General features: G+C 50.9%; 1 protein-coding gene across 1 annotated transcript; it reads left to right on the top strand.

Moving 5' to 3' along the window:
- Positions 1-55,597: 55,597 nt before the first annotated feature.
- SEZ6L (seizure related 6 homolog like) lies at positions 55,598-143,207 on the top strand. Its single transcript, XM_075533415.1, has 16 exons — positions 55,598-56,207; positions 57,329-57,462; positions 59,255-59,447; positions 62,005-62,190; positions 70,405-70,570; positions 76,333-76,499; positions 77,547-77,741; positions 80,747-80,885; positions 103,340-103,536; positions 109,188-109,382; positions 119,512-119,703; positions 130,029-130,223; positions 135,630-135,662; positions 140,081-140,192; positions 141,640-141,742; positions 143,087-143,207. Exons 1-16 carry the CDS (start codon positions 55,598-55,600, stop codon positions 143,114-143,116), a joined length of 2,847 nt encoding a protein of 948 aa, XP_075389530.1. The 3' UTR covers positions 143,117-143,207.
- Positions 143,208-143,724: the final 517 nt, after the last annotated feature.

Below are 143,724 nucleotides of genomic sequence, written 5' to 3'. Positions count from 1 at the left end.
GACCTGGGGGAGCCATGTGGAGACCCCTGGCAGTGCTGAGATGCTTGCAATGGCACTGGATCCACAAGACATCCCAGCCACTGGCCTCTGATCTTCCTGCATTCAACATCATTGCATGTGTTTCATGAGGCAGAAGAGGATTTTATAGATTGGTATTCACATATGGGCAGGTATGAAGTAGGCTTTTCCCTCCATTTGGCATCCTAGAGAGACACCTTCATCATAAGGACAAAAGCCACCATCTGCAGAATCTGCTGTGGTCATTGCCACATCGTCCCATAATCCCCCGCCTAGTTCTATCCAGTGATAAGATTGCAAGATCTCCCAGAGCAGGTCTTAAATAAGGAGATGTGATGCTGAGTTCCCCTCAGCTGGAGGGCTAGTATCCAGTACCCACCCTCTCCTCCACCCTCCACCAACCCCCCCCCAAAGAAACCCCAACTCATTGCCATCAAGTCATGCCAACTCATGGCAACCCCATAAGATAGGTCAAAACTGCTCCTGTGGGTGTCCAAGATGGCAACTCTTTACAGGAGTACAAAGCCTCATCTATCTCCCATGGAACAGCTGGTGATTTCCAACTGCTGACCTTAAGGTTAAGGTCCTAACGAGTAACCACTATACCACCAGGGCTCCTGCAGTATCCAATAAGCATGCTAGAAATACCTGTTGATCCAAGAATGAATAAATGAGGAATAGAGAGAGAAAGGATAAGAAAAGAAGGGAGAGGAAGAGAAGAAAGGAGAAAGGGAGGGAATATCTCTGTTTTTATCTAACAGTAAACATTGGCCTGATGGATGGGAGGGTGGGTAGGTGGATGGATGGATGGATGGATGGATGGATGGATGGATGGATGGATGGATGGATGGTGGATGGTGGATGGATGGATAAAAGAAGAGCAAAAAGAAGGGAGAGAGTTAAGAACTGGCAAACTTCTTTTGGAAGAGTCAACACATGGTAAACCAATGGAAACTGAAATATAACAAATCTCTTTGTTGGCTTCCATAGCTTACCCCCTGCCCTGACCATCCAACTCTCCTACCAATACCCCCATCCATCGGTCTTTGAAACCTAATTAAATCTTGCCTCTTCCTTCCATTTCAGCCCACAGAGATGGTTCTTTTCCAAACTCCTGTGTTCCCAGTGTCTAATTGCCAATTAGCATCGTGGTCACGCACTCTCACTTCCCCTCTCTGAAACCTACCAAAGCACTTGTTAGCATCACGGGGCCGTGGGAGGTCTGCCACTGACTAACAGTGACTTTCGGAAGTCACTCCAGTTTCTGAGACCCCAGCAGCCCCCACCCCCACCCCCGTGAAGTTAGAGTTTCAGCAGCTTCCCCATTTAAGTGCTGGGAAGTGCGTCTGAGAATCCATGCAACGAGCTCTGGGAAGGCCCAGTGCACAGCAAGCAATGGCTGATTTTGTTGCTCCCATGGTGTTATGAATGCTCCTTCGAGGCAAGGATGGCCAGACTTGGTCTCATGTACTTTGGACAGGTTCTCAGGAGAGACCAGTCTCTGGAGGACACTGTGCTTGGTAGAAGGGCAGCAAAGAAGATGAAGACCCTTGATATCGTGCCTGCAACAAAGGGCTCAAACAGCAAGAACCATGAAGATGACACAGGACCGGGCAGTGTTTCATTCTGCCGTGCAGGGGGTCGCCATGGACTGGAACTGACTCAAGGACACCAAGCAGCAGTAGCATCATGCCGAGAATGCCTCTTCTACCTAACAACAATGTAGAAGTCTGAAAGACAGCCACCATCATTCCTTCTAGTGAGAGTGTACACATGTGCGTGCGCACACACACGTTCACGGACACACACATTCACACCTAGCCTGTTGCTATTGTTCATGCTGTCAATTCAGTAAATCGATGTAGATTGCTTGTTGCTATTGTTGGATTTGGAAGTAGAAAGCCTCATCTTTCTCCCGAGGAGCAGCTGGTGGTTCGGCACTGCTGACCTTATAGTTTGCAGCCCAGTGCATACCCACTACGCCACCTGGGGTCCTTGGAAGAGGCTAGGGTAGTTAAAAACAAAGACTACTAAAACCCAGCCTGGATGTTCTAGACCATAAACTCTGCAGGTCAGGCCCTGGTGATCTCCAGCTTGCTCCTTGGGTGGTTCAGCCGTTGAAGAGCTAATGAACAAGCCTGATGGACACTTGGGTGCAGTGCTTCTAAAGCTTGGAGGATGCTGAGCCTGACTCCCTCCCTCTCTCCAGGGAGGCCCAGACAGGGTAAGTGACTCACACAAAGTCACACAGCCAGGCAGGGCCAGGTGTAGGGCAAGAACCAATGGTCTCAGTCTCCCAGCTCTGCCAGCTTAATGCCATTGCCTGCTCTACAAGAGGAAGGAAAGTCCCCTGTACTCCTATGGAGCCCTGGTGGTGTAGGGGTTAGGCATTGGGCTGGGATCCACATGGTCAGCAGTTAGAAACCACAAGCACAACCTCTGGGAAAAAGACTGGATTTTGTACTTCCATAAACAGTTACAGTCTCAGAAACCCCTAGTGGGTTACTCTGAGTCAGTATTGGTGTGGGCACTGAGGGAAGGAGGTGTCATCGGTTGGTTCCTTGTGTAAGATAAAAGGAAGCACTACTCTGTCCTATGCCATCCTCACAAATGTTCTTAGATTTGAGCCCTCTGCTGCGGCCACTATGGGAAACTTTCTCTCACATACTTTGGACCTGTTATTAGAAGGGACCGGTCCCTAAAGAAGGTCATGGTGCTTGATAAAGTTGAAGGTCCAGAGAAAGAAGAAGGCCCTCGTGAGATGGATTGACACAGCGGCGGCATCAAGGGGCTCAGACCAAGCAGTCATTGGGTGGTGCAGGGTTTCATTCTGTTGTACCCGGGTTGCTATGAGTGGGAACTGACTCGCCAACATCCAACAACACTGATGTCAAATGTACAGCTTGCCACTATGTCCCTTGTACACAGACATGGGAAACACTCGATAACTAGGGACATCAAGCAAAAGAATCATCGTCAGCACCACCGCCCTTGTTCTCCAAGGACTTTGAAAGTGGGAGAAAGTGAGGAATGGAGCTTTTGGGGGAATGCCCGGCATTTGTGAAGCAGAGCTGGTGCTGTCTGGTGCAGGAAATTCATAGCTCACTACCTCTGACCTGTCACTTCTGCTTTTAATGAAAGCATATTCAACATTGGAATTAAGGCCTATGAAAGTGGGTTTGTGACGGAGCATCGAGGGATCCAAGGCCAGTTTAATGGGTTATTAACGTTCTGCACCATGTCGCAAGAAAAAAATCAATAATGGCTAAATGAATGCACTGTCCTGGGTCCAGCTGGAAAGTCCCCGATGCCAACTGTCTGCTGGGGACAGTTAATCCCCAGAGAGCTAACGCGGACTCACTACCATCCTGTCCATGCTGACCCACAGCGAGCCTGTAGGACAGAGTAGAACTGCCCTGTGGATTTCCGAGACTGTAACTCTTCAAAGGGAGTAGAAAGCTGCCTCTTTCTTCCTCAGAGAGGTTGGTGGTTTCAAACCACTAACCTTTCAGATCACAGCCCAATGCGTAACCACTACACTACCAGTTAATCCCGCTCTCCCATGACACATCTCCTTACAGCGAGCCAACCCTGGGCCAGGGACTGCCGTGCTGAAGCCTTAACCCAAGCAGAAGCACGCCCCCAGCTGTCAAGTCGTGCTCATAGTGAGCCCCTGTGTGGCCGAGCACAGCAGGGCACCGGAGGGTTTTCCGTGGCTGTGATCATTCTGAATTCAGGCCTTTCTCCTGAGGCTCTGATCGGTCTATTCAAACTGCCAACCTTTTGGCTGGTAGCTGAGAATTCAACCACGGGCACCAACCAGGGACTCCTCGTAGGAAACCAGTAGGAATTTATGGCAGCTGTCTGATGAGACTCCACGGAGCCTGGAACGCGGTGGCAGCCATGGCGATGAAGCAGTGCACACAGATACAAGATATCATTCAGAGGTCAGTTGGTAAAGGGTGCTGACAGATTGATTGGGTGTGGAGGGTAAGGGGGTGCTGCCTTGGGTTAAGGCTGGAGTCACTAGGAGACTACAGAGTCCTGCCTTGTCATGGTAATGCTGCATCACAAAACCAAACCAAACTCACTGCCATTGAGCAGATGCCAATGCATAACGGCCCTACAGCACAGGGCAGACCTGTCCTTGTGGGTTTCTGAGACTGTCATCCGCAGAGTGGAGCGGCTGGTGGGTTACACTGCTGACCTTGCAGTGAGCAACCCACTATGTCACCACTAGGCCACCAGGATTCCTTGTAGGGTTCTAAAGCCACTTGAAGAAAGCAAAAAAATATATGTGTGCCAGCCATCGTTCAACTCAAGGCATGGCGAGAGGGTCCAGTCCAGGTTCTCCAAGGCTTAAGCAATTTCGTTTTGCTGATGAGCGTAGGTAGGCAGCTCACACAAAGTTTGTTGGGCAGATAACTTGTCACGCTAAGCCTGGGAGGGGCCCACCACTGGTTAGGAAGCCAACTCAGACAGCAAGATTGGCCAAATCGATGCCATCTAACACTAAGAATCACAACCAATGCCAAGCCGGTCTCTGCTCCGCTATTACTGGCCTTAAGCATAGCGCTTGCTCAAACTGTCAGAAGCCATTAGATTCTGGGCCTGGCTGATTGTGGGGGAGGAAGGTGGGCATCTTTTCAAGGACAAGCTGAACACATAGAGGAAAGAGAGCGGCCCTGGGCCAGCAGCCTTGGTGGAGGAATTCGATGACTCAAGGCGGTAGATGGCCAAGAAGATGGCCCGGTTGAGGTCATGCATTGCACCCTTGGTGGGGGAGAGAGAGATTGGATGAATGCTGATGGAAAATTGGTACCATCCCAAAATGGCGCTTTGCAGTCTGGGTAGGAAAGAAGCGCACTAGGCTCCAGGGACAAACTGAAGAAGCCAGTGGCAGAGGCACACTAGGCTGCCTGGGAGGTCCAGGACTGCAAAGAAAGGGTCACTTCTCATCCAACACCGCCACAGACCTCCATGTTGCTGCTGCCCATCCTAGCGCTTGCCTCCTCCCATGCCTGCTCCAAACCTGCTCTTCTCCCTGTCGGACTTGCCGGCTTGATGAATGGGGTCGCCATATGTGTAGGTGAGCCGGATGGAGACTGGGACGTCTGCCATTATTTCTGGCTCTCTCTGCTCACTGCCCACACCTGATCCATCTCCAAGTCTTGCTGAGTTCAACTTCCTAAATATTTCCCAAAGGAGCTCACTGTTCTTCGTTGGCTGCCCTAGCTTGCCTGGCCAATAGCCGCTACCTTCCCTCATCGCCCAGCATCCACCTTCTCACCTCCCATTGTGGCAAAGCCATCTCATCAAGCAATGGCCTGGCCAGCATCACCCCAAGGTCTTTAAAGCCCTGTGTGGCTTCCCCAATGCTCTTAGATCTAAGACCAAAACAATGCGTGTAATCCACCATTCCCAGCGTGGTCTGGGTTGTTGCCCACCTCTCACTGGTGCCCAAGCTGTTCCTGCTGCCTGGAACATCCTTCTCATCCAACTTCCACCATATTCACACTTTGTTCTTCCTCTGACTTGCAGCTCCAAAACCAACTCACACCGTCAACCCTCCCCTTAGTCTCCAGCTCTCATCACGTGTGGGCTCAGATGCCGAAATCTCCCCCTGAGAATCGTAGTCCTTTCTTCCAGAGCCCTGAGCTCTCGGAGGAGAGTAGTGGGTTGAAGTCTAGCTCACAGTGGTGGGGAGTGTGGGTGAGCCCACTGAATCCCACTCCAGACGTTCCCTCTGCACGAGTTCCCTAGGAGTGGCATGTGACACAACTTGGCCAATGAGACGTAGGCAGATGGTATTGAGTGGGACTGCTGGGAGAGATTCTCAAAGGATGACAGGCTCGGCTGGGATTACTTTGTCCTTTTGCCCCTTCCCTTTGTTCCTTTCTGGAGCACAGAGGTAGCACGAACAGGGCTGCGGCTGTCTTCCAGCCACAAGGGGAGGAGCCACCTGATCAGGATGGCAGGACAGGAAGACAAGGAGGGGAGGTCCTGGTGGCTGACCGCTGTGGGGGTGGGGGCTGTGTCTGCTCTATAGGGACTTCTGTGATGATTCCAAAAATACAACCAAGCCAGGGAATCAGTCCCTTTGAGTTTCTGAGACCATAACTCTTTATGGGAATAGAAAGCCCCGTCTTTCTGCCGAGGAGTGGCTGATGGTTTCAAACTGCAGACCTTCTAGTTAGCAGGCCAGCGAGTAACCACTAGGGCTCCTTGTGACTCTCCCTAGTGACAAAGACCTCCTTAAGGTGGTAGAGAGCCAAGGGGTCACTTTGAAGGCTAAGGCGTGCCTTTCCCAAGCCGTCACCATTTAGCCGTGCCCAATGGCTAATCGACAGATGCCTTACAGTAGACAGTTGTGATGCACGAGAGCTTTTTATGAGATAAGCAGTGAAGAGGTTGTCCGGAGGACATGCTGGGGTATGCCATCCCAAGGCATGGTATTTTCCATGGCCTTAAATACATGTGAAAATTGGACATGAACAAGGAAGTCAATTGAGGCCTTTGGGGGGTAGCATGGGTGATGGCCACCCTTGCAATGGCCTCCGAGGTGGGGAGGGAGCCCCTTGTGTCCATTTTACAGAGGAGGAGTGTGAGTGAGGCTCAGAGAAATTAAACACTTGGAAGAGAAACACCCAATTTTTTCTAGCCCAGGAGTGGCTAAGCTCCAAGGTGAGTGCGGCTGCGCTGTGCCAACATCGGCCACCTTCTCAACGCTTCCTCCTTGGGCACTTGGAACATGGCACTGCGGGCGCGTACGTTGGGATAGAATGACCGGTAGGTGTAGGGTTAGCCTTTTGAGAAACACCCCAGTTGTTCTTCAGAATGGTTTCGCCGCAGTCCATTCCCATCAGAACTGCATGAGTTCTCGGTTTTCTTCACTTGCCAACACTTGCTATGGTGTCTTTTCCCTTTGGCCCCATTCACAGGTGTGTAGTAGCTTGCCACTGTGGTGTGAGTCTGCATTTCCGGGATAGCTAACAATGGTTCATGGACTCTGTTTGCCACCCATTTACCTCTGGGGTGCAATATCTGTCCAGCTTCGGGCCCATCTCTGAGAGTTGCTTATTTACCTATTGCTGATCTGTGAGGGTTTGATATGAGCGAGTGGCCTCTCCCCATCTGTGACGTATCTTCTCATTTTCTGATCCAGGTCTTTCCAAGGGCCCACACCCAAACTTCTCCAAGCATGCCGACTCACAGTGCCCCTAGAGGGCAGAGTAGAGCTGCTCCTTGATGGGGCTTCTGACTGGATCCATCTTGACTGGAGCAGACAGCGTCATCTTCTCCCTCGTGCTGGGTTCAAATGGCCAACCTTTGGATTGGCAGCCTAGTGCTTAACCCAGTGCACGGCCTGGATCTTTGTCAAAGGACAACAGTTGTTCAATTAAGTGAGGGTCGATTCCTTGGGGGTTTTTTGTTTGTTTGTTTTGTTAATATTCTTTGGAGCGGTTGTTTTTAGGTTCCGTTGAGTTGGTTCTGACCCATATAGACTCTGCCCAACAGAGTCCTACCCCATCCTCACAGAGTCCCCCATTCGCCTGGTAAACTTAGTGAGTCCTTAATACATGAGGGGTTCTGTTGTCATTACATTGAAGGTCAAAGTGCAGCTCCCTGGGGGCCGGCAGGAGGCTCACTGTGTCTGTTCCAGGTGTCCAGGAAAGGTCCTGCTCGGGGACCACAGTGTCCTCCTATGTGCATGACCAAGTGATGCTCGCGGTCTCTGTTCTTGGATGGGTTAGGGTGGCAGTGTCTCTGCAGCTTGCAAAGGGACATCAAGAGAGAAGAGACTTTGGGACAAGGGCAGGGATATGTGGGACAGGGAGGCATCTCCCCAAGAACCAGAAGCAATCTGCGGTGCCTCCATTAATCCTCTGTTTTCTAACATTCGATTGTGAATTGGGTTAAGGTTAATGAAGTAGAGCCATGCTCCACCCAACCATTCCTCTCACCTCTTGCTTCATGTCATTGATGGCTGTACCCACTGTGGGCCTTCACTGTATCCTGCCTCCTCCCACTGTTTCTTGTCTCCAGCCCACCCTCTTCCGTCCTTCTGAACTCTGTCCTGGGGTCAGGGGTGCCACTTGGGTCTCAAAGAGTTGATGATTCTGAGGATGCGTCCCTCCCTGCTGTTATTACTCACCCCTGTGTTGTTTGGTCCCAGCAAGCTGGTTCTGACTCAGAGCGGCCCCATATAAACAGAAGGACAAACACCGCCCGTTCCTTCCTCTTGGTTGGTGTCCCTCCACTTGACCAAGCACGGTGTCCTTCCCCAGGGACTCATCTCGCCTGACACGTCCAGAGTATGTGCAGACTTGGCTCTTAGGTGGCTGACCTCGGAAGGCGCTGGAACGCAAGGCAAGGAAGGACATGTGGGCCCACAGGCCTGGCCGCTCAGCAGTTGGGCTTTCCATAGAGAAGGGACTTGGGGCTCAGAGAGACAAGACTAGAAAGGGGTAGTGTCCATACTCCCTGGGCTCCAGTAGAGCCGGACCTGGGCAGAGGAGGCAGGGGGTGTCCAGGTGGCCAAAGTGAGGGAGAACTCCAGCCCAAGAAATGTTCCTTCAGAAAATCACTACGCATTTCTTCCCGAGCAGCTGCGAGGAAAAAATAGAATGGGTTGGAATTAGCAGACCTTTTTTTTCCCTCTCTCTCTCTCTCTTTTAATTTGTAGCTCATTTGATGTCACGCTTTCTGGGAAGCACGGCTTGCTCTCTGACTTGGCAGTGAATGCAATGGCAAAGTGCTGGCACCCAGAGAACATGGCCACCCAGAGTGGTCCCCTCAAGTCTGAGCCAGGGGGCTTTTCTCTCCTGGGCCTCTGAGTGGACCAGGTCCCTGGCAAGGTGCTCCCCAGCCTGCAGAAAGTGGAAACCACAGCTCCCGGCTCTGTGACCACAGCAGGCCCCTTCCCAGGGCTGATTGGCCCACATCTTTATTTTACTGCTCAGAGAACTGGAGGCAAACAGGACACAGCCAGCCCTAAGGCTGGAGGGGAGACCGTCAACACATGTTACAGGGTCGCAGCCCATGTGATGGACACTAAAAAAAGAACGAAGCTAACAGACGCAACCTGGCCGGGGCATCCAGGAAGGCTCCCTGGAAGAGGTGTGTTTAAGCCAGGTCTTGAAAGATCAGTTCACCACGGTGGTGATATGGCGTGGGAGTGAGCAATACTTGTTAATATCCTGGTCTGTTTTCTAGTTGTTTCTCAGAGGTAGCTGTGTGTGTCTCCCCAGACTGCAGGCTGATTAGGGGCAGGGATTGTACCCATAGCTTTGTTTCTGGTCTCCACAGCACAGGGCAGAACTTGTTAGTCTCTAACTGGGCATGATTGACGTTTTGTGCAGGAAGAGGCTTGGCCACCCAATTGGTTGTAGGTTGTTTAGCAGCCTCCTTGCTCCACTCACTAGATGCCAGCCATTAGAATCTCCGCCACCTCCTCCACTCCTCCACCCCAGATGTGACGATCAAAGCTGTCTGCAGGCATTGCCAACCCTGTCTTCCCCCTCTCCAGAGGGGGCACAATCACTCCCAATTGAAATCCGCAGATATTCCACCTATACATCCATCTGCACGTTCACTTTATTTTTCACTCATCCGCATATTCTTTGAGCATTCACCGGAAGCTTGACATGGGTCAGCACACTGTTGGGCACAGGGACTACAGAGCCATGACCTCTGTCTTTGGGAGCCCAGCCTAGAGAGGAAAAAGGCCCCCCAAATCCAAACTCACTTCTGTGAGGTTGGCTCTGACTCGGTGGCACAGACTACAAGTTCCCCCTAGGGTTTCTGAGGTTATCAATCTTTACTGAAGGAGAAAAAAGCATCCTTCTCCCCCAGGAAGCATCTGATGGGTTTGAACCACCAACCTTGAGGTTAGCAGCCAATGCCAAACCCACCGTGCCACCAGAGATCTTTCAAGAGAGAAAGGGGGTGGCAAATAAGCTATGTCAGGGAGACACAGAGTTGTGGGAGCTGGTAGGATGGAGCAGTGAACAGATGTACTGCAGAAAGGCATCCTACAGGACATAACACCCTTACTGAATACACTCAGAAATCAAGGAGGGAGGAAGGGATGTAGGAAGGGAGGGAAATAGAAAGATAGATATGCAGTAGATAGATAAGTAGGTAGGTAGAGATTAAGAGAGGCAGTAAATAGATGATAATGATAAACAGATAAAAGATTGATAGATAATAGAGAGATGACAGATAATAGAGAGATGATAGATAGATAGATAGATAGATAGATAGATAGATGGATGGATGGATGGATAGATAGATGAGGTGATAGATATGTAGATAGACGAGCAGGTAGGTAGAGATTGAGATAGGTGATTGATACTCACTGCCAGCAAGTCACTGTCAACTCAAAGCAACTCTGTAGGACAGGGTAGAACTGCCCTGGGAGCTTCTGAGGCTGTAATAATTTATGAGCATAGAGCAGGCTGGTGGTTTCAAACTGCCAAACTTGAGGACCACAGCCCAATGCATAAAAACTATGACTCCAAGGCTCCTTGGGTGATTGATAGGTAAATAAAAATAATAATAAAACTCCAAACTCACTGTGACCAAACACACTGGTGACTCAGTAGGGCAAGGTAGAGCTGCCCCTCTGGGTTTCTGGTGCTGGAACTCTTTACAGGAGTAGAAAGCCTTGTCTTTCCCCAGCAGCATAGTTGATGCTTTCGATCTGCTGACTTTGTGATTAACGGTCCAGTGCATCACCACTCGCTGCCAGGGCTCCTTAGATCAAAAGTCAAACTCACCACCATGGGATTCTGAGACTGTAACCGTTTACCAAAGTAGAATGCTCCCAAGGAGCTCCTGGTGATTTTGAACAGCCAACTATGTGCATCACAGACCAGGTCATAACCACTAAACCTTCCTGATAGGTAGGTAGAAATTGAGGTAGACAGTCAGTAGATAGCTAATAAACATATAAATATATACATAGGTAGGTAGAGATTGAGTTGGGCAAATAGATAGAAGATAGATATATAGAAAGATAGATGATAGATAGATAGATAATATATAGATAGATGATAGTAGGTTAGATAGATTTGTAAGTAGGTTTTGTTAGGTGCCATCAAGTCGGTGACAACCCAGAACGACCCGCTGGCACAACAGCATGAAACTGTGCCCAGTCCTGTGCCATCCTCAGAATTGTTCCTACACTTGAGCCCCTTGTTGCAGCCCCTGTGTCAATCCATCATGTCATGAATCAACCTCTTTCCCGCTGGCCCTCCTCATTACCAAGCATGATGTTTTTCTCCAGGAACTGGTCTCTCCTGACAACATGTCCGAAGTCTATACGCCAAAAAGATGGGCAATAAGTGAATTATAGACAGCAGCTGCGATCCAGGTAGCTCTGACTCAGCCCAGCCTGGCCCTGCATCATCCCGATGGTCATAAGGATGTTCCAGTCTGTCCCTATTGCGTCAGTCCATCTCACTAAGGGTCTCGCCCACCCTCCGCTTCCCTAAACATGATTGGAGTCCAAATCATGGCAACCTGTGAGATCACACCTAAGAGGACTTCTTAGTGGACAAGAGGGTCCATGATTCCTAATTATTGATCAACTTGAGCATGAGAAGCATTCTTGGAACCCCAGGGGCACCCCCTGTCCTGCCTCCCAGATCTCCATTGCAGATGAGATGCTGGGGTCTCATTGCCATACCCCAAGGTGGCTCGGTCTCCATTTCATCCCCGCTCCAAGGCCTTCTAGCCACCAGCTGCTTCTCTGAGAGGAAGGCCTCTCCGGGAGATGGATGTAGGGAACTGTGGGATCTCCCCCGCACCATTGAAGCTGTCACTTAGCCCTGCTGGAGTTTGGAGTTTGAAGACAGACTGGGCTGCGGTGAGAGTGGGAATTACGAGCCCATTACCTGAACGGAGAAGGCCGACCCTCTAATTGGTGGAGAACAAATGTGGCTGTTATTGAAATTCCCTCATCCTTGAATGATGTATGAGCTTCACAGCCTGACTCAGAAATTCTCCAAACTAGACAGCTTTGACTCTGCCAATCTTTACAGCATAGGAAGCCTCCTCTTTCTCCCCAGGAGCAGATGGTGGGTTTAAACCACTGACCTCTGAGGGGTTAGCAGCCCAACAACCTAACCCCCTGAGGCATGCTGGGAATGAGAATGTGGCATGGCCAACACTTCTGAAGAGTCTGGTTCTGACATTGACTTCCAAAGGAGCCAATCTGGCAGTTCCTGATTTGAATTCCTCAGGTCCCCATGGCCCTTGAAAGGAGCGATGATGGAGGGTCTGAGACATTGGGTGAAGGTATCGACAACTCTAGGCAGGGGGTGGGTGTGGGGGGGGGGTCCAGGGAGTCCTTGGTCCCTGTGAGTTAAGCATTGTACCAAAAGGTCTGTGGTTCAAACCCTCAGGAGAAAGATGAGACTGTGTGCGGCCCTTAACGGTGGACAATCTCGGGAGCTTTGCAGGGGCAGTTTTGCTCTGCCATACTGGGTCACCGTGACTGGAACTGGCTTGCTTTGAGGTGGGGATTCTATATGTACCAAAACTGAGCCTATCTGTACCAGCTTAACGGGCAGGTGTTTTTAATTCCAAGAGGGTCCGTGTCTGCAATACGTTGTCTGAGCACCTGGTTTCTGAAGCCCAGTATGGTGCGGTCACTGATGTCTGTGGGACCTGCCAGTGACCGCTCTTCTGTCTCCCTTCCACCATGCTTCCAGCCCCAGCCCCAGCCCCAGCCCCAGCCCAGGCACCATACACCCCAGCCTCTTCCATGCCCAGGTGCTGAGGTACCTGCTCTGGCCCTGCCCTCCTCGAATCAGAACCACACCCCTGCCAGGAATCCACACGAGTCTCACAGGAGAGCTCGGCTCCACAGCTGTCCTCTTTACAGAAGCAGGTCAGCTAAGCCTTTCCTCCCTCAGAGCTTCTGGGCGGGGTCCACCTAACTAATTCTCTGCTGCCTGCGTGCTTTACTGCTGCGCCACCAAGAGACACTGAATACAGGTTTGTAAGAAGGCATCCCAAGGAGTAAGAGTGGATGCCAGAGACCCTTCCCAACCAAGTGACTCAGCCTCTCTGTCCTCCACTAGCACAGTGGGTTAGCCACTGTGGGTTGGGCTACCAACCTCAAGGTTGGTACCTTGAACCCGTCAAGGCTGACAGCCCCAGAAACCCCAGGCAGGGCAGTTCTTCTCTGTCCTAGAGGGCAGCTAGGAGTCCAAGTTGCCTGAAAGCAGTGGGCTCTTGTTTAGCTAGTGCCTCCACATCCTCATCTGTAAAATGGATCTAAGTGTGATGGTTTCCCCAAGGCAGGACCATTGCGGGCATTCAGTGAGCCAACAGATACGGTACTTGGCCGAACATCTGTGTCCCTCAAAGGGATGTAGCCTTCCGTATGGATCGCAACTCTTGTCAAGTAGGCCACATCCTGCTCCAGGGAGAAAAAAGCTGATGACGTCAAGGATTTCATCTTGCTTGGATCCACAATCACTGCTCATGGAAACAGCGGTCAAGAGTGCACAAGCGATCAAAAGATTAGGGTAAATCTGCTGCACAAGACCTCTGAAGAGCACTGAAAAGCTAGGATAATACTTTAAGGACTAAGGTGCAGGCGCCTCACCTCAGCCATGGTATTTTCCATCACTTCATATGCACGTGGACGTTGGACATTGAATAAGGAAGGCAGTAGAAGGATCGATGCATTTGAATTGTGGCGCTGGAGAGGAATATTGAAAGTAGCATGGACTGACAAAAGGACAAACCGATCCATCTCAGAAGAAGTATGCCCAGAGAGCTCCTTAGAGACAAGGATGACAAGACTTAGTCTTACCTGCTTTGGACATGTTGTCAGGACCCTGGAGAAGGACATCTTGCCTAGTAAAGCGGAGGAGCAGCGAACAAAGAGGAAGGCCCTCGATGAGGTGGACGGACCCAGTGGCTGCCACATGGGCTCGTGCACGGGTACGATCACGGTGATGACACAGGGCCGGGTCGTATTTTGTTGCGGTATTCTGCTTTAGTGTGCAGAAGGTCACTGTGGGTCAGAACAGACTTGATGACACATATAGCAACAACAGCCTTTATTCTTTGGCTAATAAAACACGGGGACGGAATTCAGGATTCGCCTGTGCAGCGTGCATCACAAACCTACTTGCAAGCGGCACTCGGGTGGCGTGGGAGGGTCATGCTAATGCTGAACTGACTGTGGTCCCCGGGAGTTCCCCAGCCTCTCCCCCACTCCATGGTAGTATGGAGTCCCTGGAAAAGCCCTAGCAACATAGTGTGTATGTATTGGGCTGATCACTACAAGGCCGGCAGTTTGAAAACACCAGCCTCTCCTCAGCAGAAACACAAGGCTTTCTACTCCCGTAAAGAGCTAGTCTTGGAAAAAGCTGGACAGTCCATTGGTCACTACTCAATCCCTCTCCTTGGAGTTTCTCCAGTGGAGTTGCCAGTGGGTTTGAACTACAGGTCCCTCGGTGGCAGCTCCAGTGTGCCTCAGTTTACTCCTGGACCCTCCTTCTGGCCTCTTGCCTTGGGAAATCCTTGGGTGGTGCAAACAGTCAGACATCTGACATCTAACTGAAAGGTTGGTGGCTCCAACCGGCCCACAGGCACCATGGAAGAAAGGCCTGGCAATCTGCCCGTGAAAGGTCACCGCCTGGAGGCAAAAAGAAACACAGCTGGCCCTTCCTTCGTGTACCTTGCTCTCAATGCATCCTTTGATTGACGAACAGGGATTATGACCAGGCCCTCTTAGCAGGTGAGAAAACTGAAGTTAAGGAGATAGGGAGAGGGATATCCAGACCAAACCCTAAAATCTAAATTCTTACTTTCAACCATGGAGTCGCCCAGGACAGGGATCCAAACCTGAACCCCAGACATCTACCCCAGATCTCCACACTCTGCATGCTATGCCTTCCTCAGAGCGCCCCACTCCCACCCCAGGGAGGATTTCGGGTATCTTATCAGTGGGCCTAGCCTGGGCGTTCTCCCTTCCTGAACTCTTTAAGCATCCTCTTTGCTCGTGTTCCTCACTAGGGGACATGCAGACAGAGGAAGCTGCAGGGGTGACCCTGGCTGCCGTGTACAGACCCAGACAGCCATTCCTTACTCCGGACATCCTCTCCCCTCCCTAACCCTGCCCCCACCCCACCCACAGATCATCCTCAATTTGACTCGAGTTGTTGGAGTGTTGGAACCAGCCTGGGACTGGGGCTTCTAAACTGCTTTTCTTCGCAAGATGTTGGGGCTCCTTTTACTCCTTTTATTATTGACTAGTTTAGGTGTCAACACTGGAGCCTCGGTAACCCAATCGTTAAGCACTGCACTGCCAGACCAAAAGTCACTGATTGGAACCTACCAGCCCCTCCACGGGACAAAGGTGAAGCTGGTTCCGTAAAGACTGGCAGCCTCTCTCAGAAAGAATGGCATCTAGGGGCTAAAAGGCATGTCTTCAAACAAGCAGCCATCTGATGGCGCTTCAACTAAGTCCACACGGAAGAAACACACCAGCCTGTGTGCTCCAAGGACTGGAAACAATATAATCCAAATCCAAAGGAGGGAATAGCATACGAGCTTAAATGATTAAAACCCAGTTTGCAGGAGGCTATGGATGACAGTGGGAGCCCCAAATCCATTTGCAGGGTCCCCACATGGATTGAGTCTCCAGTGAATTCCCCCTGAACTTAGTCAAGGGATGTGAATGGCCTGGCTATCAAACAGAGAGCGCCGTAAAGTAGATGTCGGCAGATGTGGTTGAGATGTCACACTGTGTCATTTAATATCCCTTTGACATGATTTCCTGTTTTCTTCTTGATTGAAGTTTTTGATCTTTTGTCACGTCGTTGCTATTGTCTGTTGTTTGTTTACTTTATTCCTGTTTGTTTGTCATGTTTTTTCTGTATGTGAAATCCAGGATCAGTAAATCTATAGAGACAATAACTGGACGAATAATAATTACTTGGGGGCATGGCAGGTGGGGGTGGGGGATGGAAAGCTAACAACAATGAGGACGAGAAGAAAACGTTCTGAAATGGATGGTGGGGCTGATTGCACAACTCTTCTTAATATGATCGAATGATTAAATTGTGCAACGTGTGAATTAGAGGCCAATAAAACTTTAATAAAAATAGATACCTCTCTGGGCAGTTACCACCACCACCAGCCTTGTCCTTTAGAGTTGTTCTCTGTCAGAATCGAATCCCCAGCAAAGGGTGGGTGTTTCCTAGCTGCCTCTTTTCCTCCAGGAGACCGACCTCTCCTTGAATACCCACATTGCCCCTGACCCAGCACTGGATATACAGTTGGTGCTCAAGAAAGGTGTATGAGCCATTAGAGGTCCAAAGGGCAGCAGCATTTGGACCTTAAGTTAACTTGGACCTTAAGTACCAAATTCAGGTTAGAAGCAAAGGGGGGATGGAAAAGGGCTCTCAGAGGGAACGGGATCCAGGAGGGTCCACTGGGGGGCTGGCAGTGATGAGTTGGTGCCAATGTGTATGCAGTGGTCAAGGTCAGCTGATGATCTGCCCTGAAAGCCTTTGCCTGATTCACGAGAAAAAGATGAGGGGGGGGGGCTGCATTTGTGTGGAGCCCACACCTTTGCGCATCTCCTAGTTGACTCCTTTTTGTACAAAGATTCCCGCTAACGACCCATCTCCGTGATGACAGAGACCTTCATTGGATGCCTATTCTGATCCGGCGCCAGGTGCACAGGGCTAACCCAGAACCAGGGCATGGGTGGCACTCAGAGGGGGCAGGGAACAGCCCCTGCGGCCCATCACCTGTGTGAATGTGACGAGCTGGCCCGCCCCCCTGAGCTCCAGTCAAGTGAGAATGGCCATAGGCACCCCTGGCTCTGCTGCTGGCAGGACAGCCGGAGGGAGAGCTGGAAGGTGTGCCCACATGGAGAATGCAGTGACTGCAGCAGTGGGCCGGGCAGTGTTTCCTTCTGACATAGAGAAGGTTGCTGTCGTCAAAGAGCACTTGGGGCAGCTCAAAGCAACAGAGAGGATAGAGCTGAGCTTCAGTGGGCATGAAAGTCCCCTTCAGGGGTCACAGAGCTAGCGAAGGACCCACCTACCTACCCATGGCCATCTAGAGGGGACTGCCTGTAGCACTGCCCCTGCGGGTTCCTAGCCTCGTGTTCTCCCAAAGAGCAGCTGGGGGTGGGGGTTGGGGGTGGGGGGTGTTCACCTTGCAGTTAGCAGCCCAATGTGTAACCCACCACGCCACTGGGGCTTCCTGGCTTTGGGCAGAAGCAAAGCTCTGTTTCCTGCAACGGCCTTGGGACAGTGCAGATGCAGTGGCCAGTCCCTGGAATGGTGGAGAGAAGGGGACACTTGTGTGCCTGGCCACCTCTCAACCAAGTTTCTGGGAAGTGGTAGTGATGCCTTCTGCTTCCAGGGAGCACAGCGCGGCACTTGGGCAGCAAGAGGCGGCCGCATCACCTTCTCGTGCGGGGTTGGTCTCCTCCATCCTGGAGCGCCCTTGTGAACATCTGCCAAGACAAGCCCGAGCATATTAAACAGCCGCCGACCGTGTACTGCTGGCTCCTTCAATGCGCAGCAATTACACGGCGTGTTTTGCTCATTAGCAGAAAATTGACACAGAGGCAATCCTGCTTTTTAAATTACCACTAATCTCACTGCACCTGTTTGGGAAGAAAGCCCCAAGGCGCGTGCACGCAGGCGCGTGCGTACACACACACACAGTTGGCCGGTAACAACCATTCCACAATATTTTAAAAACAAACACTTCCAGAACACCCTTAAAAATAGCTTTTGGGTTTTTTGTTGATTATTTTAAGAGGACCCTAGACGCATGTTGTCCCATAGACACGCAGGGGACATGTGTGACTCTCAGTGAGCGCCAGTGCCACCTGCCCACCCTCAGCGGGGCCAGAGGTAGAAAGAGGGGATCGGACCCGCTTCCTGGAAGGTATGAGGCCCGTGGCTCACTGTGGGGTAGGGGCTTGACTCATGCTGATGATAATTACCGTGGCTAGAAGCTCGTGAAAGATCGACGTGGTTGGAGATGGTGCGCATTTGGGAGTCTACACCTTTCACCGAGGAATCCCTTGCCCATGTCACCTAGCCCTCCCTGACACTACCCAAGCTTGTGGCTGGGACCACAGCATCCCCTCCCGCCCTGAGCCCAGCATAGCACGTGGCTTTTGCTGTCATGGCGACCATCTCATGGTAATCAACCCTATACACAATGGGACCAACACTGCCTGGACCTGCACCTTCCCCATAATCCATTGCAGATCACTGGCTGGTTTTCCAAAGTGGATCGCGAGACCTTGCTTCCTAGTCCCTTTTAGTCTCAAAGTTCCTCCAAATCCTGTTCAATATCAGGACTCACTACCACTGGAATGCCGAGAACCATTGGCCAAGAACCAAGCCAAGGCTCCTTCCTGGGTGTCAGGCACCGTGTGACCATGAAGAAGGAAGCCTATGACCTGCTGGGATTCTAGTTTTTTATGTACAGCTAAAAACATCATGGAGGTGGAGGTTGGTGGCACTCAGTCTTTTCTGACCCGTAGTGGCCCCATGTGACACAGTAGACAGGCTGTCATCTACACACTGTTGGTATACTAGGTTATACATTGAGCTGATAACTATAATGTTGGCAGTTCAAACCCACCCACCACCTTGTAGGGAGGAAAATGAGTCTGTCTGCTCTCATATGGATGGACAGTCTCAGAAACCCAAAGGATTTCCCCTGTCCCATAAGGTTGCTATGAATCAGTGGTTTGGGGTCTAAGCTTCCTGGAAACAGATCACCAGGCTTTTCTTCCTCAGAGCTTCCCAGTTGGGTGAAATAGTCAACCTTTGGGTTAGTAGCTGAGCAATTAATCACTGTGCCACCAATGTGCCACCAAGTCTCCTCATAAACCAAAATAACAAATGTGTTAGTCTGGGTGGACTAGTTTAACAAATTAATCGACACTCGTATAATAATAAGAAAAAGCTTTATATAAAGAGTAATTACATATAAGGAAAAACATCCCAGCCCAGTCCAGATCAAGTCCATAAGTCTGATATTAGTCCATATGTCCAATAAAAGTCTGTAAATTCTTCTTCAGACTCACGCAACACATGCAATGCTTCAGAATGCAGGAAGATCACAGGCCAATGGGTGGAAAGCCTTGTGGACCCAGTGGCGCTAGAAGCATCTCAGCCCTGTCGTGGGTCTCCAAATGAAGTCATCAAGCTGCGACCTGATTGACAGGCCAGACTCCACCCCTTCGCAAGTTGACAGATTATGTAACTGCCACGACAAACCACACTTCTCCCTGAATCTGATGCAGATCTGCCCTAGGTCAAGTTTCCGAGGCTGTCCAGCTTTACAGGAACAGACAGGGTGTAGCTGATGGGTTTGAACTGATAACCTTGCAGTTAAGCAGCCCAGCACCAAAGAACACCTACAAGTCAGGGCAAGGCCTTTCCGCTCCCTCCTTCCGGCACCGTGGAGCGCTCTGAGCAGGGATGCTTGATTGGAGCTACACTCAAGCCTCCTGCACAGGATTGAGGGAGGCCCACACCTGAACGGGAGTTCGGGTCAGGAGGGAAGCCTGCCAGGAGGGCACTTGCCTTCACCCAGGACCTCCTGGTCTCCCTGGCCCTGTGAGAGGGGGTGGGGGTGGGGGGAAGGGAGCAGCACCACAGGAGGGAAGAGAACAGGCTGCAGATCTGGGAAGGGATGAAGGGTTTCCATGGCAACCTTTGCTTGCCCAGCAGCCAAGGTACCTATGCAAATTCCCCAGGCCTCCTTCCTGAGGAGCTTGCAGCCGGCCTCCCTGGCTGCAGAAAGCAGAACTGGAGGGGGAGGGGTGGGGTGGCTGCCTTGCCGGAGCTGGGGGCGCTGACTTCCAGACAGCCTTTCCAGCTCCCTAGTACCCTTCCCCTGACCCTTCCTCCCTCCTCTGGGGCGGTTCTCCCAAGCTCAGCCTCCCCATGGTCCATGGCATGGAGTGTGTCCTGCATCAGGGATACAAGCTTTCCTGCCTAGTGTGGTGGCTGGAACAAGGCAGTGGGGCTCCCTGCACGGTGCCTGGTGTTGATGGAAGCTGCTGTGAAGGTGATCCTCACCTCACCTCACTGTGACCCGTGTACAATGAAAGAAGCCTCTGCCCAGGGCCCAACACACACGCACACGCACACACACACCCCACCACCACCACCACCACCCTTGCTTACAGTTTGGACCATGGGGTTTTTGTTGACTGGTTTGAAGGTAGAGTAGCGGGCCTTCCTCCCTAAGCCATCAGAGGCCAGCCACCTGTTCAGTATCACAGCGGCTGAGCATGATGGGCCTTAGCCAGGAATCACACCGGTGTTGCCCACATACAAGGCGAGAATACTACCATGGGGCCACAACTCACCCCTCGGAGTAGGCAGGTCAAAATGCTAGTGGTTATTGTTCTCTTGGTATTTGTATGCCATGTAGCCTGGTTTCGAGAGCCCAGGTGCTCTCGGACAAGCTGCTGCCCAGCATGCATCCATCCTTGGCTGTCACTTTTCTTCTTCCCAATCTTCCTGTCTTTATCTCAGGTTGGATGTATAGGTCTCTTCCCCAGGAGCATCGGGGGCACAGTAGGTTGCAGTTAGTGCATGTAGTTCAAACCCTTAAGTTGCTCTGAGGGAGAATGACGAGACTGACTGCCCCCCTAAAAGCCCTAGTGCACCCTTAAAAAACAATGACAACTCTGTCTAACAGCTCACGACATGGACAAAATTGGGGAGCATTGTGCTCAGCAAAGTTAGCACATCTTATAAAGATAAATTAGTTCAGGACAACATAATTTAAAGGAAGGGGGGAAAACTTTTCACACCAAAGGAAGAGACTTTGAAGACTAGGATGAGGCCAGGGTTGGGAGGGAGGGAGGGTACGAGGGTGGGAAGGTGGGAAGGAAAAGAAAAAAAAACAAGAAGAAGAAGAAAGAACCACACACACGGGATTCCTGGGACAGGACAGTGTCCCTGTTTTGATGAGATGGGCTGGGCAGCGACATAGAGTATGGTTGTCTTTGTTGGTCTTATATTCCACAAATAAAAGGAAAAATAATGATGATGATTTAGAAAGAGAAAGAGAGTTCACAGCCTTAGAAAAATCTCCCAGATTCCTTACCCATCTGCCTAAACACTGGTCTGAGTGGTTCTAAGAAGTCAAAGTAACATTAAAACGGACTTAAGTTCTTTTGTGAAGCACAAGCTAGGTACAAACCAACAAAGCAGAAGAAAGGGTTCATCTCTGGAAATCCTAGGGTGCATTTCTCCTCTGCCCCATGGGGTCGGTGGGTGGTCCAAACCAACAGCCCCTCTGAGGCTGTCTCCTTGAAGTCACATCCTGGGAAGCCCCAGGGTGGCTGTGGGTGGGACTGGCCTCGTCTGTGTCCCTCCCCTCTGTGCATAGGGCTGTTGACCTGAGTTGTTATCGGGGCTGCTCCTTCTGTTGCTATGACTACTGGTACGTTCGCCAGTACAGTTGCACCTCGGCCAAGAAAGGCCATGGTGATGCGGCCCGCACAAACGCCACTGAAGAGAGGATGTGAAACTACTAGAGCAACTGCACGATGACGTGCCAGCTTTCTTTACAAGACAGCAAGCAAAATCCCTGCCATCAGGTCAAATCTGACACATAGGGACTCTCTGGGAATTTCCAAGACAGTCCTTCTTTACAGGAGTGGGAAGTCTTGTCGTTCTTCCACGGAGCGGCTGGTAGGTTCGAACTGCTGACCTTGCAGTGTGCAGTCCAACTTGTAGCTCACGGTGCCACCAGGGCTCCTTGTTACTAGATGCAGCTATATGAAAAAGACTTCGTGGGACTTTGGCATGTGCAGCAGGACGGAGCTGCTTGCAGGTTTTGAGATGTCTTAGGCACGTGAATCTTGGTCTCAAACATTGTCCCAACTCTCCTGTCCCAGAGGGCCCACACCAGGCATGTTTTCTTGCCTGTTTCCATCTTGGTTGCTGTTGTGAGTGGCCAGGCAGTTGTCTGAGTCACGCCAACCTTGTGCAGTTTAGAGGAAGACATCGCTGTGTCCTGGCCATCTCCACCCTCATCACCACTGCAGACACTGACATTCTGAGTGCTTTTCAATCCAGAGCAGTCCGGCTCCCACTGAGCTATTGGACAAGATTCTGTTGTGGCCCACGGGGTGTTCACTAGCTAAGTTCCAGAAGGAGATCACCAGGCCTTTCTTCCTAGTTCTGTCTTCATCTGGAAGCTCGGCTAAACTCTGGTCCCCATGGATGACTCTGCTAGTGTTGGCCATACAGGTGAGCTTCCAGCATCACCATGGGACACACTGAGTGAGTCCCGCAGGACCCCATGGGGCAGCCGGTTTGGACACCATGCTGACATGGTAATATAGGTGCACGTGATGAGACTGTGAGTGCCAGCCTCCCCTGGATATGTTTGCTTCCCTTTGTCATTTCTTCCCTCCCACCCACTGCCATTGAGGCAATGCCAACCCATAGTAACTCTGTATAGGGTTTCCAAGACTACATTGTTACAGGAGCAGACCCTTGGAGTGGCTAATGGATTTGAACTGCCCTTCTTATGGTTAGCAGTTCAACCTCTAACCCACAGAGCCACCATCCTAAAATGTAGACACCAAATTCACTGCCACTGAGTCGATGCCAACTCTATATCCTGTAGGACAGGATAGAACTGCCCTGTGAGTTTCTGAGACTAATTCTCTATGGGGGTAGAAAGCCTCATCTTTCTCCTGTGGAGCGGCTGTACTAGATGTCTCGAAAGTCAACGGACATCCCCTATAGAAAAACCCTAGACCGGGTGTCCCTGAGTACTGGACAGGGGGCTTCAAAAAGCTGGTGGCAACATTCCATCATCGTTTCCTTCTATTTTCCCACTTAAAGTTGCCTCCGATCCCTAACGTCAGCCTGACGCAAGCGCATGGTGCATGGTGATGGTGGTGGTGTGGGCCATCGAGTCACTTCCGAGCAACCCTGGAGGACAGAGCAGAGCTACCTCACAGGGTTTCCTGTCATCTTCACGGGGCCACATTAGGTCCTCTCTCCCAGCTGCAGGTGGGTTTGAACCGCCGACATTTCTGTCAGCAGCCAGGGACACAGTCATTGCACCATCATTTTTCCTGGGGGGAAGGAAGAGAGGAATGTTAGGAAGAAGGAGGGTGTGGAGGAAAGAGGGTGGGAAGAGGAGAAAGAAAGGGGAGGAAAGGGAGGAGAAATCAGGAGAGAGAAGGGGGTATCTTGCTCCCTGAGCTCAAGGTCAATGTGATATCTCAGAGAGCTCTCTCAGTGCTAAAGTCACACATATGCACCTCCCCCAAGCCCTGTACTAGCCCTTCCTGTCATCTCTGCCTCTCACCGGCTCCCAGAGGAAGACAGGATCAGCCAAGTTTTCAGGCCTGCTCAGGACAAGATAATTAATCCCCTAACAGTTCTCTAGGGTGTCGTCATTAATTGCATTAAATGAGATAATATTGATTGAGCACTTAGCACTATGCCTATTGATGTTTGTCACCTATAATTGACTCATAATGGGAACTGATGATTGGTGTGGTGGCTGCTTCTCTTAATTGGGGTTATGAATAGACTCCCACCATGAGTGCAGGCCTTTGCAATGATCCTGTCCATGTTCAAATGTGTTTCCCCATGTCATCTGGGTTTCAATTTCTCCATCACCCATGACACCGGGGGGAACATTCACACATGGCTGTGTGTGAAGGCTCTGCTAGCCTCCAGGGTGGAGGGTGCTATTTTATTGCTGCCTGATTCAAGAGGTGGCAATCTCTGCACAGGATCTATTCAGATGATGCCTGGTCCTCATCTCCTGCTGTGGTCCCTTTGTCTACCCCAACCAACCCAACCATGGCCATTGAGTCGATTCTAACTCACAGTGACCCTATAGGACTGGGGAGATCTGCCTCCAAGGCTGTAACTCTTTAGGAGAGCGGAAGGCTTCATCTTTCTTCCAAGGAGCGGTTATTGGGTTGCAGTTGCTGACCTTGGGTGAGAACCCAACAGAACAAAACACTGCCCGGTCCTCCTCCAGCCTCATGGCCATGGTTGCAGCCACAGGGCCAAGCCGTCTTGTGGCTGGTCTTCTTTTTCATTGACCCTTTCTACTTAGCCAAGCATGATATCCTTCTCCGGGGCCTGGGGCCTCCTGCGGCACGCCCAAAGTGCTTGAGACGAAGTCACCATCCTCATTTCCAAGGAGCGCTCTGGCTGTCCTTCTTCCAAGGCAGATTTGTGGGTTCTTCTGGCCGTCCACTGGAGAAACAATATTTTTCTCCAACCCATAATCCAAAGGCATCAAGTTTTCCGTGATCCTCCTTATTCATTGTCCAGCTTTCCCGTGACTATGAGGTGACTGGAAACACCATGGCTTGGCTCAGCTGCCCCTTAGTCCTCAGAGTGACACCTTTGTTCCTTACCACTCTGGAGAGGTTTCTGCAGCAGATCTACCCAAGGAGGCTAGGCAGCATCGGATGACGACTGTTGCTACTGAGTGTTGATTGCGAACCCAAGTAAAATGGCAATCCTTAACCATTTCGATCTTTTCTCCACTTATCCTGGCACTGACTCTAGGTTCAGTTGTGTGGGTTTTTGTTTTCTTCCCATTAAGGCGTAATCCAGACTGAAGGCTGTAGTTGTGTATTATCATCCGTAAGAGTACAAAGGGGCGCTCGTGTCAGAACTGACTCAATGGCGCTTAACAACAACAGCAACAGTAAGTGCTTCGAGCCCTCTTCACTTTCAGCTGGCAAAGTTGTGCCGGCACACATCACAGCTTGTTAGGGAGTCTATTTCCAATCCCGAGGCCTCCTTCTCCATCATACAGCCAGATTCTGTGTTTGTTTCCTCGGCAAACAGACGGGATCCTTAGGGCAAAAGAACACAGCACTGACGCGCACCTTCCCTGACTTGAAACGGCGCGGTATTCCCCTGTTGGATCCGAGGGCCTGCCTCTCGTCCTGCCTCCACAGCATAGTGAAGGGTTCTCGGATTCCCGTTCTTCGTATTGCCAGCCATTATTTGCCATGATCCAAATAGGCCAAGGCCTTTGCAGAGTCAATAAAACACAGGCACACATCTTTCCGGTGTTCTCTGCTCCCAGCCAACATCCATCTGAAGTGACCGTGGTAGCTCTCGTGTCACATTTCAATGGAATTGGACTTGGATTTCTGGCAGTTCCCTAGAGATGAGTGGCTGCAACTGCTTTTGAGGGGTCATCAGGAAAGTTTTATCCGTGTGTGACATCAATGAGATTGTTGGGTAGCTTCTGTGTTCTGGTGGGTCGCCTTTCTTTGGACTGAGCACAAATACCTTTCTCTTCCAGAACATGTAGACCTCGTCCAGGTCGTAAGCTAGAGGGCAGGCTTCCAGATTTCTTGGTGTAGGCAGAAAAGCACTCCCCGTTTTACAATCTTTTGCTAAAACATCTCCGTTGGTATTCCGCCGGTTCCTGGAGTCTTGCTTTTCACCAATATCTTCAGGAGAGCCCAAGTTTCTTCCCTCTCTTCTATCAGACCTGGGCCATTGCTGCCTCTTGGAATGGTTAGCCAAACCCAACCCACAGCCCCCACTGACTCATGGCAACCCTATGAAGGAGACTCATTCTTGGCCGGAGCAAATGTTTCTACTGAGCAGCACTGAGGGGTCTGAACCACTGACCTGGCCATTAACCACCCAAACATCGCCTAGCCCACAGTGCCACCAGGAACACATGCTCACCACCCTAAAAGTGTTTAGAAGTTATCAACGGCCTACTTGAGAAAAATCACTATAAAATTGCATTTGTGAGACCTGTAGATGCAATCTTTTGATGTCTGTAAAAGCTCTGGTGGCCTAGTGGGTTACCCATTGGGCTGCTAATCACAAGGTCAGCAGTTCGAAAGTACTAGCTGCTTGTGGGAGAAAGACGAGACTTTCCACTTCCATGAGGATTTATAATCTGGGAGGTCTGGGGAGCCATCCCCCTCTGTCCTGTGGGCTCCCTGTGAGTTGGCATGGACTAGACGTCAGTGAGCTTGGTTTTGAGTTTGGTACGTGATCTGTAAATGGCACGCACATGGGGCGGGGTCAGGAGGAAGGGGGGTGTTGCACCTAGTCTGAGAGCTCAAGGAAGGGATGTTTAAGTTCAAGTCTAAAGGAAGATTGGAGAAGGGGCAGGGAGAACGGAGAGGAAGCAAGACAAGACAAGGGAGAGAAATTCAGGGGCAAACCCACTCTCCTGGCCATCCTTCACCTGCCCGCCCTCCTCTCAGCGAAGACAGGGAAATAATGAGCAAGATCAATGTGGAAGGTAATGAGCCAATAGGAAGCGACTCAGAGCCCCAGTGAAAGGCAGGAAGGAGATGAGCAGGCAGGGTATTAAGCGAGTGTGGGTGAAGGCCTGAGCTCCCGAAGGACTGTGGGACCGAAGAGATAAGGAGGCGAGCGAATGAAGACAGGGGTGAGAGGCCTGGAGGAGACCTGGTCCAGAATGAAAAGCAGGCATCCTCTGTTTCAGCATCTATCTGCAGCCAGCATACTCTAGAGCCCTGTCAAAGCAACCAAAAAAAAAAAACGACCCGAACTCCCTGCCATCGAGTCAATGCTGCCTCATAGTCACCCCCTCTGGGAGTAGAAAACCCAGTCTTTCTCCAGTGGAGCTGCTGGTGGTTTTGAACTGCTGATCATAAGGATCATAGCCCAATGTGTAACGACTGCGACACTAGAACCGCCTGGGGAGCTTTGAAGGGTGCAGGTGCGTGGGTGCTGTCCCCCAGAGGCTGGTGCTGTGTTCGGGGATGTGGCCCAGGCATTGCTGTTGGCCACCAAGTTGACTCAAGTTCATGGCAGGCAACCTGTTATGTATGACAGGAGGTACGTCGCCCAGGCCTGTATCATCATTGCTGTGGCGGGAAGGTTCAAGTCCATCCTTGAAGTCACTGTGTCAAGTGGCACATCGATGGCACACACCGGTATGCCAGCCATGCCCTTGCCTAGCCACCCAGCCTTACAATATGCCCACCCCCAAAATACCCACTGTCCTGGAGTGGGTTCAAACTCATACAGGCTCTACGGCAGCGGTTCTCAACCTGTGGGTGGCGACCCCTTTGGGGGTCAAATGACCCTTTCACAGGGATCACCCGATTCATAACAGTAGCCAATGACAGTTATGGTTGGGGGGGGTAGGTCACCACCACATGAGGAACTGTATTAAAGGGTCGAGGCATTAGGGAGGCAGAGACTGCCAGTCTTCACACATGCAGACAGCCCTCCTTCCTCCCGCAGAGCAGCTGTTGGGTGCAATGTCAGACCTTGGGGTTAGCAGCCCCGGGCTAAAGCCACCACACCTCCAGGGATCCCTGAGTTGGGGACCATTAGAAACACCAGTGGCAGCGCTTCCTACCCCATGGCAACATGAAAGCCATACAGATGGCAAACCAACAGACAGGTGCTGGAGTGTCTTTCTGAACAGCCTGCAGGGCACAAGGCCACCCCGCTCACAAACTAGCATGAAGGGCCATGAGGAGAAGAAGCCTGAATGAGCGGGGTGAACACCGGTGAGGATCCAGAACTCAGAAGGGAAGCAGCGAACCTGAACTGCTTTCAGTGGAGGTCACGTTCAAACCAGAAATGCTTTCTAACCGGATATGTGGCTGGGTCAAAAGAATCCCTACCAGGTCTCTTCAGTTCTCTCACCTTGTAGGAAGGAAGCAGACAGGAGAGCGGAGGCCGTCTGCTCAGTGCCCGTCTCGCTCCCAGCTCCTGTCCACTTAGCTGCAGGGCACTGCGGTGGTCTGCCGAACGCAACAGTAGAACATCCGGGTCACCGTACCAACAAAAGCAAACCCCTTGCTACCAAGTCGGTTCTGAGTCCCTCACTGAGCTACAGAGAGTAACCTCCCCACCGGGTTTCTGTGGCCGCCCTCCTGACAGAGTCAAATGGCCAGGCCTTTCTCGCGCGCTGTGACTGGAGGGGTTGAAACACTGCCCTTTAGATTCGTCGTGTAGTGGAGCCGTACGCACCACCCCAGAAATGATAAGGCCATCTTACATCCGGAGTCCCTGAGAGGCCCAAATATTTTATGCACTCAGCTGCTAAGTGGAACGCCAGATGTTTGATTCCACCCAGAGGTTCCGCTAAAGAAAGGCCTGGTGATCTCCTTCACAAGCAGCCATTGGGAACCACGGGGCCACAAATCTGCTCTGACCCACAGGGTTGCCACAAGCCGGAGGCAACTGGACAGCAACTGGTACTGGCGATGTCATCCGGCCAGGGAATGTTTGTGCTAAGAAATGTCAAGAGGGGGAGCAGCCACAGTGAGGGAGCCTGGGTAGCTCCTCCACCAGGAGGGCCCCGCGTTGGCCTGCAGGCTGGTGATCTGGGGGAGTTGCTGGAGCGTAGAGAAGAGCTGGCTTTGAACTCCCGGCAGTGTTGATTGTCCTGTAGAACCTCAGGGGTTGTGGGGGTGGGGCGGGGCAGTAGTCACATCTAAGACCTTGATAACATCTGTATTGGCAACTGGAATCCGACCAAACTACTCCTGAAAGATTAGCTTTGACCAAGTCTGGCCGACTTTATCTGCACGCTCCTGTCTGACAGCCAGCCAGCCTCTTCCCTGGCTGTGCGGGACTCAGAAGGACACGTGGAATGAGGCTGTCATTTCCAATTCAGTCGAACTCAAACATCTTTTGTAAGCAGCCCCTCTGCAGAAAACACCCACAGGAATGTTGACAGTTACTGGGGACTCAGCCGCTGCCTGCTCACACGGCACACGGTCAGACGCACAAATGGCCGTGAAATGGGCTCCAACAGAGCAGGCCCCTCCACCAGACTCCAGTGCAGCTCGTTTCCCAATCGCCAAACAGTGGAGACCCACACAATGCCCATGGACAGATCCGAAACTAACCAAGCTCCCTGCCATCCAGTGGATTCCAACTCACGGTGGTCCTATAGAACAGGATAGAACTGCCCCTGTGAGTTTCCGAGACTCGCTCTTCACAGGAGTAGAAAGCTTTATCTTTTCCCCAAAGGGCAGCTGGTGATTTTGAACTGCTGACCCCTGAGGCTAGCAGCCCCAATGTGTAACCCACTACACCGCCAGGTGTCCTTGGTCACTGAAAAATGCTGAATGGGTGTGCATGTTGACATCACAATAAGGAAAACTGGGGGGCGGGGGAGGAAGAGAGGTTGGAAATGAAGAAGAAAGAGCAGGGACAGTTTTCAACACAGCCCAAGTCCAAAAAAGGCTTCCTGGAAGAGGTGACGCCTAAACTGGGAGTCGAAGAGGAGGAGTGAGCAGTTAACCCGGCACATAAGAGACTTCCAAAGCTTCACTTCTAAGCAAACTGAGAAGTTGGTCCATTGAGTAAATTCTCTCATTTAACACGCTGACCACCTTCTCAAGCAGCCACTTCTCTCTGTGGATATTTTGTTTCTTATTATAAATGAAGAACTTTAAGGACAAAGACTTTATACACAGCTAACACACCCAGGGAGCCAGACTGTTGAACTCACTTCTAGCCACTGCACAGTGCACTAAAGAGCCTGGTGGCACAGCAATGCAGCACTCCGCTGCGATCCCAAACACGGTGCTGCAACCCCTACCCAGCCTCTGCAGGAAAGAAGACGGGCGATCTGCTCCCATGAAGGTTACCGCCCAGGAAACCCCAGGGGACAGTGCTATTTTGTCAAACATGGGGCAGTTTTGAGTTGAAATTGACTTTACAGCGTGTAACAAGAACAACATGCTGTATATTATATCTAGCTATTTGAGATTATATATATGTATAATTCCATATGCCGATGGAGCTAGAGGACAGATCAGCGTATGGGAGTTGAAATTGGATACAGACACCTAGACTACATTTGCAAGGCATTCTGTAGTGTTGGGAGCCCTGATGGTCTAGTGGTTATGTATTTGGCTGTGATCCTCATGGTTGGCAGTTTGAACCATGCAGCTCCACAAGAGAAAGACTGGGCTTTCTACTCCCATAAACAGTTGTAATCTTAGAAACTCACAGGGAGTCGCTATGAGTCAGCATTGACTTGATGGCAGTGAGTTTGGTTTGGGTTTACACAATTAAGGAGGCCGGGTGGCGCAGTGGTTATGCATTGGGCTGCCAATTGAAAGGTCAGAAGTTCAAAGCCACTAGCTGCTCCTCAGGAGAAAGATGAGACTTTCTGCTCATGAAAAGCATCCCAGTCTTGGAAACTCACAGTGGGCGGCTCTACCCTGTCTATAGGGTCACTATGAGTCAGCATCGACTCCAAGGCAGCGAGCTCAGTTTTGTTTTATCTGTTTTGAGTGCGTGACTACTGACTTTCACATCCGGTCCCACCCCTTCCCATGCCACCTGGTGTAGTGTAGGGCTTTATCTGATCAAATGAATTAAGAGAGCCTCTGCTTTTTCTGCATCAACTTGTTTCTCGCATTTCAAGGGAATTATGACGAGGCACGACATTCATCCAAGATCAGAGACTCAGAATTAACAAAGGCGATGTTAGTTCAGATGTGTAGACTTCAGGTCTTTACCTTTAAGCGAGTTCTTGGGAGGAAGGCTGATTCATGGCTTGGACGTGGCCGCGTTTCCTCATCCTAAGAGTCCGCGGAAGATAATGGGGACAGAGCCTTAGCTCCATCTCTGCCATCTCAGGGGGTGGGCAAAAACTGAGAGTGTATATGGGAACTCCATTTACAAAGGATCTCTGGTGGTGTGGTGCACTGGGTGTTGGCTGCTAACCACAAGGTCAGCAGTTCAAAACCACCAGCCACTCCACAGGAAAAAGATGAGGCTTTCTACTGTTGTGAAGATGTATGGCCTTGGAAACCCCCCAAGGCAGTTCCACTCTGTCCTACAGGGTCACTCCGACTTGGAACTGGCTGGATGGCAGAGAGCTTGTGTGTTTATCAGCTCAGGTCCCCACCACAGACTCCAGTGCCTCATCAAAGACTAGTACATCCGGGCTTTTCTCCAGGGTAGGAGAGTTAGAGATGACAGCGGGAGTATGTCTCAAGGTTAGTTTACAAAAGCTAAGTAAGTTAGGTCTCCTTTACCTAGGCAGGGGTCCTCAAACTTTTTAAACAGGGGGCCAGTTCACTGTCCCTCAGACCCGTTGGAAGGCCGGACTATAGTTTACAAAAACACTATGAACAAAGTCCTATGCACACTGCACCTACCTTCTTTTGAAGTAAAAAACCAAATGGGGCAAAAACACCCAGCAGGCCGGATAAATGTCCTTGGCCGTGGCAGACTGCATGTGGCCCATGGGCCAGGCCGTAGTTTGGGACACCTGTCCTAGAGCATGCCGTGTCCCTGATGAGGTAGTTAAGGTGGGGAGGAGTCAGAGCTGAATCAATAGCAGCTAGCAACAACAAAGACTGTTACTTACATTAAGGGGGTTACTGTATGTCTCATAGACGTCGTCGGTGTTTCTCTAGGTGCCCTCGGGGCATAGTCATTATGAGCTAGGCTGTTAACCACAAGGTCAGGTGTTCAAAATCAACCACTCTTCGGGAGAAAGACTTTCTACTCCCATAGCAATGACAGTCTCAGAAACCCACAGTCAGCATTAACCAGATGGCAGTGAGAGAGACAACTTCTCTAAGTTCAGAAACTTTCTCATTAACTTTCTTATTTTACACAGACCAAGCCCTGGTGAAGTAGTGGATTGCTCATTGGGCTGCTAACAGCAAGGTCAGCAGTTCAAACCCACCAGCCAATCTGCAGGGCAAAAAGGAGGCTTTCTGCTCCCATCAAAATTGACAGCCTCAGAAACCCACAGGGGCAGTTCTGCTCTGTCCTATAGGGTCGCTGTGAGTCAGCATCCACTCGAAGGCAGTGAATGGTGATGCATAATTGTCTAATGACTTACGCAGGCACTCTGGTGGTACGATGAGTTAACTTAAAAGCTGCTAATCAAAAGGTTGACAGTATGAATCCACCAGCTGCTCTGCAGGAGCAAGATGAGGCTGTCTGCTTCTGTAAAGATTGCCAGCTTGGGAAATACTAGGGAGCAGTTCTACGCTGTCCTACAGAGTCACTATGTGACTGCATAGAATTGACTCCACAGCAGTGGGGATGCTTCTCAATCATGTGAGAGAGACTCATGAGAGTAGACATTTCTGCTTCTATGTTCCTATATTGAGAACTTATGCATATGTATTTTACAAGTGCAATATGGACTTGTATCTCCAGGGATTTGAGATCATTATGGGAAGCGAAGCGTGCAGGACACTAGGGCCAGGTGTGTGGATCTCTCTGACCTCACTGTCGCCCTCTATCAACCAAGGCTGGAAGTGGTGTGTCCCTGGTGGGAGGGTCCATGGAGACCTAGGACAGTGCCTGGCACATGCCAGCTGCTCTGCCCTTGTCTCTGTGTCCATGAAGACCAGAGACGTGAACAAAGGTCACTCAGCAGGTCGGTGGCTGAGCCTGGGTTTGGACTCATGCCGTGCTGACTCCAGAACCCCAATCCTCTCTATCTTGCCATAGTCCTTTGATAAGTACCCCCTCGGCAGGCTTCTAGAGTTCACCTGTAAGGAGAACAAACCACACCCACTCAGACCCACCCCAGTGTGGGCTCCTTTAACTGTCCCACCAACCACATGGCCTGCCTGCCAGAGTTGGTCTTCCTCTGCCATCCATCCTCGCTCCGCCTTCCCTTCCCCGAAAAGTCACACACACCCTGCCTGATGACACAACTTGGGCACCGTGCTTGGCAACGTCCCCCTCTCTCAAACCCGACCCGCCCTCCCAATGCAGTCCCAAGGCCTCTCGACTCCACAAGCTCCCTCCTGGGTCTCATTCCCCCCTCAGCCTCCACCTCCCACCAAGCCCATCCTAGATTTCCTGGGCCATTCCTGTGGTTTCCATGCCTGCCCCCTCCCAGCTGCAGCCAGGAGGCAGAGCCATCTGGACAAGTCTGGCCACGTCACCTCCTCTCCCATGAGTAAAACAGCCACCCCATTAGGGCGGGCTCCCTGGGATGCTGTCTAGACCAGGCAAGGTGAGAAGCTGGGGTCAAGGATTCCAAGCACACAATTAAGTACACGCAGCACAAAGAAACTCACGGTTACAGCCGGGCTGCCTTTGCTAGGGCAGGCACTGTAGGGGAGGGGGACTGGGGCGGTGGGGAGCTGACAAAACAGCAGTGGCCTCGTCAGGGCTCACTTGGAAGGCCTTGAGAGTAGGAGTCGTCACCTTGGAGTGGGACCTCTGAGCCTGTATCCTGATCTTGCCACGTCCTGGCTGTGTAGCCTAGCAGGTCACTTCCCCTCTCTGAGGCTGGATTCTGTTGACTCTACACATGAGAAAGGTGGATGGAACAAGCTGTACACACCAGAGTTTATAACACTGTGTTAGTCTGGGTAGACTAGAGAAACTAGAGGGAGTGTGGGGGAGGGAGAGGGGAAAACGAGAAGCTGATACCAAGGGCTCAAGCAGAAAGAAAATGTTTTGAAAATGATGATGGCAACGAATGTACAAATGTGTTTGACACAATGGATGGATATATATGGATTGTGATGAGTTGTATGAACCCCCGATATAAGATTTAAAACATAAACAATAAATAAATGCATGTACATTTACCTGTAGGGTCCTGGTGTCAAAATGAAGGGGCACTGATCCTGGTGTAGAATTTTCAGAGGGCCTTGCAGAGCTCCTCCAAAGCCAAACCAAACTCACAGCCATTGAGTTGATTCCGATTCATAGCAACTCTGGAGGGCGGTGTAGAAACTGCCCCTGTGGGCTCCTGAAACCATAACTCTTTATGGAAGCAGGAAGTCTCTTCTTTCTCCCACAGCAGAGCAGCTGGCCAGCAGCAAGTACAGGCTCGTGTCCTCCATCTTCACATCCTCCCTCTGGGAACGAGAGCACAGAGTGGATGCCCTGACAGACAAGGCCTGCCCTCGGATTTCACTCCGGAGGGAAAATGACAAAGAAACACTTCGCCCAGAAGACATTCAGGCACCAACCAAACACATGAAAACATGTGTGCCATCATTGCCTATTAACCACAAACCAAATCTACTGCCAGCACGTTGGTGCTGATGCGTAGCTACCCTCGACAGAATGTTCACACAGTACATCTTTACAGGAGCACACAGCCTCTTCTTTTTCCTGAAGAGTGCCTGGTGATTTTGAACCACTGGCTCTCCAGTTAGCAGCCCAACACCTAAGCCGCAGCTCCATCCTAAAAAACAATTCACTGCCATCAAGTCAATTCCAACTCGCAGTGACCCTATAGGGCACGGTAGAATTGAGGCTGTAAGTTCGAAACCACAATGAGATACCAGCTTACCCTAGTGCTAATGGTGAGAGAGAGAGACAGAGACAGAGAGAGAGAATGGATAGTGGGGGCTGGGGGGTGGGCAGAAACAACAAATGCTGAGGAGGCTCTGGGGAGATTGGGACTCTCATACGCTACCGATGGGATTGTAAACTGGTAGAACCATCTGGAAAACAGTTTGGCATGATTCTAGAGCTAGAACGACTATATGATCCAGCATTCACAATGCTAGGTAGACACTCTTGAGGAATGAGCCCGTGTTCATGACAACGTTGGTCGCCATGGTAAGATGGAAACAACCCAAGTGCCCATCAGTGGATGAGTGGATCAACAAGCAGTAGTGTGAATGCATATATCGTGAGAGCCTGGGAAACAGTAATGAATCACCAGGAAACCCCGAAACAGCTCACTTGTGACATGGGTGAATCTAGAGGACATGATGCTGTGTGAAAAGAAGTCATTCACCAAAGGGCAAATATCAGAATAGACTACTTCTACAAAAAGTGATTTACACACAGAAAGACAGCTTCTTTGATGGGTACAAGAGATGGCAGAAAGAGGAGGGAAATATATAGATAATTAGATAGTACACAGGGAGCCCTGGTGGCATAGTGGTTACATGTTGGGCTGCTAACCACAAAGTCGGCCATTCAAAACTACCAGCAGCTCTGCAGGAGAAAGACTTGACTTTATACTCCTGTAAAGAGTTCGTCTCAGAAACCCACATCGACAGTTCTGCCCTGTCATACAGGTCACTGTGAGTCGGAATGGGCTTGACAACAGTGAGTTTGGTTTGGGGTACACAGATAACTAGGTGAGGGAGGGTCAAACAGGAGTACACCCTGTGTGTACGCACACGGGCAGACTTGTGGTCATGTTTCCATCAAAATGTATGAGTGGTGCACGTATACTCACAGACATCATAGGGCACACAGGGAGCACAGTTCGCAGAACTGCTTGGCCATCAGGACCAAAGAGCTGGACTTGAAGACTAGGGACCACAGTCTTGAGGAACATCCAGGTCAGTCTTCAAAACACAGCTCATAAAGGTAATGCCCTACGTGCTCGTCTCTAGTGAAGAGCATCCTGAGTCTGTAAGGCGTGAGCATAGCCATTTAAGAAGCCACGCTGGTCTCCTCCCAACTGGACCAAAGGAGAATGAAGGAAAACTGAAGACCCAACGAAGCCATTAGCCCAAAGGACTCCTGAGCTCACAGCTTCCTCTAACCGGAGACTGGAAGGACTAGATGGTACCTGGCAACCACCCCCACATACTCCGAGCACGACCATAACAGAGGGACTGCATTGGAATGGGTTAAAAAATGTAGAGCAAAATTTTAAAAAGACCAGACTTACTGGTCTGAAAGAGCCTGGAGGCACCCTCAACAAGATGGCCCCAGGACACCCTTCAGACTTGAAGCTAAAGGACTCCCAGAGGGCACCTTTCAGCCCATCCCTAGGCTGGCCTACAAAATGCTCAATCGCCCCTGGGAGGGACATACTCCTTAGAACCATCCACAGCAGGACACCTGAAGGGCAACCTTTACCCCAAACCAAAGACTCAAAGGCCAAGGACCAGGGGACCAGGACGGGGCAAAGGCATGTGGGACCCAGTGAGGAAGAAAGGGCTTTCTCTGAAAGGGGGTTGCAGGCAATGACACAGACCACTGTATATGGATCACTAATTGGAAAACCAATTTGCTCTACTATCCTCCACCCAGACTCCAAGCTCACTGCCAGCCGGTCAATGCCAACTCACAGGGACCCGCTAGGACATGGCAGAACTGCCCCTGTGAGTTTCCAAGATGGTAACTATTTACAGGAACAGAAAGCTCCATCTTCCTCCTGCAGAGCTGACTGGTGGTCTTGAACTGCTGGCCTTATGCATTGCAGCCCGACGTGTATGCCACCCCTCCACCTAAAGCATGATAAAATGATTTTTGAAAAGATGACTGCGACATAGAAAGCAAAAGGGGAGGAGTAAGCATGTAGACTGGATGCCCACCTCTCTCCCATCACAGGCCCCTTCCCCTCCTCCTTGTGGTCATTGGCTGCCTTTGAGTCAGTCCTGAACTCACGCCGACACCCAGTGAGATAGAATCAGACAACCGGGATCCAGAGGGTTTTGACTGGCTGATGTTTAAGAAAGAGAGTGCCAGGCCTTTCTTCCTAGACAGCCTTAGTCTGGACACTCCACAGAAACCCAATCAACATCACAGCATGGCTCAGGCCTCTGTCAGCAGGTACATGATTGTTGTGCCTCAGTTGAATGTACCTCTTCTTCCACAATCCCAGTATTTATGGTCTTGGTGACCCTCAACTTCTACCCCTTGGAAGCTTTCCCAGGGAGGAAGTGAAGCACATTTCCTTAAGCGACCCTGTGGTTTGCACCGTGGTGCTGAGGAAGAAAGGCTTGGTGATCTGATTCCAGAAAGATGATGGCCAAGTAAGGCCTTCCCTGTGACAGCATGGCACAGGACCAACTCAGTGGCAATGAGGTTGGTTACCTCTCACAGAGTGGTCAGCAGTTCAAGCCCAGCAGCCTCAGGAGGAAGAGGAGGCTGGCTGCTCCTACAAAGGTTAATGGTCTCATCTCACAAAACGGATGCAGTGATGCCGACTGCAGGAGGAAATCCAAGTCAGTGAATGTGCAAGCATCTCAGCGCTGGCTGGGGTCTCCACACGGCTGCTCCAGCACCCAGGGCTGCATCGGGGTAGGTTCATGAGGCTTCTCTTCAGGGATGTCTTGCAGGAAGTGAGCTTTGCCAGCTGAAGCAGGGAACTGGCTAAGGCAGCTGCGCCCTGGTTCGGCCATCAGAAAGCAAGAGACCCAAGAACTCAAAAGGCGAGGCTCACTGAGCCATTTATCCCTCCGCCCTTCAATTAACCCCACCTGTGTTTATCGGCCAGGTTGGCTCAATAAACTAACTACCTCGGTTGGGTTTGGATTAGGTCTCATCTCCCTGCAGTCACTGAGGAGTCTTGTGAGGCTGGTCACTGAGACTCGCCTGCCTGAGCAGAAGCGCTCACCCCCACATGCTGAGCCAGGAAGGAAATGAACGCCTCCTTCGAATTAGGCCAAGCAATGCTGTTCCTTTTCTCTAGGGGAGCATTATTTAAATAGCATCAAAATCAATTTCCGTGCCATTAAATATTCTGCTCCATGTTTTAATTGAGACGATTACACAGTTCCTGAAAAGAGAAGAGCTATTTGGTGAAGTGGGTCTTCTCTCTCCCTCTCTGGGGCTGACGGGGAGGGCACCTCCTAGGCTTGGGCAGCCAGTCTCTGCCCAGAGCTGCACCCTCAGCACTGACCTGTTACATGGAGATTGTTCAGAAGTAAATAGAGTGTGCTAAGAGATACCCAGAAGTCCCGGTAGCGTAGAGGTTACACATTGGGCTACTAACCACAAGGTCAGCAGTTTGAAACCACAAAGCCGCTCCGTAGGAGGAAGACAGGGGTTTCTACTCCTATTAAGAGGTGCAGTCTTGGAATTCCACAGGAGCAGTTCTCCCCTGCCCTGTAGGGTCCCTAGAGTCCGACTTGACTTGATGGCAGTGAGTGAGAAGAGCCTCCAAGAAGCCCGGGGAGTGGATCGGTTCCACGTGGGGCTGCTAACCACCAGCTTAGCAGTGTGAAGCCACCAGCCGTTCCATGCGAGAAAGACGAGGCGGTGCACCGCCAGAAAGGCCGACCGCCTCAGAAACCCTCGGTAGCCTTTCTCCTCTGTCCTTACAGGGTTGCTGGGGCCAGAATCAACTCGGTGGCCGTGAGTGTGCTTGGCAGGCTCTAGAAAAGAACCCAAGTGCCACAGCAGATTGGGCCTCAGGCAGCTAACTGCGGGATCATTGGTTCAAACCCATCATCTTCTCCTTGGGAGAAGGACAATAGCGATGCTCCCCTGCAGATAACAACCTGGAAGCACCAGGGAGCTGCCCCACTCTGCTCTGGCGAGTTGACTCCATAGCAGGGCGTAGGGAACCGTTCTGCTGCCCAAGGTCATTTGGATATTCATGATAACATTATAAATATTTAAATAATCATAAACAAGGATACCATTAAGGTCAGCAATTCGAAACCACAAGGCTCTCCGAGGGAGAAAGATGAGGCTTTCCCCTCCCATAAGGAGTCACAGTCTCGGAAACGCACAGAGGCAGTTCTGCCCTGTGCTCTAGGGTCTCAATGTCGGCATCAGCGGCATGGCGGTGAGTTGAGTGAGCGGCTAATGACGTGCATCTGTTCATTTCAATCTCACACCCGCCCTACGAGAGGGTGCTCTGAGGCCCACTTCACAGATGAGGATCCCAAGGTCACAGAGGTATGCTCCCCAAGGTCCCACCTGGCGAGTTTGTCTTCACCTGGCTCTGCCTTCTGGCCTCTACCTTACAGAATTGGGAGAGTAGTGAGTGCCAAGGTGTGGATGTGGGCGTGAGTGCTGGCAGGTGGGCCGTGGGCTGGCTTTGGGGCGAGGCTCTCTCCGTGGAAGCCATGACTGTTAGGCTAGTGATTTTGTACTCCCGGGTACAGGTCGGTGTTTCCCAGCCTGGTTCCACGGGGAAAGGTGAGCGAGGTGTGGACGGACGGGAGGGAGGAGATAATGGTTTGGGAAGCAGGGTGCCATTCCTGTGGGACACGACTTCCTTTTTGCCGCAGGCCTTGTCAGAGCCTTTGCCATGGAGGTGAGGGACAGAGAGGAGAAATCGTCTTCAGGCTGAGCTTGGTGGCCCGCCTCTCAATAGTCCACCAGCCGCACAGCCATCAGGTTTATCCCAACTCACGGTGACCCTCTCTGTACAGAACTTCCTAGGATGCCCATCTTTACTGAAGCGCCAGAGCTTAGAGACAGCTTCATTGTTCTCCCTCGGAGCTGCTGGTGGGTTTGAACTGCTGACTGTAGGGTGAGCAGCCCAAAGCCCACTCACTATAGCAGTAATAAGCAACTGTTGCCAGGGCAATTCTAACTCGGGGTGACCCCATCTGGGTCAGAGTGGGAACTGTGCTCCTTAGAGTTTTCTGAGACTGACTTTTTTGGAAGTAGATCACCAGGCCTTTCTTCTGAGTCACCTCTGGGTGGATTTGAACCTCCAACCTTTTGGTTAACAGCTGAGCACAGCAACCACGTACGCCACCTTCCAAAAAACCAAAGCAAACTTGCTGCCATCGAGTGGATTCTGAATCATAGCAACCCTCTACAGGATTTCTGAGCCTGTTAAAGGAGCCCTGGTGAAATAGTGGTTACATGATGGACTGTAATCTACAAGGTCAGCAGTTCAAAACCACCAGTCTCTGCATGGAAGAAAGACAAACTTGGGAATCCACTAATGGCAATGAACTCTCTTTGGTTTGAAATTCTTTATTCAAATGAGGCACAGAGCGTTTTAAAGAGCACTTACCCTCGCTCGCCACTTTGCTACAGGCAATTTGCATTGATAACAATAGTAAAACAATCAATCGACATTACCTGATTATTCTCTGCATGAATGATGTCCATATGGCAGGAACGAATGCCCAGGTGTGAGGTAAGAGTTGATGGACCAAGCATCTCGGTTATATGAGAATGTACTTTGGCACTTAACGCGATGCTGTTGAGGAGACCTGGTGGCACAATGGGTTATGTACGGAGCTGCTAAGAACAGGGTCAGCAATTCAAAATCCACCAGCGCCTCCTCACATTTCTACTTCTGTGAGATCGACAGCCTCGGGAACCCACAGGGGCAGTTCTGCTCAATCTTCTAGGGCCGCTGTGAGTCAGCATCCACCTGACAGCAGGGAGTTTGTGAGACTCAGATGAAGGCGCTGTTCCTCTGGCTGCTGAGGGGGGACACCCCGAGGTTTTGCCATGCCTCCGTGCCAAGCCCGGATCTTCTGTGACTCCGAGTGTGACTCCTCCCTGCTCCGCCATCTAATTCTAGTTAATTCTCTGGGAGGACTGGATGGTCCCTGTTGGAGGACCAGAGATGCTGGCTCATATAAAAAGTCATTGCAGTGCTTCTCCCCACCTCCCTGCCTCCGGCCAGCTCTATTCCTTAGTAAAAGGAGCCTCTGGGCAGAGGACGCTCTGGGAGGAGATTGGATGGGAATTTCATGGACAGCCTGGGCGAAGTGCCACAACCATTGAACTGCTCTTAAAAGCCAGACCATTGTTCTCAACAGAAGCAACGCGGCTTTGTTTGGATCATGCCATGGGTACCGGTCCAGTTCTTCCGACTAGACCTGCAGATGCAGGCCAGGCCTTCATGTCAAGAGAGCCTCCAATTCCTGCCTTGAACTCTCTCCAATCCATTTTCTTCCCTCGCTCTCCTGGCCATGTTTCTCAGTTGCCCTGGCACCCACTGCAAACCACCTGCAGGGCAGTGTGTTGCTCAATGCACTAGCCATCGTGTCGTCCACTCCCACTAAGTCACTGTTTCCTGGTGGGTCTGGCTATACACAGGTAGAATTCAGTTGTGAGCGGCTAGTAACAGGGTTCATTGTGATTGCCACCTTGCTAGGGAAGGAGGGGTGGGGAATCTCACTAATAGCCAAAGAGAAGAGCCAGGAGAGAGCTTGACTTTGGACCATGAGAGCCCTCTGCATGGACCCTCCTTGATCCAGTAGACAGGTCTGATAGCAAAGGAGCAGCAGCAGCAGCAGAACCAGAGGCCAGAGCAAGAGATGGAGTGGTGGACTTTCCAGCCCACAGAGCAAATAAAGTGGAGTGCTTTTGGGCAGGAGGCTGGCTTGTGGAGTAGCATGCCTTTGGGCACTTCATTGGGAGAGCTGGTATTGCTGACTCACAAGGCCTTTGGTCTGATTCCCACTCACAGTGGCCCTGTAAGACAGCACAGAACTATCCTTGTGGGTTTGTGAGATTATAACTCTTCACAGGAGTGGAACGCCTCTTCTGTCTCCCTGACACTTATAGTGGAGTATATTTATTGGCAGCCCCCAAATATCTTTTTCACACTGCCTGAGTAGGGCAGAGGCCATGCCAAGGGGCTAAGGGCCAGAGAGGCCTGCCTGAAGGCATGACCAAGAAGAAATTGTCCTGACTGAACAATTGTACCCTGAGCCTTCCTCCCCTGTTAACTTCGCTGAAAACCCTGTCGTTTGAGCATCTCCTGTATGTCCTTGCAATGAATGATTGAACCCAGACACAGGAGAGTTCGCGGGGAGGGAGGCTGGTGTTCGTAAAAAGAGATGGCTGGTGGATAAAGAGGCATGGATGGTGGAGGCAGGCATGGCCTCTGCCGTGTGGCCATCAGCCTTGGGAGCTGGAGCAGTCAGATGAGGCTCTCATGCCAGTTCCTCACCATCCCTTCAAGGGTCTCCATCGTGGGATCCTGTGATGCGCAAACTGCCTGTTCAGAGGGCTATTGACGAAGCCCCAGTGTTCATAACAGGCTACACCTTGGGCCCCTGACTGAAGGGTTGGCAGTGCGATCTCACCAGCCTATTAGTTCACAGGAGAGCGATGAGACAGATTCATAGCGGCCCTGCAGGTCAGAACTGCCCCTGTGGGTTTCTGGGACTATAACTCTTCCTGGGAGTACAAAGCCCCATCTTTCTCCAAGACAGAGACTGGTGGTTTTGAACTGCTGCCCTTGAGGATCACAGATCGTAGCCACTGTAGCACCAGGGCTCCTTAGACAGTTCCAGAAACCCTCCATAGAGCCCTATGATTTGGAATCCACTCAGTGGCAGTGAGTTGGGTTTGTTTGTTTGGAAGGTGGTGCACGTGGTTGCTGTGCTCAGCTGTTAACCAAAAAGTTGGGTTCAAGTCCACCCAGAGGTGACCCAGAAGGAAGGCCTCGTGATCTGCTTCCCAAAACATCAGCCACAGAAAACTCTGTGGAGCGCAGTTCCCACTCGGACACGGATGGGGTCACCCTGAGTCAGAATTGACTTGACAGCAACTGGTTTTCACTGCATAGTGAGTTGGGCTTTGGGCTGCTCACCCCATAGCCAGCAGTTCAAACCCACCAGCTGCTCCAAGGGAGCAAGATAAGGTTGTCTCTTCCGGCAAAGACTGACAATTTCGGAAGCTCTGGGGCTTCTGAAACTGTCAGCCCTGTAAGGTTTTATCACATTATGCACAAGGTGGCTACAGGTTGGAACCAACTAGATGGCACCTGACAACGGTGCCATAGAGGAGCTCCCCGAGGTCCCATCAGCGGGGTGGCAGTGGACTTGGTTGGGGTTGGAAACAATCTCTGAGGCACTGTTCCCCGTCACAGGCTGTGTTTTTTATTTGCACAGCGTGACCGCCTCCCAAACCTAGTTTGCTGCTACCACAGCCCAGTCTCTGATCAGAAACAAGGGTAAAACAGCTCTTGTTGTGAGGCTCATAAAGCACATGGCTGTGCCTCACACCGACGCCACCTCACAGATGCTGTTTGTCTATCTGCCTGGGCTTGGCATTCATCTTCCTTCCACTAGCTCCGAGGTACAGAATCGACTGTGGGGAGATCAATATGATGCTGTCTCACTCACCAGCGAATGGCAACTTCCAGCTGGGGCCCCTGCACTGTCTCACTGGTGTTTCAAGAGCAGTACACAGAGGGGAGGACAAGGAAAACAGGGATGAGAAGCCATGGGACAGGGGATGAGCAGGTGGGGGTGCCATGGAGAGGAGCGCAGGAGAAGGAGGCAAAGAGCACAGGTTTAAGAAGGGACCGAGGGCACAGACCCTGGAGTCAACCAGACTGGGACCCTACCAAGTCTGCTCTTGGGGCTTTGAAATAATAATTATACTCTTCTGAATCTGTTTCCTTACCTACAAAATGAACAAAGATATAAAAGTTGGTGTGTGGATGGATGTTTGGATAGACACATGGCTGCTTGCATGGATAGGTAAATGGATGGATGGGAGGGGTGGATGGAAGAAAGAGAGGTAGGTAGGTCGTAAGTAGATACATAGATGATAAAACTCATTTCCATTGAGTTGTTTCTGGCTCATATCAACACTATAGGGCAGAATATAAAGATTCCTGTGAGTTTCTAAGACTAAATCTTCATGGAAGTAGAAAGTTTCATCTTTCTCTCACAAGTAAACTCAAACCCATAACCTTTTGGTTTACAGCTGAGTTCATTAATTATTAGCACCCGTAGGTGATCATGAGGTGTCGATGTCATCAGGTATCAGGCATCAAAGACCCAGAACAAAAAATTATATTAATGTGAATGAGGGGGAGGGCAGAGTGGAAACCCCAAACCTATCTGTAGACAATTGGACATCTCCTCACAGAAGGGTCACAAGGAAGAGACGAGCCAGTCAGAGTGCAGTATAGCACTGATGAAACATACAACTTTCTTCTAATTCTTTAACGCTTCCTCCCCCCACTATCATGACCCCAATTCTACCTTAAAAATCTGACTATACCAGAGCGTGTACATTTGTACAGATAAAACCTCACAACACAGGGAATCCAGGACAGATTAGCTGCTCAGGACCAGTAACGAGAGTAGCAATACCAGGAGGGTACAGGGAAGATAGGAAGAGAAAAGGGGAACTGATCACAATGATTGACATATTACCACCCCACCCAGGGTGACAAACAACAGAATAGTGGATGAAGAGGGATAGCGATCAGTGTAAGACATGAAAAAAATAATAATTTATAAATTATCAAGGGTTCATGAGAGATGGAGGGTGGGGAAGGAGGGGAAAAATGAGGGGGTGATACCTAGAGCTCAAGTAGAAAGAAAATGTTTTGAAAATGATGATGGCAACATATGTATAAATGTGCTTGACACATGGGTGTGTGTATGGATTGTGAGAAGAGGCCCCAATAAAATTATTTTTAAACAATAAAAGGAAAAAGGAAGAGATTTATAGGAAAAAGAAAGAGTAAGAGTTGTAATAACAGAGTCATCAGAGGTTCCTGGGAAAGAGATGGTGATGCTGATGGTCTGAGAGGTGTGTGTGTGTGCATGTGTGCACATATGTGTGCGAGTGTGAGAGTATGCATGTGCTCTGCATGTAGAGGGAGCTAGGTACACTGGGTAGAACAAACATTGAATTAAAAACATGGCGAAATGCACAGAAAGAGGCAGCTCTGTGGAACAGAAGGTACAGCTCAGTGAGAGGATACGGACTCAGTTCAAGGAGCGGTTCACTCTGGGCCACCCATTGCACGATCACCCTCCTGTTTTCTCCTCAGCTGTGAAGGCGTCTGGGTGGGATTTGTGGGACAGATCTCCTCCAGCTCAAAGGCCGGTTGCTGAGGCCTGGCTCCCATGGGAAAGCTTTTCTTGTGTGTCTCTGGGGACACGAACATCATCCCCCTGCCTGGACTCCCTGAGCCTTGCCTTACTCTCTCCCCAAGTGGCTGGCCATCTTCAAACCTCATTACCAGTGGCCAGGCCAGCCCTTAGGTTTATTTCATGCTTAGAGGGAGCTTCAAGAAGCAAACCCCAGTCAGGGATGTAACGAGATGTCCACTAACCACCCAGAGGCTAGGGCAGGATGAAGGGAGGTCAGCTGATCCTTGGGGGAAAAGAAATTTGCATTGGAATAATGTCTGATTGGCCTAGTTGGAAGTGCATTGGGATTTTTATCCAAACCACTCATTTGGCACTAGCAGATGCCTTCCTTTCCAAGTTCTTGAAGGACAGGAGCTATCAAGCAGTCATAAAAATAGTAATTATTACTTAGCATTTATATAAACAATATTAGGTTTCTGTCTGTTCGTTACTGCATCCCGGGAAAGCGGCTGCCTAGATTGTTCATGGAAATCAGATTTTTACTGAGCCTTCAACAGTATCTACTGAAGACAAATAAGGCCTAATCTACCCTGTGACCTGGGTTCCTGGGGGGCAGACGGGTGGAGGGAGGCGGGGAAAGGGGAACTGATATCAAAGACTTCAAGAAAGAAGAGAATGTTTTGAAACTGTGGTAGCAATTGTACGCTGCTGTTTGATGTGATTGAATGATATGATATCTGTATTAGCTCCCAATCAAATGGTTATGGGGGGGTGGGGTGGGGGAATACACCCAACAAAAATTGGTAGGCATGTGCACCTAAAATCAATCTTTTTTTCTTAATTATTATTCTCTACTTGGTTCTAAGTTCTAATATCCATTGCAATGGCTACGCTGAACTCACAGACAAAATCCCTGATCAAAGGGTTGATTACGGAAATTAATAAGTTGAGACAGCAGGGAGAAAAGCTCAGAGTTGACTTCTTTATTGGGACATGTTACAGTAGGATGCTGACATTGGCCTACTCATAATAGCCAAGACTGGAAGCAATTCCAATGCCATCGGGTGTAGAAACCCCAAATAAGCCAAACGTGTGGCTATCGAATCTGTTCCAACTCACGAGGGTCAGCAGTGGACTAGATACATAGTAGTGTAAAGTCGACGTCTGTGCAGCAGTACAAATGGCATGGACGGCCTCACGGACATCAGTCTCCATGAACCTGAGGTCAGCAGAACAAGGTGGCTCCTGATTACCACCAGCAACTGCTCTGAAAGGGATCCCAGTAGACAATCCCAGATAGAGCGGGGAGAAATGTGGAACAAAATTCAAAAGCAGAAAAGAGATCAGGTTTACTGGTCAGACAGAGACTTACTGGTCAAAGACTAGGACCCTTAGTCCATTCAAGTTTGGCATTGAACTCAGCTCCATGGCTCACTCTTCAGCCCAAAAATAGACATGTCCAGAAGGAGAACTGCCCCACCAGGGGTGCACACTCCTTAGAACCAGCCAGGTGAGACAAAGGGGCAGCCTCTCCCCAGGGTTGAAGTTCAGAAGGGCTGAGAACGCGAGCGGAATGGAAACAGGAATCAACGGAAGTAGGATAAGAGTGAGGAAGCAAAATGTGTCTAAATTGTTGAATGGAAAACTGATAATCTGTACTGAAAACGTTCACTTAATTCACCAAAAATAGCTCAAAATATTTTTTAATAAATGAACTACTGTAGACAACTGGACATCCCTTGCAGAGGGGTAGTGGGGAGGAGATGAGTCACTCAGGGTGCAGTGTAGCATTGATGAAACACATAACTTTCCTCTAGTTCCTAAATGCTTCTTCCCCCCACTATCATGATCCCAATTCTACCTTACAAACCTGGCTAGACCAGAGGCTATACACGGGTACAGATAGGAACTGGAAACACAGGGACCCCAGGACAGAGGATCCCTTCAGGACCAGTGGTGAGAGTGGTGATACCGGGAGGGTGGAGGAAAAGTGGGGTAGAAAGGGGGAACCCATGACAAGGATCTATGTATAACCTTCCTGGGGGATGGACAACAGAAAAGTAGGTGAAGGGAGATATCGGGCAGTGTAAGATAGGATAAAATAATAATTTATAAATTATCAAGGGTTCATGACAGAGGTAGGAGGCAGGAGGGACGTGGAAAAAAACAGAAAAATGAGCTGATTCCAGGAGCCCAAGCAGAAAGTGAGTGTTTTGAGAATGATGAGGGCAATGAATGTACAGATGTGCTTTACACACTTGATGTATGTATGGATTGTGATAAGAGTTGTATGAGCCCCAATAAAATGATTAAATTTTTTAAAATAAAATTTTAATAAAATATAATAGATGAACTACTACTACACAAAGGCTCATGGGAATTTTTCGCCAACATGATAATGGAGAGTGAAAGGCTAAACCTGAAACCCACTCTCACCCAGTCAAGTCTGACTTTTAGCGCCCCTGCAAGAAAGGAGCATGTTGTCCACAGAAAGGACCATGTAGAACTGCTCCCTAGGGTTCCCAAGACTGTACACCTCTTTGGGTTTTTAAATCATTTTATTGGGGGTTCATACAACTCATCATAATCCATACATCTATCCACTGTGTAAAGCACATTTGTAAATTCATTGCCCTCATCATTCTCAAAACATTTGCTCTCCACGTAAGCCCCTGGAGCAGACAGCCTCAAACTACTCCAGTGGAGTGGCTGGTGGGTTTGTACTGCTAACCCTTCGGTTAGAATCTCAGTGCTTAGTTCACTGCTCCACAGTGGCCCCTGGAGTGAAAACAGCGGCACAACAGAGAATTGTCGTTTATTTATCCCATTATGTCATGAACATCATCCTCAGCAACAGAAGGAAAACTAGGTGACCTTTGAGGTGGAGGTGTGACCAGAAGGTGCAGTGTGTCCTAGCAGGGTTTTGCTTCTTGATCTGATTAACTTTATCCCCAGATGTGTCCAGTGGGAGCCAGCTCACTCCTGAGCTATAGTCTTACACGTGAGTGGCATTTTCTTTGGGGATGATGTGGTTGTGGTTGTTGAGTACCACTGAGCCCAGTCCAACTCAAGGTGACCCCATGAGTATGACAGAGGACAACTGTCCCAGAAGGTTTTCATGACTGTCATTTTAATGCAAGTGGATGGTCTGGTCTTTCTTCTGCGGCACCAATGGATGGATCTGATCCAATGACCTTTCGGTTAGTGGTTGAGTGCAAATTGTTTCCACTACCCAAGCACCTGCGTATCTATGGTGCACATCAAGAAAGTTTCAGAACAGAACATTAAAAGGTAAGTTGGGACTAAGACTCACCGCCATCAAGTCAATTCTGACTCATAGTGACTGCAGGGGACAGACTAGAACTGCCCCTTTGGGTTTCCAAAGCTGTCCGTCTTTACAGGAGCAGACAGACTTATCTTCCTCCCAAGGTGTGACGGAGTGGTTCGAACCACTGAATTGGCAGTCCAGCATCGAACCACAGCACCACCTGGTCTCCTTGTTTGGAGCCAAGAGGCTTTAATTGCATGGGGCTTCAGAGAGTTTGTTCAGGGGAAATGGAATTAAAACATAATGGAATTTTTCCAGGGATGCTTTGAAGCACCCCTGCATGATCTGAGGAGTCCTGGTGATGTCGTGGTGACACATTGGGCTGCTAAGCACACACAAGGTCGGCAGTTCAAAGCCACCAGCCACTTCGCAGGGGAAAGATGGGCCTTTCTTCTCCCATAAAGTTACAATTTCAGAAACCCACGGGAACAGTTCGACCCTGTCCAATAGGGTTGCTTTAAGTCATGGTGGACTTGATGGCAGTGTCTTTGGTTTATCGTTCTCTATGGTCCATTTGACCTTATGGAGACCTGAGTTCTCATTCAAGAATCTGTCCCTGGGCCAGGTTGTATCTGGTTGTCTTTTGTCTCATGGAAAACTTGAAGCTGCCCAGGCAGAGAGAGGAGGCCCTCAGGCTACCATTTGCTCCTAATTTAAGCCTACCAGGGAGGTGAGCCCCCTTATGCACCTAGAACTCTTAAGAACCCTGAGTACAACAGAACAAAATGCTGTCCAGTGCTGGCCCTCCTCACCAGTGTTACTCTGTGCCGGCTCACTGCTGCAGGCACAGGGACCACTTCATTAAGGGCCTTCTGCTTTGTCACCCACCTGGAGCTTCATCCGGGAGCCCTGGTGGTGTGATGGGTTACATGTTGGGCTGCTAACCAGAGCCCACTCCATTGTCCTCCGTTCCACCTCACAGGGACCCTGAGGGACAGAGTAGAACTCCTCCCTAGGGTTTCTGAGACTGTCAGTCTTCACAGGAGCGGATGGCCTCACCTGTCTCCATCAGAGTAGCCAACCTTGCAGGGAGTAGTCCTAAAGCACCAGGAGAGTTCCTGATAGGTACAAGCCAACCCTCAAGGGCCTTCCAAAGGGAAAATGGCAAGAGAATGGAACTTTTCGAAGGCCCCTCGACCGTAGTCTGCTTGCTCTCCCTGCTTTCACACAAGGAGGGAAGCCCGCCACCTGGCTTTGGCAATAGAACAAAGCGGGCCGTGTGGACCACCTGTCCACCATGGAGCAGAGAGAGTGCCCCCAGGTTTCCTTAGAGCTGCCCAGCCCCAGTGTGATGGTTCAGCGCTGATCGCCCTTGATGACAGGCACGGGCTGTCGCCATGCTGCCCTGCAGAGTCTGGAGGACCAACCTCTCAGAAACATGTACCTCTATGCCACTAGGTAAGCAACTGCGCTACCAGGGCTCCTTAACTCACAGAGAGCAGGGGCCATCTCTCTGAGGTCAGAGGGGAGTGTAGGAGCTCTCACTGAGTGATTGATTGATTGATTGGCAGCATCTGATGTGCTTGAGCAAGGACGGCTCAGCGGAATGCGGCTGCTGTGATTGAGATTTTTAAGCGCTCTGGAAAGGGGAGTTCATTTAACCCTGGCTATTGGGGCTCCAGGAAAAGGACAGCCCATTCGAGAAAGTTATTAAGTCGCTGGTTCTCTCGGGCCCTGGAATCCAATTTTGACCAGTCCCCAATGGGACTCGGTTTTGTGAGCTGCTCATCTGGTCAGTTTCCATGCCAAGCGTGAGGCCGGCCAGCTTCGTTCGTGGCAGACCGCAGACGCTCATTGCTCCGCCTGGGCCCACCCCCCCCACCACCCCCCCCCCACCCCCCATCACAAGCGTGTGGCCCAAGGAGCAGGAAAGACTGTGGGCCAGCCACATCGCCATCAGGTCCCTTTCAGCTCAGGCTGCGGCTGTTGTCAGGTGCTGTCCAGTTGTCTCTGACTCACAGTGACCCGATGCACAACAGAATTAAACACCACCCACTCCCACACCATCCTCATATCTGTTCTTATGTTTGAGCCCACTGTTGCCGCCACTGTCTGCGTCCATCCTTCTCACCGAGAGCTTTCCTCTGTTTTGCTGCCCGTTGCTTTACCCAGCCTGATGCCCTTCCTCAGGGTCTGGTCTCTCCTGATGACATGTCCAAAGGACATGAGACGGAGACGCAGCATCCTCACTTCTAGAGAAGCATTCTTGCTGTACTGTTTCCAAGACACTCTGTGTGTCCTTCTGACAGTCCATGGTACTTCCTACATTCCAATATTCTTCGCCTGCGCCACAATTCAAATACATTGTCCAACTTTCACGCGCAAATAAGAGGATTGAGAGCAGCCTGGCTTGAGTCGGGCACACCTGAGCCCTCAGAGTGACATCCTTGCTCTTCAAAAGCACTGCCCTTTGAGTCCATGCTGATACAGAGGGACCCTATGGCAGAGTAGAGCTGCCCCGTGTGGGTTTCTGAGACTGGAAATCAGTATGGGAGCAAAGATCCTCATCCTTCTCCTCAGTTGAGCTGGTGGTTTCAGACTGCTGGCCTTGCAGTTGGCAGCCCAGTGCGTATGTCACTACTACCAGGGATGCTCTAAGGTAGATTCAAACAGCCAACGTCTGGGTTGGCCACCATGCCCTTAACCATTGCGACGCTATGTTTTCTCAGGATGAGACCACGTGATAACGATTCCTAGTATTTCTAAAGAGAGGTGTGATCTTTGGGGTTGAGATAAAGTAGGCGTGAAACCTTCCTTTCTGTGTGGCATTTTTGTTATGTGCCATTCAGTCGGTTCTGACCCATACCAACCTCATGCACAACAAAAGGAAAATCTGCCCGGTCCTGCACCATCCTCACAATGGTTCCTATGCCTGACCCATTTTTGTAACCACTGTGTCAATCCCTCTCATTGAGGGACTTCCTCCTTTCCTCCATCCCTCCACTTTCCCAAGCATGATGTCCTTCTCCAAGGACTGGTCTCTCCTGACAACATCTTTTCGCCTCTCAGGAGCACTCTGTTAAGATTTCAGTGCTATCAGTCTTAAAACAGGAAAAATAATCCCTACTTAGTGAGGTCTCAAAGGAGCCCTGGTGGCATAGTGAGTCACTCTTTGGACTACCAGCCATAAGTTCAAACCCACCAGCTGTTCTGCTGGAGAAAATGAGACTGGCTGTTCCTTGAAGATTTTACAGCCTCAGAAAGAACACTTTATAGGGGATTTCTACTCCCTAATGAGTTACAGTCCCTGAAGCCCACAGGCAGCTCTCCTCTGTCCTACAGGGACGCTATGAGTCAGCATCAACTCGATGGCAGTGGATTTGGAATGGGGTCAATAAGGAACCCTGGTGGCACATTGGGTTGAGCATTGAACTACTAACCACAAAATCAATGGTTCAGACCCGCCACCAGCCCCTCTGTGGGAAAGAACTGAGGCTGTCTGCTTCCCTAAAGATTTATAGTCTCAGAAACCCCGTGGTGCCAATTCTCTATCACCCCCTATAGAGTTGCTCTGTGTTGGAACCAACTCGATAGCAGCTAGTTTTGTTGTTTTTATTTAAAGGGTTGCTCTGTGTCAAAAGTCGACTGGACACAGCATCTCAGAACCATCAACAGCAATGGGGTTGATTAAGGGCTATGCAGGACCTACAACCAACAGGTCTAAAGAGTGGAGGTTAGCAAGTTTATTGTGCCAACCTGACTGATAAACACATGTGGCGTTAATTGAATGGCAGAGGGCTAAATGGCTCGGTGAGCCTCGCCTTTCTAGTTCTTGAGTCTCTTGCTTTCGGGTGGTCAGACCAGGGTGCAGCTGCCCTAGCCAGTTCCCTGCTTCAGCTGGCAAGGCTCACTTCCTGCAAAACACCCCCAAGGAGAAGCAGCATGGACCTACCCTGAGTCAGGCCTGGGTGCTGGAGCAGCCGTGTGGAGACCCCTGCCAGTGCTGAGATGCTTATATGCTCACTGTTTCGGCTTTTCTCCTGCAGTCGGTATCATTGCATGTTTTGTGAGATAGAGGAAGACTGTGGATTGGTGTCGGACAAATGGGCTAATGAACTTGTGGGTTTGGGCAGCACTGGGTTGGGATGTTTTCTTGATGTGCATTTAACTTTTATATAAAACTCTCTCTTATACACATGCGTTTCTGTGGAGTTGTTTCTCTAAAGTACCCAGACTAACATAAGGGTGAACAGAGTAACCGGCCATCTGAGGCGCCTGGGCAACATTTGCCCCAGGATGCAGCTCAGGAGGCAGGGTGGAGTCCCAAAGGCAGAAGAAGGACAACAGGAAGTGGGGTGAAGGCTGTTGCATGGAGTGGGGGGGGGGGTCCCTGCCATTGAGTCATTGCTGTCTCAGAGCGACCCCTAGTGGATTTCCAAGACTGTAACTGTTTATGGAGGTAGAAAGCCCAGTTGTCTCTCCTGGAGCTTCTGGTGGTTTCGAACTACCAACCATGCAGTTCAAAGCCCATGTGAAACCACAGCACCAGGGCTTCTGTGGGGATAGCGGTGGGTCAGATGAAAGGAGCGGAGGATGAAAAACAGATTCATCCTATAACACTTCTCCCCGTGCACAATGAAAAGTTAAAAGAAGAAGAAGAAATGACATAGCAGAAGAAAATTTCTTCGCACATGCTTGGCACGTTTTCAGCCCATAATAACCTGAAAAGCCAAACTCACTGCCATCGAGTCGATTCTGACTCAGAGCGACCCTGTAGGACAGAGTAGAGCTGGCCCTGTGCATTTCTGAAACAGCGACTCTTTATGGGAGTAGAACGTCTCAGCTCTATCCCCGGGAGCTGATGGTAGCAGCCCAACACAAGACCAAAAAACACTCTTGAAAATGATGGCACCGTACGTACAAATGTGCTTGACACAATGGATGGATGGGTGGATTGTGATAAGAGTTGTATGAGCCCCCAATAAAATGATTTTTTGTTAAGGCCAAAACACTCAAATGCTCACAACTGGACCAATAGGGAGCATGCTAAATGGAGAAAGGTTGTCGTTGTCAAGGCTGTTGGTCTTGTTTGGATCCATAATCAGTACCCATGGAAGCAGCTGTCAAGAGATTCGAAGGTGTGTTGCTTTGGGTAAATCTGCTGCCCAAAACCCCTTTAGAGTATTAAGAGGCAAGGGTGTTACTTTGAGGTCTCAGTGCATGGGAAAGTTGGACACAGTATAAGAAAGACCACAGGAGAATCAACGCATTTAAATTGGGGAGCTGGAGAAGAATATTAAAATTAATATTAAAAGAAGAAAAAAAAGAGGACCTGATGCAAGGGGCTTAAGTGGAGAGCAAATGCCTTGAGAATGATTGGGGCAGGGAATGTATGGATGTGCTTTATACAATTGATGTATGTATATGTATGGATTGTGGTAAGAGTTGTATGGGTCCCTAATAAAATGTAAAAGAAGAAAAGAGAAAAAAATGATTAGGGCAAAGACTGTACAGATGTGCTTTATACAATTGATGTATGTATATGTATGAACTGTGAAAAGAATTGTATGAGCCCCAATAAATTGTTAAAAAAAAAAAAAAAAAGGACTGCTGAAAGGACAAACCGATCTGTCTCGGAAGAAGGAAGGTCAGAGAGCTCCTTAAAGGCAAGGATAAAGACTTTGTGGGACATACTTTGGACATGTTGTCGGGAAAGCCCAGCCCATGGAGAAGGACACTCTGCTCGGTAAGGTAGAGGGGCGGCGGAAAGAGGAGAAACTTCAACGAGATGCAGTGCTACACCAGCTGCAACAAGGGGCTCCGGTAAAGAAACAATTGTGGGGCTTGCTGGCGGCCGGGCTTGCAATCAGTGGGTCACACGGAACCTTTCTTGGTGCTGTTGGGACGGCTGCAGTCTCTGCAGAGCAAGCCACAGCTGCCGGCTCCATGAAAACACAGGAGCGCTGCCCCAGGCGGCCAGGTGATGGAGGCCGTGGGTCCTGTGGCTGAGGAAGTGTCTGCCACATAAAATTGACACAGACGGCTGGCTCTCAACCCGAGGGCCTTTGTCCCCTGGTGCCATTCCTCTCTACCTCGAGATCTTTCATCCGGATAGTCGGACCCAACCAGCTTCCTGTAGCGGGGCTATGGCCTCCCAGGGACCATCGGCCAAAGCCAGGACTGTCCCTGAGCTCTTACTAGGTAAAGGAATGCGCTCCCCAAAGGTTTTACTCATTTGTGGACACAGCAGTTTGCACCGGACTGCTGAGTGGCAGTTCCAGCCCACCTGGAGGCATGTGGCAGAAAGACCTGGTGACCTGCTGAAGTAAAGACAACAAGCGAGCAAACTCTGCGGGCACAGGGCTACCCCGCACCTCATGGGTGTACGGTCAGCCAGCCTCGACTCCAGCCATGGGGTTGGCTTGGGCTTGAGGTCAGCCCCAGGGGACAGCTGAGGAAGGTGAGGTTCAGAGGGGAGGCCAGTGGCCCGTTAGCAATGGGCAGAAGGGGTCTTAAAGGAGCCGGCACAGCTCATTCTATTCAGGCACAGTCCTGCCGGGCAGCTGCCAGGCCCAGCTCTGCTCTGAAATGATAGACTGGCCTCACTGCGGAGGTCAAAGGAGAGGACAGAGTGCAGGGCGGGAGGGGAGGGGTCGCTGATGCTGTGTAAGCACAGGGTTCCTTTCTGGGTGGGGACCAGAGAGCTGTTGGGGCGGGGGTGGCGTGAATCCAACACTGAGCATGTACTTAATGCCACTGCAGGGTGCACTTGATCGTGGGAAACAGAGAGGTAAAGTGTCTGGAGTATGTGTGTGTGAGTCTGTGTATGTCTATACTTAAAAAGTAGTCGTGAAAACAATGGTATTAAATGACAAGGTACCATAGCATCCGCCATGCCAGCACAAGTCCTCCTCATGCTACATAAAGGAGCCCTGGTGACGTAGTGGCTGCATGGTGGCCTGTGATCCACAAGGTCCAAAGTTTGAAGCCATGAGCTATTCCATGGAAGAAAGACGGGGCTTTGCACTCAGACACCCATAGGGACAGTGCTACCCTGTCCTGTAGGGTCCTAATGAGTCAGCATCCATTCAATGGCAATGAGACCCTTCACCTGGGTACCCAGCCTGACAATCCCTACCTGCCCCCACCCCATGCTTGCCTTGCCCAAATCTCCATGGACCTTCCCATGTCCTGTATTCGAACCTGCCTCTTAGTTTAGGATCCCCAAAGGCTTAGTCACTGCATGAATTAGTAAAAGGTTCCCCATTCCCACCCCCACAACCCCAGGAGGGTCTAGCGATCAGCCCAGGGCCAACACTTGGAAGAGAGTTTGGGCTGATGTTTTAGCCACACAAGGGGCCTTGTGCAATGAACAACCACACAACTGTACAAAGGACCCTCCCCAGTCGTGTGGGCTAAGGCACCACACCTCCTGGAGGTGCTGCAGGTCTGTCACCTTTCTCCCTCAGGAAGCTTGGATAATGTCAATGTCATTGCTTCAGCTTTCCTGACCTTCTGCCCGGTATGTCTACAATGGTACCACTCTTGTAGCCTTCGTTTTTCTGCCCTGGGGCAGTTCCACTCTGTCGTAGGAATGAGAATCGACTCACTGACAGTGGATTTGGTTTGGTTTGGGGGCTCCACTCCTAGGAGGGCCACCGAGAGTCAGACAGGCCGAGGACTCGAGCCCCCTTTGAATCCAAACTGACCAGTCTCTCTTCTCTTCCTCAGATGCCCACGCCCCCGACGGAGATGCTGGCCCTTCAGGTACTTACCCTCTGCCCTCAAGAACCCTGGGGAGCAGCAGACTGAACAGTGAGAGCACTGAAGAGAAAGTGACCATGGCTCCCTCGAGGCCAGCCCCCTCTGGGGAGGAGCTCTTAGAACTGCCGTCAGCAGGGACAGCCCCACCCTCGAATCCAGACGCGCAGGCCCCGTCCACACAGCCCCCAGAGCAGCCTGGCCCCAAACACACAGTAGCCCCCAGGAGGAAGTCTTCTGCTCTGAAGCCATTGAGCATGACCAGGAAGCAGCTGAAGACAAAGCCCACCCCAGAGGCTGCTGCTCTCCAGAGGACGTCCCAGCAGGTGTCCACAGAGAAGCCCCATCCCTCAGAGGACCCAGATCTGTCCCTCTCTGCAGAGATCCACCAGTCTCCAGAGGGCCCCCTCTGGATGGACAGAAAGGACGACGCTGTCCCCACAGCACCCGCTCCCCTGCAAATCTCCCCGTTCACATCGCAGCCCTATGTGGCCCACACGCTCCCACACGGAGAGCAGTCAGGTCTGGAGGAAGCCCAGGAGGTCCCCCCCGAGGAGGCCAGTGCCAGGACACTGGTGGTGGACAAAGGAGGGGAGAATGAACTGACAGGATCGGCCTCAGAGGAGAACCAGGAGACCACAACATCCACCATCGTCACTACCACGGTCATCACCACGGAGCAGGCCCCAGGTGGGTAGTAGCCCTCCACCCTCTGAGAAATCGTCCCTCCTCTGTCTGCAGACATTACAGGCCCATGGGGGTGGGGGCCGGATCCAGGTTCCAGGGAGGGCCTGTCCTAGCCTTCCAGGGCCTCACTGGCTTCTTAGGGTTGCTCCAGCCCACGTGTCCTCGCATTCTGCTGGTTTCCTGGTCCTGAAGGCCCATGTTCTGGTTCCACGGGTTCATTGGACTTATTGTCTCCTTGAGTCTCTGACTGTCTTGACTCTACTCTGCTGCAGACAGGAAGTGGCCAACCATTGCCCCTGAAAGGAGCCTTTGAGACTCCACTTTTATCCCTCCTTCCCTTTCCCGGGGTCTGGATATTCAGGTCTGTATTTGTCCATCAACCACAGGTGGTGACCGCACCTGGACTGGTCAGTATAGCATATGAGCTCCGGGTTTGAATCCCGCGTCTGCAGCGTGCTCACTGTGTGTCCTGCTTCCAGCCGCTGCCCCCTGTCTGTGCTTTAGTGCATCGTTTTTGTTAAACCAAGCAAGCAAACCACTCACTGCCGTCTATCTGACCCCCGCCCCTATGAGCATATTTGTGAGACCGGGCAGAACTGCCTGCCCCAGTGAGTTTCCGAGAGTGTAACTCTTTCTGGGAGCAGGTGGTTTTGAACTGCTGACCTTGTGAATCTCTCAGTCCACTATACCACCAAGTCAATTCCGACTCATCATGCCGCAGTGCGGAGTAGAACTAGCCCACGGAGGCCCCCTGGCTGCCATCTTTACAGCTGATCATCAGCTCTTTCTCCTGCAGAACCCCCCTGGCCGGGTCTGAACTGCCAACCTTCCAGTTAGCAACTGAGCACAAAGCTTAGTGCCTCCAGGCCTCCACGAGCCTTTGTTTGCTTATCTCTGCAATGGGACTGAAACGTGGGTTTCCCTGAGGATGAGATGGGCCCCTTGTTGGCACTGCCCCCGACAAACCACGTGAACCTTCGGGTCAACCGCTATGATTTGTGTCATCACGTAGATTCTGGAGGAGGGGAGGACAGATGGATGGGAGTGGGAGGTGGGGACCGAGGAGTGCAGGGTGTCCCTGGAGGCTGAGGAGTCCTAATGGAAGTCCCCACCCTCACCCCCAGCTCTCTGCAGCGTGAGCTTCTCGGACCCCGAGGGCTACATCGACTCCAGTGACTACCCGCCACTGCCCCTGAACAACTTCCTGGAGTGCACGTACAACGTGACTGTCTACACCGGCTACGGCGTGGAGCTGCAGGTGAGCCCTGCGCAGTGTCTGTGTGAGGTTGCTGCCACATCCCGTCCGGCTGCCCTGGATGCCCCCAAGTGCAGTGATGGCACCTGTGACACCAGGAGGGGCTACTGGGGAAGGGTGAGCTGTCGGGCCTGGAGGGAGAGTCTGCTTATCAATGGATACGTGTGTACACACATAACCAGACACATGCACACACAGACACACAAGCACAAACAGAGGCACATACAGGTACACAGATGGACACGTAACACACAGACAGGGGTATACACAGAGACCCAGACAACTACACAGACACAAGTATACATAGACACACAGAGACTGATCCGCACACACAAAGACACAGACAGAGACATATGTATACAGACACATACATGTATACACTGACACAGACAGATGCATGCACACATGGAGATGCAGAGAGACACCCATGCAGAGAAATACATGCAGAGACACACACAGACACGTGTACACACAGAGACACGCATGCACGGAGAAACACAGAGAGACAGACACACAGAAAGATACAAGACACACATACACACAGAGATATACATGCACACAAAGAGACACAGACACATGCAGGCACACAAACAGATATATGTACACACAGACATCCATGCATGCCTGCACACACAGAGATAGACAGACACATTGTTCACACAGGGACAACCATGCACACACGCACATACAGGGACAGACAGACACATGCACTCACATACACACAAGGATGCACACTGACAAATGCACACATGGAGATACACCTGCATTCTCACACACAGGGAAGGCCCACCAGGCCCTAGCTCACTGCCTGTCTGGGGACTGAGGCTGAGTGGGGGTGGTGGTGAGGGCTGAGGCCTCACTGGCTGCAGTCAAGCTTCCTGGTTCAAGTGCCCACTTGGCCATATAAAGCTGCGTGCCGCTGAGCCAGGTGCCTCCTTATCAGGGAAAGAAGGTGCCAGCTCTGCAGAGTCTTGCAGGAGGAACTAGGGCAGTGCAGGTGAGGGGCAGAGTGCTTGTGCAGAGCCTGCGGAGAGTGGCCCAGGGCCGGGGTGGAAGGGAGCAGCAGGAGAGAGAGGCATGCTACCTAGAAGCCAGGAGGGTCACCCCTGTGCCAGGTCTCCCCCAGCGGACACCCAGCCCCCACGGACCAGAGGGTGGGCAGTTGTCCTATCCACTGGGGAGGGCAGGGGAGGGGAGGACAGAGGCTAGGATCCCTGGTGGGCTAAAAGTTGGACACCCCCCCCCCCTCTTTCTGAGAGGTTTGAACTGGGTTGGTTGGCCTCAGGGACCGACCTGGAGGAGTTTCCGGTGGTACAGGAGATAGCAGGGTCCACACTGAGCAGCCACCCCATGGGTCTGCAGCCCCTGCCCACAGCAGGGCTGACGGGACAGTCACAGAGAAGGGAGTGACATCTGATCTGCAGTGTCATGAATTCAGCAATGCCTCCCTCCTCCCAGGGCCCAGCAGAGAGGTCCACTGGCCACAGGCCCCTTGGAACCTCTCCAGTCCAGCTTGGTCTCACTCTGCCCCCCAGGCATGGCAGAAGTGAGAGGGGCCCAAGTGTTTCCAGGGATCCACTGGGGTGGGGGGTGTCCCATTATCTGGCCTAGTAGGGGCCTGGGCTGTTGGGAAGGAGTACACAGGGCAGGACCTGGGTTGGTGCAGATTCCATGGGGCTGTGCCTGGGTTGGGAGGTGGGGGTGGGGTTGGGGGAGCTGCCACATGGCAGCCTCAACACCTCAGCAGGGGCCATATCTCAAATCTGCCTCTGAGTCTCTCTCCGACCTGTCCCAGGTGAAGAGTGTGAACCTGTCCGAGGGGGAGCTGCTGTCCATCCGAGGGGTGGACGGCCCCGCCCTGACCGTCCTGGCCAACCACACACTCCTGGTGGAGGGGCAGGTCATCCGCAGCCCCACCAACTCCGTCTCCGTGTCCTTCCGTACTTCCCAGGAGGACAGCCCGGGCACCTTCCAGCTGCATTATCAGGGTAGGCTGTGGCGGACCCCTCTACTGCCCCGGGCATGAGGTGGGGGGGGGGGGTCCTCTAAGTTCTCACACCAGGGACCCCAGCTGACCCCAAGCCGATGGGCCCCCTTCTTCGATGAGTGTGTTTCCAAGCACACAAGCAGCAGGAAGCTCGCTCTCAAGTTCCAGGCACCCCGCTGCTTTCCTTGGGAGCAGGGTTCCTTGGGAGCAGGGTTCCTTGGGAGCAGGGCTCAGTGGCGGTAGCGGGGCGGGGTCGACCGCGCTGTGCTGCAGAGGGAGCCCTGGGCCGGCGCAGAAGGTGCTAGAGGTCCAGCGTGATGGGAATGGGTCTGGGAATTCCCTCGCTCCCAGCTTCCTTGGTTCTGTTGGTGGTGGGAAAAAGAAGAAAGCCAGCCCCCTGCCCCCGAGTGCATAGCCCCCAGCGAGCCTGAGAACTCCCGGGTCCTTTACCGCCTTTGCCTCCTCTCTCATTTCCCTTTCCTTTCCATCTGTCTGAGTCTTCTCTCTTCTGCTTGCGGCTCACCCCTCCCTCTCTTCACATCTTCTCTCTTCTCTCCCCCCCCTTCCACACACCCCCACCCCCCCACCCCCTGCCCTTCATCCTTTCAGGTAAGCTTCTCTGCCTCCAGGGGGCCTGGGGTGCTGTAGTGGTGATAAGTCGGCCTTTTAGCCGCAAGGTTAACAGTTCGAAACCACCGCCCTCTCTGAGGAAGAAAGATGGGACTCACTACTGGCCAAAGAGTTCCAGTCTGAGACCCCGGGGCAGCTCCAGCCTGTCCTGTCGGGTCTGAGGAGTCGGCACCCACTCCCGGCAGAGTCTGGTTTGGTTCTCTCTTCCGCCACCCTCCACCCGCGGGCCCTCTCCTTGCTCCACGTCGTCTTTTTCTCTTCCTCGCTTCTGTCTCCCCAGCGTCCTTCTCAGAATCGGGCTCCCTCTGGGGCCTCACCAGCTGCCCAAACTTCTGAATGGAGGAGCCCCCTCCCCCATCCACATCCAATAGGCCAGCTCTGTACGGTGACCAGATGTCCCGCTTTGGGCGGGACAGTCCCGATTTTTATCAATTTGTCCCACATCCCGCGGTGTTAAAAAAGTCCCAATTTCTGGAAAGAATGCACGACAAGCTGAGGTATACAGTTTCCGGCTGCCATGTGGCTATTTTGCCAGGATATGAGTTTTATTAAGGGTGCCCTGCTGGGGTCCCGCTTTACCAATGTTAAAATCTGGTCAAGTCGTGTTGGTGACAAGCCATGTTTCAATACTTCCTTGGGAAGCAAGTGGGTAATGCCATAGTCAGAACCTCTTTGTGCATCATTTTGGGTCATTGAAAAGCAGCAGGAGAATTGGCATTTCTCTTCCCTCCCTGTTAGCTACTCAGGGACGCTGGTGGGTCTGTGGGTCAGCCTTGGGCTGCTAAATGCAAGGTCAGTGACTCACACCCACTAGGCACTGGGGGGGGGGGAGCAGGAGAGAGGTGAGGCTGTCTGTCTATGTCAAGATTGACAGTCTCAGAGGCTTGAGGCAGTCATTCTACTCTGTCCTCCGGCTGCTGAGTCAATCAACTCAGTGGCAATGGGTTTTTGACTAGTCCACTCAGCATGACCCCAGGGGACAGGGGAGAATGGCTCCATAGGAGTTTCTAAATCCTAATTTTTTTAAATTAAATGACTTTATTGGGGGCTCGTACAACTCTTATCACAATCCACACATCCATCCATTGTGTCAAGCACTTTTGTACATTTGTTGCCCTCATCATTTTCAAAACTTGCTTTCTACTTGAGCCCCTGGTATCAGCTCCTCATTTTTTTCTCTCCCTCCCCACAACCCCCTCCACCATGAACCCTTGATAACTTATAAATTATTATTATTTAGTCATATCTTACACCTTCCAACATCACCCTTAACCCACTTCTCTGCTGTCCATCCCCCAGGAAGTTATATGTAGATCCTTGTAATCAGTTCCCCCTTTCTACCTCACCTTCCCTTCACCCTCCTGTATCGCCACTCTCACCACTGGTCCTGAAGAGATCATCTACCCTGGATTCCCTGTGTTTCCAGTTCCTATCTGTACCAGTGTACATCCTCTGGCCCAGCCGGATTTGTAAGCTAGAATTGGGATCATGATAGCGATGGGGAGAAAGCATTCAAGAACTCGATCCTAATTTTTACAGACGCAGAATGCTGCATCTTTCTCCCACGGAGAAGCTAGTGGGTTCGAACCACAGACCTTTCAGGGAGCAGCTCAGTGCCTTTACTTTAGTAGCTCAGTGCAACCATTTGATGGCCCACGCTTTAAACGAGGTACAGAAACCTCATTTTTCAACATCAAATTGGTGTCCCTGTTTAGACTGGGCGGAGCCTTTATATCTGACAGCAAGTACCAACCAAGCACTTTCAGCATCAGGGGATCAGAGAGAATCACAAAGTAGCCCCCTGGCGCTCCAGAGTCCCCCGAGGACCTGACTCTTCTCCTTGGCACAAGCAGGCACCTAGGAGGGGGTCCTGTTCTTTGCCGCCCCTGCTGATAGATGATGGTGGCCGCCTTTGCCTTTCTCCCCAGCCTTCATGCTGAGCTGCAATTTCCCCCGCCGGCCGGACTTTGGAGAGGTCACTGTGATGGACCTGCACTCTGGTGGGGAGGCTCACTTCCACTGCCGCCTGGGCTACGAGCTCCAGGGCGCCAACGTGTTGACGTGCATCAACGCCTCTAAGCCCCACTGGAGCAGCCCGGAGCCCCTCTGCTCAGGTATGCTGGGCCCCAGACTGCGGGTGGGGGGCCCAGGCAACAAAGCATTTGCCACCCAGGGAAAGAGCCTCCTCCCAATACAGGGGGCTGTTTCCCTTTCCATTTAAAACATTTTCCTTTTTATTGCAGCGAGATCCATATAACATAAGACGTACTTCCCATTGGTGATATTTCCTACAATCCCAGTGTCATGCCGCCATCACCACCACGATCTCGTTCCAGAACTTTCCCCTCAACCCAAAAGGAGACACCCCACCCCCCAACCCCTTAGACCACCATGTCTCATTTCTCCCATCCCACTGGCACCTGCCAGCCACAAATTCCCTTTCTGTCTCCCTGGGTTTGTCTGTCCTTTGGGTATTCTGTACAAAAGGAAGCAGATTAGACGGGACCCGTGGTGTCTGGCGTCTCCCACGCCCCATCATGTCAAGGTCCATCCAAGCTGAAATATCTGTGAGCCCCTCATTCCTTTTGTGGAGGGAGGATATCTGTGGTGTAAATACATGACCGTTTATTTTCATCAGCTCATGGACATTTGGCTTTGCCTGTTTGGAGAGCGCTGCTGTAAATATTTGGGTCTGAGCTTTTACGTGAGCATCTGTTTTCAATGACTGTGGAAATAAATATTCCTGGGAGGGTAATGGCTGGGTCGCATGATCATCTCTGCTGTAGCAAGAGAGCGCTTTAAAGGTGAAAATGCAGATTTGTCACTTGGGGCCCTAGCACACACCTGATCTCAGGTGTGCCGGGGCCGGTGGCCTCCTCTGCCTGTCCAGACAGGACAATGACTAAGGAAGGCCCAGCAGAGTTGAGGCCTTTGACTTGTGGTGCTCGGGCAGAGCAGGAAGTTCACCGGCACTTTTCAGAAGAACAGGCAAATGTGAGTGAACAGAAGCACAGTCAGAATGCTCCTTAGACGTGAGCCTGACTAGGTCTCATGAACTTTACATGTGTCCTGAGGAAGGACCAGCCCCTGGAGAAGGACATCGCTTGGTAAAGTGGAAGGCCCGCGAGAGGAGGAAGACCTTCAATGGATGGACTGATGCAGTGGCTGCAGCAATAGGCTCGAACGCAGCTACTATTGTGCAACGGAACAAGAGCAGGCAGAGTTGTGTTCTGTACGCAGGGTCACCGTAAACCAACCAACTGCATGGTACTTCTAGGTTTAAGTTATTGGGAAAAGGCCAAAGGATTTTTCATTAAAGGCTGTGCCATTTTATACTTGTAGCAATGTATGAAGATGTTAATGTCTCCACCTCCTCCTCGACATCTTTTTTTAAATTATAGCTGTCTGAATGGATGAGAAGCCCTAGTGGCATAGTGAGTTTGTGTTGAGCTGCTAACCACAAGGCCAAACGTTTGAAACTACCAGTCACTCCATGGGAGAAAGATGAGGCTTTCTGCTCCTGTCAAGAGTCACAGCCTTAGAAACCCAACGACCCATTCTTTCCTCTAGGCATCAGTAATTGGAACCCAGCAGTCACTCCAAGGGAGAAAGCCTCTTTGTTCCCATGCAGCTGCACCATCTTGAAAACCTGGTAGAGGAGCATGTAGGGGCGCTAGGAGTCAGATGTGACTTGGCAACAGTGGGTGGGTAATCAGTGTGAAATGATAGCTCTTTAGGGAGATGCAAAGGACTAATGGTGGTAAGCATCATTGTGTGTGAGAGTGGGATACCCTGCTTATCTCCGTTAAGGAAATGCCTATCTAAAGTCCACTGCCCATTTTCCAGTTGGTTTGCCTTCTTATATTGCTGAACAGTAAGAACTCCTATATTCTGGGAACTAGCCCCTTAGCTGGCACACCACGTGCGAGTCCCTGCTTTGCTTCTTGGCTTTGCCTTTTCCCTTTCTTGGTAGTATTCTTTGAGGCACCAAACACTGTCATTTCGACCAAGTCTGCATTTCTCTTTCTCTTTTTCTTTTCTTGCTTGCATGTTTGGCATGACTGCTGTCATGGGTTTTTTGGGTTTTTGTTTGTTTGTTTTTTAATTCAGTCACTAAGTGCTGAGCACCATGCGAGAGGATATACCTTAATTAGCCCTCTCAGCAACCCTATATCCAGGGAATCGTTGATGGCCATTTTGCAGAGGAATAAACTGAGGCTTATGGAGGAGAAATCATTTGCCCAAGGTCACCAAATAGGAATTGTTGAAGGCAGCATGCTCATCCAGTCTGATGCCCTCTGGAAAGGAGAGCTGACCTCCGACTCGGTGCCAAGTCACGAGCCCTGGCAAGGGGGCAGGACACACACTTCCTGCCCCACAGTCATTCATACTCAAGTGGATGCCAAGATGCAAATGAGGCCTGAATGATGGTGTTTGGAATGTCGTTGGTGAGGTATTTGCCCCTCAAGAACCATTAGCAGTTTCTTTCTTCCTTTTTTTTTTTTTTGTACAAGAGGGGAAGGGAGAAGGGGGGAAATGGGCAATTGATCTCTGAAACTCTATCATGTTAATTTTTATCTATGTGTGAAATCAGGGAGAAATTAAGCCTCAATTGTGCTAAGGAAGATGAATAGGAAGTCATGGCCGGCAAATTGAAGCCAAACAGAGCCATCAGTCGGCTTAATAAGGCAAGGCAAGGAGCAGAGAAGCAATAAATGAGCAGTCACTTGGGACAGACAGATAGCCAGCACTCCCAACAGGGACAGCGTCCTATGGTTCCCCTGCTCCAGAGCCACCGAGCAATCACACCAGCTGAGTCTGAGACATCTGGTCAGTGCAGGTGCTGTGTCGAGCCGGCCAAAGGTGTGTCATTGCCTCCTCACCACTGTCCTCTTAGGTTCACCATTTTACACGGAGTGGAACTTGAGGTTTGGCATGGGGTGAAGTAGGGGCTCAGTCCAAAAGAGGGGCAACTCTCAGTGAGATGGATTGACATGATCGATGAACTGAGACATACCAGCGATTCTTGAAGACACAGATGCGCTGTCTGTTGTCCTGAGCGAAGCCCGTGCTCAGTGACAACCATTTCCATCTCATACACATAAGGTCGCCATCAGACAGACTGTCTTTAAGCAAAGACAGGCCCTTTGGTGGTGTAGTGGTGATGCATTGGGCTGCAAGCTGCATTGTCAGCAGTTCGAAACCACCAGTCTTTCCTTGGGAGAAAGATGGGGCTTTCTACTCCCCAAAACAGTTACAGTCCACAGGGGGTTGCTATGAGTCAGCATCACTCGATGGCAGTGAGAGAACACCAGCAAAGCTTGAAGTCCAGAGGAATTAAAGGGTTTGCCCTGAAGGATGCGTGGTTGAGGCCACAGCAGGTAAGCAATGCAGGCAAGGTGTGGACGTGCGCTGTCCGTGGTGCTGAACAGGCCTCTTGGCAAGGGGTTTCCTGTTGGTCCTGGCCAAGGCGTCCAGAGCCTGCCGGGAGGGTTGCCTGCCCTACGAGCTCCATTCACTCGTTCAATAAATGCTTAACCAACACCTAAGCCAGTGCCAAGCTCTAGAGGTACAAAATGGGGTAAATCGTGCTTTCACTCAACATTTCTAAAGCACCTCCTGTGCTCCTCATGGAGTCCCCTAGGTGGTGCACATGGTGAACATGCTCAGCCGCTAACAAAGAGTTGGAGGTTTGGTCCTCCCAGGGGTGCCTTAGAAGAAAGGCCTGGCTACCTACTGCTGAAAGTTCAACTATTAAAAATCTACAGAGCACGGTTCTCCTCTGACACACGGCGAGTCCTGGAAGTCAAGGTCGACTTGACATCCGCCAGTGGTGGTTGATGGCTGTGTACCTTTCTTGATCACAGGACCATTATCGTGAATAGGATAAAAATAAGTCTATTACTGTTGATTCCCACTCATAGTGACCTCATAGGACAGATTAGGACTGCTTCCCAGGGCTTCGGAAGCTGCCAATCTTTATGGAAGCAGGCAGCCTCATCTTTCTCCCCCAGAGAATCTGGCAGGTTCAAGCCCCTGACCTTTCATTTGTCAACTTAACCCACTGTGCCACCAGGAATCCTTGCTACAGTCACAGGCTCTGGAGTGAGGTTGCATCTGAGCTTGGGTCCCAACTCCGGCATTTATAGCCAGGTGTCTTTAAACAAGTATCTTAACCCGTCTGAGCTGCTTTTTCCTTTCATAAAATAAATGGTCGTTCTTATTTGACAAACATGCATTGAGCACAGACTACACTACCTATCAGGAATTCTTCTAGATGCTGAGAGTACAACAAAAAAAAAAAAAAGAAGAAGCCCAGCTCCTATGGAGTTTACATTGTACATAGGGAAAGCAATAGAGTGAAACAAATAAGCCAAGGCATGTATTCTGCTTCTAGTTGGTGCTATGTGCTGTGATGAAAGATTGATCAGGAGAAGAGTAAGGGAGCCATCACTTAACACAAGACCTGAAGGGAAAGGAGGGAGTCCAGCAGGAGCTCCCTAGTGCCCACAAACTAGAGCTCAAGCCCGTCGGCCCTCTGTGATACAGTCCCAACGGGCCACTTCCACATTTGCCTTCTTTCCCTCTGTGACCCTGGAAAGTAAGAAGGAACCAAGACGTTTCCATCTTCTTTGAGTCTCTTCTTACACAGGAATGGCTCCTTGAAAGCCTAGTCTTGGTACCGCGGCCCTGTCCAATCATGGCCCTTGTTGCACTTCATCTTCCTTCCCCTCGGGCTGACTACCCAGCTCTCAGAGATGTGCCCACCAGCTCACCTTGGGCTTGGAAGGTTGCCAAGATACCCCCCAAACAATAAACAAAAAAGACAGACACTAAGAACCAAACAGCCCCAAGAAGAAGATTACACCTTCTATTCATGTGACTCGTCCTCGTTCACCTCTCACTTCTTACTGTCTCTATATTGGATTTCATGATAAAAGTAATACATGGCTCTTATAAGAAAAATCTGAGACATCTAACATGTAAAAGGTATGAGAAAATCACTTTGATATTCACGGCCTCAATCAATCCTTGCAAATAGCTTGCTGAAATAGATAAGGCATACCTTTTACCAGCTCAGTTGTTTTTCTTACTTAGAAAGAGTATTTTCTTACATTCTGCATTACAACTATATGGGTGTAAAGCAATTTATTTCACCAAACATTTGTTATTGGACATTTGTTGTTTCTCATTTTTAATAGCGTGCTGCTGTGTTCAATGGGCAGAACAAAGGAGCCCCTGGAACCAAGGTGTGGGCTGGGAGGATAAGAGCTAGGAGTGGGACCTCCTAGAGCCAAGAGAGCAGAGTTGGCCTGGAGGATGGAAAGGAGGTCCATTAGCAAGGGGCCTCTTCCCAGAATCCAGAGGGGTGGCCAACACCCAGCATCTGGAGGGCAGGGAGGCATTGCCTACATTGTCTCAGAGAAGAAAGGATTCTTTTCAGACCTGAGAGCTAAAGCGGGTTGTTCCACTGGGTTTCAGACTATTTTGGTGCCTGTCATTTCGTCTCTGCTTCTAATTTCTCCCATTTGTAACATAAGGGTCTTCATTGTCCCTGTTCCGTGCGCATGCTCTGTTAGCAGAGAGCTTCTATTCTAGATTTTACAGGCCCACAGAGGAAGAGGGATTTTGCCCCAGGATAGATGATGCCTAGAGACTCACACACATTTGATCCTGAAGCTGCAGAAGACGGGGTTTGGGACTTGGGGTGGATTTAAGATTTTTGCCAAGAAGTGACGGGGTATATGTCTTCTGCAGGTGTCGAGGATGTGACTGTTAAGGGACTTGTGGATTGAATCATTGTGTCAGGTGACATTGAGTCAGTTCCGGCTCACAGCGACCCTACACACACAGGACAAAACACTGCCCAGTCCTCCACGATCCTGCCGATCATTACTGTGCTTGAGCTCATTGTTGAAGCTGTTGCGTCAGTCCACCCTCTTGAAGATCGTCCTCCTCTCTGCTGTCCCCCTCGTTTATCAAGCATGATGTCCTTTTGCACCTCGTCCCTTCTGATGACGTATCCAAAGTATGTGAGATGACATCTTGACATTCTTGGTTCTAAGGGGCATTCTGGCTCTACTTCTTCCAGGAACGCTTTGTTCATGCTCACAGTAGCCCATAGCACTTTCAGTGTTCCCACACCATATTCAAAGCACATCAATGCTTGCCTGGTCTTCCGGGCTCACTCTCCGGCTTTCACATGTACGTGAACATTGACAATACTATATTTTGAGTCAGTCACACTTTAATCTTCAAAATGACATTTTTGGTTTGGGGTACTTTAAAGAGCTCTTTTGCAACAGATTTAACCAAGGCAAAATGACATTTTATTTCTTGACTGTGGTTTACATAAGTGACGATTGTGGATCCAAGTAAAATGAAATCCCTGACAACTCTGATCTTTTCTCCACTTATCATGGTATCATTTATTGGTCCAACTGTGGGGGATTTCAGTCTTCTTTAGGTTAAGGCAGGGGTCCTCAAACTATGGCCCGTGGGCCAATGCGGCCCACTGAGGACATTTATCTGGCCCGCCGGGTGTTTTTGCCCCATTTTTTTTTACTTCAAAACAAGATATGTGCAGTGTGCATAGGAATTTGTTCATAGTTTTAAAAAACAAAACTATAATCTGGCCCTCCAACGGGTCTGAGGGACAGTAAACAGGCCCCCTGTTTAACAAGTTTGAGGACCCCTGGGTTGAGGTGTAATCCATAGGGAAGCCCTGGATCTTTACCAGAAAATGCCTCAAGTCCTCTTCACTTTCAGCAAGCAATATTGTGTTATTTGCATATGTCACAGGTGGTCCATGAGTCTTCCTCCAATCCTGATGCCACGTGCTTCTTCACATAGAGCACTTTCTGCGACTCTATGCTTCACATACCGAGTGAAAGAGTGGGGTGAAAGGATGCAACCCTGGTGCATAGGTTTCCTGACTGTAACCATTCAGTATTCCTTGTTCTGCTCAAATGATTGCCTCTTGGTCCATGTACAGTTCAGCGTGAGTACAACGAGATGTTCTGGGATTCCTAGCTTTCACAATATTATTCATAATTTGTTAGGATACACACAGTTGAACACTGTGGTGTAGTCAATAAAACACAAATAAACACCCCTCCGTGTTCTCTGATTTCAGCCAAGATCCATCTGACATCAGTAATGACAGCTCTCATCCCAAGTCCTCTTCTGAATCCAGCTTGACCTTCTGTTGGGGTACTGCTGTACTCATTTTTAAATTACCTTCAATAAAGTTGACGACATGTGATTTTAATGAACATTTCCACATTTTATTGGGTCACCTGTCTTCGAACAGGGCACAAATATGGATCGCATCCCGTTAGTGGTCAGATAGCTGTCTTCCAAACTTCTTTTAGCAGTGACTCCGGGTATTCCTTCCATCCGCTCTTGATGCTCCCTGTGGCCTTAGCAGGTTTGGGATTTATGATCTCTCAGTATTGCAACCTGAGGCTTGAAGCTTTCCTTCTGTCCTCCTGTGCCAGCTCTGGAGGAAGGCCCGCGTCTCTTTGAGCTTCTGCTTCCAGAAGGTCTACATGTGGCTTGATCTCTCTCTTCACACTCTCTGCTCTGCAGAGTTGTCTAATCTTTTATGTATCTCATGAGAGATTGACTTTCCATTGATCTCCCCTCATTCAGTTCTCTGGTGTTTCACTTTAAGAATGGCAGAGGTCATGGTGGTTCAGTGATAGAATTCCCACTTTCTGTGCTGAACCAAAACCAAAGCCAACCCCATGCCATCAAGTTGCATGCTGACTCATCATGGCCGTCGAGGACAGAGTAGAACAGCTCTGTGGGGTTTCAAAAGCTGTGAATCCAAATGGAAGCCGACCACCTCATCTTTCTCCCATGAACAGTGGCTGCTGGGTTTGAATTGCCCACCTTCTGGTCAGCGATGGCTTAATGACTGCACCACCAGGACCTCTTCCATGATGGACTTCCAAGCCAATGCACTCCATGCGTGGCCACCATGCACATGTCCGTGGAAACGTAGCTGTTACTGTGATACTGAATAGCTTTCAGCAAGACTTCCGGACTAAGACAGATGAAGAAGAAGGGACTGGGAAATCAGCCCATGTGCCCCCTGTGGGTTACAATAATCTGAAACACAACTGCCCTGGGGGTGACATGGGACTGGGCAGCATTTTGTTCCAGTGTGCATGGGATTGCCATGAGTCAGGGGATGACGCAAAAGCAAGTGACACAGCATGGGCTATGAATGGAGTCAGGGGACAATGATTCTCTCTCTCTCTCTCTCTTCCCCACCACCCCCCCTCTCTCCACTCCCACCCATTTCTACTTTCTGGACCCAGCTCCCTGTGGAGGTGCAGTACACAATGCCACCATCGGCCGTGTCCTCTCCCCAAGTTACCCTGGAAACAGCAATGGGAGCCAGTTCTGCATGTGGACCATCGAAGCCCCAGAGGGCCAGAAGCTGCACCTGCATTTTGAGAGGCTGTCACTGAACGAGAAGGACAGGTAAGCCTCCAAGAGTCCCCATGGACCCCTTCCCTTCCTAGAGGCTCCGTATGTGGCTAGAAGTGTGGTACCTGGAGATGGTTGGACTTTGGCTGGCGAGGATCAAGACAGGGAATGCTGGACGGTGCTCAGCTCCAGCCTTCTCCATTCACAGATGAGCAGATGGGCCACAGAGAGGAAAGGGTCACACGGCAAGGTAGGGGGAGAGGCAAGGAGGGAATCGAGACCCCCTTTTCTGGTACGTTACACCACCTGTTCTGTCTCTCGCACATCTTTGTTTGCAGTTGAACGAGGAGGGAGCATTACCTTGGCCCAAGCTCTGTGCCCAGCTATACATTAAGCTCCATGGAGACCAGGAAGGCCATAGAGAACATTGGTTCCTGGGGTGATGGGGAAGGATTCTGCTGGAGCAGCAATTAAATGCTCAGCTGCTAACAGAAAGGTTGGCAGTTTAGACACATTCAGCACTTCTTTGGGGGGTTGGGGGAGGGCCTGGTAGTCAATGCCTACAAAGATTAACAACTCAGGGATGGAGTCCATTCCTGCTCATCAGGATCGCAGGACCAAATTCAACTGCTCCCTAAGGTCTCTGAGGCCGTAAGTCTTTATAGGTGCATATTATCTCATCTTTCTCCTTTGGAGTAGCTGGTGGGTGTGGACCACCAACTTTGCAGTGTACATTCCAATGGCTAATCCCTAACAGCACAAGGGTTCCTTCCTAGATGGATTTTAAGCTAGAACACACTCCAGGGAAGTTCTTCTCTAACACACAGGGTACCATGAGTTGAGAGCAGCCAACAGCATCAACGTGATAGGAGGCTGGCCTGGAGAAATGAGGGCTATGTACATGAAAGAAGCAGGGGGAAATTAGAAGGCAATATCTAGGCCAGAGCAAGCTCGTGGATTCTAAATGGTACACATAGAATCTACTGTCTTATATCTAGAGAACTCTGATATTATAGGTTCGGGTTGAGTTGTCTTGGGAACAGACACGGAGAACAAAGATGTGAGGGCAAGTAGCTGACTCAGTTGCTGATGTGAGGAAGCGCATGAGACATGGGATGGTGAGACGGAGAAGAAGGAGGAGGAGGAGGAGGAGGTCCATGCTACATGTCAGGGAGCAGTGAATGCTGTGGGCAAATGGGGTTCTCTCCCCTAGGGGCCTCTGGGAGACTGCATTGAGCAAGCCTCAGAGAAATCCAATGGGAAGACTGAAGGAGGTGGGCTGTTTATTCACCAAGCCCCATCCATCAAGGACTTCTCCTGGCCGTACTAACTACCCCCAGTTGGAATGCTTATTAAAAGCAAGGAAGGCGAGACTTGATCGCATGAACTTTGTGTCCAAGGACACATCCTTGGAGAAGAACACCATCCTTGGTAAAGTAGAGGAACAGTGAAAAGGAGGAAGGGCCTCACGGAGACGGATGGACACAGTGGCTGCAACCATAGGCTCAGCCATAACAATGACCTTGAGGATGGTGCCAGACCAGGCAGGATTTGGTTCATGAGGCCTGTTAGGAGTCCAAACCAACTCAGTGACCATGGGTTTGGTTTAGGTCTGGAGATTATGATTGTGGCTGTTCTAGGAAACATAGCCAGAATATTGCTGGTCTCGAAGATCCCGACGCTATGGAGAGTTGGAGGTCGTGTGAGCTACTTCTTGCTTTGTCAAAAGACTTCCGTTATTTGAGAGATGAATCCTGACACCTGATCCCTAAGATGCAGTAGGTCAGCAGGAATGAGAGCACTGAGACCTCCTGGGATGGGTCCTGGTCTCACCCTGGCACCCCTCCCTCCTCAGAGATATGAGCCCATGAGGAAATGAACTCCAACATTGACGCATCCTGATGGCGTTAGAAACTCTCCTGAGCAATAGAAATAAAGTCCTTTATGAGCCCCAGTAGAAAGCTCAAAGGATGAAAGAATGCCTGCTTATGACCCCATAAGAGAGACTTCTCATTTGTGGACTAGTTATTCCCCCACCCCACCCCCGCCCCCACTTTTGCATAATTTCTTTTAAACTCCTGGGACTGGCCAGAAGCCAGGCATCAAATGGGGTTTCTCACAGTGAAAATGGTTATAACCAGGCTGTCCCTGGGTGGCAGAAGCAGTTTGCTTTCAGCTCCTATAACCTAAAGGTTGATGGGTTAGGCTCGCTCGGCAGCCTCAGAGACAGTTGTGGTCTGCTTTGGAAAGATTTCCGTGGGGAGGAGGTGGGGCTGGCGGGGCACCGAGTCCATTGCTCAGCTGTTACCAGGTGCCTTAGGACTGATGGCAGCACGTGGAAATTTCATGTGGCAGTGGAACTGTCCCATACACTTTCTTTTTTTTTTCCCTCACATTTTATTAGGGGCTCATACAACTCTTATCACAATCCATACATCTACATACATCAGTTGTATAAAGCACATCTGTACATTCTTTGCCCTCATCATTTTCAAAGCATTTGCTCTCCACTTAAGCCCTTTGCATTAAGTCCTCTTTCTTCCCCTCCCTCTTCGCTCCCCCCTCCCTCATGAGCCCTTGATAATTTATAGATTATTATTTTGTTCTATCTTTCCCTATCCAGCGTCTCCCTTCACCCCCTTTTCTGTTGTCCATCCCCCAGGGAGGAGGTCACATGTGGATCCTTGTAATCAATTCCCTCTTTCTAACCCATTCACCCTCTACACTTTCCTCTAATGTAACCTCATTTTCTTTTTCTTTCTCTTTTTTTTTTTTTTTTAGCTTTTTGTTACGTTTTGATGACAGTTCACAGAACAACCTCCTCTTCCATTCAACAGTTTCCACACGTTTTGTTTGTGACGCTGACTGCAGTCTCGGCAGTGTCTCAGCACTTGTCTCACTTCCTCTTTGGGTTTCCATTTGTTCTTTCTTCCCTGGCTTCTGAGCTCTGTTTGGGGGTAAATGTTGGGTTTTGTTGGGGTTTTTTTTTTCATCTTCTTTGGTTATTTGTTCTCAGGAGAGTGCACCTCTCTTGTATTATTGTGCGCTTTATAGGTCTAGCTATTGTTAAGCTGACGGTGGATCTACAGGGGTGAGTTCAGTTCCAGGCTTAAAGGATGTCTAAGGGGTCACAGTCTTGGGAATTACTCCAGTCTCTGTCCAACCAGTGAATCTTTTTTGAGTATATAATTTTGAGTTTCTTTCTACGTGTTTCTCCCACTCTATCCAGAACTGTCTAATGTGACCCTTGTCAGAGACGTCCGCAGTGGTAACTGGGCACCATCTACTTCTCCTGATCTCATGGCTGTAGAGATTGGGTTTCGATTGGTCATCAGCCCATTGGACTGCCTGTGCCTGGGTGTGTTTGTTTTCCTTCGCTCTTCCTTGCTCTGGACGGCAAGAGACCAATCGCTGCAGCTCAGACGGCTGCTCTCTGGATGCGGGATGCTGTCTTTGTGGACTATGTCATGCCAGCTGACCTCGATGTCCCTCAAGAGTATGGTCCTGACCCCCAGAGCCAGCTACTCCTTCCCTCAGTGTTTGCTTATGGCTACGGAGTTATCATAACGTTTCCTCTGTAGGCACCCCCCACCCCCCACCACCACATCCATGGCTAGATTTGCAGCAAAGGTAAACACATAGACAGATACCCTCTCTAGCAGACATATATGTGTACATGGCTATCATGTGTGTGTCATATATGTTGTGTATGTCATATATGTTGTGTGTGTGCATCCCCCATGAGGGCTGGGATCGGCTTGAGAGACTATGCACTGGCGCATAGGTTACAGTTTGACGGTTGTAGCAGGACGGGGTATGTGATCATGCTGGTCTTCGTTGCCTTTCCTTCCTGTCCTCCTCCCAGGAGCTTCCTTTGTTTGGTCAAAGGGTACTAATGCCCTCCCCCTTTATCACCCAACTTCATCCGCGTCCACTCTCTAGTTAGTGGCTTGTACCCTCCCTGCCCTGGTCACCTTCAAAGCACGCTTCTCTTGGTGTGTCACCCTTTCCTCTGGCGCCTGTATAACAATGGTCATACACCATCTGGTTCCGCTTGCGAACCATGTCTTGTGCTCGGCGTCCCGGCGCCTGGGTTCTTCCGTCATATGTTTCCAGGACTCACCAGTATTCTCTAACAAACAGCGCAGTTTAAAATTCCTTTGTGCATCTGTAGCGCAGGAATCTATTTATAGACCGTCCATGAGGCTGCACGCAGGTTGCGTCTGGCTTTTTGCCCTTGTGGACAGTGCGGCAGGGAGCGATTGGTGGCTGGACTCCTATTGCTCTGAGATGTCCTTAAAGGGACTTCAAAAAGCTCAAGGAAAAGTTCCCTTCCTGGCATTCCATCTTCCCACAGGCTGGTCTAGACCCCACCACTACCTTGTACCTCGTAGTAGGATTGCTGGCTGACTGGTCCACTTTCTATAAGGAATGGACCATTTTACAGACACACCAGTGGTGTACATAGGTTCGAGTCTGTCTACACCCTTCCCAGCATTTGTTGCTCACTGATCTTATTTTGTTTGATTCTTTGCTTGTTGTTGTTGTTGCTTTTAGCTTTACAATTGATGCTGGGCAAGATGCTCTTTCATCCTTGTTTTGATTCACATCTCTCTGATAACTGGTCTTCCTGTGTTCACTGGCCACCTGAGAGTCTTCTCTTGATGAAATGGCTGCTCGTGTCCTTGGCCCTCGGCCGTCATATCTGTGGGAGCAGATCACCCCGTCTTTCTCCCACAGAGCCACTGGGGTCAACCTTTGGAGTCACAGTCAAGTGCTTAAGCACTGTGTCACTGAGGCTCCTGCTCCATAGCTTGCTGACACTTCCTGGTCCTCAACTGTCAGATTAGGGAGTCTTCCACAGAGCCCTAGGCTGAGTCGGTGTGGGTTTGCTGCTGAGCACTTGAGCTCTGTGCCACCAGGGCTCTTGGCTATTGCGATTCAGAGCTAGAAACTCGTGCATACGTATTACAATGAGGTGAAATAGGGGTTCCGATGAAAGAGTATGAAGACTTCATGTTGGCCCAGTGCCTCTGGCTTTCAGCAGACTTAATTGTGCCGGCTCCTCAAGCCCCACCTTGAGGGTGGGCCAGACCCTTTGATAGGAGCTCTCCTTTGACAGCCCGGTGTGTGCACACTTGCTCTGTGAGGGGTTCCTGAACCCTGAGAACTCCCCAGACCATGCTTTCTGGAGATAAGTGTCAGAGACGGGGACTGTGGGGTGAACTTGATGTACATGCCTGCTCTGGGCTGGGCACTTTTAGAAAGGCCCTATGATCTCCTTCCAAAAAGCCAACCACTGAAGATGTCCTGGGGCAGCACAGCTCAGCTTGGATGCACGTCAGAGTCAACTTATTAGAGACTGTGGCTGAAGTATGGCTGTACCCACTGGACAGATGAGGACACAGAGGTTCACCAGGGTTAAGTGTCCTTGGCCCAAGTCAGGATCCAGACCCAGGGCTGTGTAAGGCTGCAGGCCAATGTGCTCAGGCGTGATCCAGGCCTAGTATCCCATGTCCTTATGCTAGCAGCGCCCATGATCCTAGTAATCAGCATCATTTAATGGATCTGGTTCATTGCATCATGGCCTCCTTTCCCCGTCACCTCAGAGCAAGCTCGTGAGGAGTCAAACCTCATTCTACAGAGGAGGAAACAGGCTCCAGGAGGTGCGGCAGCTAATTGAGGCAAGCAAAGTTAAAGTCAGGATGTGAGCCAAGGGATGAAGCGTGTGCTCTGCCCTCCCTCTTCCTGTCACCCTGCATGTCAGGGACCCAAGCGGGACCTCTCAGCCCCTTCTTTCCTTCCTTGGCTTCCAGGATGATGGTCTTCAGTGGGCGGACCAACACATCAACGCTTCTCTATGATTCCCTCCACACCGAGAGCGTCCCGTTCGAGGGCCTGCTGAGCGAGAGCAACGCCATCCGCATCGAGTTCACGTCCCACCTGGCCCAGGTGGCCTCAGCCTTCAACATCCGATTTGAGGGTGAGGATCCCTGGGGGCCTCCCTTCTTGTAGTGTTTGGTGTGGTGGGAGCTGGGAGAGGATGGTGGGACAGGGCAGGGTCCTGGGAGATCCAAACCAGGACTGGGAATGAGTGAGAAAACCCAGTGGCCAATTGGACCCTTGATCTTCCAAAGGCAGACGTGGCTCTGTGGACAACAGTGCCTACTGGCTGTTAATCGAACATTTATTGTGTGCCATGTGTGCCATGAATAGCCCAGTCCATCCCCCACCGCTCTGGGCAGGGGGAACTTCGACTGATGGTCTCCCCTGTTGGGGGAGGGAGCTGAGGTCTGGAGAAGGGGTGTGGCTAACCCACAGTCCCCACTGGTAAGAATGGAGCTAGGGTCCCAGGGGAGCCCAAGTTCTTACCCCTAAGCTCATCGACCTACTCTGCCCAGGGAGGCCTGGGAGAGGCCCGCTCCCTCTTCCTCCAAGAAAAGAGGGGACAAGCCTTCCCGCTCAGCCCCTGCCACCTTGGAGGACTGAAGGAGCCCGGGTGGCATCGTGGTTACGGGTTGGGATGCTGATGGGGAGGTCAGCAGTTAGCAACCACCAGCCGCTCCTCAGGAGAAAGAGGAGGCTTTCTACTCCCGTAAGCAGTTACAGTCTTGGAGACTCACAGAGGCGGTTCTCCGCTGTCCTGTAGCGTCGCTGTGAGTTGCAGTGAGCTTGGGGCAATTATCTGCTCTGGCTTCTCCAAGAGGAGTTGGCCTTTCTCATAGACAGTGATGGTGTTCAAGGGCAGGAAGCAAGACCCTGAGGGGCTTCAGAAAGTAGATGGGAAGATACCTTTGTCTTCTCATTGCCTTTGTCCATGAACCTTTTGAACCCCCCTGGTAGTTTGATGAGAGTGGGAATTGAAAGACACTGTCTGCAGGGAAGAGATTTACATCCCCATTTTAGAGATGAGAAAAGTGGGGCCCCCAAAATGTCAGCTCTGGGACTCATCTTCTGAGCCACCCCATCACTAGGGTGTCCTACCACCTTCTTGACCAGCTACCTCTTTGTCTCCCACTTCCTCCTCCAGCTTTTGAGAAAGGTCACTGCTATGAGCCCTATATTCAGAATGGGAACTTCACCACATCTGACCCGACCTATAACATTGGGACCACGGTGGAGTTCACGTGTGACCCCGGCCACTCTCTGGAGCAGGGTCCAGCCGTCATCGAATGCATCAATGTCCGGGACCCTTATTGGAACGACACGGAGCCCCTCTGCAGAGGTGAATGGTGCCCTGAGAGCCGTGCCCTTAGACGCTCCAGCCAGGGGCATGCCACCAACTTACAGAATCAGTCTTAGGCTTAGAGCATGCTCAAGGGTCCCTGTCCTTTGGATCAGGGCTCCTGGTGGCCCTTGGACAAATTTTAAAACAGACATTTTAAAAGGATCTCCTTCCTTCAGGCACTTCTCCCACACACACACACACACACACACACACACACACACACCATCGTTCACAGCTTGATGGGCAGATCGCAGCATGGGTTTGAGCCCCTGGGCAGGGCACAACCCACCCAACAGCACATGGCAGACTGAGGGGTATTCATGATGTGATGATCATATTTTTATTAGACTGTCTCTCTGCCAAGCACGTTAGCTAATCTGATCCTCACCACGGCTCTTGCTGTTGGTAAGTGCCATGGGTTGATTCTGACGCATAGCAACCAGGGACACAGCAGGACAAAACGCTGCTCGGTCCCATGCCTTCCACGCAATTGTTGCTGCGCTGGAGCCCAGTGTTGCCACCCCTGTGTCCATCCATCTCGTTGAGCGTCTTCCTCTTTCTCATTGACCTTCTGCTTCGCCAGCATGCTGTCCTTCTCCAGGGGCATGATGACATGTCCCAAGCAGGTGAGACACAGCCTCGCCACGCTTGCTTACAAGAAGCATCGATACACTTCTTCCCCAACACAGGAGCTCATTCTGCATAGCCCATCCATCTACAGGCGAGCAAGCAGAGGCACTGACGTGTTGTGTCTCCAAGTGCCCTGAAGGGGGGTGTCCTCTGGGCCCCGATCCCTCTGGATGATGTTGGCTGTGTAGAACCATCACCCACAGGACATGTTTCCTCATGTCTAAGAATGCTGAGGGGCTGGAAGCCTAGACCTCCTGGTAGGCAGTATGGGGAATGAGTGAAAGGGGATCCTCACGGCCACCGCGTGGATCCTGGTGAGCGTGAAGTCCCAGCCTCTTCATGGTGAGGGATTGATCTTTGCCTTAAAGGTGGGGGATTAACAGAGTGGGGTTTGTTGGGGCGCTGGCCTCTGCCATGTTGAGAAGTTTCCAAAGCAATAACCACCGAGTGGAATGTGCGGAGCGGGAGCCAGCCAAGCCAGGGCTCTGCTTCCAGCTCAGGGCTGGTGCCTCTCACAATGCTGTCAGCTAAGGCTGCTGAGCACACACCACATGCCGGGCACTGGGCTGCCGCTTGACCAGCCCAGGCTTGATGAAGTCTTGACCTGACCCAGTGTGGTCGGTCTTGGCCTTTCTCCCACTCTGAAAGGACAGGGGGGAGCCCTGGTGGTGCAGTGCTTAAGCACTCAGCTGCCAACCAAAGAGTGGACCGTTCACAATCATCGGCTGCTCTGAGTGGAAGATGAGCAGTCTGCTCCCGTAAAGATCCCAGCCTCGGAAGCCCTGCGACACAGTTCTACTCTGTCCTGTGGGGCTGCCATGAGTTGCCATCAACTCGATGGCAAGGGCTTTGGTTTGGGGTTTTGGAATCCATGCGCTAACACAAAGGTCAGTGGTTCTAACCCACCAGTGACTCCATGGGAGAAAGAGGTGGCCATCGGCTTCCATCAAGCTTACAGCCTTCTACTCTCTTGCTAGAGGGTCGCTGTGAGTTGGAGTAGATGCAAAGGTGGCGGCCTATCGAGCAAGGGTAACAAGGGGCTGAGACTGGTTGTGCTTCGTCTGCAGTCACAGCTCCTGGTGTGAGAGGCAAGATTTGAACCCAAGTCCAGGTGATTTGCGTTCACTCTCTCTGTCTTACTGACCTAGAGCGGCTATAGCAGAAATGCCCTGAGGGTGTGGCTTGAACAAACAGATATTTGCCTCCTCACAGTCAACTTTGGTTCCCAAACCAAGCTCACCACCACGGGGCCAACCTTGACCCACAGCAACGCTACAGTGACCCTCGAGGATGGAATATAACTGTGCTCCTGGGTTTTTTACAGGAGCTGAAAGCCTCGCTTTTCTCCCCTGGAACAGCTGGTGGGTTAGAGATGCAGACCTTGTGGTTAGCAACCCAATGTATGACCCACTCCTCCGCCATGGCACCTTTTCTTGTGGCTAAGAGGCTAGACGTCTGAAACCAGTGTGTCATCTCTCTCTCTCTCTCTCTCTCTCTCTCTCTCTCTCTCTCTCTCTCTCTCTCTCTCTCTCTATCTATCTATCTATCTATCTCTTGGTTTTGAAGGAAGGCTCTCGTCTCTCTCAGCCTCCTCCCTGGTCCTTTGGGGATCTCCATGGCTCTTGCCATCTCTCACCGCCCATTTCCATTTCTGCTTGTTTGTTTAATTTCTTATATCTCAGAACAGACTCCAGAGATGCCCCACACAGATCCTGCCTCATTTGCATAGCAAAGCATCCCATTCTCCAATGGGACAGAGCCCCAGATATCGAGGTTAGGATGAGCACTACATATCTGGGGAAGAACCAATCTGATCCATATCAAGCTCTCGCCTTCTACTCTGTCTGCGCAGGGACCTCGAGAGCTGTCCTTGGCCTTGAAAAGCCTGGTGCCCTGAGCTCTGTCCTTGATGCTTCCTCCTGTTTGCTTGGCTTTGTCCCTGGTGCTGAAAATCCCTAATGGTTCCCTCAAGGTCTGTCCTTGGTGTGGAGAGAACGGGTTTCCTCTAGCTCTGGAGCAGTCTGCTCCCATAAAGAGCGACAATCTCAGAGACTCACCGCAACAGTTCCACCCTGTCCTATAGGGTAAGCTATAAGTCTCCATCAACTCAATGGCGGAGTTTGGCTTTTGGGTTTGGCGCTTGGGCCGGGAGGAATTTCTGAGCTCCAAGTCCAGTCTTGGCTGACAGCCCACTGAAGGAAGGAGGCAGGTGGCTATCCCTCGTGGACTCATCACACACACACACACACACACACACACACTCACACACACACACGAACATGTATTGACTGGGTGAGGTGACTACAGCACACACCCATCACCCCTGTGCATGTCAGCTTCCTTATGAATAAAGTCGCTTGTGTCTCTTACAGCCATGTGTGGTGGGGAGCTCTCTGCTGTGGCCGGAGTAGTGCTGTCCCCCAACTGGCCAGAGCCCTATGTGGAAGGGGAAGATTGTGTGTGGAAGATCCACGTGGGTGAAGAGAAGCGGATCTTCTTGGATATCCAGCTGTGAGTGTTGGTGATGGGTGGGCTAGGGCCACCCAGAAAAAACTGAGTATCCAGCCATTCCTGGGGTGGGGGCGGCAACTGTTCCTTCTATAGTATTCTTACCATTATTAACTCAGCATCTACTATATGTCAAGGAGGGAGAGATGTGAGATGTTCTACTCCCATCAATAGGTAATCTCACAAATCTACAAGGGCGTTTCTACTCTGTTCTAAAAGGTCACTGTGAGCTGGCATCGACTCCATGGCAGTGAGTCTGATGTGTCAAAGAAGGAGCATGGGTGGTGCTGTGGATTGGGTATTGGGCTCCTAACTGTAAGGTCAGCGGTTCAAACCTACCGGCCACTCCTCGGGAGAATAATAAGACCATTTTCTCCTGTGACAATGTACAGCCTCAGAAGTGCTAGAGGGGGGACATCCCTGAGTCAGAGCCAACTTGAAGGCAGTAGTTGTTTGGTTTGTGATGTAGCAGCGAAGGGTCCCTGCTGGCACGGTGGGCTGGATGTTGGGCTGCTAACTGCAAGGCCAGCAGTTCAAACCCACCAGCCACCCCTCAGTAGAAAGATGAGATGGCCTGATTCCGATCTTAGAGACCCTGCATGGCGTTGCTGTGAGTCGGGATCGGCCCTACAGCAGTAGACTGGTTTGGTTTGGGGTTTTGTGTGTCAAGGGCTGTGCAATGCACTGAGGACACGAAGGGGACAGTTATTATCAGGAATTACAGTCTAACACAGAAACCGGGGTTTAATGAGAAGATTCACAAGTCATCGCAAGACTCACAAAGACATCACAAGACTCACAAAGACATCACACGACTCACAAAGACATCGCAAAACTTTATAAATATGCACAATGCTTTTCGATTCGACATTGGGGATCCAACATGAAAATGAAAGTCAGATAAGGCTTGCTTGAAAGTCGGATGCTTTGTGAGCTGACACGGACTGGCCGTGGCCACTTAAGTCTAATGCTAAAGCTGAGAGCGAGAGGGTGCATTTGAGGAAATGCATCCAGAGGCATTCAAGAGGCAAAGGCCCAGTGCCAGGCCAGGCAGCCAGCATGGCCAGAGAGCGGGGATGGTGCAACACAGTACGCCCTGACCTGTAGTAACTCCCTTTCCCACCTGTTTCCCTCAACCAGACCTGCTTCCAGGGTCCAACACTGGCCCTGACATGCAGCAGGTCCTTAGGAGATGCTTGCTGCATGAGAAGACGCTGGGTGAATGGTCTTTCCTGACCTGGGTGACTGTGGTGTCGGTGGGGTTGACGATTAGATTCCCCTTTAGCATCCCAGCACGCCCTGCCGGTGCTGTGGGTGAGCATACGGCGCCTAACCACAAGCAAGGTCAGCGGTTCAAATCCACCAGCTGCTCCAAGGAAGAACGATAAGTCTGCCTGCTCCTGGTCAGTCTTGGAAACCCTAGGGGGCAGTTCTACTGTGTCCTAAAGGTCAGCAGGTTGAACCCACGAGCCGCTTCACAGGAGAAAGATGAGGCTTTCTGCTCCTGTAAAGGTTTACAGCCTCAGAAACCCACAGGGACACTTCGACTGTGTCCTACAGGGCTGCCGTGAGTCAGAATGGGCTCAATGGCAGTGAGTTTGATGTTGGTGGGGGTGATGTTTTTGCTTTGTTTTGTTTTTGCTTTATTTTTGATGTCCTAGAGTCAGAAGTGACTAGATAACATGGGTTGGGCGGGGTTGATCTTGTAAGTTAATGCCCCCCCGCTTTGTCCTGAGGAGGGAGGAGAGACAGGGAGGCCACCGGGGCATGGCCCGGTGAGTGGCTCACAGGAAGTGTCATGCGGCTATGCATGGGTTGGGTAGTGGGTGCAGAGGGAAGGGCCGAAGGAAGACTGTGGCGTCCTCAGAACCAAGACTTGGAAGAGAAAACTCTGTTCTGCAGCTGCTTTCTCTAGGAGACCCTTGGTGGCTCCCCATTGCCCTCGTACCAGTTGCTGTCAAGTTGGCTGGTACAGGGCAACCCTGTGTGTCTGAGAGGGTAAGGCTTTCGGAAGCAACTGCCAGGCCTTTCTTCCCTGGCCTATCTGGGTGTGTTCAACTGTCCAGCCTTTCCATCGGTGCCTTGGCATTCACTTATCACTTTCTGAACACACAGACGTGTATAGTGCTGGCTCATGGTACGGGCGATAGACCAGCTATCTCACATCAAGCTGCATCTGAACTGAGGCATGTGGATAAAAGGAAAAGAAAGAAACATGTACACAGCATGGAATTGGGAGGACAACAGTCTGATGGACTGAAGTCCCGAGTATAATCAAAGCTTGGTTTTTATACTCTTCTTACAAGGGAATGATTACAAAGTAAACATTAAAGCACTAAATTTAAAAAACATTCTGAACTTCTTCTCTATGCAAACATTACTTAACTAGTGACGCTGTCTAAACACTTGAATAATAACAGCACTATGTTCTAAGATAAGCACAATGGCATGCAGGGTTCCAGAGAATCTTAAAGGGGTCATAAATAACTGAGTTATCTCGCAATGCTTTTATTTGCAAGGTAAACAGAGGCACAGGAGACTAATAAGTCACCCACTAATAAACACCTTGACCAACCTTCTACATCATGGCACCACCAACCCCCTAGAGGTTAATTGGCCAAACTAGCTCGGTCTTTGACTAGGAGAAGGTGGAAAAGACCCCTGAGTTCTTGGCGCCTCTCACAAAGCACCCATGCCCCCACCAGCACCATGACATGGAGACCCCCTTCCTCCTCACAGGGAGCCTGGCAGAACACTTGGTTCTGCTTGTACAAGATTGGACCCTGGTGGCATAGGCCTGGATGAGGATGAGGGCAACTGGGAACCCCATTTCCATCCCCTGCTGGCATCAAAGCTTCAATTAACCTTCAACTTAACACTGGATTGAGTTATATTTCCATTGCTAAGCACAGGCTGGGACAGCCAGTTGGGGACCTTCACGCAGCTGAAGCAGAAATTTTTCCCCAAAGCTGGGCCACTGGCGTTTGCATCAGGGAAAGAGAAGCTGAAGGGACTCAGCCTTCTCCCGTCCATCCCAGCAAAATCCGACCTGAGTGTCTGCTGGGACACATGGTCCCTGGCTCCTCCTGGATCCCTGTGGAACTCTCAGCCAGCTCCTCGCCTCCCTGTACTTCAGACTCCTCCTCTGAAAAAGGACGGGCAGACCAGTCGATCTCTTTTACTGGGAGCAGAAAAAGAAGAGGTCGTCAGGAATCCATGGAGGAGAGGGAATGTGTGTCCAATTGACTCCATGAGCAAACTGCCTCCTTTGCCCTGAGACCAGACCATCAGAGGGGTCACCTCCCACACTGCCCATTTAAATCCAGCACTCTGTTGACTAACCTTGATCCAAGTCGGGGGTGGCAGGGGTGGTGAGGAGCAGATTTTGAAATTCTTGTGGAATTCAGGCTTTCTGGATCCATGAGAGCCAAAACTGTTACCCTAAGGACATCTTTAAACCTTGAACTGGCGCTATCACCTGGCGTCATCTTGGAACCCAATAGTAGTTTCACCTAATTAGAAAAGAATGCCAGTAATTGGACATCCCCTTACGGAAGGGTCGTGGGGAGGAGACGAGCCAGTCAGGGTGCAGTGTAGCAACGATGGAACATATAACTTTCCGCTGGTTCCAGGAAATCATTCCTTTCCCACCCTCGGCCCCACTCCTCACTATCATGATCCCAATTCTACCTTACAAATCTGGCTAGACCAGAGAATATATACTGGTACAGTTAGGGACTGGAAACACAGGGAATCCAGGAAACACAGGGATCCCTTCAGGACCAGTGGTGAGAGTAGTAATACGGGGAGGGTGGAGGGAGGGTGGGTGGAAAGGGGGAACTGATTAAAATGATCTACATATAACCTCCTCCCTGGGGGATGGACAACAGAAAAGTGGGTAAAGGGAGATGTCGAACAGAGTAAGATATGACAAAATAATAATTTATAAATTATCAAGGGTTCGTGAGGGAGGGAGGGGGAAAATGAGGAGCTGATGCCAGGGGCTTAAGTGGAGAGCAAATGTTTTGAGAATGATGAGGCCAATGAATGTACAAATGTGCTTTACACAATTGATGTGTGTGTGGATTGTGATAAGAGTTGTATGAGCCCCTAATAAAATGTTTTTTTTTAAAGAGTGCCGGCATTCAATACCCCCTTTGGAAGACACGTCTACAAGGGGCCTTCAAAAAGTGCAGGGCGGGGGGTGGGAATGGAATGCAAAGATAGAGAAGCGTTGTGATGCCCCCTTGTACGTGGTCAAACTGACAGCAGCAGATGAGACTCTGGAGGTGGTGGCGAAATAACCTGGGCACGGGAAAGATGTCATCCCTTGATGCATGTAGCCCATGCTGCTGAATCCTGCGTGTAGAAATGGCTAACATGGTGTGTGTTCTATTGTGTGCATTTTCACATGCACAATGAGCGGTTGCCTAGGAGGGAGCGAACTCAAACTTTTCCCCAAGTTATTGGCACGACCTCTTTCCAGTCTCAGATACCTGCCTTGCTCGTCACCTCCCTTCCTTCAAGGCTCTGCTCAGAGACCCCCTCCAAAGATGACCAGATCCCTTCCAAAGATGAGCAGACCTCTCCCGGGAGACAGAGTGCTTCTTAGAAATGAGGCTGGCAGGACACCGTCTCATGTCTGGTGGGCATGTTCTCAGGAGAGACCAGCCCCTGGAGGAGAGCATCATGCTTGGGAAATGAAGCGTCAGCCAGAGGAAGACTTTCAGTGAGAGGGACAGACACAGGGGCTGTAACAATGGGCTCAGACATAACAACAACTGTGAGAATGGCGCAGGACCAGGCAGTGTTTGCTCCTCTTGTACCCTGTGGTTGCTATGAGGCAGCATCAACCTGACGGTACCCAACAAAAACAACAAACAGAGGCTCAGGGAGTCGGAAGAGTGGGTCTGATCCGCAGCTCAGCAGTGCTTCCAGGTTACCAGGACCTTCGGTCTGCCTTCTGACCATGTCCATCCATTCAGTGCTTGCTCGTGTGACAGACAAAAGCTACTCCACAGCATTTACCTGGCTGTCGTCTTTGCAGACACAGACAGCCAGGCCTTTCTTCTGCAGCTCCACCTGGCCGGTTCAACTGCCAACCTGTAGGTTAGTAGCAGTTGGTGTTGGAGGAAGCAGTGTGTCCCCTGGGGAAGAGGGGCAGGTGGATGGCGGGGAGATCAAGCCTGGCCTTGATGGCTGCAAAGCGGGGTTGGGCTTCTCCAAACTGGGCGGCAGGGGAGTTCTAAGAAGCGAAAGCAATTAGAGCTTTGCAGAGGAGCCAGGCTCTCACAGGTCACCAGCCCCAGGTGCTCCCAGCAAACTCAGTGGCACACACTAGCCAGAGAGGACCTGGGACTGGCACCCCCTCTTCCCCACGGAGGGAGTGAGACTAGCATCTCACCAGCCAGGGGGATGTGAGGCCCAAGAGCTGCTTGGTTTAATTTATCTTGCTTGGTTTCCACTGACAGTTTTAGTAAACCAATTTGGGTTTGATAGGAAAAATAATTCTGTCCTCGGGGCCCCTCAGTATTGCCTAAGTGCTTGCAATTATTATTTATCACGGCGACGAGCAGGGGAGGCGTTTGTGCAGCAGATTCAGCCAAGTAGGTGGCCTATCCTGGTCTTGGGCAGAGAGCAAATGTTTGCTGAGTCATGGGGACAGGAGAGAAGCCCCACTTGCCGGCAGGGAAGGGGTGTGGCTTTCCCAAGGTGTGGCGATGAGGTGGCCATCCAGAGAGTGGCTGTGCATGTGACTGTGGTTGGTACCTATTACCCACTGGAATCCAGCCTCTGTGACCTCGTGAGACAGAGCAGCATCCTCGAGGGGGCAGATCACCAGGCCTTTCCCACGCACCGCATAGCAGGGCAGGTCTGAAGCTGCCAAGTACTTTACGGTTGTACCACCAGGGCTCCTTCTTCTGCTGTGCCCACCGCCCTCGGGTCCTGCTGACCCAGAGTGGCCTGACTGAGTGTGGACTGCGGAGAGATCAGTCTTTGTGGAAGCAGACCGCCTCATCTTTCCCCCTCGGAGCAGCTGGTGGTTTCGAGCTGCTGACCTTGCAGCCTGTGAGTAACTCACAACACCCCCAGCGCTCCTTCAGAGGCCCGCTCACTCACTCACTGCACTGAGTCTATTTCCAACTCATAGTGATCTTCTAGGGCAGGGTGGAACTGCCCCAGTGGGTTTTGGAGACTGACACTCATTAGGGGGAGAGAACCCCTCTTTCTCCCCAAGGAGCGGCTGGTGAGTTTGAACTGCTGACCTTGCAGCGAAAAATGAGACTGTCTGCAGCCATGCAGATTTACAGCTTCAGAGACCCCATATAGGGCTACTGTGGGTCAGAATCAACTCAATGGCAGTGGGTTTCAAAGAGAATTACACCAGGAGTCTGGTGGTGCAGTGGGTAAAGCACTGGGCTGCTAACCAAAAGGTCGGTGGTTCAAACCCCCCGGGCCGTTCCTCGGGAGAAAGATGAGGCCGTCTGCATAACAGCCTGACAGCCTGGGAACCCTATAGGGTAACTCAACTCAGTCCATAAGGCTCCTGTGAGTAAGAATCACTCGATGGCCACGAGTTTGAGTTAAGAAATGTATACTTGGCTGTTGGCTGTCAGGTCAGCAGTTTGAACCCACCAGCCACCCTGCAGGACAAGGAGGAGGCCGTCTGCTCCCTGGAAGATTCACAGCCTTATGGCTGTCCTGTGGGGTTGGTTCCAGCATATTTAAATTCTGTTTTCCCACAGAATGTTGAAGCCCCATTCATTTGTCGCATGTACATATTTCATTCTCCAAACAAGCCCTGGGAGCCACACATTTGCGTGCGTATGTTCAGATGGGGGACTGTGAGTCAGGAGGTGCCATGTCCCTCACCACCTCACCGCCTGAGCCACAGCCTGGGCAGGGGCACTCTGGGACCAGAAGGAGAGGGGCCAAGAGGCAGGGGGCACCTGAGGTGTCCACGTGAGGACCCCATGTGCCACACCCGATTGTCCCGTGTGTGCCCCAGCCAGAGCCCCCGTCCTGGCAGAGAGGCCCCTGATCTCGGACATTCCTGACAGCCAGGCGGGCTATCCAGCTACAAGGAGGGGGTGCCTGCAAGACATGGGTCACAGTGGGGGCCCAGGGTGAAAGGAGCAGAACCCCCAGCTGTCAGCGTTTCCAGGAGCTGTTTGTAATGTCTTCTTCCAGCAGTGCAGAGCACTCCGCCACTAACCTCTGCTTGCAAATAGATGCACCAGGCATCCTGCACCCTGCGCACACCACACACACCACATTCACTGCCCCAACCGCACCCCACCCCACACCCCACACGATGCACACCCCGCACCTCACCCCACCCCACCCCACTCTCCACCCCACCCCACTCCTCACACCTCACCCACCCCAGTCCTCACCCCACCCCACTCCTCACCCCACCCCACAACTCACCCCACTCCTCACCTCACTCCTCACCCCACTCCTCACCCCACCCCACTCCTCACCCCACTCCTCACCTCACCCCACTCCTCACCTCACCCCACTCCTCACCCCACTCCTCACCTCACTCCTCACCCCACCCCACTCCTCACCTCACCCCACTCCTCACCCTACCCCACTCCTCACCGCACCCCACTCCTCACCTCACTCCTCACCCCACTCCTCACCTCACCCCACTCCTCACCTCACCCCACTCCTCACCTCACCCCACTCCTCACCTTACCCCACTCCTCACCCCACCCCACTCCTCACCCCACTCCTCACCTCACCCCACTCCTCACCCCACTCCTCACCTCACTCCTCACCCCACTCCTCACTTCACCCCACTCCTCACCCCACTCCTCACCTCACCCCACTCCTCACCTCACCTCACTCCTCACCTCACCCCACTCCTCACCTCACCCCACTCCTCACCTCACTCCTCACCCCACCCCACTCCTCACCTCACCCCACTCCTCATCTCACCCCACTCCTCACCCCACCCCACTCCTGACCCCACCCCACAACTCACCCCACTCCTCACCTCACTCCTCACCCCACTCCTCACCTCACCCCACTCCTCACCCCACCCCACTCCTCACCCCACCCCACTCCTCACCCCACCCCACTCCTCACCCCACCCCACTCCTCACCCCACCCCACTCCTCACCCCACCCCACAACTCACCCCACTCCTCACCTCACTCCTCACCCCACTCCTCACCTCACCCCACTCCTCACCCCACCCCACTCATCACCCCACCCCACTCCTCACCCCACCCCACTCCTCACCCCACCCCACAACTCACCCCACTCCTCACCTCACTTCTCACCCCACTCCTCACCTCACCCCACTCCTCACCCCACCCCACTCCTCACCCCACCCCACTCCTCACCCCACCCCACTCCTCACCCCACCCCACTCCTCACCTCACTCCTCACCCCACTCCACTCCTCACCCCACCCCACTCCTCACCCCACCCCACTCCTCACCCCACCCCACTCCTCACCTCACTCCTCACCCCACTCCACTCCTCACCCTACCCCACTCCTCACCTCACCCCACTCCTCACCCCACACCTCACACCTTGCCTCACCCACCCCACTCCTCACCCCACACCTCACACCATGCCACACACCCCATACTACATATACCCACACAACACACCATATACAACCAGAGCTCGCACACACACGTACCACACATGCCACGCCCCCACTCCACACCAGGGGGATTAAGAGGAGAAGCAGCTATGGAGCCAACCACAGCTCAGCCTCGGGGGGGGCCCCGCTGAGTGGCCGGTCCAGGCGAGGCCTCTTCCTGCTTCTCCGAGTGGAGGGCAGGGTGGAACTGCCCCTGTGGATCTGGGCCTGTAATGCTTTACGGGAGTAGAAAGCCCCATCTTTCTCCCTGAGAACAGCGGGCTGTTTTGAACTGCTGACCTTGAAGTTCACAGGTAAGAGAAGGCATTTCCTGTGCAAGGAGGCCTTGAGCAAGGATGTGGTGGGGGCCTCTGGGGGCTACAGAACATCTGGCACGAGGCTTCTGCCTGTGGGCTCATTTTTGCTATTTTCACAGTCCGATCTACTGCCAGCTATGTCTTAGATTGTCCTGAGATGGTGCGGAAATTGGCCTTTTCCACCTGGCTTACTCTGTGCCAAATAACATGCATGAAGTCAGGAGCCGGCCTTGAACGCCGAATATTGATCCCCCCACCCTCCAATTCACGTGCAAACACTGAAGGATATGTTTGTCTACCTAAAATTCTCTTTTGCAAATGCCACGCGAGGCACCTTGTAAAAGCGAAATGTCCAAGCCCGGCTGGGAGAAGGTCACGTTTTTGTTCCGAGAGGAATAAAGACAGGTAAGGTGGGTGGTTATTCATCTCTCCTAGGCCCTCCGTGGAAAATCACATCCAGCTCAGCTGTACAAGTCCTTCACCTTCCATCACCATCACCGGCACTTCCCTTCTGTCCAAGTTCCACGTTCCTTGGTGATGGCAGGGGTGGGGTCGGCCAACCGAGGTCTTGGTGGGCTGCTAACCTCAAGGTCAGCGGTTCCAAAACAGCAGCTGCTGGTTTCTATTCCCGGGAAGAGTTGCGGTCTCAAAACCCACAGGGCAGTTCTGCCCTTCTGTCCCTTGGGGTCACAATGAGTCGGATGGCACTGGCAGTGAATCCAGCCATGTCTGTGTGCACTTCCCTCTGCCGGTGAGCAGGGGAATGACATCGCCAGACTAGGGCTTGCTGATTGGTGCTGGGTTCCAGGTTGAATTCCGTCCTCACCCCTTTCAGCTCTCTAGACCCCACGGGAGGCGATAATGAGACTCCCTTGGGCTGTTTTTATCCTATTTTGAAGAGGTAATGCAGCCACATGATTCCACATTCCAAGATATAAAAAAGGTGTGCTGTGAAAATTAAGCTTCCCACTGTACCCTAGCTAACGGCGCCCCCGATCCCAGCCTGCTCCCAGAGGACACCCCTGTCGCAGGTGGCCCCGCCTCTAAAGAAATGCTTCACAGCAATCTCAGACCACCCAGCAGAAAGCCCCCCGACAATGCAGCCAGTGTGCAACTGATTTGGGGGTATGCCCTGTTAGGAAAGATCAATAAAAACAAAAAGGAGTCATTGCGTGTAAATGGGTACCAGTAAACGTAGGACGCCTCAAGGCAAGATCTTGTTTAAAGCAGGAAATCTGCAGGTGGAAGGATTATCTGTGTATAGCTCACTCCTTTACGCCCGTGTGTGCGCGTGCGCAGAACCCTGGGGGCGTGATGGATTACACATTGGGCTGCTAAGTGCAAGGTCAGCAGTTCCAAACCACCAGCTGTCCAGCAGGAGACGCACCAGGCTGTGTGCTCCTGAAATGGTTTACAGTCTGGGAAACCCACAGGGGGAGCTATACTCTGTCTTAGAGGGTCAGGGTATGGCTCAGAATTGACTCGATGGCAGTTGGGTTTGGAGATATATAGATATATATATCCCACTACAGTTTGGCTTGGATGGATATATATATATCTCACTACATATATATGAGTATATGTAGTGGGTTGCATATCTGTGTCGTGGATTATGAATGCTTTGGCTCTATATATCCAAAACCTTGCATTTAGTAACACTTCTCATCATCCACTACACACCAGGAAGAGAGAGAGAGAGAGAGAGAGATGTATCACGGCCATCCTGTCCTAGCAACTCATAACAACCTTAGAGGGCAGGGTAAAACTGCCCTGTGAGTTTCTGAGATTATAACACTTCATGGGACTATCAAGCCTCATCTTTCTCCCTTAGAGTTGCTGGTGGTTTCAAACTGCCAGCCTCGTGATTAGGAATCCAATACATAACCACCACGCCAACAGGGTTCCTGTGTGTGTGTGTGTGTGTGTGTGTGAGAGAGAGAGAGAGAGAGAGAGAGAGAGAGAGAGAGAGAGAGAGAGAGAGAGAGAGAGAGAGAGAATATCTTGGTAGTAAAAAGCAAAGTTGAGACGCACAGATCTCAGTAGATCAGCACCAGCAATGAGGGACAAAAGGAAGCCCAAGGACTCCGAGAAGAAAAGGGCGTTTCCCCCTGGGGGGGTACAGACAGTTCCCACGCTACTGCTAACTTCTTAAAGGTGGATGGTTCCCACGTACCCAGCAGCACGGGGAAGAAAGGCCTGGCAGTCTGCATCAATAAAGGTGTCTGCAGCCTGGGAGAGCCTGTGCCGCAGTGTCACCTGCGCTACAATGCACCGTGAGTGAGTCAGAGTCAGCTCGGCCCCAATGGGGGTCATGTTTGGTTTGTCGTGACGGAGATTGTACTGGTTGCTCGTGTTGTTGTTGTTTTTTTAACACTTTTTGGATGTGGGATGGGGTCCAGGCACACTCCCTGGAAGTCTGTAGGAGGTGGTTTGGGGGCTGACCTTTGTCATCTCACAGGCATAGGCTGGAGTCTTCAGTCTGGCTTGAGTCTTGAGCCTATGAGACTTGAACTCCTGACTTCTCCCAGTTAAGCCTCGAGTCCTTTATCTGTAAAATAGGGACTAGAGTCAGTCTTACTTTGTGGGGCCCTTTGAATGCTTACACTTGGTGGTGTTGCTACAAGCTGCCATCAAGCTAGTCCCTGATTCACGGCCGCCGCCGCCACCAGCCCCAGCAGAAGGCCATGTCTTGCACTGCTTACGTCTGTGGGTTTTGTAATGGACTGATTTTCAAAAAGTAGAAATCAGGCCTTTCTTCCTAGTCTGCCTTAGTCTGGAAGTGGTGCTGAAATTTGTTCAGTATCACAGCGACCTACAAGCCTGCCACTGATGGCTTCCTGTGAAGTGTGTTGGCCAAGAACTAGACCCTGCCCCTGTGTGGAAGGCAAGGATTCGACCACCGTGTAGGCAAGGTTGACACTTTGTTTAAAAGCTAGTGGGGGGCATTCTTGGTGGGGGAAAGATGGGGCTTTCTACTCCCACAAAGAGGCACAGTCTCAGAAACCCACAGGGGAAGTTCACCTTGTCTTATAGAGTAAGCATCAACTTGATGGCAGTGAGTTTTTGAGTTTTTAGGGTCTTGGGAAAACTCTTCTGGGGTGTCTAATGGAGCCAAGGGGGTTTCCTGACCCTGAGGGCTTGGGAGCCTGAAATGAAAGCCCTATAGAATATGTCTTCAGCAGGGCTACTCAACCCCAGGGTTGGTTTGTAGGCCATGCCCAGACCAGAGTCAAGGCTGCCAGGAGAGGACACCGAGACCCACCACTGGCCTTAGCGTGGCTTCTCAGGCATGCAGAACATCATCGGAGGGTTTCTGCCTGCACACCTGAGAAGGGGAGAAGCATGAGGAATAGGGTTCAAGGTGCAGGTGGGCAGCTCTACTCTGGAGGCTTTCAGACTAATCCTCCGGAGCTACCACTGAAGACAGCCAGGAGTCCACCTTCCAAAGACAACACAGTCAAATCCAGTTGGGGTATGGGCCCCAAGCCGAGGTCAGTGTCTGAGTACGGCCTGTCCCCACCATAAGGTAGCTGAGGCTGAGCTGAGCATCTACCATGACTGATCCACCCCACTCCCGCACAGTGCCTTAGTGAACACTGGATTATGCTGCTATGCTGAATCATAGGGTACAGCAGTGTGCCGAGCTCTGGGGAGTCCAATGCCATCTTCGTCTCCTAGAACTGCTAAACAGAAACCCCAAAAGGGGTGACTCTCTAAAACAGAAATCTATTTTCTTACAGTTCAGCAGCCTGGAAGTCCCACTTTGGGATTCCCAGGGAAGGCCCTTCCTTGTCTGTTTCAGATGCTGGCAACCCCTGGGGTTCCTGAGCTTCAGAAGCATCTGTCCCCACCATCAGAAATATCTGCCCCACCCCATACCAGATGTGCACCAAATCTCCTCTCTTTATAACTCAGAAGGGATATGGTCTTGGACAGCCTGAAGACATATGACCACATCCAAGTAACAGAGCATACTGCGTGGAAAGGGGTGGACTATAGTGGGTGACCCTGCCCCGCGGGCTCTCCTGTGGAAAGCCTTCTCTGTAGACCTCTATGAGGGGCTGACTCAAGCAGGAGCGGTCCTTGGGGAGCAGTTTTTCTGTGGAATTCCCCCTACATCCAGTTCCAGTGAGATCAAACTCCCCTGGCTGCCTGCTTCTCTCTATCTCCCGTTTGCCATGGTGTACAACAGCCACACCGATTACTCATTGCCCGCTTGCCTCTGAGCTGGCATCTCACTCCAGACCTCCGCAGAAAGCCCCACTCTGCCCTGTGGCCAGTCTCCCTGCCGTGACTGCTCTGCTCTTCAGCGCCTCAGGACAGCCATGTGCTGGGAACGCTGGGTGCACCTCGTGTGCTCATACAGCTGGGAGGGCCAGAGAAATCTTTCAACTGGAAACAATGTTAGATGGCCAACATTTGCAGATGCGCTTGGATCTGAGCTATCAAAAAAAGTGGATGTAGAACATGCGGCCAAGACTACCTTTGTTCTTTCTCTCACCTCTTCTTCACACACCCACCCAAATTCCTCTGCTGTGAGTCAATGCCAAGTCAGGGTGGCCCATGTGTCCCACAACCCGACTGCTCCACAGAACTTCCTTGGCTGTCGACTTTGTGAATTCCGTTTTCCAGGCCTTTGTTCTGCAGGACGGCTGCAGGTGTTCAACATACCCCCTTTCAAATCATTGTTACATGCCATGGAGTCCGGTCCAACCCATAGTGTGATGCCATGCACGACCGACGGGGACACTGTGCCATCCTCACGCCATCCTATGCTTGAACTCACTGCTGCAGCCACTGTGTCAATCCATCTCTTGGGGGGGGGTCCTCCTTTTCACTGCACCCCTACTTTGCAAAGGATGGTGTCCTTCTCCAGGGACAGATCCCTCTTGGTCACTTGTCCAAAATATGTGAGTCCAAGTCTCACTCACCTTCTTCTAAGCCCAGCGTTCTGGCTGTGCTTCCTCCAAGATGGATCTGGCCATCCGTCCATCTGTCCATTCTTCTGCCAGTCCACAAGATAGTCAGTATGCTTCACTAACACCAGAACCCAAAGGCATCGTCTCGTCTCCAGTGTCCAGGTTAGTCAAGCGCTCACCATCTCAGCCACCCAGGGACCTCACACACAAGTCGCCTGTCACATTGCTGCTTAGGACAAAACCTTGCCTTTCACAGGCCTTCTGATCCAGCTGAGCCCTGGTTCGTCTTGTAACCCTACGGCTCGGTGACCCTTCCAGGCACGGTCTGAGTCCTACCACTGGCTGCCATTGTCAGACCCTGAGGAACTGTCGTCCCACCGCATCAGGGAGGGGCGGTTCGCTCTGCTTCTCTGTCTCTCTGATCTGCACCCGGCCAGGACACAGCTCCAGCCATGGCATCCCTTTGCTCTTCTGTGGGTGGGCACCAACTCACTCCTCCCCGAGCTCCCAGAGACACTTGGCAGGTCACTCAGAGTTCCTTTGAAGCCCTTCACACTGACATTAAGGTGAAGGAAACATCTTCTCCCTTCCCCGTGTTGTTGTAAGGTTCCGTCGAGTTGGGTGCAACACATAACAACCCTTTATACAACAGAACAAATCACCACCCGCTCCTGTGTCATCCTCCCAATTATGTTGCAGTCCAGAGGCTTCCTCTGTCTCCCTGCCCTCCCCCTTACCAAGCATCAGGTCCTTTTCCAAGGACTGGGCTCTCCTGGTAGCATGGCCAAAGTATGTGAGACCAAGTGTCTCCATCCTCATGTCTAAGCACTCTGTACTTCTTCCAAGACAGATGGATTTGTTCTTCTGGCCGTTCATGGTGTTTTCATTATTCTTCCACAGCGCTATCATTCAAAGGCATCAATTCTTCTTTGGTCTTCCCGATTCAATGGCCAACCCTCACCTGTACATGAAGCAGTGGGAAATACCCTGGCTTGAGTCAGGCACATCTTAGTCCTCAAAGTGACATCCTTGCTCTTTGCCACTTTAAAGAGGTCCCCGTGCCGCAGGTGTATTGCAGCACCCAGTTCAGTACACTGTTTGCTCTCTTGACGGCTGCTTCCAGGGCCAGTGCAAGCAAGGTGAAATCCTAGACAATTTCAATCTCTTCTCTTCCCACAGTGTCAGCATTCCCAACAGCCCAGCAGCCTCTTCAGCAGTTTCAGAACATTCTCCAGCTGCTCTTGTATGAACCAGAGCTGGGACTTAGGCTCAAGCCAGAAAAACTGCAGAGAGGCTAGTAACAAGTATGTTGGTGCCTGATCCGCGGCGTACACTGGGTGCTTCTACATCGGAAGGCTCTCTCTCGGGTTCCCTCTGGGGAGACCAGACGTGCTGAAGATTCAGCACAACTGAAAGCGATCTTCAACCGATGGGAGGATAACAGAGTTAGAGGATATGTACCCCCTGCTTCCTCTCCCCCAAGATGTCCTCTACACCAGTGTTCCGAGACTGAGCCCTGTGCCCGGAATGGAACCTTCCCTAACCCCAGTTCTGGCAGGGATGGCCTTCTGCTGGCTTCAAGTCTGCTGCTGAGGATCCCAGCATCATTCACTGGCCCAGCTTCTGCTTGTAGAAAGCAGGAATGGCCAGTACCTTTTGCCTGGTCCTCAGCTTGGGGAGCCTCTGCTGAAAGGCAGGACCACGAGCCAAGTTGCCCTTAATGGTCTCGCACCGCCTGCAGTGTGTACAGGGCAAGGTACTCCCCAGTCTCGGCACTTTGTCGTTCACTCCAATGATCTAAATGCGGTGAGAACATCTTCAAGGAAACAGATAAAATTCCAACTCACTGTCATTGAGTCAATTCCAACTCACAGGGACCCTATCGGAGGGAGCGAAACTGCCCCTGTAGGCTTCCAGGGCTGTACATCTTTATGGGAGTAGAAAGCCTCATCTTTCTCTCACGGAGTGACTGGTGGTTTCAAACTGCTGACCCTTCAGTTAGCAGCCCAGTAGTAGCCCATTACACCACCAGGACCCCAAGGGTGCCATTTCCTCAGCTCAGCTCTTTTTTTCTCAGTAAAACAGGTGTCTCTGGACAGTTTGGACCAGATTGTTAAAGTTTTCTCAGGGAAGGAGGCTGAGGAGCTGTTCTGGGCATTATGGGATACTTGGTAACATCCCTGGCCTTGGCCCACTAGAGACCAGTAGCATCCTTCCAGCTGTAGCAGCCAAAATAGTCTTCAGGCATTGCCAAATGTCTCCTGGGATGGGAGGCAAAATGGGCCCAGATAAGAGCCACTGGCATGTCACCTAATGTCATTTGGTATTCACAAAAAAGAGAGGAATGGTGATGGTGATGATGGTGGTGGTGGTAACAGTGATGGTGATGGTGATGACGGTGATAGTGGTGGTGATGGTGATAGTGATGACGGTGATGTGGTGGTGATAGTGATGATGGTGATGTGGTGGTGGTGGTAACAGTGATGATGGTGGTGATGGTGGTGGTGGTGGTGGTGGTGGTGGTGGTAGTGGTGGTGGTAGTGATGATGGTGGTGGTGATGGTGGTGATGGTGGTGGTGGTGATGGAGATGGTGGTGGTGGTGGTGGTGGTGGTGATGGAGATGGTGGAGGTGGTGGTGGTGGTGGTGGTGGTGGTGGTGGTGGTGGAGGTGGTGGTAGTGGTGGTGGTGGTGATGATGGTGGTGGTGATGGTGGTGGTGGTGGTGGTGGTGGTGGTGATGGAGATGGTGGTGGTGGTGGTGGTGGTGATAGTGATGGAGGTGGTGGAGGTGGTGGTGGAGGTGGTGGTGGAGGTGGAGGTGGTGGTGATGGTGGTAGTGGAGGTGGTGGTGGTGATAATGCTGATGGTGGTGGTGATGGTGGTGGTGATGGAGGTGGTGGTGGTAGTGGAGGTGGTAGTGGTGATAATGCTGATGGTGGTGGTGATGATGCTGGTGGTGGTGGTGGTTATGATGCTGATGATGGTGGTGGAGGTGGTGGTGATGGTGGTGGTGGTGGTGGTGGCAATCGTGATGGTGGTGAGAGTCCTTTTACAGACAAAGAAATGGGATCACAGTGCTTCAGTGGCTTGACCAGACTTGCTCAGGTGTTAAACATAGCACTAGAATTGGGCCCCAGATCTTCTGCATGCTTGACGTCATTCCCAGTCCATGCCAGGCTCTGGCTGTCATTAAATGCCTATGGTATGCCCCCAGCTCTCAGCATTCTCAGGCACTATCCCCAGATGGGTCACAGGTTGTAGTGTGGCAATTTGTAGGGCCCCATGGATTGATTTCCATAAGTAATCGCCAGGCTTCTCTTCTGAGTCCATTTTAGTCTGGAAGCTCCGCTAAAATCCCTTCAGTGACTTGACTGGGAATCTCCCACCTGGAAAGCAGGAATTCTACCCCTGAAGTACCAGTACCCTGCCCTTGACAGAAAGTATTCAGCCCAGTTAATAGAGCCCTGGCACATCAGAAAGGCATGCTCTCCAAGAGGGCTCTGAGAATCTGACCAAGACATCTTGACATCCAAGATAAGGTTCTCTTTGGAGCTCCCTGCTCCTTCATAGTTGGCGGAGAACAAAGAACTGTGCTCAGAATTTTAAAGGAAAGCTATGTGCACCCTGGACGTAGCTTAGGCTGCGCTTAGACCCTTTAAATGAATAATAAAGCAAAGCCATGCACTGTTTATAACCCACTGTGTCCAGCAGGCCAACGATGGGGTCGGCTTGGGGAATTCTCTCAGGTTACACACTAATGTCCACTCTCGAGAGCAATGGATGTGTTCATGGCCTCACAACTCAAGAGGCTCTGCTCTACCATGAATCAAGAGCTGGGGTCAGCACCTCCATCTGCAGCCTCTCAGGACTAGAGTATTTGTTGAGAGCCAACTATGTACCATAAAAAGTGGGAGTCCCAGTATTCCAACACCTGCTGCTTACGAGGTCCTACCTAGCTGGTAGACAGCTCTGCAAAGATATGCAGCCTGGGAAGCCCACAGAGGCAGTTGTATGCTTACCTACAGGGTCATGAGAAATCAGAACCAACTCAATGGCCATGAGGTTGGTCTTGGTTTGTCTAGCTGGAAGCTGGCAGAGAGTTGACGGAGCCACGTATATACATTAAGCAGACCGGCTTTTAAACAGAGAGGCAGTTTGCGGGATGGGGTTAGGGAAAACTGATGGAGATTATAAATTCCATCTGCTACTGAATAGATTCTGGTTCCTGGCACCTCGTGTGCGTTCCAGGAGAATGGTAGCACTTCACAAGAGCTGGCTCTTTGGAAGACCGCCAGGCCTTTTCCCAAGGCACCTTCCAACCTTTCAGTTTGCTGCTGAGCATGTCAACCATGGCACACACTCCCTCCCACCCCTCCCCTAGCCCCCACCAGTGACCATAGAGCTTGTTGTTTTTAAGTACCACCAAGTCAACTTCAGCTCATAGGGACTGCGTGGACAGAGTGCACCTGGCTACCCTGTCGGGTCCCGGCAGTCATCTTTAGAGGAGCAGATCAACAGGATTTTCCCCCATGGAGCCAACAGTGGGTTCAAACCTTTAGGTTATAATCTGATCCCTTACTTGCTGTTCCACTAGGGCTCCATATGGAAATTCTAGAGGCAGTGTCAATCCTTCTAAATCACCCATTTGGATGAGCTTCGCGTGAGCAATTGTGGGAGAAAGAGATGGCAGATATTGTGATGAATAAAATCACCCCCTGTGTTCCAGAAGCAAAACTTCTCAGTGCCTCTGCCCTTCCGACCTGTGTTTTTCTGATTCTTACCCTCAGAGGCCCCACCCACCCACCCATGCCCTGGGACATGCAGCAGAGAGACGCCTGGCCAGCACTGCTCAGGGGCATGACCAGAGCTATTTGGGGAAGGCTGTGGTCAGCTCACATCCACTCTAGGAATGCCACTCAAAGCCATTTCCTGGTGCACCTCTCCTGCAGCAGTGGGTTTCTGGGTCACTATTCCCAGGTTTGAAGCCTCTCAATGTCTCTAACCCCTCGCAGGATGCCATCCAAGTGACTCTGGCTCATGACAACCCCATGTGTATCCCAGTCAAACTGGGCTCTATGATGTGTTCATTGGCTGATTTTTCAGAAATAGAACCCCTTCTGAGGTGTTTCCACGTGGATTCAAACCTTCAACCCCCCCCCCCCAGAGACTCTGGGCAGCTTGGTGTGGCTCTCTGATCCCTGTGCTTTCTGGGCCCTACAGGACTGTCCAACAACAGGACTGTCCAACAACAGGACTGTCCAACAGGCCCCGGGCATGAGGAGCATGGGGTCATGAGCTCTCTCCCTACTTTTCACTGTATTCTCACTGCTTTGATTTTTCTTCCTCCTTTGTTTATCTGCCCCAATGTGCACTGGCATTGATTGTAATTCCTGCCACAAGCCCTGGTTTGTCGTCATTGTTGTTAGGTGCCACAGTGATGGTTTCAAAGCGTATTGACCCCATGTGTGTGAGCAGAACCACTCCATAGGGGGTGGGTTGGTTGGTTGGTTGATTGGTTGATTGGCTGATTTGGTTGGTTGCTTGGTTGGTTGGTTGGTTGGTTGGTTAGTTTATAACCAGTCCACTTACTACAAAAGCATTGAAGTCAGTTTCAATGTTACCTTTCCTCCTTTGGAAGCCATTCAACCAGTGTTTAGATCTGATGGGGGAAACCACAAGCATATTCAAGGTTGTAATATCTCATTTCTCTCCCTCTTCTCTCTCTCTCTTCTCTCTCTCTCTCTCTCTCTCTCTCTCTCTCTCTCTCTCTCTCTCTCTCTCTCACACACACACACACACACACACAAGGTTTTGTTTTGTTTTATCTTGTCATTGTGAATTGGCTGAAGGCTTACAGAGCAGATCATCCATTTCCCATTCAAATATCATACACATTTTGTTTTATCTCATCCATTGCAGTCGCCTCAAGGTAACACCACTCATCCCACCCCTCCCTGTGTTCCTTGTCACCGTTCCCTCTTCTTCCCTGACCCTCCCAACCCCTGTCCTTGGGTAGCTAGTGTGCCCTTGGGATCTCAAATGGTTGATGATTCTACCACAGAAGAGGAGTTCAGTCCCAGGCCTGCGGGGTCACTAAAGGTCATGGTTATGGGGGTTCCCGCAGCCCTTCTGCACCACAGTGATTCTAAGGCTGTGAGCCGTCAGAAGCAGGTCACCAGGGCTGCCTTCTAAGGTGCCTCGGGCTGAGTTTTGGTGAGTGCCTCACTATTTGGGCTGCTTCAAAGTCCTAGGATCCAGGGATTGGTTGGAGCACCTTCCCTGGAGATGGGAAGGCACAGGGTTGGCCCAGTGGCTTCTGGTGCTAGGATCAGAGGAATTTCTAAATCTCTGCTCCTGTGGGACTCCTTGCATCATATTTACCTTCCTGGGGTAGTGCCGCCCCAGCACGTAGTAGGTGCTCAAGGCTGAAGACAAGGAGAGGAGAAGGAGACTGGAGAAACTAGCTCAGGTTAATAATTGGCTGCCGCAACTATAGCCAAATCTGCGGTTCTTTCAACCAGAAACCTGCTTTTGCAGCAAGACTGCCATGCCACATGACTCTGTGGCATACTGACGTGCTTTCTGAATTATTAACTGCCTGCTAGAGTCCAAATATTTTATCTTGAGGTATTTTCTTGCATTCTGAGGCGTGAAGACGTGTCATCCTTTAATGCTGTGAATGATGATAGCTAGCTCCAGCTATTTGATAAATCAGGTTCCTCTCTCGTGCCCACGCCTTAAACGTAGTGGATAACCCAGACAAATCCCTCATTAGGATGCGATCAAGTTGTCTCAAACTCTTAGTGACCCATTGTATAACAGAAAGAAACATTGCCCCATCCTATGTCATCCTCAGGTATTGCTTGAACCCACTGCTGCAGCCACTGGGTCAGTCTATCTCATTGAGGGTCTCCACTGCCCCTCTACTTTACCAAGCATGATGTCCTTCTCCAGGGACTGGTCTCTCCAACAATCTGTCCAAAGTTCAGGAGACAAAGTCTAAGGAACATTCTGGGTCTTTTTGTCCTAGATTCACATGCATGTTGTTGTTAGCAATCAACCAGTGAGTTCTGCATTTTAAAGAGAGAGAGAGAGCACGCGCGCTTTGGAATACTCCTAGCAGATATCTCAGAGCCAACATGTAACAACTGTCTGCGATTCCTGAAAGAATATATGATTCATTACTTCCATGAATAACTAACTACTTCCTTCGCATGAGACCAGAAGAACTAGATGGTACCCAGCTACCAGTACTAACATTTTGTTCAAAGATTCTATAGAAGAATCCTGATCAAAAGAGGGGGGCTGCAGAACAGAATTTCAAATTTTCAGACTCCAGACCTCCTGAAGTCATGAGGTTGGAGGAAGGCCTGAAACTGTTACCCTGAAATATGCTTTAAAACTTCTAGCAAACTAGCCCCAATAAATTGTTAAAATAAAAAAATTAAAAAAAAAAACTTCTAGCAAACTATCCCCTAAAGTCGTCTTAAAACCAAACAATAAAACCAAATCCACTAACTCTTCACCACCATCGAGTTGATTCTGACTCAAAGTGATCGTATAAGGACAGGGTAGAACTGCCCCTGTGGGTTTCCAAGACCGTGACTCTTATAGGAGTAGAAAACCTCGTCTTTCTCCAATAGATAGGCTGGTAGTTTCAAACTGCTGACCGTGTGATGAGAAGCCCAATATGTAACCACCAGGCCACTGTGTTGTTGACTCTAAATTAAGTCGATGGCAATGAGTTGGGAGTTGAGCTGAGATGAGTTTTTGTCTTAACCGTCTGCCTTGAGACTTGTGCTGTTTAAAGAACTAGCTCCCTGGGACCAAAGTGACAAGAACACCTTGGAAAGGACTAGAGAGGAGCTCCAGAGGACAGTGAGTTCATGTTGATTGGGGAAGGAGCGTGAGGGCAGTTACCTGGCTCTAAGAATGTCATCCAGGTCATCAAATTGCACCTGTAGAAACAGGTGCATTGGCACACATGGGGTGGGGGGCTTCAGAAAAGTTCTCAGAAAAAAAGTGGAATCATGAGAGAATCGGATACTTACTAACAAGAGAAAAATAAATACAATTTTTCACAGGGGTTACTGTTCATGGTGAGTGTACAATGCAGAGAAGAGGATTCCATAAACGTCCCTCAGTGCCTCTAGTCACTGTTGCATTGATCCACTGCCAGCCCTGTTGATGTGACAGTCTTTGCTGGTCTCCCATGTCCTTCTGAAAGCTCTGAGTCCTGGCAAACTCCTAGACACCCTTATGACCTCAGTCTATTGGTCTCCCTCCTCCGGATGATGTGTCTCTGTGGTTGTCCTGTTCTTGTCCTATTTAAGATTTAATCTTCTCTTTCTGTGAGTTAATAAATGAATAATCTCACTCCATCACACACCTGCATGCAGCCTGCAGGCCCAGAGGGCCAACCGAACAGCCACGCTCACATGCATGGTTTACTCTCACTTGCCGCCCCACGCCACCCCCTGGTTCCTGGCCTGAAGTGTGGCACATCGTGGGTCTTCAGAAACCTGTGGTACCTGAAAAGAATGTTAGTAAATGAAAGGCTGCTTGAATTCCCATGCCTTGCTAACCCCTGGCTTCCCACAACTTCTCTTTGCCCTCCCAGCCTGAACCTGAGTAACAGTGACATCTTGACCATTTATGACGGCGACGGAGTCATGCCGCACATCTTGGGCCAGTACCTTGGAAACAGTGGTCCCCAGAAGCTGTACTCCTCCACGCCAGACCTAACCATCCAATTCCACTCGGACCCAGCTGGCCTCATCTTTGGGAAGGGCCAGGGATTTATCATGAACTATATAGGTAAGTGTCTCACCTCGTCAGTGTCTGCATGTTTGTTTGTCTGTTTGTTTGTGTTTCTTGGTGTTTGGGATTCAGGTGAAAATGGTCCCACACCAATCTGACTGTCTAGAGTTTGTGGGTGCACAGCGGGACTGTGTGGTACTGGCTCAGCACATGTACACACTTGGGCTGGGCATTTTGTTCATTTTCAGGCCTTTCATACAATGAGTCAACAGTGTTTACCTTGAGCACCGTGCCCTTTTAAAGAATGGTCTAAATGGGATCCCGTTGCCAATGGCAACTGGAAAGCTTAGATAGGAATCCTAGGTGAGTGTGCGTTTGTGGGAGAGGGGCAACTCAGAAAAGGAGGCTGAGATGTGTGCACAGCTCACAGAATGTCATCAGAGTCGCCGGGCGGCACCAGTGGAAACTGTGGGGTTGGTGTGCGTTTACTCTGCTGCATGCCCTTTAAGCAATGAAAGTTAAAAACAGGTACTTTGTATGCCCACACGTGCAAGTGTGGGCATGTGGTTTTGAACAACTTGGGCTTTTTCATCAGGATTGACCAGAGCTGGAGCCCCAAGATTGCTCTCAATGTGATGCAGACCTTGGGGCAGTCACTGGACCTCTCTGAGCCTCCCTTCTGTCATATGTAAAATGGGAACGATGCAACCTGCTTCCCGAGGTTGCCCTCAGGAGGCGATGGGTGATGCCAAAGGATTGGCGCATTTAGGTGATGGTGTTGTCGAAGAATACTGAAGGTCTTATGAGCTGCCAGAACAACCCAATCGGTCACGGAGGAAGGACAGCCAGAATAGTCCTCAAAAGTGAGGATGGCGAGGCTGTCTCACATACTTCAGACATGTTATCGGGAGAAACCAGTCCCTGAAAATGTGGGAGGCTGACATGAGTGGAGAAACAAACCCAGTGACACGCATCTACCTGTAAGAAAGAGCTTTCTACCAGGAAGTCATTCTACACAAGTGGTTTTCAACCTGTGGTTCATGACCCCTTTGGGGGTTGAATGACTCTTTCACGGGGGTCGCCTAAAACCATCAGAAAACACATAAATAGTTCACAATATATAATTACATCTTGTTTTGTGATTAATCACTATGCTTTAATTATGTTTAATGATGTTCAATTTGTAACAGTGAAAATACATCCTGCATTATCAGATATTTACATTACAATTCATAACAGTAGCAAAATTAGTTATGAAGTAGCAACAAAAATAATTGTATGGTTGGGGGTTACCACAACATGAGGAACTGTATTAAAGGATCATGGCCTTAGGAAGGTTGAGAATCACTGTTCTATACCAAGAAGACATCCGAGCCCAGTCCAACTCAAGTCCTTAGGCCAAATGCTAGCCGGAGCCCTGTTCAGACTCACGTCCATGCAGGCCAATGATGCATAAAGGTAAAACAGGATGCAGGCTGGTGGGTGCACATGGATCCAAGGTCAGTGGGAACAAAGCAGGGCAAGGACCATTCCCAGCTTCATCAACCCACATGAAACCACCCCTGGAGGCAGACACAGAATCCAGGAAAGGAGGAAGGTGAAGGGCAAGAGGGATGGCGAGTGGTTGGGTGGAGGGGGTGTCCCCCCAGTGTCGGTCTTATCAAATAGGTCACACATCCAAGGACTCATTATCAGGCTGTGACCTGATTGATAGGTTGGATTCCACCCCTAGATTTTCATCCAGGTACAAGTTGACATAGGATCTAACCACCACAGACCTCATGCTTGATAAAGTAGAAAATCAGTGAGAGAGCGGGAGACCCTCAATGAGATGAACTGACCAAGTGTCTGCAACTATGGGCTCAAACAGAACAACAATGTTGAGGATGGAGCATCTCTGGGCTGTTGTACAGGGGCTCACTAGGCCTTAGATCCTACCCAATAGCATCTAACAATAACCGCATTATTGAATTGTGTCCCCCCCAAAAAAGATATGTTTAAGTCCTAACTTCCCACATCTATGAATGTTACCTTGTTTGGAAATCAGGTCTTTGAAGATGTTATCAACTGGGGTGACATGAGGTCATAAGGAAGTACAATGAGGACATATTGCTCCCCCAATATGAATGGTGTCCTGGCTTAGAAAAGAGAAGAGACAGAAGGGTAGAGATGAGAAGATGCCCTATGAAGACAGAAGCAGAGATTCGGGTGATCAATGTGTACCACGGAACCCCAATTATCATCAGAAGCTATGAGGGATACCTAAAACAGAGCCTTGCTCAGAGCCTCAGGAGGAATCAACACCAACACATGACATCCTGGTCTTGAACTCCCAGCCTCCAGGATGATAAGATCATAAACCTCCGTTGTTTTAGACCACCCACTCAGTGACAGCATCCCTGGGAGACAAACCTAAGACCTAACTTCTTTGGCCATCCTCAAGCCCTCAATGAGCATGTTTGGGTCAGCAGTTCGGGGCCATCCTTATGCCTTTCAAGGAGTCATTTGGCATTGTGAACTCCAGAATGAAGTGGTCAAAGGAGGCTCCATTCTGCCAAATTCCTTCTGGCTGAGGCAAGACTCTGTGTCTTTGGTTCTTTCTTCTTCTTGACTTGAAGAATCGCCCTTCCCCTTGATGCACTTGTCTTCTGTGCACCACCTGCTTACAGCCCTTCCCCTGACCTCTGACTGTACAGAGGAGCTCCGTGCATGCTCCGACAAGCTCTTTTGCTTCATTCTTTCAACGAACATATTTTCCATCAATCACGGCTGTGCATCTGCCTCTCAGAGAGGCTAACACACGTATTGATCATCTTTGTTTATGCTTCTCAAGGGCCCTTTTATGCCTTCGTTGTGCTACTGAATATTTCCAAGCTGTTATTGCTGCTTCTTCCCATAGACTGCCAATCTGTAATGCGCAATGCCCTGGGACATTGAAGATGGCCCATGTAGGCTGCCCAGGCAGGGGGCCTCCAGTGTCAGCTGTCTTCTGAGGGAGATGTTCTCATGACTTGGCTTCCGTCTCTCTCCTCTGACTCTCCCTCCATCCCCATTGAAGGATGAGATCACTGGCTTGCTCATTTGTCTTCTTCAGTTCAGTAGCTCTTCCAAAACCGCACTTAGCTTGATAGCCCAAGTCTGCCTCTTCAAGGCTGCTCAAGGTTAATCAGAAAGTCGGGCCACTGCATATAGCTCAGTGGCATCGTGAAGAGGGGCTGTTCTCGTTCATTGAACGTGGAGCTTATATTTCTCCTGCAATTTAAAGTTGACAAGCTCTCTGCGTGCATTGTTTATCTTCTCTTTGGATGTACTCACTCGATTCTCCAGAGAGCTGGGTTCACAGAAGGCTTGACACCTTCCTCTGGGCTTGATGCCGAGACCTTGTACTGGGCACTGGGGCGTAAGAAAGAGGTGATGGTGGTTATGAAAATGGGAAGGGGGGCGTGCTGTAGAGAGGAATCAGAGGGTGCTGATGCGGCAGAAGAGGCAAGACAAGATCACAGAGAACCCTCCCAGGGAAGCGCAGCCGGTCCACTTCGCACAGCAAAGAGACAGAGTGAGAACACTTCTGCCCACGTTTCTGTTACAGGGACACAGCTGATTACACTGCGCTGGCACGTGGATATTTCATTTTGATGCCAAAAAGTTGCTGGCGACAACCTGTTCAGAGGAGTCTGGGCTGGTCTAATCAGTCAGCACATTCGGCTGTCCATCAAAAGGTTGCGGGTTCGAGCTTACCCCATAGCACCTCGGAAGCAAGGCCTGGCGATGGAAAACTCTCTGGGCAGACACAGAGTAATTCATTGATCTTCGTGGAGTCGCACCATTTCTTAAAGAAAGAGCCAGGGTGGGAATTGCAGTCTCTGGATTCCTAGGACAGTACTCAGAAGAGTACTTAGCTCAGAAGAGCTAAGAAGGGCCCATGGAGGGTGAGACTCCATAGTGGCTGGGCCACCTAAGGTGCCTGACCTCCGTGCAGGGTCCTGAATCATCCTCTCTGGAGGTGGGATCTGGGACCTAATGAACAGGAAGGCCCAGTGGTGTCGCTGCTAAGGCCACCCAATCTGTAAGTAGCGGGGCCAAGGTTTGAAGCATGGCTCTGCTCCCCACGGTGGCAGTGTTCACAGGTATAAAGGTGTCAGGTGTCACCGAGGGGACAGGAGCCCCAGGGAGAGTGTGCGCCCCCGGGTGTGTCCAGTTTCACCCAGAAAAGTCAGGCTTTGCTCAGATCACAGCCTTTGGCACCAGGCCGACCCCATACCTGCTTGCTGCCCTCATTGCATCCATAGTCTGAGCATTTGCAGCTGTGACCCAAATCCAGGACCCAGCTGATTAGTCAAAGGCCTAAAAGCAGAGGCGCGTGTTCCCCACCAAGCAATTCTGGAAACCATTTCCCTCTCCCTTCTCCTTCTCGCAGACACCCACGAGACGTCCTTTCCCAAATAAACGCATGATGAAATCCCGGGAAAAGCCATCGCTTATTTCTCAGGATGACTTTCCCAGCGACCACGGGGTGCTTCGCGCTCCCCAGAAGCACATAAACGCTGCAAATTAATTATGAGACATAATTAGCTCTCTCTGTAAACGCTGTGCCGTGGGCACCCTACAGCAAGAAGATAGGAATAGTGGGCTTTGGGGCTGCTACCTTAGTCATGGGGCTTTGTGGGAGGCGGCGGGGGGGGGGGGGGGGCGGGGGAGGATAGGGTTGTTCCAGAGGAAGTCGGGGATAATTCGCTCTGTGTGTGATTAAGGGAGAAAGCAAAAAGAAGGTCTGAGGCATTTCCTGGAATTGGAGTGCGGTCACTTTGCACTGAGATAGGCAATGTCATTTAAAGTATACACCACCCATTGGCTTTTCGTTTTATAGTGAAGGCTTGATCCTAATTCACCAACCCCATAGGTTTGCACGTTGTCTGCATGTATCCGTGCTGGTTAGTGGCCAACATCCACAAACAAACTCACTGCCATCGAGTCGTTGCCGACTCAGAGCAGCCTGCAGGACACAGTAGAACCGCCCCTGTGGGTTCTGAGACCGTAACTCTTTACCCGATCAGAAAGCCTCCTCATTCTCCCCAGGAGCAGCTGCTGTCTTGTGGTTGGCACCCCAGTGCATAATCCACCAGGCATAGGGCCACCCACGCTAGCAATGAATGCTTACTGCCTCACCTCACAGTTCCCGGGGGTCGGGAAGTCAAGAGCAGCACTAGCTGGGGGCTTCAATTCAGAGTTTTGTATGAGGTTGCAGAAGATGGCAGCTAGGGTACCAGTCTTATTAGCTGAAGCTTGCCTGGGGCTGCAGGAGCCACTTGCAAGCTGGCTCGCCCAAGGTGACTGTGGCTGGAGGCCTCAGTTCCTCTTCACTCAGGTGTCTCCCCGGGGCTGCTGGAGGGTCCTCACCGGATGGCAGCTGCTTCCTCATGAGGCAGCCGAATAGGTGGTCCCAAAACATGAAAGATGGAGGCTGTGATGCCTTTCACCTCTGCAGGCGTCTCTTGAGGCCAGAGCTCAGGCTTCCTTCACGTGGGCGGGTCTGGGTTTCCTGAGGTGAGCATCACCGGCGGCCATTTTGGAAGCTGACTCCCACCGGGAAACCAATAGGATGACGCTCTCAGGAGAGGTCAGACTTACCCCCAGGTTGCACTGCTGGGAAGGGGGTTCCCATCTGGAAGGCTGCCTCCCCACCTAAGAATGGTGTTTCTGTTTTAAAGAGGTGTCCCGGAATGACTCCTGCTCCGATTTGCCCGAGATTCAGAACGGCTGGAAAACCACTTCTCACACGGAGCTCGTGCGTGGTGCCCGGATCACCTACCAGTGCGACCCTGGCTATGACATCGTGGGCAGCGACACCCTCACCTGCCAGTGGGACCTCAGCTGGAGCAGCGACCCCCCGTTTTGTGAGAAAAGTAAGAATGCATTTTGTGTTCTTCTCCTGGGTCCGGGTGGGGATCAGCCTCACTCAGGGGAGATTTTCCACGCGGATGCAGTGGAAGGGGTTAGTGTAGAGCCTGTCCTCCCCCATGCCTCACTGGGATTGCTCAGAAAAATCATCGTGTACTCTCACGAAGCTCAAACCCAGCTCCTTCAGAAGCCTCGCAACCCGAGGACCACAGGGTCAGTGCCATTAAATCCTAGAGCAACCCAATAGGACAGACTAGAACTGCCCCTCGGGGTTTCCGTCTTTATGGAAGCAGACAACCTCGTCTTTCTCCCAAGGAGCAGCTGGTGGATTTGAACCACCAACCATGAGGTGAGCACACACACACACACAAATCCTTGCTGCCATCGACTTGACCATCAAGTTGATACTGATTCATAGTGACCCCTGTGGGTTTCTGAGACTGTAACTCTTTATAGTGTTTCCTCCCATGGAGCTGCTGGTGGTTTTGAACTGCTGACCATGCAGATCACAGCCCAACACGTTATCACACCACTACAGGAGCCAGGACTCCTTCTCTGGCTCTTGTACATCTCTATGTCCTGTATAACCAAAAAAATCTCACTGCCATTGAGTGTCTCACGACTCAGATTGACCCTAAAAGACAGGGTAGAACTGCCTTCGTGGTTTCCAAGGCTCTAGCTCTTTATAGGAGTCTCACTCAGCTCACTGCCATTGAGTCCCTTCTGACTCACAGCAACCCTCTGGGTCAGGGTAGAACCGCTCCTACGAGATTCCTCAACTGTAACTCTTTTTTTTTTTTTTTAAGTTTTTAATCATTTTACTGGGGGCTCATACAACTCATATCACAATCCATACACCCATCCATTGTCTCAACCACATTTGTATATGTGTTTCTATCATCATTTTCAAAGCATTTTATTTCTACTTGAGACCTTGGTATCAGCTCCTCATATTTTCCCCTCGCTCACAAACCCTTGATAGTTTATAAATTATTTTTTCATGTTTTACACTGACCAATGTCTCCCTTCAACCACTTTTCTGTTGTGATCGGTTCCCCCTTTCTCCTCCTACCTTTCCCTTACTCTCCTGGGATCACTACTCTCATTATTAGTCCTGAGGGGTTTATCTGTCCTGGATTCCCTGTGTTTCCAGCTCTTATCTGTACCAGTGTATATCCTCTCATCTAGCCGTTTTGTAAGGTAGAATTGGTTCATGACAGTGGGGAGGAAGAAGCATTAACGAACTAGAGGAAAGTTATATGGTTCATCGGTGCTATTCTGCACCCTGACTTGTCTCTTCCCTGTGACCCTTCTGTTAGAGGATGTCCAGTTGCCTGCAGATAGGCTTTGGGTCTCTACTCTGCACTCCCCCTCGTTCACAGCGATATGACTTTTTGTTTTTTGATGCCTGATACCGGATCCTATAGAAACCTCGTGATCACACAGCTGGTGTGCTTCTTCCATGTGGGCTTTGTTGCAACCCAGCTAGATGGCCACTTATTTATCTTCAAACCTTTAAGACCCCAGACACTATATCTTTTAATAATTGGCACCATCAGCTTTCTTTACCACATTTGCTTATGCACCCACTTTGTCTTCAGCAATCGTGTCGGGAAGGCGAGCATCATAGACTGCCAGATTAATAGAACAAAGTGTTCTTGCACTGAGGGAGTACTCGAGTACTTGTCTATCTGCTACCTTAATACTAAACCTATAAATATATGCACATAGATCTATTTCCCCATCATCATATATAAATACATTTACATACATACATGCCTGTATTTACACCTCTATAAATGCCCTTTGCCTCCTAGTTCTTTCCTCTATTTCCTTTTATTTTACTCTCATCCCACTATCATGCTCAGCCTTCATTAGGGTTTCAGTAATTCCTCTCAGTTACATTGCCCTTGATTAAGCCCTACCAGGCCTCCTACACCCTCCTCACCACCGATTTTAGATCACTTGCTGTTCCCTTGTCCCTGGATTTGTTAGCACCCACTTCCTTTCACCTGCCTCCCCATCTCCCATGTCCCCCCGGAACCATCTGTCCCATTGTTTTCTCCTCCAGATAGTTTATCCCGCCTATCTTATCTAGATAGACCTGCAGAAATAATAGTGTGCACAAAAAACAAGACAGCAAATCAACAAAACAACAACAAAATCAACGACACACACACACAAAGAAAAGCTTATAAATCGTTCAAGGTCTGTTTGTTGACCTTCAGGAGTGTTTTCCACTTGAGTTTGATGGGGTGCCACGTCCTGGTCCCAAAGTCTATTTTTGGTATTCCCTGGGGCTTCATCGCTCTGTTTTCCCCTTACTATTCTGTTGCACACCCTTAGTGTTTCACCTCAGTGTGGTGGTGTCAGATCGGGCACAATTCCCACACTGTGTCTCCAGTGTTGTCCCCTGTAGGGCTATGGATCAGTGAGGGACATTAGGCCTCGTAGTGGGGCCAGCCCTATGGTCCTCTCTGTACATTGGCTGCTCTGAGCGTGAATATCATTGTCAAGGGTTGGTGGACCAGGATGTGCTCCACTCTTTCTTCCTCCCCCTTCATTTGCTCCTGTGTGCTCTGATCAGACATGTCCCTCTCCCTGAGCTGTAGCTTCAGTTCTGTCCTCTGAAGTGAATTCTTCTGCGGGGGGCTATTGTGGGGTGGGGTGGGGGCGGGGATGTCCATGTAGTCGGGATTGGGCCCGGCCCTTCAGACTTCTCTATTGGTTCCCTGCTTCATGCCAGTATGTTGCATTCATGTCTTGGAGCACCAAGTTGAAGTCTGGTCCTTCTTTCCCTGTGAAAACATGAATAATACCCTCCCACTGGGTGCGTTAATGCCCTGTTGGCGCACTATCCATCTCCTCCTTTTTTTTTCTTTACCTTTCCCCTCCTTTTTAGTTGACTGCCATATGGATCCCTGGGTTGGGTCTGACCTCTGCCAGAGTGCCTGGACCTTGCCCCAAGAATTTCTGCATTTGGCAGATTTTTCCATATGCCCCTGTGTTTTCTAAACTTACCTCGGTGGACTCATGTTGTACTTGTCCTTTTTTGTTTGGCTTACTTCACTTAGCATAATTTCCTCCAACTCTTCCCATGCGATGATGTGCTTCATGCGTTTATCACTGCTTTATAGGGATGTGTACTACTCCATTGCATCTATGTACCAGAGTTTTTTAATCTATTCATCAGTTGATAGACATTTAGGCTGCTTCCAGTTCTTTGCAATTGTGAACTGTGCTTCGATGAACATTGGAGCACAGATGTGTAGTCGTTGTCTGTTTATTACTTCTTTGGGTTGTATGCCCGGTAGGGGGATTGCTGGGTCAAATGGTATCTCGATTTCCATTAGTTTTAGGTATCACCATATCAATTTCCATAGTGACAGTACATACATACAGAACCACCAGCAGTGGATGAGAGTTCCTACATCACCACATTACCTCCAACACTTGTTGCTTTCTGATTTTTTGAATTGAGCTATCTTTGAGGGTGGTATCTCATATTTGGTTTAATTTGCATTTCTCTTATGGCTAGTGATCGGGAACATTTTCTCATATGTTTATTGGCCATTCGGGTTTCTGCCCTTGGGAAACTTCTGTTCAAGTCCTTTGACCACCTCCTCAGTAGGCAATTAGTGTTTGTTTTGTTCTTTTTGAAAGCTAGCAGAGTAATATAGATTTTAGTAATAGGACCTTTGTCTGATGTGTCATTGTCAAAGATGTTTTTCCAGTTGTGGGCTCTCTCATTACTCTCTTGGTGAATTCTTTCAAGGTGCACAGGTGTTTTATATTCAGTATATCCCACTTGTCAATTTGTGACTTATCTGTATTTGTGTTCTTCCTATTTCTGATAGTGCCAAAGTTCTCAGGTTTGTCCCAATTTCCTCATTGTTGTCCCTAGGAATTTGGGGTTTTACCTTGAGGTCTGTGATCCACCTTGAGTTTATTCTTGTGCATGGAGTGAGATAAGGATCTTGCTTCACATTTCTGCAGATAGATATCCATTTTTGTTCCAACACCACGTGGTGAAGAGGGCATTTACTTCCCATTTGATTTTTTTTTTTTTTTGGCCCTTAACAAAGATCAGTTGTCTGTATGCTGATGCTTTTATTTCTGGGTTTTCATTCTTTTCCATTGGTCTGAGGATCTGTCATTGTACCAATGCCATGCAGTTTTGACCACTGTGGCTGTATAATACCTGCTAAAGTCAGGTAAAGAAAGCCCTCCCACTCTGTCCTTCTTGAGGAGTTCTTTGCTAATTCTGGGCTTCTTCCCTCTCCATATGAAGTTGGTAACCAGTTTTTGCAATTCTTTGAAGAAAGATGATAGTAATTGTATCGGGATTGCATTAAATTTATATAATGCCTTAGGTAGTACTGGCATCTTTACTATATTGAGTCTTTGAATCCATGAGCATGGGATATTCTTCCATTTGTTGAGGTCACTCTTGGTTTCTTGTAATAGTGTTCTGCAGTTTTCCTCATACAAATCACAATATTATGATTTCATTAGGGTCTGTTGTAATGTCCCTTCTTTCAAGCCTTATCCTTGCTATTGAAATTTGTTCCTTCCTTTCTTTGGTTATATTTGCCAGAGGTCTGTCAATTCCGTTTACCCTTTCAAAGAACCAACTTGTGTGTGTGTGTGTTATTTTAATTTTATTTATTTATTTATTTATAATCATTTTATTGGGGGCTCGTAAAATTCTTATCACAATCCATACATACATCCATTGTGTCAAGCACATTTGAACATTTGTTGCCATCATCGTTCTCAAAACATTTGCCTTCTACTTGAGCCCTTAATATCAGCTCCTCATTTTCACCCCCTCTCCCCCATTCCCCTCCATTATGAACCCTTCATAATTCATAAATTATTATTATTTTGTCATATCTTACACTGTCCGATGTCTCCCCTCACCCCCCTTCTCTGTTGTCCATCCCCCAGGGAGGAGGTTATACGTAGATTCTTTTAATCAATTTCCCCCTTTCCACCCCACATTCCCTCCACCCTCCAGGCATCGCCACTCTCACCACTTGTCCTGAAAGGGTCATCTATTCTGGATTCCCTGTGTTTCCAGTTGCTATCTGTGCCAATGTATATCCTCTGGTCTAGCCAGATTTGTAAGGTAGAATTGGGATCATGATTGTGGAGGGGAGGAAGCATTTAAGATAGAGAAAAGTTATGTGTCTCATCATTGCTACCCAGTACCCTGTCTGGTTCATCTCCTCCCCACAGCCCTTCAATAAGGGAGTTTCCAGTTGCCTACCCATGGGCTTTGAGTCTCCATTCTGCACTTACCCTCATTTACAACTATATGATTTTTTTGTTCTTTGATGCCTGATACCTGATCCTTTGACACCAAATGATCACATAGGCTGGTGTGCTTCTGCCATATTGGCGCTGTTCAAAGAACCAACTTTTAACAGTATTAATTCTTTCCATAGTTTTCATATTTTCCCACTTCTGGATCTCTGCCCGAATTTTTATTAATTTTCTTTTGCTATTAGTAGGATTGTCCTGTTGACTCTGCTCTAGTTGCTGTAAATTGTGTGCCAGCATATCAATCATCTCTCTCTTCCTTTTTCATGTGTTCATGTATTACTTGACACTTCCTCTGATTTTAGCTGCCTTTGCGGTGTCCCATAATTTTGGTAAATCATGTTCTCATTCTCGTTGGTTTCTAGGAATTTCCTAATTTCATCTCTGATCTGAGCCAGTACACACTCCTTTTACAACAGAGAGTTATTCATTCTCCAATTGTTTGCTCTTGTTTTCTTCATCTTCCTTTTGTTGACATCCAGCCGTATGGCACAGTGGTCAGAGAGAGAGTTCTGTATTTATCAATGTGCTTAAATAGATGCAGATTTGACTTATGCCCCAGCATGTGGTCTTTCTTTGAATCTATATACATGTGGGCTTGAAAAGAATGTGAATTGTTTCATATTTGGGTGGAGACTTCTGTAAACATCTATCAGGTCAAATTGTGTAATTGTCGTGTTTAGATCTCTAGCCTCCTTGAGGAATTTCTATCCCTGTGATCTATCTTTCTCAGAGAGTGAAGTGGTGTATTGAAGTCACTGACCACAATTGTTGAGACTGATTTCTTTTTTCATCTTTTGGAGTGTTTGGTTGACGTATTCAGTGGGTCTCTCGTTCAGGGAATATGTGTTTAAAATGCTTAGTGGTTCTTTGTCTACAGTTCCCTTGAGCATTATATAATGTCCTTCCTTATCTCTTCTTAAGGTTTACATTTTGAGGTCAATTTTATCCGAGATTAGCATTGCAACCCCTACTTTTTTTTTGAATTGCTGTTTGCTTGGTATGCCTTTCTCCAGCCTTTGATTCCCAGCCCATTTTTGTCTGTGATCATGAGTTGTGTCTCCTGTAGGCAGCAGATTGACATGAGTTGTGTTTTCTAAGTCAGTCTGCTAGACCTTTTAATGCCTAAGTTCATGCCATTGATACTCAGGGTTATTACATCAATCTGTGGACTTTGTGGTGTTATCTTACACCTTTTGTATTGAGTGTTTTCCTACCTCCCTTTCGTATGAATGTGTTGTGTGTGTGCGTGTGTGTATGTGTGTGTGTGTTTCATTCTTGACTTCTTTCCACCCTTAAATCAATGCTATCTTGGGAGCTGTTTTCTCCTTGTTTCCCTCTGGGTGAGGTTGTTCTATGCGGTGGTCTCTATATTTGTGCTCAGTGAGTGCTGTTCTTCTGCCCATACTGGGTTAGAAAGGATCTTTTCTAGAGCTGGGTTTCTTTTACTGTATTCTTAGAGTTTTTCCTTTACTGGGAAGACTCTTACTTAGCCATCTATCTTGATAGATGATTTAGCTGAATAGAGTATTCTTGGGTTTGCGTTATTTTCCTTCAATTTTTGGCATAATTTACTCCACTCTCTCCTCTTCTTCATAGTGTCATCTGATAGGTCTGAGCATATTCTTATTTGGGAACCTTTATATGGGACTGCTTGTTTTACCCTAGCTGCTATCATGATTTTCTCCTTTTCCTCAAAGTTGGGTAGTTTAACTATTATGTGCCTTGGTGTCTTCTTGGGATTCAGTTTATCTGGTGTTCTTTCAGCCTCCTGAATGGTTGCCTGATTTTCATTCATTAAGCTGGGAAAGTTTTCCTCCAAGAATTCTCTCACTATTTTTGCAGTTGACGTCTTTGTTGTGTCTTCCTCCAGTAATCCAATTATTCTTATGTTGTTCCTCTTCATAGCATCAGATATAGCTCTTAGGTTTTCTTTGGCTTCTCTGATGATCTTATTAGACTTTTGTTCACGTTTGTGAAAGTCTGCTTGGCTATCCTCTAGGTCACTGGTGTGGTTCTCTGCCTCCTCCAGTCGGTTGGCAAAGTCTGTGTGTCTGCTACTGTTTTTTTTTTTGTTATCTCATCCCTAAGCTCTTGTATTTTCCTTTGATGTATGGTCTTCGTGTTCTCTATCATTTCATTCTTTTTCTGTATTGCTTCCCTCATATTCTGTATGGCTCCAAACAGCATTCTGAAGATCTCTTTCTGTGGCACATCAATGTCTGCTTCTCCTATGCAAGTCGTTAGGTTGAGAATATCTTCCAACATTGCCTTTTGTTTCTCCTGTTCTTTTGTTGAAGTCGTTGGGGCTGATTGCTGTTTGTGTTGCAGTGTTTTACTGGAGCCCTGTGCCATTTTCCAGAGAGTCAAAGAGCACTGGGCTCTATCTGGCAGACTCGTAGGAATGCTTCTTCAAACTGCCTTCAGTTAATTTGACTATAGGATTGGTCCACTGCTTTATCCTCCTGTGGTTTCACTCTTTCCCTAGTCAACCAGTATTCTGTTATTTGGAGGACAAGTTGGATGGTCCTCTCAGGGGGTGCTGGTTGGGTGATGGTGGACCCATGAGGATGGTGCTGCACTGGGTGATCTCCAAGAAGCTGTGATGGTGTGGCCCAGGGAAGCTTGGGGTGCTGCAGAGGGCATGTGGGGCTGCCTGCTGCAACAAGAGTGCTGCAGAAGGCAGTTGTGTGTGCCCGCTTTGTTGTAGAGCAATGCAGATGGTGGGCAGAATTGCCCTGGTCAGCTAGATCACCATGGAGGTTGGACAGAGATTCCCGCAGCAGCATGGAGTGATGTAGGGTGTTGGCCAAGCTGCCTTTGGCCATGTGAGGCACTACAGCAGGTGAGAGGAAGTTCCCTTGGTTACATGAGACTACAGAGGATGGGTCACTGGAACTCTTTATGGGAGTAGAAAGCCTCATCCTCCCACAAAGCAGTTAGTGGTTTTGAACTGCTGACCTTGTGGTTAGCAGCACAATGTGTAACCACTATGCCAAGCCTCATCTTTCTCCCAAGAAGTGGTGGATGGTTTCAAATGACTGGCCTTGCAGTAAGCAGCCCAACACATAACCCACAATGTCCCCAAGGCTTCATTGCACCTATGAAAATGCATACAGAAATAACTGTCTCAATCTTTTTCAGGGATCAGATGAAACACATTGCCCTGACGCTGGCTTCCCTCCCCACACACACACACGCACACACACTGAGGCCTGGGTATCTTTCCATATCACCCACACTATCCACTTCACTTCTTTTTAATTGGGTTATTGTTTTTCTCTTATCTCTATTGATTTTTTTAATTAAAAAATAATGGATGCTTGTTGGGCTACATCCAAACACTACATAGGCAGCACTTCCTCCCACTTGTTCTGTTGAATGGCCGCTCAGGACTCCACACAACACCTGCTCCATGAAAATTAACTTCCGCTATTGTTGGCAAGGAGCCCTAGTGGCACAGCCAATTAAGTACGAGGCTGCTAACCATAAGAAAGGGCTGAGGTTCAAACCCACCAGCTGCTCCTTGGGAAAAAGGTGGGGCTCTCTGCTCCCATAAAGAGTGACAGCCTGAGAGACCCCAGGCAGCCACTGGGCTCTGTCCTAGAGGGTCACTGTGGGTCAGGATGGAGTGGAGGGTAGTAGGATAGTATGCATGTCTGCACATGGCTCCCTTTTCACAAGCAGGAGGTGTGAGACACAAGGTCACACACACATCTTTGGCTCCCAGTGCACACAGCTCTGTTGGTAAATCCCTAGACCTGTTGTCGTTAGGTGCCATCAAGTCGGTTCTGGTTCATAGAGATCTGATGGGCAGTGGTTGGTCCTGTACCATTCTCACAGTTGTTGTTATATTTGGACCCGTCATGGTAGCCACTGTGACCTTATACAAACAAACAACAAAACCCACTGCCATCAAGTTCGTGCGTGTTGTTGAGTCAACCTGCACTCATGGCAACTCTATAGGACAGGGTAGAACTGCCCCTGTGTGTTCCAAGTCTGTCAGTCTGTACAGGAGTAGATAGCCTGATCTTTCTCCCTTTGAGCAGTTGGTGGTTTCAACTGATAACCTTGTTGTTAGCCACCGCCATGTAACCCCTATGTCACCAAGACTCCCCAGGAAACCAAACCAAAATCATTACCATTGAGTTGATGCCAACTCATAGTGACTCTATAGGAGAGGGTAGACCTGCCCCGGTGGGTTTCTGAGGCTGTACTTTTGTCCTTCTTTGAACAGCTTCATTGGCATATAATTCCCGTGTCATACAACGCAATCGTTCAGTCACACAAAGAAGAGTAGTACAATCAGCACCACAATGTTGTAGAACATTTTCTTCCTTCCTGTGCTCGTCATTATTGGCCCCTACTTCCCTGCAACCTCCCCCGAGACTGTCACTCTTTACTGTGGGAGTAGAAAGCCCTGTCTATCACTCAAGAGTAGGTTGGTGGTTTTAAACTGTGGGCCTGGTGGTTACCAGCCCATTGTGCAACCTGAGGCTCCTGTAAAGTTCAATTCAGCTCCTGCATCCTGACCTATTCTTGCCCCACATTTCATAAGCAAAGGGGGCTTTCTCTTCCAAAGGGGGAACAGAACCAAAGTGGGGGAGTCGCCAGAGATGCTGAGAACTCAGCAAGCCTTGTCAAAGTGTCTCTAGAATCGCAGCACAGCAAGGCCTATCGAAGGGTCTATGTAGAATTGCAGGACCTGGGTCTGCTCTTTGTCACAGCTCATGCTACCTTCTCCTTTGCCCTGTGATGGACGGCGACCTCGTACTCACGGCCTCTTGCTCTGTGTCTCACCCTGTGTAGTTATGTACTGCACTGACCCTGGAGAGGTGGACCACTCAACCCGCTTGATCTCAGACCCCGTGCTACTGGTGGGCACTACCATCCAATACACCTGCAACCCGGGCTTCGTGCTGGAAGGAAGCTCTCTTCTGACCTGCTACAGCCGAGAGACTGGCACACCCATCTGGACTTCCCGCCTGCCCCACTGTGTCTGTGAGTGCACTAGGCTGATACAACCTCTACTCTGTCCTTCTGACTCACTGGGAGGGCAGGGGTGGCTGGGGAAGCTACCCTTCCCTTTAGGGGTTAAAAAACAAACATGCCATGACCACCTTGTCCATTCCAACTTTCTAGAAGGTTCTATTATCACCATAACTGCACAACAAAGGCTCACACATCTCAGAGCACTTGTACTATAAGGATTACGGTACACTTCTGAGTCCTGGTTCTAAGTCCTCTGCCTGAGACCCTCTTTTCTTTCACTGATAGCCCTGTGAGAACAGTACTTGGGTGGTGAGTCTGCCCAGATCGGCCTTGGAAGAAAGGCTTGTCTCTCTACTGCTGAAGAAATTGACCACTGAGAGCCCAAGGGTGCTCAGTTCCAGTCTGGCCCACACGCTCACATGCACATACAATCATGAGAGCAGGGGTCGCCGTGAGTCCCAGTTGACTCATATGCAAACTCCAATCCACAGCCATCGAGTGGATGCTGATGCTTAGCGACCCCATAGGACAGAGTAGAACTGTTCACGTGGGTTTCTAAGAGCGTCACTCTTTATAGGAGTAGAAAGCCTCGTCTTTCTCCCGTGGAGCAGCCCAACATGTAACCCACTCTACCATCAGGGTTCCTTGACTCACATACAAGAGGGCTTCAGATGGTTTGTGGAAAAATTCCAGCATCTTTTTATTCCATTTTTCCATGAACTTTTTGAAGCCCCTGCATAGATAGATACAGATGTATCTTACATACGTACACAGTGCTGTGGTGTGTCATCGAATCCACTACCATTGAGTCAATTCCAACTCATACTGACCCTAATGGACAGAGTAGAACTGCTCCTGTGGGTTCCCACTCTTGAACGGAGTAGAAAGCCTCATGGTTCTCCCAAGGAATGCCTGGTGGTTTTGAACCGCTCGCTTTCTGGTTAGCAGGCCAACTCATAACCCACCACACTACCAGGGCTCTTAACTCCAAAGCATAGTCAATCAATAAGACAGGGTAGAACTCTGTAAGACATGGGGTTTCTGAGGATGTAATCCCTACAGCCGCAGACTGCCTCATCTCTGTCCTGCGGAGAGGCAGCTGGGTCTAAACCATCTTCCTTTGGGTTGGCAACTAAGCACGGAGCCACCGCACCTCTAGGGCCTTACACCTCCTGACCCACTTAGAGGCGAAGACATCACTATTGCCACCCCATGGGCCTCGTCCCACACCATGCCAAATCCCAGTGAGCCATGTTTAGTGTCGATTTTAATCACAGGACGGTATGTGATACCTCTCCTAGAACCAACATGATTTTATAAACTCTTTCAATATTGAATTATGACATTATAAGCTACAACTTACAACTTTTTCTCATTCTATTCCATTCATTATTATTTCATTCTCAAAGATGGTGCACTGGTGGTGAAATAGTTACGTATTAGTCTGCTAACCGTCAGGTCAGCAGCTTGAAAAGTCCTGCTGCTCTTCAGGGGAACGATGAGACCCTGGACTCCTGTAGTGAGTTCCAGGCTCAGAGCCCTCGGGGTGGGCGGGGGAGGCCCACAGGGTCGCAAGGACCTGGAATCCATTCCACGGCAGCAAGTGTGGTGGTTTCATTTTTTTGGTGGCGGGTCAGGGGGTTGGTTTCCAGTCTCGAGAAGAGTTAATGATCTAGGTCCAAATACACTAATTACTATAACATTGTGGCTACATGGCCAGGAAATTTGACAAAATCGGTGACTGTAAAAATGTCCGTAACCAGTAAAGAAACATCACATGCTTGTTCTGTATACAGATGAAGCACGTGACTTAGAGCCTGGTAGTAATTGGGTAAGAATGACCACTCTGAATTGAGCAGGTTACCCACTACTGCATACGAATGTGCAGCCCCGGAGGACTGTGTGGATCTGCTCCATAGGGTTTTCAAGGCTGTCAATCTTGACGGAAGCAGACAGTCTCGTCTTTCTCCCTCAGAGCAGCTTGTTGATTTGAACTGCCAGTCTTTGGGTGAGCATCGCAAGATGCCCTCAGAGTGCATCCTACACCAAACTCGCTGCCAGTGAGCTGACTCCACCTCATGAAGACCCTATAGGACATGGTAGACACAACCCCCGTGGCTTCCCAGCCCGGCGATCTTTACAGGAACAGAAAGCCTCATCATTCTGCTGTGGCTTGCCTGGGGCCATGCTGCTGGAATTGGCATCACGTGTACCAACAGCGTCACCCATGCTGGCCAGGTTTCAGTGCAGGCTCCAAACTGAGAGAGACTAGGAAGAAAGGCCTGGCGAGCTACTTCTGAAAATCAGCCCATGAAAACCACTGGTCCCGCTCGCTTGCTTCCGACACATCATCTTCAGGAGGACCCAGTCGCTGGGAGAGGACACCGTGCTTGGTGGTGTCGAGCGCCAGTGAGGGCGAGGGGGACCCTGAGTGAGATGGGCTGTGGCAGTGGGTGGGAGTCGGCTGCTGGTGGCGTGGAGGGTGCAGGACTGAGCAGTGTTTCCTTCTGTCATCCAGAAGGTGGCGGTGGCCCAGAGACAACGCAAAGACAGCTGCTCCAAGGTGCGAAGGGTTGTGCAGTGCCACTGGGTCGGCTCTGACTCACAGCACCCGAGGTGCAACAGAGCAAAGCACCAAGCTCACGATTGTTCTTCCCTGCCAAAGGTCTTCCTCCTTTCCACGGCCCCACTCCTTTACCTAGCCCAGGGTCCTCAAACTTGTTAAACAGGGGCCAGTTCACTGTCCCTCAGACCATTGGAGGGCCAGACTACAGTTTTAAAAAAACTATGAACAAATTCCTATGCACACTGCACACATGTTATTTTGAAGTAAATAAACAAAATGGGGCAAAAATACCCAGTGGGCTGGATAAATGTCCTCGGCGGGCCTCATGTGGCCCACGGGCCATCGTGGCCTGCAGGCCTAGGATGCATGGCCTAATGAATGAGCACAGAGCCGCTCCAGCCTCATGGGTCCCTTCAAATGCACCCCAAGCCCTTCTACAATGCAGACATCCTTCCAAAGTGCAAACTCACTGCCATCGTGTCCTCTGCGACTCACAGTAACCCGGAGGACAGAGGAGAGCTGCCCCGTGGCTGTGTGCGGTCAAGCCACTGACTTGTGTTGAGCATCCCAACTCCTAACCCACTCCGCCAACACACTGAGCTCTCACAAAACTCTCCTCCAGGGGTGCAGGTATGTCCACGCAAAGAGAGGCCAAGTGGACCAGAGCTAATGAGGAGCCTCCCTCGAGCCAGGCATCAGGGAGTGGACAGACCAGAATTCCAAGCCAAGCCTGACTCACTGCTCCTCCATCCCAGATCTTCATCCTCCAACCCCACCCACATACCCCACTCTCTGCAACCCCAGCTGCTGAGCAAGGTCATGGTGCCCAGCTGCATGGCTGCAACTAACGACTGCTCTCTTACCAACCAACCAGCTCCTGGAGGAGGCAGGGCCCACTGGGTAAGCTCTTTGCTCGGCCCCTCTCCTTCGCCAAGCGTGGCGCCCTTCTCTAGGGACTGGTTTCTCCCGACAACGTGAGACGAAAGCTCACCATCCTTGCCCTCAGGAGCACTCTGGCCATACTTCTCCCAAACAGACTTGCCTCTTTTTCTTCTTAATCATTTTATTGGGGCTCATACAACTCTTATCACAATCCACACATACGTCAATTGTGTAAAGCACACTTGTACATTTGTTGCACTCATCATTCTCAAAACATTTGCTTTCTGCTTGGGCTTTTGGAATCAGCTCCTCATTTTTCATTTTTTCCCTTCCCTCCCGGTCCTCCCTCCCTTATGAACCCTTGATAACTCATAATTTATTATTATTTTATCATATCTTCCACTGTCCGATGTCCCCTGTCACCCACTTTTCTATTGACCATCTCCCAGGGAGGAGATTATATGTAGATCTTTGTAATCTGTTCCCCCTTTCTACCCCATCTTCCCTCCACCCTCCTGGTATCTCCACTCTCACCACTGGTCCTGAAGGGATCATCCGCCCTGGATTCCCTGTGTTTCCAGTGCCTGTCTGTACCACTTGCACATCCTCTGGTCTAGCCAGATTTGTAAGGTAGACTTGGGATCATGAGAGTGGGGGTGGGGGTGGGGGAGGAAGCATTTAAGAACGAGAGGAACGTTGTGTGTTTCATCCGATGAGCAGCACAACACTTAACCCACTGCACCACCAGTGCAGAACCACGAAATACAGGGGACTGTGTGGTGTAGTGGTTAAGCGCTGAGCTGTGATTCGTATGGTCAGCAGTTTGAAACCACCAGCAGCTCCGAGGGAGAAAGACAGGGCTTTCTGCCCCAGTAAACAGTTATGAGTCTCAGAAACGCGCATGGGGGCGGATCTGCGTCAGCATGGACTTGGAGGCAGGGAGAGAGCGTGGGAACCCAGCAGATCTTGGCGTTCATCCGTCTGTGTGTCTCCAGATGCACCTGTGTCCTAACCACCATACTAACCATCAGCGGGGAAGCTCATGGCCGCGATGAGACTGCCTGCTGTTGTCTTGTGGATTCAGGCCCCTGGCATCCCCCAGTGACACAGAGCAGGGCGGCCCCACAGGGTTTTCCTGGCTCCTACCTTTGTTTCATTTCTTTAATGTTTTTTTAATTATCATATAATTTTCATACTACACAGTGGTTTCAATATATGACAAAGAGCTGTGCCATCAGCTCCACCATCCATGTTAGAACATGTCTTCACTCATGTACCCATTATCATTAGTTCTCCATCTCCCCCACAACCTCCCCTGCCATAATCCTAAGGAACTATTGATCTAGCTATTATCCCTATAGATTCATCTAGCCTGGATTTCATAGCAAGAAAAATCGTACAAAACAACAACAAAATGACACAAAGACCTCAATCCAAAAGAAAGCAGGAATAATAAAAACCAGAACAAGTTTCAAAAGGGGGTCAAGAGGGAAAACAAAGGATAAGATGTTAAGTTTTTAAGTAATTGAGCCTGCAGTCAGAGCCCTGGTGGCTCAGTGGGCCACACCCAGGGGTGCTGACGGAAAAGTCCACAGTTCACCCCCACCAGGGACAAGGACGGCGAGGCTACCCACTCCCACAGACTGGCGATTGCCATCACCCATCAGGAAGCACACTGCCAGGCCTCTCTTTCACAGCAGCACTGGCTGGATTCACACTGCCAACCTTGAGGCGGGCCACGAGCCCACGCTGCACGTCCCAGGGAGCTCAGCAACGTCACGAGCTATAGCAAGTTCTCAGCCAACACTGCTTGCTAATCGCCACTCAGTTTCCCCTGCTGCTGCTGCTTGTTGTTCAGTGCCATCGAGCTGATTCCCATCACCACAGGGTGTGTGTAGCTCCCTCCTCACCCCACATGGTTTCCCAGACCCTGCATCTGCCTTTACTGCAGCAGGTCACCAGCGCTGCCCTCCAGCAGAGCAGCTGGTGGCTTCAAACCGACAACCTTTGGGGGTCGCAGCCAAGCACCTCACGGCGGCGCCACCACGGCTCTTTGCGCTGCTGCTGTTAGACGTGGTTGAGTTTAGCTCTTGCTCATGGCAGCCTCGGGTGTAACAGAGTGGAGGGTGCCTGGCCCTGCGTTTCCCAGACCACTGGCAACACTACGGACGTTGCTGTGGACTCAGCTCCTGTGCCAGACAGCCTCCCGTGCGACAGACCGAAAGGCTCCCCAGCCCTTCACAGTGGCCACAGCCATTGGCTGGCTCCTGCTGTGGTCACTGCACATTCTGAGTTCCACCACCACGACACCGCCTTCTGGGTGAGGGAGCCATAAGGTTCTCATTTACAGATCTCCAGGTCTTTCTTCCTAGTCTGTCTTAGTCTGACAGCTCCACAGAAGATCGTCCACCAGGGTGATCAATACTGGAGGCACACTGACAGATTGGGGGCGGGGGCCATTAACTCAGGGGCCCTGGTTCGAACAGTATTCCCATTCCCCTGTAGTTAAAGAGATGGGCAGACTGAAACTAGAAAAGGATTCTTGGAAAAGAATGGCATGGCTCCATCGATTGTATTGCACCTACACCCCAAATCGAATCCACTGCTGTCAAGTTGATTCCAACTCTTAGCGACCAAAGAAGAACTGCTCCCTAGGGCGTCTGAGGCTGTCAGTCTTTACAGAAGCAGACAGCATCCTCTGTCTGCCAAAGAGCGACTCGTGGCCTCCAACATTACAGTTAGCTACACAGTGTTGACCCCACAATGGCACGACTCAAGGGCAATGAGGAAACGACATTAACATGCCTAAGAAGAGCCCTGGCGGCATAGTGGATTTTGAGTTGGGCTGCTAACTGCGAGGTCAGCAGTTTGAATCCACCAGTCACTCCATGGGAGAAAGAGGAGGTTTACTACTTCCATAGAGTGTTGCCGTCTCAGAACCCACAGGGGCAGCTCTGCCCTGTCCTATAGGGTCGCCATGAGTGAGAATCATCTGACCAGCAGTGAGTTTGAGGGAGAAGTGGAATCAGGAAATTAGCTGAACTAGGGTGATCCTAGCATGTCACTGGAGTCCCTCGGTGGCGCAGAGCATTAAGTACACACTACTAGCTGGCAGGCAATTCAAACCCATCTCGAGGCACCTCTGAAGAAAGGTCTGGCAACCACTGCAAGTGGCCACAATCTCGGGCAGCCTACAGGGTGTGGGGTCCCAGTGGATCGGAACGGACTTAACGGCCGGGGTTTGAACACATCCCAGGGGTGGGCACTGTGGAATAACCTCCAAGACCTGCTCGCACTCTGCGCCTTTACAACCCGGAACAAGAACCTAGCCTGGGTCCTTGTTCCATCTCCCTCAGCACCCAGGAAGTAGGAGTTTGTGGAGCACATGGGTGAAGGGATGGAGGGAGTGGCTGCAGTGTGCGGAGCCCTCCCTGGGGAATGTGGACAGCTGGACTGCTTCTTTACGTCACGTGGAGGCAGGGTCGTGTTTATATTGTCACCATTGTATCCCCACGGCCGCGGACAGTCCCTGGCACACAGTAGGTGCTCGGTAAACATTTGTTGTATTACTCCATCTGTTCATTTCCCCGAAAGGAACTTCAGGGAAAAGGTGATGGGGCACTCGTTCAGTGTCGCACTGCCACCTGCCGGCCAGTTCGTGGGGACTTGGTTTGTGACTTGGGATGTGAGGACAAATAACAATCAGACCGGCTGCGTACACTGTTCTCGTAGAGCACGGGGGGGGGGGGCCGGGGGGGGCTTCTGGACAGCGTATCAGATGATGCTCCCCTGCTGTGCCTCCAGTCACAGATGTCCTCATGCCACCGCCTGTCCCCACAGAGTCGCTGTCCACTCCCAGCGGCCCCAAGCGCGTGAAAGAACAACTGCATCCCACAGGGCCTCCGCTGGCTGCTGTTGCAGGAGCTCGCTAGACATCTCTTCTCAGGCACTGCTCTCTCTCAGCCTCACTGCCATCGAGTCGAGGCCGACTCAGCCACTCCATAGGGCAGGGCTGAGCTGCCCCTGTGGGTTTCCAGGACGGTAATGGTTTCACGGGAGTAGAAAGCCCCGTCTTTCTTCCAAGGAGTGGGTGGTGGGTTTGAACTTTGAACCTTGTTTACCGTAACCCAACTCATAGCCACTATGCTCCCAGTGCTCCTTCTCCATAGGACGGTTCACCGTAGGTCATCAATTGCTTCATCCCAGTCAGATGGGAGGGAAAGGAGGTGCAAGTTCAACAGCATGCCCATTGTTTATGGAGCACCTACTATATGCCTTGAGGAGCCCTGGTGGCATAGTAGTGGTGCCTTCAACTGCTGACCACGAGATCAACAGTTCAAAACCACCAGCCACTCCTGGGAAGAAAGAGGAGGCTTTCTCCTCCAGTTAAGAGCTGCAGTCTGAGACACTCACCGGGATGCTGGACGTCGGCATTGACCATGACAGTGACATTTGGTTTTTGTTTGTTGTTTGTTTTTAGACTAAATTCCTAGCACAAGCTAAGCATTTGACCCCCATTACTTTATTTAATAGGCACTCCTTATTGATCAAGCGTTGGATTGCTAACCACAAGATTGGAGATTCAAACTCACTAGCCGCTCTGCAGATGAGACTGTCTGCCCCTGTGAAGATGTAGTCTCAGAAACTCAGAGGGGCACCTCCACCCTGCCCTGTGAGTTGGGATCAACCCAATGGCAGTGGGGAATCTTACTTAACCAGAAGCTCTGGTGGCCCACAAGTTAAGCTCTTTACTGCTAACTGGAAGGTTGGCCGTTCAAGCCCACCCACTGCATGCTGCAGCCGTCTGCTTCTGTAAATATGACAGCTTGGAAACCCCATGGGGCAGTTTTGGTCTGTCCTGCAGGTTCACTACGGGCCAGATTAACTCAACAGCAAAGGCTATGGTCTCAGCAAAAGGAGGCCTGGCAGTGCGATGGTTGCGCGCTGGCTTGCTAGCTGAAGAGTCAGCAGGTCGAACCCACTAGGGGCCCCATAGGGGAAGGTGTGGCCATCTGCTCCTGCGAGTTTCTGAGCTGAGGACTGTTGTTGAGAGTAGAAAGACCTGCCTTTCTCCTGTGGAGCAGCGGGTGGTTTCAATAAACACGGTAAAGATAACCACCTAGGAGCACTGTCCACCTTGTCACACGGGTCCTGCGAGTCAGAACCGATGGGACAGCCCGCAACATCATATTCAGTACATCCTTAGGTGGTGTGCTGGCTACACCTTGGGCTGCCCACCGCACAGGCAGCAGTTTAAATCCACTAGCCACTCCACAGGAAAAGATGAGACTTTCTACTCCCACAACAAGTTGCCGTCTCAGAAACCCACAAGGGCAGTTCCACCCTGTCCTAGAAGGTCACTCTGAGTTGGAGTCCACTTGATGGCACTGAGTGAGCAGGTGGTACAGAAGAAGAAAGAGGGGCGATCTGCTCTGACCAGATGAACAGCCTCGGAAACCCACAGGGGCAGTTTTGCTCTGTCCTAGAGGGTCACTGTGAGTCAGCATTGACTCGGTGGCAGTGGATTGCACTTCTGAGTGTAGGTGGCACGAACAGTTCCAGCTCTTCTGCCAGCCTAGGGTGGCAGCTGTTCAAACGACCCAGCAGTGCTGCTGAAAACGGCACCTGGCATCCACTTCCGTTCCGACGGCAGCCACACAACCAGATGCAGCTTCTGCGCCACACACACGGGCCGCCATGGATCCGAATCCTCCTGCGGGCAGCTAACAGCGTCTCCTCATTGAACCCCCCCCCCACCACCACCACCACCGAGTTCCAAGGAGATAGGGACCACTGTTGCCTCCGTTTTACTTGTGACAAACTTGGGGCACGGAGTGGTTGTGTCACCTGTTAGGGGTCACATAGCTAAGACAATAGCAATATTGAATTGATGCTGACTCCCAGCCACCCTACAGGGTAGAACTGCTTATGGAACTGTAACTTCTTATGGAAGTAGAAAGCCTTGCTTTTTTTCCAGAGGAGCAGCTGGTGGTTTCAAACCACTGACCTCGTGGTTAAGCAGCCCAACGTGTAACAATGGCGCCACCACGCGTCCTAGACTCAACGAACCCAGACTCAATGGAAAGCATTTACTTCCACTGTCCCGTGCGTCCTCTTGTGGCCATGTGTGATGTGTGCTGAGAGAGAGGAGGGCGAGACTGCAGAAGGGGACACCACAGCTCATGATGAGTCAAGATGGAGTGAGGAGACGCAGGGGAAGTGGAACAGAGCCAGACCATGGGTCTTGGGTGTCACAGACTCTGATGTCAGGGAGTCACATGTTAGGGCACAGAACTGGTCTGTGGGGGTTCAGGTCTTCACGGGAGCAGGCCTTTCTTCCATGCTGTGCTAAGTGGGTTCAAACCAACACCTTGGTCATTAGCTGCATGCAAATGGTTCAGGACACCTAGGGACCGAGTAAAAGCCCAGGCCACTGCCATGGCGTCCATCCCGACTCATAGCAACACTCCGGGACAGAATAGAACTGCCCCTGTGGGGTTCTGAGACTGGAGCTCTGTATAGGGACAGACTCTCCCAAGGAGAGGCTCATGGGTTGGATCCACCGACCTTTCGGTTAGCTCCTGAGTACTTAACTACTGGGCCACTGGGGCTCGCAGAGACCTGGTAAGAAACAAAAAAACACGTTGCCTCCTAGTCTACCATGGCCCGCAGCGATCTTATAGGACAGGGTGAAACTATCGGTCTTTACAGATGCAGTCGCCCTCATGTGTCTCCCTCAGAGCGGCCAGCGGGTTCAAACTGCCAACCTGAATGCTCACTAGCAGCCAGCACTGAACCCACTGTGCTAGCAGGGTTCCTCAGGGACCCATTGGGGGCACTAGAGATTGTCAGCATCTCACCCCTGCTCCTCTGTCTTCCGTTTCAGCGGAGGAGACCTTGGCTTGTGACAACCCCGGGCTGCCTGAAAATGGGTACCAGATCTTGTATAAGCGTCTCTACCTGCCTGGAGAGTCCCTCACCTTCATGTGCTACGAGGGCTTCGAGCTCATGGGCGAGGTCACCATCCGGTGCATCCTGGGACAGCCATCCCACTGGAACGGACCCCTGCCTGTTTGCAAAGGTAAAGAGACTGTGAGAGGAGACAGCTGCCAGGAGCGCGGTGCGGGTCACAAGCTCGTCCTGAGGAGCTGTGGTGGCGGCCATGCTCATTGCTGGCTAGTTAGCTGCTGTCTCGGTCTTGAGTCCCAGCGACCCCAGGTGCTACAGAGTGTGGAACTGTCCCGCAGGGCCAGCCAGACTGGGGTTTTCAGGAAACAGGTACCAGGTCTTTTGTTCTGTGGAGCTACTTGGTGGATTCAAACTGCCGACCTTTAAAGCGTCGACCTTCAGCTGAGCCACCTGCAAGCTGATGGTGGTGATGTTGGATCCCTCAAGTCACCCAAGACTCGCCCCACCGCCATTGAGTCGATTCCAACCCACAGCAGCCTGTAAGGCAGAGCGGGCTTCCCCACAGCTCCCCAAGGCTTCATCTTTTTATTTTTCATAAATCATTTTATTGGGGTTCTTACAGCTCCTATAACAACCCATACATCAATTGTATCGGGCGCATTTGTACATATGTTGCCATCATCATTTTCTAAACATTTTCTGTCCACTTGAGCCCTTGATATCAGCTCCTCTTTATTCCTTCCCTCGGCCACCCTCCCGCCCTCATGACTCCTTGATAAATTATAAATTATTGTTATTTTCATATCTTACACCTCCCGCTGTCTCCCTTCACCCAGTTTTCTGTTGTTTGTCCCCCTGGGGGAGGGGAGTTGCACGTCGATCATTGCAATCAGTGCTTCCCCTTTTTCCCCCATCTTACCCCGACCCTCACGGTATTGTTGCTCCCATTACTGTTCCTGAGGAGTTTATCTGTCCAGATTCCATGTGTCGAGAGCTCTTATCTATACCAGTGTATATGCTCTGGTCCAGCCAGATTTGTTAGGTAGAACTAGGGTTACGATAGTTGGGGGAGGAAGCATTAAAGAACTAGAGGAATGTTGTGTTTTGTCGTTGCTATACTGCATCCTGGTTGGTTGGACCCTTTCTTGTGACCCTCCTGTGAGGAGATGTCCAATTGTCTACAGATGGGCTTTGGGTCTCCAAGGCATCATCCTCACTGGAGCAGAGCCTTGGGGGAGGGGGCGGAACATTTGGGTAGCAGCCAAGAGCTTAACCATTATGCCAACAGGGCGCCTTTTCTCTAAGGCTAGACCACTTACTAAGGTGATTCAATCTGCGATGTCACCATGACTCTATGCTTCCTGGGGGGAAAAGCTCATGTCACCCACTAAGAGATGCCATGCCTCTTCATTGCTCAGACGGTGAAGTCTATGTGGTCAAATACCTCTTCTAAACAGACTTTGATCATCTGCGGCACTCCTGAAAACCCACCGTCTCCCAAGCAATTCCAACTCATGTTTTGTTACCTGCTGTCATGTCACTTCGACGTACAGCAACGCGATGTAGAACAGAGCAAAATACGACCCAGCCCTGCGCCATCCTCACACTTGTTGCTAAGTTTGAGTACATGGATGCAGCCACCGTATCCACCCGTCCTTGGGGGCTTGCCTCTATTTCACTGCCCTCCATGTTACCAAGCATAATGTCCTTCCCCTGTCCAGGGTGCGTGAGGCTCTAAGGAGCACAGTGGCTGTACTTCCAACACAGATTTGTCTGTTCTCCTGGCGGTCCATGATGCTTTCAGCATTCTTTGCCATTACCATGATTCAAATTCCAAGTTAAAGCAGTTCTACAACTCACTGCCATTGAGTTAATTCCAGCAAGGCTTCTGAGACTGTAACTCTTTACAGAACAGAAAGCCTCCTCTTTCTCCCTTGGAGCTGCTGTGGTTTGAACTGCTGGCCTTGTGGTTAGCAGCCCAACACTTAACCTCTGCGCCACCAGGGCACCCCCAGCAACCCTATAGATTTTTAAAAATCATTTTATTGGCGGCTCTTACAGCTCTTGTAACACTCCATACATCAATTGAATCAAGCATATTTGTACATATGTAGCCATCTTGAGCCCTTGGTATAAGCTCCTCTTTTTTCCCCTCCCTCCCCACACCCCACCCTCGAGAATTCTTGATCAAGTATATATTGTTATTATTATTTAGTATCTTACACTGTCCATTGTCTCCCTTCACCCACATTTCTGTTGTTCGTCCCCTTCGCAGGGGGGAGGGGAGATGTTACATAGCCAACCTTGTGATGGGTTCCCCCTTTCTCGCTTTTTCCCGTCCCTGACCAGCCCCCCCTCATGATATTGCTACTCCCACCACTGTTCCTGAGGAGTTTTGAGAACTCTTATCTGAATCAATGTGTGTTCTCTGGTCTAGCCAGATTTACCCCATAGCTTTTGCTGTCTTTATAGAAGCAGACAGTCTCATCTTCCCAAGAGCTCTCTAGGGATGGGGGAACTGCAGCCTTACATTTCCACATCACTGCATTGGGCCTGGTAACATTGTAGGATAAGCAGTGGGCAGCTGACCGCAAGGTCAGGCGTTCACACCCACCAGCCGCTCCCTGGGAGAAAGATGAGGCTGTAAAGATTTACAGTCAGAGTCAATTCTATAGCAGTGGTATTTTGTTTTGCTGTTTGGGTTTTTTTGCATGTTGTTTGTTTGTTTGTTTAGTGGGCCACCAAGCCTCTTATTTGTGCATCCTGGCTTCGAAGTTGAAAATCGTGTCCTCAATCAGTCTGTAGTATTCTTGGGGAAAGCCCAAACTAAACTCACAGCCGTCAAGCCGATGCCGCCTCATCGTGACCCCACAGGACAGGGAGCACCGCCCCTGAGGGTTTCCGGGACTGTGACTCTTTACAGGGGTAGAAAGCCCTGTCTTTCTCCCTTGGAACGGCTGGGGGTTTCAAACTGCTGACCTTGCTGTTAGCAGCCCAAGGTGTAACCAGTACCCCATCAACAATTAAAAGCAGACTCTCACGCCAACCCAGCACACCTCTCCACACAAAGTAGAAGAGAAAGGAAACCTCTTTATTCTAGAGTAGGCATTACAGCTGAATGAAAGAAACACACATGCTCTGATAAGGGATAGCCAAGGCATGACTGCCATCCTGCCAGCACCCAATGCATGGCAGCCCCAGGCCCCAGGCCGAAAGAAGACACACCCCGGCCCAGTCCTGAGCCGTCCCAGGAGCGTGGGACCCCTGTGATCCACACGACTGTCAATGGCTGACTCTGGGGGGTCGAGCAGCAGGCCTTTCTTCCTAGTTCATCTCAGTCTGGAAGTGCCACTAGAACCTGGCCTAGCAACACCAGGGCCTCCAGTGACTAACAAGAGGGGGGCATTCATGAGGTGCCAAGAATCTCCCCCATATGGTGAGAATTCCCCGCCAACTCCCTTGCCAGAAGACCCCAGCCAAGGAGTCAAGGGCAGAGCTAAAGGATGATCAGGCTGTTCTGGATGGAGCTCTGCCTCCATCCCTCAGAAGCTCTGTATCTCAAGCAGGTGAATGTCCTTCTCTGTGCCTGTCCGCTCATCCGGGTCATGCGGCACAAGGACTGGCATCTGGTGAGGGATGCAGTCCTTGGTCTTGTCTTCCTGTCGTTTTTTCCCTCTGGGATGTGGGCAGACCCTACGGCCAAGGACTTCCACTAAAGAGAGTCGATGACGGAGCCCAGGTCCTACTGCGGGTTAACCATTTGTCTGCTAACCGAGAGGTCGGCAGTTAGAGCCGACCAGCCACTCCGAGGGAGGAAGATATGGTGATAATCTCCGTGCCTATAAAAGGAGGGAAACGGAAACAAGAGCGCTTCATGCTGAAAGCAACAGACCTTGGGGAAAAGTCAAATGGAAACAGACTAGAAATCTTGTGTGACACACAAGCCGGTTTCCAAGAAAGAAAGCAAAGAGACAGACTTTGATGGAGGGGGTGCATGTGAACGCTGGAATAGACCGAGGGAGACAGGCGAAGGATGGATGCGTTGGAATGATGGTGCGGGCAAAGAATATCAAAAGTAACATGGTGAACTGCCAACGGAGCAAGTCACTCTGTCGTGAAGAAGTGCAGCAGGGTGCGCCGTAGAGGCCAGGACGGCAAGACTGTATCCCACGTCCTGTGGACAGTTATGGAGAGAGACCAGCCCCTGGAGAAGGACTCCACGCTTGGGAGAGTGGAGGCGCGGTGAACTAGAAGACCCCCAAGGAGACGGATTGACACCACGGCTGCCACATGGGTCCACCTGGGAGGGTGGCGCAGGACTCGGGGGAGGGGGAGCCGCGGTTCCCTCCAAGAAAAGAGCCGGGCACGCTGCAGGGAGGTTTGCTACAGAGTTCGAGCTGTTAAATGGAACATTGAGGATCTGGAACGCAAACCCCCTACCTGATTCACGAGAAAATGTGTCCAACACAAATCCATAAACGCAGGAAAGGGCGACAATCTCAGAAGCCCTCGAGGCGCGTGTCCTTCTGTTGCGGAGGGTGGCTGTGAGTCCGGACCCGCTGGGCGGCAGTGGGGTTATCCCGAAGGGAGCATCGACAGCTAGAAGCCTCTCAGGAAGTGGTGCTCAGCCTTCCCCCTGCCGTGACCCTTTCATTCAGTGCCTCCTGTGTTGGTGACCCCAACCGTGACATGACTTTCGTTGCTACTCCATCACTGTCTTTTTGCTACTGTTATGAATCGTAAAGCAAATCTGATGTGCAGGATGAATTTTCATCATTACAAATTGAACATAACCACAGCTGAATATAAAAAGACTGATCAGCATCCAGATTAAGTTCCCCTGGCACAGATTTTTTTTTGCAGTATTTGATGACTTTACATGATTTTACATTTACCCAGTAATTATAATTCATGAGGTGTTGTTTTACCTCCAATACTGCTGCTTTCAAGCCAGCAGCTGCTCTCTACACATGTGTGACTGGTCCGCATAAGTACATTATGGCGCCAACCCTGTCACATACACCTGTATTTGTACGGGGTGTATGTGATGGGGTTAGTGCAATGATGTCATCACACTGGGTACTCTCATATGTGGGCGTATCTGCAGGTAGTCAGACCCACCCAGAGATGGATAGAGGAACGGTGTCTCTCTTCCTAAGATCATCAGAAATATGAGTCGTAGGCGACCCCGGTGAAATGGTCTTAGGCGTTCCCTGTGAAAGGGTCTTTCAACCTCCAAAGGGGTCGCGACCCACAGGTTGAGAACTGTTGCTCTTGATATTTCCTGGGGAGCTCCGGGTGAGATTTGGGAGAGCACTTTTCTCCTGTGCACCCAGGACTTGGCTCCCATGACACTCCATGTTTCCTCTGCTCGAGTCAGGTCTCGTGGAGCAGTCCCACTCTGTCCTGGATGGTGACAGCGGGCCAGGGAGTGGCCGGGTGGGGGGGAGGGAAGGGGGCAGACAGGCTAAGTAAGAGCCTGGCAGAGGCTTTGGGAGAAGGTGGCATGGGCTTGGACCCTGAGCAGAATCTCCTGGTTGTTTGACGTTGACCGGCGCTCCTTGATCTCTCTTTGCAGTGAACCAAGACAGCTTCGAGCATGCTCTAGAAGGTGAGTCACATCGTGAAGAGAGCCAGTAAGTCACGCTAGCCGCAGACAACACGGGCAGCTCTTGGCATGACCTGCCCACCAGCTTACACCCTCTGAGTGCTGGCGAGCATGTGCAGACATGTCATGTTGTCCTGAAAGGCCCTCTTTCAGGATGTGGACGAGATGTAATGCTCAATCTGCTTGTGCTGACCAGGCAGTCCTAGATGACAGCCCTTCTGCCTCGGAAGGCACAGCTCTAGCACCAAGGGTTTGCCTTAGCCGGGGGTGGGGGAAGGCAATAATATGGGAATAAACATGGGGAAACTTTGCCTTTCATCCTAAGCACCCTCCTGGTTTGGGGAGGAGGTCCCTGAGTGGCGCAAACAGTGAAGCACCTGGCTATTAACTGGGAGGTCGGAACCCACCTAGGAGTACCTCTGAAGAAAGGCCTGGTGATCTGCTGCCAGCAGGTGACAGGCTTGGAAAGTCTGCAGCACGCGGGGCTGGACTCCTCGGGACGGTGCCCGGTCCCTCCTTCTTTCCCTCTCATTAAGAAGTGCCAGTGGGGGGTATGGACGTGTCACGGGTCTTGAAAAGCTGGCCAGGGTTTCGTGGTTGTTGTCTTTCCACATTGTGGCCTCTTCTGTCCAGCCATGTGCTCTCTCAGGAGGGCATCCTGCTCTCTGTGTTGTGGTTCTGCCTTAGAACACACACCACCCCTCCATCCCCACCCCGCCAACTCACAGCAGCCCCAGACATGTGGCTCGTAAGGTCTTTGTGGGCTGAGGTCCAGCATGGCTCGCCAGGCCGTTCTTCTTGGTCTGCCTCAGTCCTTCTGGAAGCTCTGCTGACGTGTATTCCGCCTCACAGGAGCATGCAGCCCCTGGCAGATGGGCTGGGGCTGGGCACGAGGGATACTGAGACGCACGCCTGGGAATCAAGCCCAAATCCTGCTCAGCGCGGTTAAGAATTCAAGTACCGAACTGCCTTGACAGCTGTGGTCACCTGCACCCATCGAGTTGGTTCCAACTCACAGTGACCCTCTGCCCCCCAAAAACTCACTGCCATCGAGCTGATTTCCACTCATAGCAACCCTACCCAGAACAGGGTGGACGTGGCTCTGTGTGTTTCCCAAATGGTAACTCCTTCAGGGGAGCAAAGTCTCGTCTGGTGGTTTCCAACCTGGAACCATGTGGTCAGCAGCCCACCGACCCTATTGGACCGCTAGAACGCCCAGGCTGCAGGACAGAATACGTTTCTGTTCATTCTCCACCCAGCATCGTTTTTAGAAAACTGCCAACCAGTTAAGCCATTGGGACTGCTTCCAGAGCCAGACTGCGCGTTCTGACAGTAGATCACTGAGTTGGGCCCAGGTGGTGTGAGTGATGCTCCGGGGGTCCCTGTTCTACGTCGCAGGTAGCTTTTAACTTTTTTTTTTTAACCAAGCCATTTTATTAGGAGCTAATCCAGACACCCTACACTTCCATGGTTCGGTCACATCAAGCAGTGCTGTACAACGGCTACCAAAATCAGTTTCAAAACATGTTCTTCCTTCTTGCACTCCTTGATGTCAGCTCCCCTTGGCCCCCAACTCCTCTCCCTCACTATCCCCCCAGGAAGCCTTACTGTGAGTGCTGTCTCTATGGGTTCCTATAGAAAAACACCTAACAAAGAGTCAAGCAGGCTATCCACAATGACAAAACGCATCGGAGATAAACCCCGACATGAAGACAAACACATAAAATATGGAAACCCAGAGTGCGTCAGAGGGGAGAGCAAGGGACAAGGCTTCAACCCTGCCAGTCCGCTTCCTCATTTTCATCTGCCGGTGGCATTTCGAGCCTTACCAGGGAGAAGGAACCAGGCTATGCTGGAAGGGTGAGGGAGGCCACATGTCCGTCACGCCATGGGCAATGTAGAAACGGGATCCACAGGAGTTTTGTACCTAGAAACTTGATTCCCTGTAGGTGCCGACCAATGAGTCATGAGAGCATCCTACAGGCTCCAAGGTCATGGGCCCCGCAGAACATGCTGTGCTCATCCTTTTCCTGGGGGCCCTGGTGTCTCCGGCCCCGGGGGGGCTTGGGTAATGGTTGTAGATGGACGTCCAGCCAAGCTCTGTGAGACAGGACTGTGGAGAACTGCAGAAGAAACCTGCAGGCTAAGCTGCTCCAGGGTCTTCGAGCCACGCTTGGAAGGACCACTGCCATGCCACAACAGCTGTGGCAGTTCCCAGTGTTGCCCCAGACTGAGTGGGGCACGGGAGCCCCCAGGTGAGGCCGAGGGGCACCATAAGAACATGCTATAGTAGGTGGCTGCTGACCGACCAAGGTCGGGACATCTGGATGTCCCCGGGGCTGCCCAGAGCCCATTCCTGGTCATCCTTTTTCATATCCTCCACAAGTACAGGTCCGCTGGGGAAGCTGATAAAGACAACAAGATCTTGCTGCCATTGCATTGGCGCCAGCCTATAGCAGCCTCATAGGACAGGGGTTCTGTGGGGTTCCAAGACTGGAACTCTTTACGGGAGTAGAAAGCCCTGTCTTTTTCCTGTCGAGTGGCTGCTTCAAACCGCTCTTCTTTCAGCCAACAGCCCTAGTGATCACAAGTCAGGACCAGTAAACAGGAAGGATGCAGTCATGCCACACCTCTTCTCAGCCAGCAGTGGTCCCTTGCTTCTGTCTCCTTGGGCCAAGAAGCCTGCCGGTCACTCTGTCTCACAGTTCCCTAGCCTCTGCGCGGCTCCTCTGTTGGGTCTCAAGGTCTCCCTGTCTCAGCCTCTCTCTGTTGTCCTGTCCCCTAGTCTCCCTGGGCCTCTGGCATTGGCCACTTCAGACAGTGATCTTGAACGTGTTCTTCTGGCACTTTTATGAAACTGCGGTGTGGGCCAATGTGATTGAGTAGCCTTGGGTAGGAGCCCATAAGTCTTATGGCAACAAGCCCACCCTTCCTCCAATGAGCAGAGAGGTTTGGAAAGCTCCACTTAGAAGCCTGGTAGTGTGTGCCACCCCAACTAACTCTACTAACTCTTAGTGACCCTCTGGGACAGAGGAGAACATCCCCGTGAGGTGCCCAAGACTGTGATCTATGTGAACGCAGACTCCGCATGGCATCTCTCTCCCACAGAACAGCCGGTCATGGCCAGGCACTTTAACCACTGCACCACCAGGACTCCTTTTAGTGTGGGGCCCAGGACCACCCACTGTTCTACAAAATAAATAAATAGAGGCCCAGAACCCACTCCACCCCAGGGCCCTACAGCCTATTCAGTTGAGTGGATTCTGACCCGCAGAGGCTCCACATGTGTCTGAGGATAAGTGGGCCCCCTGAGGGTGCCAGTGCTGGGTTTGGAGGAGTAGATCTCCAGGACTTTTTTCTGAGATCCTACGGGTGGGCTCAAAACTCCCACCTGACAGGGAGACGTATCACTGGTGTGCACCCCCAGACACTCACCCCGATCTGTCCCCGTCCCTGAGACTTGGTTTTTAGAATTCTGACCACTCTGTGGAATGTCCCAGTGTCACATTTGGAAGTTCCCCCAAGGCCATCCTTGAATTTGGTTTTTAACCAGATTTTGACTGCTTGTTAAAAACTTGTGGTTAAATGGGTGTGGTAGGATCAGGGTTAGGAGGTCCTGGGGAAGCAAGGCCAGCCCCAGCCTCAGGCACATCGGAAGGCAAGCTGTGGTGACTCTTCGGAGTAGTTCAACTCTGCACACAGGGGTCGCCAGCACTTAGAATCCACCAACAACAATAACAACCTCAGAGGAAGAAGCCTCTGCCGTCAGTGAATCCCGCCCATCGCAACCCTGTAGGACTGAGTAGAGCTGCCCCTATGACTGTCGAGGGCTGTAACTCTTTAGAGGCGCAGAAAGCCTCGTCTTTCTTCCACAGAGCTGCTGGTGGGTTCAAACTGCTGACCTGGGGTCAGAGCCCAAGGCTTAACACACTTAGCCCACCAAGGCTCCTACCAACAGCAATGATAACGTTCAAATAGTGTCATGCTGCTTGCCCTGATGGGCTGGCCCAACGGGTTCCCTTCTAAAGGATTCTGCCATCATTGAGGCCAGTGAATCGAAGACCCACACAAACATCAGACCCTGAGACCAGACGAACTGGAGGGTGCCCAAATGACTACCCACACCTCTGAAAGGGATCCCACTTGAAGGGGGGATGGGGGCCGGCCAGGGATGTGGAACAAAACTCAAGATGATCCAACAGACCAGACTAGACTGCTGGGACTCACAAGACAATGATGTTTCATCACCCCGAGGCTCTTGGCCAAGTCCCAGCCTCTGCTCCGCCTGGTGCTGGTCCTCCCATGTCCAAGGCTCTGGGCGGTCAGTCCTTCACTCGGGTTCAGGGCTTGCGTGGAAGCTGGGAGGCTGCATGGGGCAGTGTGTGAGCCCCAGAGGCCTTACCTGAGTGTGTGTTCAGTAGCAGAAGCGGCAGCCGAGTCGTCCCTGGAAGGCGGAAACATGGCGCTGGCCATCTTCATCCCGGTCCTCATCATCTCTTTATTGCTGGGCGGAGCCTACATTTACATCACCAGGTAAGAGGGGCTATGGAGGGCGAGGGAGCGGCATACTATGGGACAAGGCCTCTTCCCTCTGAGCCTCGAGCTCTCCAGGTCTCCATCCACAGCTTGGAAGAGGGAGAGAGAGAGAGAGAGAGAGAGAGAGAGAGAGAGAGAGAGAGAGAGAGAGAGAGTGTGTTTACCAAGATCTGAGGTCACAAGCCACACACTGTCACCAGAACCAAGGATAACGCTTGACCCGCGGGAAGAGGAGATGGGGTAGGATCGGCTGTGGTTGTGGGCACGGTGAGTCAGTGTGGACTCCATGGCAGTGACTTTTTCCATGCCCCGTCAGGCGCCCTGGGACACAGTGAGTTATATGTAGGGCTGCTAACCACAAGGTCAATAGTTCGAACCCCCCAGATGCTCTGTGGGAGGAAAATGAAGCTTTCTGCTCCTGGGAAGGGAGCTGAATCACAGCATCCTACAAGCAAAGGTGAGGACAGTGTGTCACTCACAGTGACCTTGAAGGACAGGGTAGAGCTGCCTCTGTGGGCTTTTGAGACTCTGACTCTTTACAGGAGTAGAAAGCCTCGTCTTTCTCCAAAAAAGTGGCTGGTGGGTTTGAACTGCCAACTTTGTGGTTAGTAGGTGTTTAATAAACGCTCACTGTACAAGAGACAAGGAGCCCTGGTGTAGTGGTTAGGCATTGGGCTGCAACCACAAGGTCAGCAATTTGAAACCACTAGCTACTCCTTGGGAGAAGGATGAGGCTTTCTACTCCCATTCAGAGGTAAAACTTGGGAACCCACAGGGACAATTCTACCCTGCCCCTCGGGGGTGCTATGAGTCAGAGTCAACTGGATGGCAGTGCGTCTGGGGATTTGACTTGGTTTGGGTGTATAAAGAGAAAGCCGAGGCAGTCTGCTCCGTAAAGACTGATGGCCTTGGAAAAGCAGAAGGGCAGTTCTGCTCTGTCCTCTAGGGTCGCTGTGAGTCAGGAGCCCCTCGAGGGCAGTGGGGTCCAGGTTTTCATTGTTGCTGCACTAAGGAGGGATTTGCATCCCCTTCCAGGTGAAAGAAAGGCCCACGTGAGTCACCACTGGCAGGGTGAGCGGTGAGAGGGAATTAGGTTTCTGCCGTTCCCCTTGGTATCCCTCGCCGGCAGAAGGTTGTCTCACTCTCCTCATCGTTCTTAGTGAAGAGGAGTCCTTAAATCCCCGCTGCCACTGAGTCCACGCAACTCATAGCGACCCTATAGGAGAGGACAGAGTGGTCCCTGTGGGTTTCCGAGACAGACAGCCTCATCTTGCTCTCACGGGCCAGCTGGTGGGTTTGAACTGCTGCCCTTGCAGTTAGCAGCCCAACACATAACCTGACAAGTCACCCGGGCTACAGCAGATAGGTCAGTGCTGGCGGAGCTGCTGGGGGTACCCATATTGTAACTCAAGCACTGGCTCTTCCCTTCTCCTCTCCCCTGCAGATGTCGGTACTATTCCAACCTCCGCCTGCCGCTGATGTACGCACACCCCTATAGCCAGATCACCGTGGAGACGGAATTTGACAACCCCATTTATGAGACAGGGGTGAGTGGCCGCTTCCTCTCCCCGGTTCCGCTGGCATGGAAAGTCGAGTGCTCCTTTTGCTCACAAGGAGACCATCCCCTCATAATATCTGAGTTGACGACTCCTCTGGTAGCAAGGTCCCTGGAAGAAGGGGCAGCTCCACGGGGTCACGGCGGAGAAGGGTCAGGGCCCAGTGATGGCCTGGTGGCCGAGTATGACGCAGTGGCAGTGGACACTGCGGCTATATGTTGGGGTGGCAGGGCCTGAGCTGGGTACCAGGAAGCAGAGTTGTGAAGCAAAGAGATATGGTTCCTGCCACGAAGGAGCTTCCCATCCTCAGCAGAGACGGCTAGTACCAGTAGTCAGTACTATAGTTGTCAGGGGCCAGCAACACCATGCACAGCTGAACGGAGCACCCCTGACCCTCCATGCACCTCACCATCGTCACCAGGTTTGAGCCCCTTGTCACAGCCTCTGGGTTGGGCGTCTGCCTCTTTCTCAGTGGCCCTTTGAGTACGATGTCCTCCTCTGGGGACTGGCTCCTCTGAAAAGGTGTCCAAAGTCTCCCCGTCTCACTTCAAAGGAGCATTCTGGCTGGTGGATTTAGCCTTCTTCACCGGGTCTTCTCCAGCCTCCCTTAGTCAGCGTCCAGTTTTCACATGCAGATGAGGTGATTGAAAAGACCACGGTTTGGGCCGGCAGCACCCTAGTCCTCAAAAGTGACCCGGCTGCTCCTGGAAATGCCGGTGGTATACTTCCAGCGTGGCAGCCACACGCGAGCCACCACAGTCAACAAACTGGCACACAGGTCCTAGCTTTGATTTAATTCATAGTTGTCAGTGGGTGCATTAGTGAGCCAACTAGCTAACAACAAGCATGGATTTGTTCCTCAGCATGTCGGTGGCATCTTTAACTCATCCCAACAGGGTGATGCTCCTGGTCTGAGCCTTGGACTGGCTGGTTGTTGGCTGGAGGGCCCAGCTCTGCTTCCCAAATCTTTCCTCCTCGTCCTGAGATGAAAGGTGGGCAGAGTGCTGCTCAGGGTCACTGCAGACGTGCTTGGCACAAGTCTCAGCCCCCTGCTGTGCCATTGTCCTTTTAGGAGCATAAGGGCGACCCGCCACCCCCACCCCCACCACCACCACCACCAATGGTCTGTTGAAGCCTCACCCCTGAACCTGAGACTGTGACCCTGCTTGGGGAAACCGGCCCTTTCCTTGAAGATGCTCTCTGCCAGCTCGCATCAGAGGAGGGTGGCCCTAAGAGAGTGGTAACTCAGCCAGTTAACTCAGGTGTATAGGCACCCCCTCGCCCACACCCCCCCCCCCCAAGGGTCTACTAACTCTGTGCTTCTCTCCCTCACAGGAAACCAGAGAATACGAAGTCTCCATCTAGGGAGGCTGCACTTGGAAGGGAACTCACACGGGTGAACTCAGCCCCCACCTCCCTCCCGAGACCCATCCTGGGACCATGTGGCATTCAATTGAACCCCTCAAGCATCAATTGTCTTTTCTGTTGACTCTTTCTCGGAGAATCCTGTCTCCTTCCCTGTATTTATTCTATTTAAACTGCCGAGGTCGGACGGTGAGCAGGGGCTGAAGCCGCCAGGGTCCTGTTCTGGCTTCAGCTCTAAAGGACGGTGGAAGATTTTGCAAGACAACAAAACCCCGTGGTGGTGGAGGCAGCAGGGAAGCAGCCGGGTGTGGGTGGAGGCTGCATCCGGTTGCATGCATCTGTGGGGGCGTGGTCCTGGTGTTTTCAGTTCTAACCCAAATTCCAAATTAGGAACTTCTGGGTCGTGCAAATCCTTAACATGCTCAACTGCTAGTCAGGAGATTAGGGGGTTGAAACCATCTAGAGATGCTTCAGAAGAAAGGCTGGGTGATCTACTTCCCTCCTCCCATCTCCCTTCCCCTCCCCCCCACCAAAACAAACAAACAAAAAACAGCCATTGAAAATATCTTGGAGCACAGCCGTCCTCAGCAGTGGGGCTGGTTTTCTTC

The sequence above is a fragment of the Tenrec ecaudatus genome, chromosome 16, assembly GCF_050624435.1.
Source record: "Tenrec ecaudatus isolate mTenEca1 chromosome 16, mTenEca1.hap1, whole genome shotgun sequence".
Classification (NCBI taxonomy): Eukaryota; Metazoa; Chordata; class Mammalia; order Afrosoricida; family Tenrecidae; genus Tenrec; species Tenrec ecaudatus.
This window is presented reverse-complemented; position numbering and strand designations above follow the sequence as displayed.

What these genes read in the sequence shown, in the direction of transcription:
- SEZ6L (XM_075533415.1), top strand. Translation starts at nt 55,598, where the DNA reads ATGGCTCCCTCGAGGCCAGCCCCCTCTGGGGAGGAGCTCTTAGAACTG. An exon ending in CCCGGAGCCCCTCTGCTCAG is followed by an intron (nt 62,191 to 70,404) that starts GTATGCTGGGCC and finishes TTCTGGACCCAG; the next exon opens with CTCCCTGTGGAGGTGCAGTA. An exon ending in CCGCCTGCCCCACTGTGTCT is followed by an intron (nt 119,704 to 130,028) that starts GTGAGTGCACTA and finishes CTTCCGTTTCAG; the next exon opens with CGGAGGAGACCTTGGCTTGT.